The sequence below is a fragment of the Dasypus novemcinctus genome, chromosome 20, assembly GCF_030445035.2.
Source record: "Dasypus novemcinctus isolate mDasNov1 chromosome 20, mDasNov1.1.hap2, whole genome shotgun sequence".
Lineage (NCBI taxonomy): Eukaryota > Metazoa > Chordata > Mammalia > Cingulata > Dasypodidae > Dasypus > Dasypus novemcinctus.
The window spans coordinates 33,766,446-33,888,341 of NC_080692.1; the positions used below are offsets into that span (position 1 = coordinate 33,766,446).

General features: G+C 42.7%; 1 protein-coding gene across 4 annotated transcripts; it reads left to right on the forward strand.

The window, feature by feature from the left end:
- The first annotated feature begins 60,534 nt into the window (after nt 1-60,534).
- Nucleotides 60,535-118,344, forward strand: BCL2L14 (BCL2 like 14). 4 transcript variants are annotated; one of them, XM_058282805.1, is made up of 7 exons: nt 60,535-60,570; nt 61,934-61,987; nt 85,415-85,897; nt 90,556-90,741; nt 94,149-94,219; nt 97,570-97,836; nt 99,021-99,123. In XM_058282805.1, the coding sequence occupies exons 3-7, from the start codon at nt 85,471-85,473 to the stop codon at nt 99,090-99,092; spliced, it is 1,023 nt and encodes a 340-aa protein (XP_058138788.1). In that variant the 5' UTR covers nt 60,535-60,570; nt 61,934-61,987; nt 85,415-85,470; the 3' UTR covers nt 99,093-99,123. The 4 variants fall into 4 exon arrangements, with proteins under 4 accessions (XP_058138788.1, XP_071066273.1, XP_071066272.1 ...); XM_071210172.1 differs by lacking the exons at nt 60,535-60,570; nt 61,934-61,987 and adding an exon at nt 70,307-70,689; XM_071210171.1 differs by lacking the exons at nt 60,535-60,570; nt 61,934-61,987 and adding an exon at nt 70,307-70,651.
- Nucleotides 118,345-121,896: the final 3,552 nt, after the last annotated feature.

A 121,896-nucleotide genomic window follows, 5' to 3' on the forward strand; every position in this document is an offset into this window, starting at 1 on the left:
GCCTGGACTGCTAATTGTCCCTAACATACATTCTCCCCTTCCTCCATGGCAACAGACCCCAGTTCTTAGCTGGACACACAGCTGCCTACAGTAGAGGTTATGTTTCCAACCTCTCTTGCAGCCAAGTGTGGCGATGTGAAAAAGTCTTGCTAATAGAATGCGTAGGCGGGCATCGGGCAGGCTTTGAGGTCTTTCCAAAAGACACAGCCCACTGCACCCTTTGCCAAGCTCCTTCATCTTTCTTTTATTCTTTTTCCTAAAACATAAATGTCCCTTTCTTTGACGATGAGCCCAAGGCAAACATGGCTGAGCAACAAGGTAGAAGGAATCTGGGTGTGTGATATAGAAGAGGGTCCTGGGTTGAGATTTCTTTATATAAAGAAATAAATTGCCATCATGTTTAAATGACTGGTACTATGAATTTTTTTTTTTTTTTTTTTTTTTTGGTCACTCAGAGCCAAAACTAATCCTGACAGTCTAGTTCTTTGTCTTCAACATTACCCATGTAGTTCTGTTACTGAAACAGAACATGATGCAATTAAACATGACCTAACAAGCTGATAACTTGTCCAGCATTTGCTACCTTGCCAAGGGTGATGGCGGACAGGGAGGTGTAAGGTATGACACAAAGGGTATTACAGAGAGGTGTCTGTGGCTCAACTAGAAAGAGCATCCAAGAGCTGACTCTCTGCCCAACAAGGAAAAAAGAAGAAAAAAAAAAAAGTTGCCAGTATACATGAAGAAAGCATAGATTATATTTTATATGAGAGGATACCCTCTTTTTCTTCTCCCTCCATTCAAGTTTTGAACTAAAATGGCTGGCTTTAATATTACTCAGGGAGTAAAAAACAAGAGTACAGGCCCAGCCCCTGGCCTTGGAAGTCCTGGAGAGCCGCACCCATCCAGGCTGCTCAGAAGATGAGTGCCAGATAGCACTGCATTGGTCAGCACACCACCGAGGCCACGGGGAAGGCTGGTCCAGAAGCTTCTCCACCTCCATGTGTTGAGATGATGGGCCCCCAAAAGACCAGAAGAAATGCAATTTCTTTGTGCTACTTCCTAATACGTCAGTCATTTGCTATTCCTTTCTCCATTTTAAAATTTTTAATTGGAGAAGTTGTAGGTCTACAACTTCATGCATCAAATACAGAGTTCCCATATACCACCATATTATTAGCACTTTGAATAGGTGTGGTACATTTACTGCAATTGGTTTTATAATTATACTATTAACTATTATCCATGGTTTACTTTAGGGTTCATTGTGTTGTACAGTCCCATGGATTTTTAAAAATTTTTATTCTAGTAACTTATATACAACCTAGAATTTCTCCCTTTCCATCACATTCAAATAAATAATTCCATGCTGTTAATTACATTCACAATGTTACCATCACCATCATCTACTACCAAAACTTTTCCATTATTCCCAAAAGAAACTCTGTATAATTTAAGTGTTAAATCCCCATTCCCTATCCCCATCCCAGTTGCTGGTAATCTGCATTCTAGTTTGATGCCATGAATTTGCTTATTCTAATATTTCATATTCGTGAGATCATACAATATTTGTTCTTTTGTGTCTACCTTATCTCACTCAACATGATGTCTTCAAAGTCGATCCATGTTTTCACATGTACCAGAACTTCATTTCTTTTTACAGCTGAATGATATTCCATGTATGTCTATGCCACAGTATTTTTATTTTTTTTTATTTTTTATTTTTTTAATTTATTTTTTTTATTGACTTTGTAATAATATTACATTAAAAATATATATGTGAGGTCCCATTCAACCCCCCCCACCCCCCCTCCCCACCCCACCCCCCCAACAACACTCATTCCCATCATCATGACACATCCATTGGATTTGGTAAGTACATCTTTGGGCACCTCTGCACCTCATAGTCAATGGTCCACATCATGGCCCATACTCTCCTCCATTCCATCCAGTGGGCCCTGTGAGGATTTACAATGTCCGGTGATTGCCTCTGAAGCACCATCCAGGGCAGCTCCATGTCCCAAAGACGCCTCCACCTCTCATCTCTTCCTGCCTTTCCCCATACCCATCAGCCACCATGTCCACTTTTCCCCATCCAATGCCACCTCTTCTATGTGGACATTGGATTGGTTGTGTCCATTGCACCTCTATGTCAAGAGGAGGCTCAGATTCCACATGGATGCTGGATGCAATCCTCCCACTTTCAGTTGTAATCACTCTAGGCTCCATGGTGTGGTGGTTGTCCTTCTTCAACTCCATCTTAGCTGAGTGTGGTAAGTCCAATAAATCAGATTGTAGGTGCTGGAGTCTGTTGAGGCTCAGGACCTGGCTATCACATTGTCAGTCCAGAGATTCAAATCTCCTAAATATATCTTAAACCCCAACATTAACTGCACCTCCAGCACATTAGCATGAAAGTCTTATGAAGGAAGATCCCATCTGAGTCCAGATTCATCACACATAAACACCATTTCCAAAGAGGGGCCATCTGACCTGGTAGTTAACCCCATCGGCCATGACCATAACTCCCATGGGTCTCTTTAGCCCTCAAAGGAACCAATATCTGGGGGTGTATTTTTAACCATTCATCAGTTGATGGATGCTTCCACCATTTGGCAATTGTGAATAATGCCACTGTGAACATCAGTGTGCAAATATTAGTCCCTGTTTTCAATTATTTTGAGTATATAACTGGAAGTAGGATTGCCAGGTCACATGGTAACTCTACAGTTAACATTCTGAGGAATGATCAAACTGTCTACCACAGGAGCTACACCATTTTACATTCCCACCAACAGTGAACGTAAGTCTTCCTATTTCTCCACATCCTCAGCAACACTTGTAATTTTCTGATTTTATAATAGTAGCTATTCTAGTGGGTATGAAATTCGTTTTGTTTTACATTTTCATTTTCCTAATGCCTAAAGATGTTTAGCAAAATTTCATATGCTTTTTGGCTATTTGTTTATCTTCTTTGAAGAAATGTCCATTCAAGTCTTTTGCCCATTTTTAAATTGGGTTATCTTTCTATTGTTGAGTTTCTGTTGTTTCTTTATATATTCTGGATATTAAACCCTTATCAGATATATGGTTTACAAATATTTTCTCCCATTGTGTTGTTTTACTTTCATGAAAAAGTACTTTGAGGCTCAAAAATTTTTAATTTTGATGATGTCCCATTTATTTTCTTTTTGCTTGTGATTTGGGTGTAAGGTCTAAGAAACCATTGCCTACCACAAGGTCTTGAAGATGCTTCCCTATGTTTTCTTCTAGGAGTTTTATAGTCTGGCTCTTATATATATGTCTTTGATCCATTTTGAGTTGATTTTTTTATATGGTGTGAGATATGGGTCCACCTTTATTCTTTTGCATATGAACATACAGTTTTCCCAGCACAACTGAAGAGATTATCCTTTCCCCATTGAGTGGACTTGGCACCTTTGCCAAAAATTAATTGGCCATAAATATGACAGTTGATTTCTGAACTCTCAAATCTATTCTATTGGACTGTATTTCCATCCTTAAGGGAATATCACATTATTCTGATTACTGAGTCTTTGTAATAAGTTTAAAGATAGGGAAGTGTGAGTCCTGCAACTTCATTCCTCTTTTTCAAGATGGCTTTGGTTATTCAGGGTTCCTTGCTCTTCCATATAAATTTGATGATTTGCTTATCCATTTCTGCAAAGAAGGATGTTGGGATTTTGCTTGGGATTATGTTGAATCTGTAAACTGTTTTGGGTAGAAATGACACCTTAATAAATAATTGGTCTTTTAATCCACAAAGACAAAATGTCCTTCCATTTATTTAGGCCTTCTTTGATTTCTTTCAGCAATGGTTTGTAGTTTTCTGTGTACAAGTCCTTTATGTTCTTGGTTAGATTTATTCCTAGATATTTGATTCTTTTAGTTCAGGGATTCTTAACCAGGGGTCCGTGAGCTAGAATTGAAATTTTAAAAAAAACATTATTCTTGTAGGGACATGTTGGTTCAGGTGTGATATATATTTATTAAATAATACACAGTATAGTGTAGACTTAGTAAGGGGTCCATGGTTTTCACCTGACTGGCAAAGGGGTCCGTAGAACAAAAAGTTGAGAACCCCTTTCTTAATTGCTACTGTAAATGGAATTTTCTTGATTTCTTCAGTTTGTTCATCACTAGTATATAGAAACTCTACTGATTTTGGAGTGTTGATCTCATGCCCTGCTACTTTACTGAATCCATTTATTAATTCTAGTAGATTTGCAGTCGATTTTTCAGGATTTTCTGTATATCAGATCATGTCACCTGCAAATAGGGAAACTTGCATTTCTTCCCTTCCAATTTGGGTGCCCTTTCTTTTCTTTGTCTAATTGCCGCCTTGTTAGAACTTCCAGTACAATGTTAAATAACAATGGTAACAGTGAGCATCCTCATTTTGTTCCAGATCTTAGAGGAAACGCTTTCAGTCTTTTACCATTACGTAGAGTATTAGCTGTGGGTTTTTCATATATTCCCCTTCTCATGTTGAGGATGTTTCCTTTTAGTCCTAGTTTTCTAAATGTTTTTATCAAGAAGGAGTGCTGAATCTTGTCAAATGCCTTTTCTGAATCAATTGAGATGATCATGTGTTTTTTCCCCTTTTTTCTGTGACTGTGATGTATTACATCTATTGATTTTCTTATGTTGAGTCACCCTTGAATATCTGGGATAAATCCCACTTGATCATGGTGTATTGTGCTATTGGATTCAGTTTGTCAGTATGTTGTTGAGGATTTTTGCCTCAATATTCATAAGGGATACTGGTCTGTAATTTTCTTCTTGGTATGAGGGTGATGCTAGCCTTGTAGAAGGAATTCGGGCATGTTCTTTTCTCTTCAGTTTTTTAGAAGAGTTTGAGCTGTAAATTCTTCTTAGAAAGTCTGGTAAAATTCCCCTGGGAAGCCATCTGGTCCTGGGCTTTTCTTTGTGGAGAGGTTTTTGGTCACTGAATCAATCTCTTTAATAGCTATTGGTTTGTTGAGATCTTCTATCTCTTCTTGAGTTAGTTCGCATGTTTTCCAAATTTGTCCATTGCATCTAAGTTATCTAATGCGTTTGTATACAATTGTTCATAGTATACTCTTATAGTCCTTTTTATCTCAGTGGAATCAGTAATAAGATCCCTCTTTTCATTTCTGATTCTAGTCATTTATGTCCTCTTTTTTTTTTCTGTAAGTCTAGCTAAAGGCTTGTCAATTATATTGATCTTTTCAAAGAGTCATCTTTTGGGTTTGTTGATTCTATTGTTTTGGTTTTTTTAGTCTTTGTCATTTACCTCCACTCTAATCTTTGTTATTTCCTACCTTCTGCTCACTTTGGGTTTAGTTTGTTCTTTTTCTAGTTCTGCGAGTTTTGAGGTTAGTTCTCTGTTTGGGAATTTTTCTTTTTTTAATGTAAACATTTACAGCTATCAGTTATCAAGTTCAAGTATAAGTGTGGGTATGTTGTGTTTTCTTTTTCCATTTGTCTCAAGATATTTCCTAATTCTCCTTGTGATTTCTTCTTTGACCAACAAGCCAAGAGTACTTTTTTAAATTACCACATATTTGCAAATTTTTTAGTTGTCCCTGTTACTGATTTCTAGCTTCATTTCATTGTTTCTAAGAAGATACATTGTATGATTTCAATATTTTTTTAATTTATTGAGATTTGTGTTGTGACCTAAAATATAGTCTGTTAGAGAATGATCCACTTGCACTAGAGCAGAATATGTATTCTGCTGCTGTTGGGTAAAGTGTTCGAAATAGGTCTGTTAGGTCTGTTTAAAGTATCATTCAAGTCTTCTCTTTTCTTATTGATCACCTGTCTAGATGTTCCATCCATTATTGAAAGCAGTGTGTTAAAGTCTCCTGCTATTAATGTAGAACTATTGCTCCTTTCAAATCTGTCAATACTTGCTTCATATATTTTGGGGCTCTGCTTTTAGGTACATATACATTTACAATTGTTATGTCTTCCTGTTGATTTGACCACTTAATCAGTATATAAAGACTTTCTCTGTCCCTCGTAACTGTTTTTTACTTAAAGTCCATTTTATTTGTATTAATATAGCCACTCCAGCTCTATATCAGTTACTCCTTACATGGTATATATTTTTTGATCCTTTCTTTTTAAACCTACATATGTCTTTAAATTTAAGGAGAGTCTCTTGTAAACAGCATATAGGTGGGTTGTGGTCTTTTATCCATTCTGCCAATCTCTGTCTTTTGACTGGAGAGTTTAATCTACATACATTTAAAGTAACTACTAATAATGCAGGACTTTCTTCTGCCATTTTTCTAATTAATCTTTGTCTCTCAATTCTTCTGTTAATGCCTACTTTTATATTTATTTGTAGTATACCATATTCAGTCCCTTATCATTTCTTTCTGCCTGTATTTTTCATATATTTCTTTGTGTTTACCATGGGGTTAAAAATTTAACATTCTAAATATAACAATCATTTTTTATTTGATACCAATCTAACTACAGTATATAATATAACATATACTGTATCTACACTTCTCTGTTCCTCCACTTCTTTGTACTTGTTACAAATTTTATTTTTGTGTACTGTATGCCCAAACAATAGATTTTACACTATATTTTATGTATTTTAGTACCATTAAGAAGTAACGAGTTACATACCAAAAAATACAATACAATAATACTGGCATTTACAATTACCCATATGGTTCCCTTTATCAGAGATCTTTCTTTTTGCCACCTTGATCCACTGTCTAGTGTCCTTCGAAAATTTAGTTCACATTAGATAGTTCTGTCCACCAGATTTTAGCCCTCCTATAAAGAAGGTCAGCCCAAGGTGAATGTAAGCTACAGGGGCCTCTCCGTATTTTCTGAACCTGTGTCTTGTCTGGGTTTATGCCTGCTATTGGCCTTGGGAGTTCCCCTGTTTGCAGGAATTTGAATGCCCCCTCTAAATCCCCAGGAAATAGACTTTCTCTCTTCCTGGGTACTTCCTCCACAGTAGGCCTTTGCCCCAGGCTGCCTTTATTGGTCTGCCAAAGGGGTGCAGATGCAAAGTACCAGAGATTTTTTGGCTCTTATAAAGGGTATTTATTTGGGGTAAAAACTTACAGTCACAAGGCCATGGAAAGTTCAACTCAAAGTAACATAAGAGGCACTTTCTCACCAAAGTCAGCTGCCACATATTGAAGCAAATGGCAGGCCATCTCTGCCTGGTCTCTCAGGGCTTCCTATATCAGGCTCTGGCATAGAGTTCGTTTCTTTCCAGGCCTTCTCAGCTGCTCAGCTGCTCAGTCCTCTTCTGCTGCAAGCTATCAGGCGAATGGCTCATCTCTTCCTGGGGCCCCCAGAATTAAACATGACAGAGCTTTCTCTCTCTCGTCTTGTGTCTTCTTGAGTGAGTGTCTGCTTGTATTAGCCCACCAAGGGGGCAGGGACTCAATTTGAGTCAAATCAAAAGCCCTAAATTTTATCACGTAAACTTAAAACCCTTGAATTTAATACAAACGGTATCACACCCAGAGGCATAGATTAGTTTACAAACATAATCTTTCTCTTTTTTGGATTCATAAATAATCTTAAACTGCCATACTGCCCAACTCAACTTTTTCTTAAACTACTTTCACTGTCCCTGTGGGGCAAATTCTGGTGGATGTGGAGGGGGCGGAGGGCGGCTTGAGGTAGAACAGAGCTTCCTAGGGCAGTCTTTCCCAGCTGGAAGTAAGCCAGGGGCACAGAGGGAGCAATGGCCAGTTTCAAACCACCCTGACAAGGAGATTAGGCTGGGATTGGCAAGGCTGCCAGGAGCTTCTCCTATGGCTCCTTGAAATGCATTTTCTTGGTTCAGTACTTGCCCAGTATGACGGTTCGGCTAATGTGTTAACTTGGCCAGGTAATGGTGTCCAATTGTGTGGTCAAAAAAGCACTGAGCTAATTGTAATACAAGGGCAGTTCATGGACTTTAATCATCAGTGAGTTGATTGTAGATGTAATCAGCCATATACGTGATCAACTGAGGAGACTGTCATCAGCAATGAGTCTTATTCAATCAGTTGAAGGCGTTAAAAGGGGAAGTGATTCTGGTATTCTAGGAGAGAATTTCTATCTCTACTTCAGACAGACAGCGTCTCCTGGGGACTTACCAGAGACCTTCATCAGAGCCCTGGCTTGCAGCCTGCCCTACGGAATTTGGACTTGTGCATCCCCATGTTCGTGCGAGAAAATGTTATAAAATCTCATACTTATTTACAGATTGCCCATCAGTTCTGTTTCCCTAGAGAACCCTGACTAATATGCCCAGTAAATGCAGCCCTTTAACTGTTTTCCACAGTTTTGAGGCTAGGGGATGGGAATTTCACAAGACTGAAATTCACCAGTATGTACTGCAATTTACCAGGCTCTTCCCCTCACTTTTCCCTGAGGCTGCACAGTGTTCTACTAGACTCTGGAGTTTCAAAATAGCTGATTCAGACAGTTCCTGGCTGTTTAATAGTTGTTCTGGTAGAAGGACTGATTTCTGGAGTTTTCTATTCCACCATCTTTCCATCTGCTATTTCTTGTTAAAATTTAATTTCTATTGCAGAACCATATAAATGGTAGAAGTATTAGCAAGAAACATGCCATGATAGCCACATATTTAAAAATATGTCCCAGTACTTATGCTTCTATTTAGAATACACAAAGTCTACAGGAGACCATCGCTCCTCGCTAACAACAAGAAGTTAGATAAGCTACTAACTCATAAATTTAAAACCAAGGACACAGAAATCTAAATGAAGTAAGTTTCAAAAAATGATAAATATTTCCTGGAGAGAAGGGACCCAGCTGCTTTCATCCCTGGCAGAGTGGTGGAGGAATCTGCCAGAGGCAGAAATAAGGAGAAACCAGACAAACTTTTAATAAAAATGACAGATTAGAAAACCAAGGAGCACAAGTCATAGAGCAAGATGGCACCCACCCGAGTCTGCTCTGGAAACTTTCACTGAGGGTAGGGGGGAGAGTAGGAAGAAAGTTGAAGGTAAGTCAGGAGAGAGAAGAGCTCCAACCCCTCAAGCTTGCCTCCTCCCAGTAAGACTCAGAGGGCCTTTTCCAAGCGCACGGCAGCGCCTGCTAAAGGCTGGGAGTTGGGCTGGGGAGCTGAGAGAATGCATCTAAGGCACACCCAGAATTCACCAAGTGCTGGAGGGCAGCAACCCTCCTAGGGAGGGAGAAGGGGGCTGGAGATCGGAAATAAATTCCTCCTAGAACTGCAGTAAGGCAGCAGCTTCTGAAGGCTGGGGATGGGCAGGAGAGCTGAGACACTGAACCGTCAAACCTACACCTTGGTGGCCTCCACAGGTTGAGGGAAACACAGGAAACCTGAGAGAAATCCCTGCAAAATACTCTAAGCCTCCACTAGCGCACTGCTTGGGCGGTGAAGCAGGGGAGAAAGAGAGCTCCTGGAGCTGAAAACCTCAAGAATAAAAAGCAGAAGTCCACTCTAAAAGAAGGTAGCTGGGCTAGAAAATTGAAGATCCGTAGTCCAGCTGGTGTGCATTTCCCTAGTGCTGCTAAAGGAAAGTCCTGCTCCTGCCCTCAAAATATTTGAAGCTCATGGTGAATTAAATCTAACCAAAGCTACAAAATAGCCCAGACCTTGTTTAACTAGAGTAGACTGACTCAGCCCCAACTCTAGTGACTGACAAAAGAAGGTGTGTGCTCTTCTCTGGGAATAGATAACATTTTTTAAATTTAATACTCTTGGACAAAAAAGGTCCAGCATACCATCAAATTTAGAAGACATGAAGCAAGAATATGTCATCCACGGTCAAGAGAGGAAATTATCATCCGTTGCTTAGAAGCAGACCCACAGATGGACCAGATAATGAAATTATTAGACATGAACTTTAAAAGGACTATGAGAAATATACTAAAAGATATCACAGAAAAAGAATGAACAGAGAATTTTAACAGAGGTGGAAAAAAAATTTAAAGAATCCAATGGAAATGCTTGAAATAAAAAATGTATAGTATCTGAAATTAAAAATTAATTTGGTGGATTTGAAAATATTCCCAGGATTCCTTGACTGGAGAGAATAAGCAGCTAAGGCAACTTTGCATGAAATAACTATTGGGAAGAACTTGTGGAGGAGTGTACTGACATAGACTTTACCAGAAAAAATGTTTCTAAATGCTTTGCCTCCATTCTTTTTTAATGGAAAATTGAAGCTGAAAAGGACTAAGGGATAGCCCTAACCTAGTTGGCCACTTTAGGAAGATCTGTCCTAGCAAGTTCTGATGAAGTCAGCAAAAACAAGCGTCTTAATATGGAACTAGAGACAAAGGTCATTGGGACTATTTTGTTATGAGGATACTCCTGTTCATGTCCTATTTTCCTTAGAGAAAGGCTCAAGGCCCATTAGAGGGTAAGGTGCTGTGGCAAGTGCTAGACTGGGGTACAAAGGATGTTGTACATGTTGACTCATTCTGCCTATACTCCCACTACTGACACAACCCATCCAGTCTGGGAAGGGTTGACCCTCTTCAGTACAAGCAAAGGACAGTAAGAGCAAGCTAAGCAATAGGCTTCTGACTCGCTAGAACCCCCAGGAGAATAAGCCCCTACGTCTCCTAGGCCAGGATGTCCTCCAAGCTGCCAGACAGAACAGACAAGCAACATGGAGCTATGGATTCTCTCTGTTACTTCATCTGCATTGATAGAAGAAATAACCACATAGACAATGTCCAAGAAGCTCGAGTCCATAAGTTCAATGCATCCTGTCCATTTCATCACTTTCCCTTGCAATCTATGTCATGAACTTCTCTACAAAAAATTGCTCCCAAACTCCATCTGAGTTCTTGTTTTTTCCCAGGTCACAGGCCTTTTCCTTTTTATCATCTCTACCTCTCCAAGCATCTTGCTGAGTGTTATTACTGACCAGGTCGTATTTTTATCTAATTCCACTCATGTACATCTTATTTCTACCAAAAACATAATATGTGAAATAGTCTCAAACAGGCATGGTCACATTGTCGAACCTCTTGGAAAAATACACATCCCATGTATTCCACTTAAAATAATTTCATCAAATTTAAGACATCAGTCATAATATGCACATTATTTTAGTACCACTACATACACCTAACACATTAAGGACAGTCATGTGCAATACATGGATTCGTCACACTAGGCTCTTGTTGCCTTGAACTCTGGGATTTGCCTAGTTCTCCTGCCTCAGTCAGTGTTTAGAGTAGAATAATGTAATCATAGTGTAATATTCCTGAAGACATTTCAAATAGCAATTGTATTCAATATTTGTATTGCCAACAGTGAACATAACTCAAGTAAGATGGAGATGTTGTAAAAAACTACCAACTGAAGACACTACCTGGTCACACATGTGCAGACACTACCTGGTCAATAGAATTCATGAAACACCATTGCTCAAAACACAGGTTGCGATTCCAGAGATGTTAAAATGTGCACCTTGGGATTACTACAGTGAGCATAACACATCTCCCAACTGATCAGTACTGCCAGTCACTCCTCCATACATGTGTATATGTCACATTCCCACGTATGTGTCTAAATGGCTTATCTATAGAAAGGATCCCATGTTACCATTTCCCATCTGTCCTTCTCTCCTGATCAGTATACCTATTTAAGAGTTTTCTCCTTCAGTGGTGATATATTAAAACAAGGAACAAAATATTTGTAGAAGAGAGTTAGGAGGTATTTCCACTGATGATTTAAAAGTTACCTGCAGGGAAACGGACTTGGCCCAGTGGTTAGGGCATCCATCTACCACATGGGAGGTCCACGGTACAAACACTGGGCCTCCTTGACCCGTATGGAGCTGGCCCATGCACAGTGCTGATGAGCGCAAGGAGTGCCCTGCCACGCAGGGGTGTCCCCGCGTAGGGGAGCCCCACGTGCAAGGAGGGCGCCCCATAAGGAGAGCCGCCCAGGGCGAAAGAAAGTTCAGCCTGCCCAGGAATGGTGCCGCCCACACGGAGAACAGACACAAGATGATGCAACAAAAAGAGACACAGATTCCTGATACCACTGACAATAACAGAAGCGGACAAAGAAGATGCAGCAAATAGACATAGAGAACAGACAACTGGGGCGGGGCGGGGGGAGGAAGGGAGATAAATAAATAATAAATCTTTAAAAAAAAAAAAGAGTTACCTACAGGCGGCTATCTAAGAGTAGGACAAAATGGATGGTTTTTATTTATTTCCCTTGGTTCACTGTATTTTATAATTTTTCTATTAAAAATTAATATTACTTGGCTAACTTTTTCATGTTTAATGTAGAGATAAACCTAACTACATAATATTTTTTAAATGTCTTTTGACAAAAGACGAAGGTAAAGAAAGTCAGAATACAAATGTTAGGTGAAAAATATCCAACTCATTACAATAGAACAGGCAGTTCACAGAAGAGGGAATCCAAATGGCCAATAAACATATAAAAAGATGCTCACCCTTGCTGGTAGTTAGGGAAATGCAAATTAAAGCAATAAGGAGACATCATTTTTCCCCACCCATTAGTTTTCCTTTTTCTTTCTTTTTTTTTTTAAGTTTTAACAGAATGCTTTGCCAGCAAAGATGAGGAGAATCAAGCATGCTCACACATTCCTACTGGAATGGGAATTGCTTTAATTTTATTTTTGGAAAGCAAGCTGGCAATAGCTACTAAAATTTTAAATGCACATCACCTCTGACACAGCAACTCCACTTCTAGGAATCAATCCTGTGGAAACAAAAGCACTAATTCATAATGATATATTTATGGGAATATTTATTCCAGCATTATTTCTCAAGGTAAAACCTAGAAACTTCCTGCATATCCATCAAAGAGAAATTAAATAAATTTGGCACACCTGTACCATGGATTACTGTGACGCTATTAAAAAGAATGACAGCTATTTTGATCAGGAGGGACATCCCTAACAAATTGTTACATGAGAAAAACTAGTCACATAAAACTGCATACAGTATGATGCTAATTTATAAATAATAAGACAAAATAATAAGTATTGTTTTAGCTTGGGAAACAATATGAAAAGATACAACAGGTTATTATCAACGGTTACCACAGGAAAACATGGAAAGAAATGCAGAAGTAATGAGAAAGATGATTGGTTTTTTTCTTCATATATAATTTTACTAGGGATGGAAAACATGTATGAATTCTCTAATTTTGGAAATGGAATTAAATAGATTTTAAACCTATTAAATAGAATTTTTCAGACTTTAAAAACCAAATATATGCCAGGCCTTCTTATCTCTCTGGAATGGCAGAGACTAGAGATTATTCTCCCTTAAGGCTATGAGTGAATTCACCCTCTGAGGAAATGCTTTACAGCCAGGAAGTTTCCTCAGGTGGGCTGATTCTTTGGCTGACCTTTTGATATTTGAGTATTTTCACACTTCTATTTCTGTGGGAAAAAAAATGTACAATGTAATTCCATCATGAGGCTAACTGGACACAGCATCTCTGACTATTTCGTCCCATGCTATCACATGCATGCCATTAATTCCAGGAAGAGTGTTTTGCAGTTCAGTGAAAGGGAGTTGTCAATCCTTGGCAAGAAGGCAGGAATGTTCCCAAAAGTTAAAGTAGGCTGAAGGTTTAAGAACCACTAGAATATGACCTTTTTGATTCTTCCCATTCTAGCACAATTCTCCTTGTTTCCATTAACCACCACTGTAGTTCAGTGGACCCAACGGCTGTATGATTAATTGATTGGGATTTAAAGTGTCCCCTCTGTTTGCCTACTGTGCCTCCCTGTAGCTCTTCTGAAGATGCCAACAGCTGTCATATGCCCATACCAGCACATAGCCCACCTCCCATAAATATCCAGCGGAACTTGACTATCAAGAAACTATTTAGGCGGTGGACTTGGCCCAGTGGTTAGGGCATCCGTCTACCAAATAGGAGGTTCGCGGTTCAAGCCCCGGGCCTCCTTGACCCGTGTGGAGCTGGCCCATGCACAGTGTTGATGCGCACAAGGAGTACTGTGCCACGCAGGGGTGTCCCCGCATAGGGGAGCCCAACGCACAAGGAGTGCACCCCATAAGGAGAGCCGCCCAGCATGAAAGAAAGTGCAGCCTGCCCAGGAATGGTGCCGCACACACAGAGAGCTGATGCAGCAAGATGACGTGACAAAAAGAAACACAAATTCCCATGCCACTGACAACAACAGAAGCGGACAAAGAAGACGCAGCAAATAGACACAGAGAACAGACAACTGGGGTGGGGAGTGGGGGGTGGGAAGGGGAGAGAAATAAATAAAACTCTTAAAAAAAAAAAAAAGAAAGAAACTATTTAGGGGAGGAGATGTAGCTCAAGCAGTTGAGCACCAGCTTCCCACATGCAAGGTCCCATGTTCGATCCTGATACCTCCTAAAATAAAAGCAAACAACAAAACAAACTATTAAAAAAAAAAAAAAACCAACTCAAGGAAGCCCATGTAGCTCAGTTCAGTGGTTGAGCACCAGTTTCCCACATGTGAGGTCCCAGGTTTAATGCCCGGCCCTGGTACCTCAAAAAAAAAAAAAAAAAAAAAAAAAAAAAAAAAAAAAAACTATTTAAGAGGTAATCAGTCAAGAGAAACACTAGTTATAGTCTGTCCAATCTTTCTGTGAAAATACAAATGTCCCTAACAGTGGTTAAATCTCTTTCAAAACTATGGAATCTTGGGGGAAAACTGGAATTCTTTGGTTTATTCCTCTCACAGGAAAAGGTAACAAAAATTACTTTTCTCTGCTTTTCAATGATTACCAAATCAAATGACCTGAAAATTTTTTATTATCCAACCAGGAAGCAGAAATGTTATGAGATTCCTAGTTGAAGACAACATCCTCAGGCAACATATTATGGCTTCTCTGCATTTCAGCTCAGGACAGAGCTTGTAAGGGGCAAAAAAAAAAGTATAGACCTCTACTGGTGTGGGAATAGTCCATGCTACATGCTTTGCTCTTCAGATGCTTAAATGGGGAACCTGCTGGGGCAGAGATACTTGAACATTGCTCCTCTCCCCCTGATAGTTCAGGACTATCCGTGGCCCCGTTTTCTCCCCCTGCTTTAGCAGCACATATGACCTTGCTGTTTACACACACTCTTCCTCCAGGATGCTCTCCAATGAAAGCAGAAGCAGCGGTATGGAGTTAGTCCAGCTTCCAACCAGCCTTCAGGAAAGAACCCAATGCATCTTCTTCTGCCCCACTCTTCTGAACTCATCCCAGCCAAGAAAGTGGGAGGATCCCAGAGAGCAGCAGGGTGGTGGCCACAGATAGAGTGGACAGTTGTGATTTGCCCCTTAACATCCATTCTCCTTTATTACACTAATGGTCCCCAATTTTCGTTTGGGGGTCCACCTCTCTGTACCCACTCCCCTAGAGCATTGCATTTTCTGGCCAGAATGGCATATAATCCATTAGCACCAATGAGATGAAATGGAAATGGAACTTTTGCTGGGACTACTGGGGAAGTGACCTGATATCTTTTCCCCTGAGATTTGTAGCTGAGAAGATGAGACCTGGCGCTGCACAGCCATTATATGCCCCCAAAAATAGTGTCTCTGAGAACAGAGCCATGATGGAGGAGAGCAGTCGTAGCATACATGGATTGAAGGGGACCGTGACAGCATTGTTGTAATCCTGGATCCTGGGACGATCACATAAGTAATACTTCCCCTTCTTGCTTAAGCTGCTTGGGCTAGGATTGTTGTCACTCACAATAGAAAACAACCTGGATGATAAGACATGAGATGGCAAAAAGCCACAGGTCAGTATGAGCACAGCCACGTGTTCTCTCTTTCCATCTCATATTTCCAAACACTGTGCTTCCCATTCACCTGCCTGGGGAAGGTGTTGCCTTCTCACCTGTGGAGGGGTTCTTTCGAGTCAGGTTTCCCCTCCTGGAGGAGACATCTATTTTCTGGAGCAAGAAATCCCGATGGGAAGTCAAATGTGCTGTTTACTGTCATTGTTTTAATTCCTTTCTTACTGGTAATAAATACAATGCATCTCTCAATATTCAGAAATAATTCTGTTGATCCAAGATTGGCGGGAGGTTTGTTGTCCCCAGCAACAGAGACAGTTTTGAGATAAGTCATCCACATCCTCATATGGCCCCCAGGGTGACAAATGCACGCAACTGCACAACAGTTTATGTAAACTCCCCCAGTCCTCCTGTATGCTCAAGTAAATTAGCCACTTTACACTAGCCAAGTGATAAAAACAGGTCTATCGAGGGCTGTAAACAAAAAACAAGGGAAAAGACATAAAGAACATCACCAGATCCTTCCACTCCAGGTTCCAAGACAGGATCGTCTTCAATCTGGCATCCCTCCCTCAGGATGGATAAGGCATGAAGAGTTGAATGGCCCCTCTTAAACCATGATGTGGCTACTGCCGGGCCCCATTTTTCTTTATTTTTTGCTTGCCTTATTTTTATGGGAGAAGTTATAAGTATCAGGTTGGATCTTTTTTTTTTTAAAAGATTTATTTTTTAATTTTTTATTTATTTCTCCTCCCCCCCGCCCCGACTGTCTGCTCTCTGTGTCCATTCACTGTGGGTTCTTCTGTGTCTTGCTTGTATTATCCAGCAGCACTAGGAAATTGCGTCTCTTTTTTGCTGTGTCATCTTGCTGTGTCAGGTCTCCGTGTGTGCAGCGCCACTCCTGGGCAGGCTGTACTTTTTTCACGCTGAGCAACAGTCTTTATGGGGCGCATTCCTTGCGTGTGGGGCTCCCCTACGCGGGGGACACCCCTGCGTGGCATAGCACTCCTTGCGCACATCAGCACTGCACGTAGGCCAGCTCACCACATGGGCCAGGAGACGCTGGGTTTGAACCCTGGACCTCCTATGTGGTAGGCAGATGCTCTATCAGTTGAGCCAAGTCTGCTTCCCAGGTTGGATCTTAAAGTTCATCCAACCAAACAAGATGTGCACCAAGGCATGCACCCTGACCAAGACTCACAACTTTCAGGGTGCTCCCACCCCATGCCATTGACTAGGAGATGACCAGCTCCCAGAATGCCACCCTCTCCATGGCCAGAACATGGAGACAGCCTGGGACTGGCCTCTGATTGCCTTACTTCTTAAGATCCAGTCAGAGGAATTGAGAATTCATTGTTATTGGCCACACTATTGTACTGAGGTTCCCATGTCTTCGGGACTAGAATTTTTGGAGTCTCAGTAAGTAGGACAAAATAACCCCTAAATGAGCAGTTATTAATTTCAAAACCAAATCAGAGTTAGTATCTATACTGAACATAATCAATGTGGCTTTTTCATCAAGGGCAAAAGCCTAATAATATTCTGTGGGAAATCCCTGATCTAACACATCTAAAGCCAAACAAACTGGCACTTGCTTTCCTCTTTTTCTCCTTTCTCAAAGTGAGACAATTGTAAACAGAGCTTACTCCCACACCTGGTAAGGTGGAGAATGAGGTTACACAATGGGATAGAGGAAAGGGAGATAGAAGGTACTTTCCCTCCTGACTGCAATTTATCTTAATGTCTTTTAACTCTGGGAGAATCCGCCCTGCCTTGGTCCAGCTGGCCTCCTCCTCAGGGGAGGATGGAATACCTGATGTCTTGCAGCAAAACACACCAAAAGGATGAATCCAAATAATGAGGTAAAGGAACATAGTGCACTAATCAAAGAAACATCAACAAAACAATCGAAGAAATGATAGCCAGTGAGCATTAGGGTATGGAGTACTAAGGCAGACTCTCTCCTTTCCAAAACCAAGAGATCTCTGTATGAGTAAAATATATCTATTCATAACCACACAAAATACGTATTGAGGAAAAAAATAATTAGAGCCATCAGGGCTCAGCTATTTTCTGCTTTAAGCCCTGGAATTAGTTCCATCAAAACGTGGGAGAGGGGAGTGAGCTCACACAGTAGAGTCAATACGAGCAAGCAGGTCAAGGTGGAAATTGAGAATTCTGAGCTAGGCCAATCTGATGACATTTTCATCATTTGGAAAATAATTCAATTAACAAAAATACAGCAAAATTTTGTAAATAAATGTACTATAACAAACACAATTTTAATAGCCACATATATTTTAAGTTATTCAACTATGGCATTTATCATGCTTTACATATTATAAGATTTATATAATATCTACCCAAAAAGTATGTACTATTATATCCACTTTCACAGAGAGGAACTTAGATTTCATGGGCATTGAGGACCGTACCTGACTACACATAGCTACACATAGCTATGCAGTTTGGCTAGGATTCAAACCTGGTTTCTGATTTCAAAATTCATGGTCTATTATACAATGTTGCCTCTTTTCAAAATATTTCAACCTGCTTGAGCAAAATGTAGCCCATGAGGGCCGGAGAGGACAATCTGGGATTCCCCTTTACTTGTGGTCTCTTGAAGATCTTCTCCTACGTGGGGTTCCCTGAGAAGAACCACACAAACCGTCAACAAGACCACAGTGACTACAACTATCAGCTCCCTCAAGTCTCCTGGACGACTCCAGGGCCTGTTTCCCACGTTGAATGGGCTCTGGCCCCAACAGCCTCTTGAGGCCTCTAACCTTCCTTACCTACCAGGCCCCCTCCACACATTTGCCTCTTTCCTACTCCAAATGAGCCACATTACTCTCCAAGGAGCCTACCTTGCCCTGTTCTGGCTGGGCTATCCTCTTCTGGAGCGTCCCGTCCTGAAACTCCCTTTCCTTGGGTTGGTCTGACCAGATAGTAGCTATTTCAACCCTAATTAACGTCCCTGCTCCTTTCACAGGCGACACCTGCCAGGTCACCCCCACCTGATCCTGATCGCCAGCTCCTCCCGAGGCCCACCCTGACTCAAATCCAGCCAGCTGTCTCTAGCACCATCTCTGTGCTAGGTTAAAGTCATGGTCCAATCTGCTTCTTTCCTCCCTCTAACATCCAAAGGTGCTTTGGAATGTTTTAATAAAACAAATGGAAAATTATAGGCTTTGATTAAAGGTTAGTGAATTTATTTATTAAGGAACTATGAGAACATACAGATTAAAAATAGTGAAATGTCAAATAAAAGCAATTAAGATGAGTAATAAAATCAATAGATAGTATCCTAACATCAAGAAGCAAGTTGTAACCAAAAAAAAATAAAAGAGATCATATCAAAAATTACATCATTTCAACCCCACAAACTCTGTATCCTCCTCACAAAGGGATTCTGTGACCCACCTCCCTCCTCACCCTAACTCAAGGCTGGCCTTCTTCCAAACAGACAAAACCAGATCAGGTTGGATGGAAATTCTACCCACTGTGTTTTTCTCCTTAAAAGTCAGGAAGACTCATTCACTAACAAGTGTAAAATCCATGAAAGTGCAAAGTATTTAGGGACTCAAAGGACTGTTGTTTTTACCAAACTGCCTATGAATGCCACACAGATATAAGAGCTAGATAGAACATGTTCAACCTGGTTGTTGTTTTTTTTTAATTATTCAGTTTTTTCAAAAATAAATATTCTGCTGGCATGAGTTAGCAGAGCAAACACAGGGCTTTCCTTCCTCTCCTGATGAAAACACAGGTGACTGAGTGGATTTACATACTTGAGGAAGGCCTGGCAGTCTTCTCACACTAATTTGGAGGATGTTATTTATTTGGATTGTGGTCCCCTTTCTAAGAAAAAGTTCTTTGTTTCTTGAAAGAGCAGTTGTTAGTACAGTGGATGAATTAAACAATTTCCATGTAACAATTTCACTATAGAGTTATTTTTTTATTTCATTATTGCCTTGATTCTTCCTTGTCCATGGTTATGTCTCAGAGATTGTCACTCATATTTAATTAAATTTAAAACCCAGAACTTTACCAAAGGAATGTAAATCTGTAGTTATTTCATTGATGTGTTCAATTAAGTTCAGCAAACGTTTAAGAGCCATCCACTGAGAGAGGCATTGTCCTGGTCACTAAGGGATAGAGAGATGAGGATTAAGGATGCTCCTTGCAAACATTTGTCAAGGTGACAAATGCTGCTCCAGTGATCAGATCAAAATGTTGAGAGAGCAGAGATGAAGGAGCATTCAATCCTTCTGGGCTAAATGGGAAAAGAAAAGTGTATTCAAAATGTGTTCTGTGGATTCCAAGGTTCCAGAGTGGCATCCCTGGGGTGTCTACTGAGATAGTGGGAAACTGGGGAGCAGGGCTCCAGGTCTTCCATTATGACTTCAAGCAAAGCACAACTCCTTACCTTTGTTTAAATTCTGTGTAAGACTTCTTTGGATGAAAAGCTTTTGCTTTGGGGGGGAAAATTGGCTACTAAATAATATGACCTTTGATCGGGCTTTGAGAGTTGTAGCATTTATTAAAGTAGAGATCAAATCCAGTAGCTTTAGCTCCTTTGAATATTTTAAAATTTCCAAATCTACAACTTTGGCCCTAACCTTTCTCCTAACTCCATGTCCTCTTTCCTCAATTCATCCTCTAGTCTCCATACCAATGTTTTAAAACCTTTGTGGGCTCCCCATTGCCTACTGGATCAATTCCAAACTCCCTGGCATGGCCTACAAATTCCTTCCTTACCTGACTCCAAACAACTTCTACCATTCATTTCCCTCCACTTACCCAAAGGCACTGATGGGAGAAAATTCTCCTTGGGTCTCTCACGTTTCTGTACCTTTTGCAATCAAAGCACTGAGAACTTTTGTTCTTTTCAAGAATGTCTATAAAGTGAACAGACTTGGAAGATAAAGACAATAACTCCTTCTAGAGCAGAGGGAAGATTTTGCTGCTGTCCTGAATATAAAGATAACATCTCCCTCCAGGGAAGGTTTGTTTACAGCCCAGGATAAAAGATTGGGATTCCCTAAGCATAGTGTTCTTCAGCAAACTCCCCGGGCATGCCACATCCACCTGGGTCACAGCCATATCACAGCCATGTTACCACAGTTGGACTTACTTGTGTGAGGTTAGGGAACAAGAGGAACTGACACAAACCTGATGCTCCTACTGCTTGTTGTGCCATGATAAATAATAAAGTCCTTTGTCTCTGACCCAGGAGTCTCTCATCATGTGCCAGCATCCATAAAACTGTGGCAGGGTAGCTTGTTAGTTTTCAAACAGCATAAAATCCTAGGACCGTCACAGTTCTTGACAGGTCCCCATGTCAGTCAGTATAAGCTAAGTTATGCTGCAGTAATAAAGGAACCCCAAACCTCAGTGATCTGCAACAACAGAGGTTTGCTTCTTGCTCACCTTCCATGTCCTTTGCAGGTCAGCTGATGGCTTTCCCTCCCGTCACCACTGTCCTCATTCTAGGATGCAATCTGACAAAGCATGTCAGAGATGTTCCACTCCCTGAAATATTGCTAGACACCAAAGGAAAAGAGAATGTGGTAAAGCATGTACTGGCTCTTAAAGTTACCACCTGGAAGTGACATACATCCCCTCTGCTTTCTTCCATTGGCTGTATCTAAACTCAAGTCTGCTGGAAATGCAATGCTACCACACTCCCAAAAGGAAAGAGAGTTAGAATATTGCTAAACAGCACTAATTACCACAGAGCATCCTGGTCTCCCTTCCCACCAGATAACTGGTCTTTGTGCAAACCTGCCCTGCTCCTTCATGCCTGTGTATTTGGATATGCAACTCCTTCTCCCTGAAATGTGCTAGGCTCCCTGCTCCCATTCCTTCCCACACTTATCATTGCCCTACTGCTTTTCAACATCCAGTTCAAATATCACCTCCTTCTTAAAGCCATCTCTGACCACCTTTCACCCAGAAAAATATCTCCCTTCCTTATGCTTCCATAGCTCTGTATGTAGCACCATCAAAGTGCTGATGACTTTGGTCCATGACTTTGACTCTTACTATAAACTAAATTTGCTTAAGAATCGAGGATAGAGAATGGGCCTGAGATATTAATTTACCTTTATGCAAATCTAACACCATTTTGATTAAAATATTTCAAAGGATTTCCACACCATAAGATTTTTTTTTTTTAATCCTTAGCATAACCTGCAAAACCCAAATGGCCTGACCCTCTGCAGCCACAGGTTTTACCATTTTCCCTGTCACTCTCCACTATTTGTCCTCAGGTTCCACTGGTCTCTTTCAGTTCTCACATCTGTCACACTCTCTTCCTCCACAGAGACTTTGCCTCTTCCCCAAACTTCATTGTCCCCACCCCCACCCGTACTACATCTGATTACCCCCTGCTTATCTTTCAGATCTGAGCTAAGCCATCTCATCCTCAGGGAAGGCTTCCTCCAACCCACCCCCAGACAAGATCAAATCCCGTCCCCCTTTATATATTCTTACAGCACTGTGGACTTCTCCTTCACAGGGTTCAGCACAGTTAGTATTTTACAGTTGTTTGTGTAACTGTCTTACTGTGTTTCTCTCTCTGCTCAGCCTTAAGCTATAAGTTCATAAAGGCATGAACTGTGTCTAATTTTGCTGCCACTGGATCCCTAGTTCTTGGTACGGTCTCTGGCACACAGGACTCAAAAAATATAGGGTGAGTGAGTAAATGAATGAATGAACATGATGAGATATATTCAGTGTATGTTCATTAAATTGAAGGATTCCAAGTAGGGGGACAACTGGGCAAAAAGGTAAAGAAATTCACATGGTCTGCAGGACAAATTTTGTTTAATGAATGACAAGAAGAGCATGGGAAGCAAACCAAATTTTACATAAATCTACTTTTTCATCTCAGTTTAGAATCTAAATTATGAAACATCAGCTCAGTAGATTCGATTTCAGGAGAGCTCTAGATGTAATTTACAACTAATTCTTTAAATAGGCAGAGTCCTTCAAAGACTGTACCGTTATCATTAGTGAACATTTGGTGATTTATCCTTTACAAAGCATTCTCCCTTATATTACCATATGTAACGCTCTCAAGATTAAAGTCATAGAATCTCATTTGACATCTTTGCAGAATAACTTTCTGATAGATCTGTGAAATAACAAGATGGCAGGGAAGAAAAGAAGCCAACAAAAGGCAAGAAAAGCGGATAGCAGAGGGAGGGAGCCCACAAGACTGAATAATTAAAAAGGGGGGTAACAACAGGTTGGTCTAGCCACAAGGAACGCAGGGATGGCCCACAGACACCGGAATAGAGTGGATGGTCTCTGAAGATGTCTTGGTGGGTTGAAGGGAGTGAAGGAACATAAGTGTGTGGGATGAGCAATGAGGAGGAGTCTTTGGAGGGAAAAGTCCCTGGGGCAGAGAAGGTAGCGGCATCTATATGGACCCTGAACTTGTCAACAGGAACATAAAGGATATTTTTAGGTGTCTGTGTCATTAAAAGTTTTCTTACATGGGCAGATGGCATCTTAAGGTTTCACTTAGAGGAGTAAAGTAGGGATAAGGTAAGAGGTCACAGAAAATGGGAATTGTCATTATTATTTGTCTTTGAAAGTCCGTCAGTATCTGGCTTGGGCTAGTTGGGGAAATGAGCATCTCAAAGTAGGGGGCCAAACAGAAATCTGAAGAGGCTGGCAGGCAGCAAAGAATACAATAAATGTCCTAATCCTTCCACTTAGATACACATCCTCCCAAGAAACTCTCAGAAGCTTGGGGCGACCCATGATTGCATAGGCCAGGGCAAAATCCAGGAAGTTGTCTTTGACTTCTCTCTCCCCTTTCTCCCCATGTTTAATTGATTCTATGTCCTAATGTCTTTCAAATCCTCCCACCACTTACAATCCCTACAAGCACTAACACAGCTCAAGAAAACGTCACTGAAGTGTGTTCTAATTTCCTCCCTCCCTCCCTATCTCTCACAGCACAAAACCGGCCACAGCCCTTCCAGATTCTAACTCTTCATTACTCCCTTTCAGCCCCAGGATAAAGTCCAAAGTCCCTGAGGTTGCCTTCCATGCCCTTCACGAGCTGGCCTTGGTCACATCTTCAGCTTTATCACTGGCCCTTCCGCTCTTCCTCCTCTTTTCCAACCACTCAGCAGTGCCCGCTGACCACCACTTAAGTGCCCTCCTCTCCCTTTCACTCCTGAACTCTGAAAATGCTTCTTGCTTTCCCTGAAAATGCTCTTAACCTCCCCACACCCAGGCCTCTTCAGTCCTACTTCACCTGTTTAAGACCAGCTCCCGAAATCTCAGCTGTGATGTTTCCTACTTCAGGATCACCCCAACTCTTTCTAGGCTAAGTGACCCTCCCTGGGTGTTCCCATAGCAACTTGTATTTGCCAAAACCAGAGCCTATACTCGTTGTTGTTATCTGCCTCTCCATCTGGATCAGTGGCTCTCTTTTCCGGCTGCACGTAGAATCACCTGGGGGCCTGATTTAAAAAATACTAAAACCAGTCCAACGAGTTCTTGAGGTGAGGTCTGGCTATCAGTGTTTTGTAAGTTCTCTGAATAATCTTAGTGGGCAGCCAAAGATGGGCCACTGAGTGAGAATGTCAATTCCTTGAACTCAGAGAGCGCGTTTGATTTGGTCTTTGCTCCCCAGTGCCCGAATCGGTGACATGAACCATTTCTTGATCGCCCCGCTTGGGTCTGCAGGGTGAACCCTCGGCGGGGCCAGCGCACATAAGGGAGACGCCTTGCCCTGAGGAGGCGCCTCCTCGGACCCCGAGGGCGCCTGGGCGGAAGCCGTCTCCTCTCCTCAGCGCGTGGTGGTACAAGTCACACAGCGGGGGTTGAGGGGCCAGCTCCCGGGGTGCCACCCCCATGAACGGTGGGGTCGGTAGAAAGACGCCGCGTCCAACAAGCGCTTCCTGCGCGTCAGGGACCGGGGGCGCGCGCGCGCGCGGCCTCATGAGAGGCCACGACCTCTTCAGAGCAAGGACACAGATGAGGGAACCGTGGCTCTGAAGGCCAGCGAGTGGCCGCCACCTCAAATCCTCTCTAGAACCGGGCGGCGGTGACTGCCAGCAGCGGCCGGCCCCCGAGGGGACAGGGCGGCCCGAACCTCCCGCGCGAGCAGAGCTGACCCCGGCACCCTCCTGCCCCCTGGCGTCGACGGAGGCGACTGTGCCGGCGAGGAAGCCGCCGGCGGGACCTCGGACAGCAGGACAGCTTCGCGCCTGAATGACCCTGCTCATGGCCGCGGGGTCGTGTCAGCTCCTTCTGAGAGAAGCGGGGGGCGGCTGGGGGGTCCTTACCAGAGAATCTGCGGCGTCACGGCCGCGGGAACGCAGAGCGCTCCCTGCCTGCCCTCCCCACGGGGCTCCGCGGGGGCCCCCACTTCCTTGCCCAGGTGGGACAGAAGCTGGGCCAGGAGCCCCCTATTAAACGGCCGGCGGGCAGGGCGGCTCCGGCGGCCGAGCAGCCCCGAGTTCAAACCCTGGGCCCGGACCCTCCCCAGCTCGGCGCCTGGAAGCGCCAACAGGAGTCACGAATCCAAGCACCGAGCACACTCCGCCAAGGCTGGGGGTTATCGCCGAGGTTGTTTTTATAAGGAATCCACCTTGCAGCGAACCGAAAAGCCCTTATCCCAGAGGGCAGTGAGAAATGGAGACGAGCACCAGTGACAGAAGGGGATGCAAGTGGAACCAAACGGGAGCTCTGTCCTGGGGTGGGCGGCGCCCAGCGCCCCGGCTTCGTCCCGGAAAGGGTTAACGAGGCCTCTGCGGCTGCGCCCTCCGCTCGGCTCCCGCCACAGGGGAAGCGAGCGGTGCTGGGCGAAGTCCCGTCAGGAGAGCACTCGGGGTCCCCGTCCTGGACAGCAGGGCCGGGGGTGGCCTCCCGGCTCCCCCACCGCCGCCAGCAGGGCCCGCGGGCGAGGGCGAGCGGGCCCCGTCCCCAGGCCGCGCCCGCGACGTGCGCCTTTAAGACGAAGGTAGCGGGCAGCCTTCCATCTTCCCGAAACACAGACGAGCCTTGTTCTTCCATTTCTGGCAGAGTGATAAAAACGTTAAATGTCATTTCCTGTATCAGTGGTTAACCACTAGATGCTGGATCAGAGATTTACCAGAAGTGCTGAAGTTAAGGAAAAAAAAAAACAAAACAAAACCTGCTGTTTTCACTAACCCTTTCTTGCACCCTGTGGGAACTCTTTAACCTTTGCGGGGAGTTGCTGGATTTGGCCTGAGCAATGAATTTGGGACTAGTCCGAGACTTTTCTTAGGCTTCATCCAGGAAGTGAAGAGAGGCACAATTAAAGCGGCCTGTACCCTTCCCCAGTGAGCGTGTGAATGGGTGCGTGTAGGGACAGCAGGCGGGCAAAAGGGAAAATGCCCCGCAGCCTTCCTGGCCCCGCTCTGGTCGTTTGGTTTTATTGGCCGTTTTCTCGGTGACTATTCTGACTCCCCAGCTTCCTGTAGGGAAAGGTGTCCCCGTGACAAGGAGGGACGCTCGGGCAAATTCTGCAGAGAACGGCTACGGTCTGAGGGACAGAGACCCCAGCTTGAGCCTTTGCAGCGTCCTCTTCTTTTACTGGCTCATGAATTCTCTATTAAATTGAGTGCTCGGGGAAGTAAAGCCAGCGAGGTCGAGGGAGAGGCTGGACGGGCTGCAGCCCACCCGCAGGTCGCCGTGAGCTGAGCAGGGCCCCTCTGTTCCGCGGAGCCCTCTCGGCCCCTCGATGCCCCCCACAGCCCAGCAGCTCGCGAAGCTGCCCTGGGCTCGTCCCTCTGCCCCCGGGCCCCGTGCACCAGGCTTGGTCGGGCACCTTAGGCTTCAGGACTGCACTTTGTTCCAACAGTTGTTTCCACCCAGCGCCGCCTGGATGTTCTGTGCGTACACCACATTCTTCAGCTCCTCCGTTATCCAGTGCCCTTTGCCCGGGACCAAAGGGATTCGTTGCAACTGAAAAGTTGAGGATAAATGGGGATGAGTTGGTCACCCTACAGAGAAACCTGTTAGTGCATGGGCAGATATATACACGTCCTACATGAAAACAAAGGCTCAACAGTTAGAAGGAGCCAGCCAGGTGAAATAAAGAGGGCATGTGGAGGCGTAAGAGTTCCTTGGGGAGAATGGAGCTGCCCCTGATCTCCCACTGGCCCTAGCACACACCTAGAAGTACTCTGCTCCTAATCCAGCCGTTGTCAGAGACGGAAATCAATGTCGGAATTGGAAAGGAAAAGGTTGTGGGGAAACCTGTTCCCCATGAAATTTCTTATAGGCCCTTGAAACGCAAACTTCTTGTTTCCTACTTCACAGTCTTGGGTAATTGACCATCAGCACCCAGGTGCACAAGGTAGAAAACTCTGAGTGCTAAGAACTTCCTTCCTCTCGGTTTTCTTCAGCAGGGCCTGACGAGGCCTGTTCTCTCTCCTCTCTGCTGTCAATGCTACTGCCTGAGTTCAGGCTCTCAGCCTTCCTCAGCTAAGTGCCTCCACTCTCAAAATCCCTGCCTCCAGGAGTGGATGTGGCTCAAGCAGCATTGAGCACCCACCTCCCACATAGGAGGTCCCAGGTTTGGTTCCCGGTGCCTCCTAAAGAAGACAAACAATGAGCAGACAATGAGCACAAACAACAAGCAAAAACAATGAGCAAACAGACGAGGGAGCCATCTCAGGGGTGGGGGGGATAAAAATCCCTACCGCCATCCTCTCGGACCTCTGATTTCATCTGCTCCCTGCCTATTAGATCCCCCTGACTTTTTAAATTAAATTCAAGGGGCACTGACTAGATCAGAAGGATGCCATCGATTGCATTTATCTAGATTTCATATGGCATTGGACGATGTTTCTCATCGATACCTTTTTACAGAAGATCATCTGAAATGTCCCTGGGCTGAGAAAATCTCGCCAACATCAGCAGGCAAAGCTGAGCGTTTCCTCCCCTGCATTCCCACCATGCTGCCTTCAGCCCTCTTCACCTGCCATGACTGCCGTCCTCCCACGATCTGTAAACCCCTTTGTCATTCCTCTTGTTCCCCCAGGGTCAGTCCCAGACCTTGACAGGTGGTAGTCATGAAATACGTGTAGAAAATGAGGAGTATGGAGATAAGAAGGGAAATATTAGCTGATTGCTGTTGTACTAGACAGCCATCTGATCGTGTAAAATTGAAAGGCTTCTGATTGATGGTCAGGTATCCCTGGAGGGAAGTCTCTGTTAGAGAACCAGAGTCTCTGCCCTGGACCCTAAAGTTTTCTCAGGCATCTTGGATGAAGATACAAAAGGCACACAAAACAATTTGCAAATAAACCAAAGCTGGGAGGTATTTTTCATATAGGATGCTAGAATCCAGCTTCCAAAATTAGAATGGATAAAACTAAGAAGATAAATTTCTGTACCAATAGATGCAAAATGCTGCATTTGTGGTAGCAGTATGCACTAGCACAATTAAAGAACTCTGATTTAGTAGTTCATGTGAAAAGTCATAATTCTCAATCTCTGTGCTAGAAAAGAACATATAAATTACCCAATAAAGAGGCACTTGCACTCTTAAAAAACAATAAAGGGAAGCAGATTTGGCTCAACTGATCAAGTATCCGCCTACCACATGGGAGGTCCAGGGTTCAAACCCAGGACCTCCTGACCCGTGTGGTGAGCTGGCCCATGTGCAGTGCTGATGCACACAAAGAGTGCCATGCCACGCAGGGGTGTACCCCACATAGGGGAGCGCCACATGCAAGGAGTGCACCCTGTAAGGACAGCTGTCCCACACGAAAAAAGCTCAGCCTGCTCAGGAGCGGTGCCAAACATGAAGAGCTGACACAGCAAGATGACACAACAGAAAGAGACACAGATTCCCAGTGCCGCTTACAAGAATGCAAGCGGACACAGAAGAACATGTAGCAAATGGACACAGAGAGCAATCAACGGCGGGGGCGGGGGGAGGGACGAGAAGGGGAGAGAAATAAATAAAAAATAAATCTTTTTTTTTTTTTTTTTAAAGATTTATTTATTTTATTTAATTTCCCCCCCTCCCCTGGTTGTCTATTCTTGGTGTCTATTTGCTGTGTCTTGTTTCTTTGTCTGCTTCTGTTGTCGTCAGCGGCACGGGAAGTGTGGGCGGCGCCATTCCTGGGCAGGCTGCACTTTCTTTTCACGCTGGGCGGCTTTCCTCACGGGCGCACTCCTTGCGCGTGGGGCTCCCCTACACAGGGACACCCTTGCGTGGCACGGCACTCCTTGCGCACATCAGCACTGCGCATGGCCAGCTGCACACGGGTCAAGGAGGCCCGGGGTTTGAACCGCGGACCTCCCATATGGTAGACGGACGCCCTAACCACTGGGCCAAAGTCCGTTTCCCATAAAAAATAAATCTTAATAAACAAAACAAAGCAATAAAGCACTTTAATCAATGGGAATCTCACTGTGGCAGTTTGATATGGTTATGAATTCCAAAAATAGATAGTGGATTATGTTTGTAATCTGGTCTATTACTGGGCATGATTGAGTTATGATTAGGACTTTGATTGGGCCACATCATTAGTGTGTTGAGTCCCCAACCTCTGGGGACTCACAGATAAAAAGCATGGCAAAGGACAGAGTAAGGCCTTTTGATGCGAGAGTTTTGGATATTGGAGTTTGATGCTGAAGCCTTAAGCTGCAGCCCCAGGAAGTAAGAACACAGAGGAAAGAGAAGGAAACCCCAGGAAGAGAGGAAACCTGAGCCCAGGAAGAAGCAAGCTCTGGGAAGAAAGGAAACTTGAACCCAGAAAGAAGCAAGACCCTGGAAGGGAGGAACCCAGGAAGCCTGAACCCTCGTAGCCGTCAGCAGCCATCTTGCTCCAAATAGACCTTGGTGAGGGAAGTAACTTATACTTTATGGCCTGGTATCTGTAAGCTCCTACCCCAAATAAATACCCTTTATAAAAACCAACCAATTTCTGGTATTTTGCATCAGCACACCTTTGGCTGACTAATACACTCACACAGAGGCTCAATAGGTAAAACAAAATTTTAAAAGGTACTGTCCTGGTTAGGAATAGGGAGAAAAGGTCTGCTAACTCAGCCCCCACCATTCACTGCTCACTCCCACCTTATAGAGACCCCTAACATCTGGGGCTCTCCTGAGCTCTGTTTGAAAAAATCATAGCTGAACGAACCCCTCTGCTCTACACAAGGCTACACAGCTAGTTAGTGTCAGAACTCCCTGGAACCATCCACTCTCTTAGCGGGCTTTATTTTCTCATTGGTTCTGTCACTCTCCCGCATTGTTTTATATGTTTGACTCTCCTATGTTGCCTGGCTCCCTCACTGAAGTTCCTTCATCTCTTCTTTTTTTTTTTTAAAGGACAAGTCCTCCAATTCTTTTTTTTTTTTAAGATTTATTTATTTATTTAATTCCCCCCCTCCCCCGGTTGTCTGTTCTCTGAGTCTGCTGCGTCTTGTTTCTTTGTCCACTTCTGTTGTCGTCAGAGGCATGGGAAGTGTGGGTAGCACCATTCCTGGGCAGGCTGCACTCTCCTTCGCGCTGAGCGGCTCTCCTTATGGGTGCACTCCTTGCACGTGGGGCTCCCCTACGCGGGGGACACCCCACGCAGGGGGACACCCCTGCATGGCAGGGCACTCCCTGCGCGCATCAGCACTGCGCATGGGCCAGTTCCACACGGATCAAGGAGGCCCGGGGTTTGAACCGCGGACCTCCCATGTGGTAGACGGATGCCCTAATCACTGGGCCAAGTCCGTTCCCTCCTTCATCTCTTGTTCAGTGGTGCGTGTTCATGGTCCATGGTGGGAGCTCAATAAACACTTGTTGAAACAATTGATGAAAGAACTGGAAAAGAACCCAGATCTCCTGACCAACAATCCAATGTGCTCTTCCAACAATGTGACTGTCCCAAACAGTGACAAAAGCCAAGATCACATTAGGCTGCTTTAGAAGAAGCTTATTGTCCTAAACAAAGAACGATATGGCTCCACTGTCCTCTTCGTTGTCCAAGCCATCTACAGCATATTGTGTGAAGTTCTGGAAGCTACATTAAAGAAAAAGAAAGGAGAGCAAAGGCAGCAGGGGGATATGAATAATACTTTTGAGGGCTTACTTAATGTTACTTCATGGCAATTATGCTATGAAGTCATTATTATACTCACTTTCTATCTGGGGAAACTGAGACTCAGAGAATTTAAGTAACTTCCCCAAAATCACACAGGTAAAGGCCCAGGATCAAGACCGAGGTCTTCTCTCTAGCAAAGGTGGTATAGATTATAATCAGTCTTCCATTGCCACTGCACCAGGATGCCTTTTGGAGGAGTGCCTGAAAGGGCAAGAGGATGGTGGAAAGTCTAGAAATCATGACAAATGAGATGTCTGGCCTGGAGAAGTCCAGGCATGCATTTAAGGACTGGGTGGGGAGTGATGAGCCCATGACAGCAGTTGTGAAAGAGGGGGATAGGATTTAAGAGAGGGAAGTGCTGAGGCTCTGAGTCACTTGTCAGGTGAGGTATAGAGAGGGTTCCTGGATGGGCAGAAAAAGTGATCCAAACAGCTCTAGAATGCTCTGCATTGGGGGGTGTTGTTTTGGGAGGTGGTGACAATGTCCTATGCCCTTTATGTCCCTCTATCCCATATCTTACATGTAGTAGCTTTCTAACAACATTCATGATTTATTTTCTGTTATGGGTTGAACTGTGTTCCCCTAAAAGATATGTTGAAGTCCTGTGCCCCAGTATTTCAGAACATGAGCTTACTTGGAAATAGGATGGTGACAGGTGGGGCTGGGCAGGCTAAAATGAGGCCAGCCTTGAGTAAGAGAGACCCTTAATCCACCATGACTGTGGTCCTTACAAGAGAAGGAAGTCTGGACACAGACAGAGGGGGACAGAGAACCACAGACGGCTGGCAAACCACCACCAAAAGCCAGGAGAGGGTGTGGAAGAGAGTTCTCCCTGCAGACTCCAGAGGCAGCACGGCCCTGCCAGCACCTTGAGGTCAGACTCCCAGCCTCGAGGATGGTGGGACAATCAATGCATGTTGTTTTGAGCCACCCACTTTGTGCTGCTTTGTCACAGCAACACCAGGAGGCTACGGCATTTTCCTTTGGCAGTAGGTACGGGGGAACAGCAGTGCCGTAGGAGCAGCCCACAGTGGTATTTGGGGTCCATTTCAGAACTGCATGGCTTCCATGGCTAAAGCAGCAGCTTCTCCTGCAGGACACGGTCCATGGGCACAGGGCAGTGGGAACCGCAAGCCTGGCCAGGTCCGAGCTGGAGATCAGCTGTGCAGGACTGGGGGCATCTGGCTACGCAAGCTCTGTGTGCTTGGGGGTAGTGCTCATTCCAGGCTCTTGTCCAGGCTGGTGGATTAACCTTCCCAGCCTCCCGTCTCCTGATGTAGCAAAAAGCAGAGCTCACAATAGGGAACTCAGGGTAAAACAGTCTTTCTGCTCCTGAAGGTCCACTCTGTCCTAGGCTCTTCCCAGAGGGTGGCCCCACTCAAGCCCCATTAGAAATTCTGCCCCAAGTTCAAACTTTTAGAGACAGGGAGGCAACTGCAGGAATACCCTGGCTCAACTTTCTGGTTGATCAAAATATGATGATGGAAGCAACCCAAATGTCCATCAGCAGAGGAATGGATAAACAAAATATGGTCTAGACACATTCCTTAAAAAGGAATGCAGTTCTAGTTGGATATTTGTTACTACAATAAAAAAAGTTCAAAAATTAAAAAAAGAAAAGGAATGCAGTTCTGACACATGCCACTGCATGGATGAACCTTGAAGACCTCATGCCGAGTGAAATAAGCCAGACACAAAGCGACAGATATTGTACGATTCCACTTATATGAAACGGTCAGAATATGCAAACTCACAGAGACAGAAAGCAGAGGACAGGTTGCCAAGGGCGGGGGACAGGGGGAATGCGGAGTAAATGCATAATGGGTGTAGGGTATTTGTTTGGGGTAATGGGAAACTTCTGGAACTGGATGGTGAAGGTAGCGCCATATTGTGAATGTGATTAATCCCACTGACTGGTATGCTTGGGAGTGGTTAAGATGGGAGGTTTATGTTGTATATATATTTAAATTGTATACACAATTTTTTTAAAAAGAGCAACTGAAGAGACAGTGACAATTAAATGCACTGCATGATCCTGTACAGGGTCTAGTAATGGAGGAGAAAAGCCTCCAAAGGACATTATTGGGGCATTATTGGAATATAGACTATAAGCTTTATATCAATTTTACATTTCTTGAACTTGATAACTTAAGGTGGTTACATAAGTGAACATCTTTATTCTCAGGAAACATACATGGAAGTATTATATGTTTTTTTGTTTGCTGTTTTTTTTTTTAAGATTTATTTATTTTATTTAATTCCCCCACCCTCCCCCCGTTGTCTGTTCTCTGTGTCTATTTGCTGCGTCTTGTTTCTTTGTCCGCTTCTGTTGTCGTCAGCAGCACGGGAAGTGTGGGCGGCGCCATTCCTGGGCAGGCTGCACTTTCTTTCACGCTGGGTGGCTCTCCTTACAGGGCGCACTCCTTGCGCGTGGGGCTCCCCTACGCGGGGGACACCCTTGCGTGGCACGGCACTCCTTGCGCGCATCAGCACTGCGCATGGGCCAGCTCCACATGGGTCAAGGAGGCCCGGGGTTTGAACCATGGACCTCCCATGTGGTAGACGCACGCCCTAACCACTGGGCCAAGTATTATATGTTAAGGAGTATGATGTACACAACCTACTCTCAAATCAGATAGCTGACAAAGATAGGATGGATAGTAGATGATAGATAGATAGATAGATAGATAGATAGATAGATAGATAGATAGATAGATAGATAGATAGATAGATACAGATGGATTGATTCTATCCGGGTAGAATGATATGGCAAATGGGCCAAAATGTTAAAATTAGTAGATCTGTATATGGGGCGGTGTGTTGGGGTTCTCTGTATGGGTTTTGTATTATTTTTGCAACTTTCCTCTACATTTGGAATTATTTTAAATGACACATTTAAAGAAAAAAATAGATACGATCATGGTGACTTCCTGCTTGCTATCCAGAGTCACCTCCCGCCCGCTCTTTGCTGTCCACCCCCCACTAAGGAACTTTTACCAGAGGCCCAGGTTTTCCGGCCACACCTCCTTCTGGGTCTGAAAACCACTCCCCCTTGGCTGACCCCAACCCGGACCGCAAGGGGTAGGAACAAGCGCTGGGAAACAGATGCTGAGAGGGGAGGTGGGAAGACCCCAGCGGAAAACTTAGAATGTAAGTCTAGAATGTAAGCACTCAAAGGACCTTGAAGGGTTGTCCCGTCCAGGGATCAGCAAACTTTTTCTATAAAGGGCCGGCTCATAAATGTTTTCGACTTTGCGAGCCATACAGTCTCTGTATCCACAGCTCCACTCTGCCACAGAGCACGAAGGCAGCCACAGACACGGCACTGCTAGGTCCTAATAAAACTTTATTTAGTACACCAAAATTTGAATTTCATATAATTTTCCCATCATGAAAATGTTACTCTCCCCGCCCCACCCCCAACATTTAAAAATATAAAGGCTATTCTGAGTTCACTAACCAAAAACAGGCAGCAAGCTGGATTTGCGCTCGCGCAACCCTTTGCCAGTCACTGATCCAGGCCAGCTCTTTCCACGTACATGGGAAAGGTCTGACACCAGGGAAGGAGTGACTGGCTAGACAGTTTGGATTCCAGTCCACATCGCGGGATTCCAATGAGGTGCCCTTTCCCCTGCAGGGTGATTGTTCAGCTGTCCCCTTTGTTTTGCCAAAGGCCGGCATCTCTTGTGCCTCCATTACCTGGGAACAGGCTGATCCGAGGTTGAACCATGTGCTCCAAATCAAGTCCTAATGCCCAGTCCTAGGAAAGAGACCTTATTAGGAAATAGAGTCTTTGAAGATGTGATTAGTTAAGGCGAGGCCAAACTGGATTAGGCTGCGTCCCAATGCAATGTGACTGGTGTCGTTAGAAGAGGGAGATTTGGACACAGGCACAGGCGATAATGCCGTGTAACTACAGAGGCAGGGATTGGAGCATGCATCTATGAGCCAAGGAATGCCAAGGATTGCCAGCAAACCACCAGCAGCTGGGAAGAGCCAAAGAAAGCTCCTGCCCTCCAGCGGTCAGAGGGAGCAGGGCTCTGCTGACGCTCTGATCTCAGACTCGTAGTCCCCAAAACCGTGAGATGATCCATCTGTGTGGTTTTAAGCCAGCTCTTTGTAGTACGTTGATACACAGCCCTAGGAAACTAAGACACCTGGTAGAGAACTTTGGACACGACACTCTCCATCTGTCTCATTTCTATGCCTATTTATGGGATGTCCTTGGGCATGTTGATTACACTCCCTGGACCCTAACAGAAAGCACAAACCTGGGAACCAGACTCAGTCATGTCTGACAAGAGGAACTCTGTCACTTGTCCTCCCATCCCGTATCCCAGCTCAGTTCTCTGCCTTTCCCTTTCCTAGGACAGTGCTGGCATGCCCTGGTGCCCACAGCTGGCACTGCCTGCTGCCCTTACCAGCAACCATTCCATTGAGCAACCAGTTCTGAGGTCACCAAGAAGATAATGACTTCTGGGCAAGAAAACTATTAGGTTGGTGCAAAAGCAATTGCGGTTTTGCATTATTGAAATTTGCCATTTTATATTGGAATACATTTTTTTTTCTTTCCCCTTCCCCCCCACCCCGAGTTGTCTGCTCTCTGTGTCCATTCACTGTGTGCTCTTCTGTGACCGCTTTTATCCTTATCAGCGGCACTGGGAATCTGTATTTCTTTTTGTTGCATCATTTTGTTGTGTCAGCTCTCCATGTGTGTGGTGCCATTCCTGGGCAGGTTGTACTTTCTTTCGTGCTGGGCGGCTCTCCTTATGGGGTGCACTCCTTGTGCGTGGGGTTCCCCTACACAGGGGACACCCCTGCATGGCACGGCACTCCTTGCATGCATCAGCGCTGCGCATGGGCCAGCTCCACACGGGTCAAGGAGGCCCAGGGCTTGAACCGCGGACCTCCCATGTGGTAGGCAGACTCCCTATCCCTTGGGCCAAGTCCGCTTCCCTATAATACATTCTTAATAAACGTGGCCATGTTATACATCATTTTAATGTGCATTTCTCACTTTATGGTTTTTTGCTAATGACTTATTACTTGCTGTTTATTTTATACTATTTTAGACTATGGAATTGATGCTACACAAAAAGCAAATTTGAGTGATTTTCTTAATTGAGTTCAAAATGGGTCATAAAGCAGTGGAGACAACTCACAACATCAATAATGCATTTGACTCAGAAAGTGCTAACAAATGTACAGTGTGTGGGGGTTCAAGAAGTTTTGCAAAGGAGACAAGAGTCTTGAAGATGAAGAGCAAAGTGGCTGGCCATCAGAAGTTGACAATGACCAATTGAGAATAATCGTCAAAGCTGATCCTCTTACACTACATGAGAAGTTGCTGAAGAACTCAACATCATCCATTCTACATTCATTCTGCATTTGAAGCAAATTGGAAAGCTGAAAAAGTTCGATAAGTGGTACCTCATGAGCGGACCAAAAATTTTAAAAATTGTCATTTTGAAATATAGCCTTCTCTTAATCTACGCAACCGGGAACAATTCCTCAATCTGTTTGTGACATCTGACACAAAGGGGATTTTATACAACAACTGGTGACAACCAGTTCAGTGGTTGGACCAAAAAGAAGCTCCAAAGCACTTTCCAAAGCCAAACTTGCACCAAAAAAAGGTAATGCTCTCAGTTTGGTGGTCTGCTGCCAGTCTGATCCACTACAGCTTTTTGAATCCTGGTGAAACCATTACATTTGAGAAGTAGGCTCAGCAAATCAATGAGATGCACCGAAAACTGCAACTCCTGCAGCCGGCATTGGTCAACAGAAAGGGCCCATTTCTTCTCTACAACAATGCCCGACCACACATCGCACAATTAACATTTCAAAAGTTGAAAGAATTGGGCTATGAAGCTTTGCCTCTTCCACCATGTTCTCTTGCCAACAGACTACCACTTCTTCAAAACATCTCGACAACTTTTCACAGGGAAAATGCTTCCACAACCAGCAGGATGCAGAAAATGCTTCCCAAGAGTTCGTTGAATCCCAAAGCATGAATTTTATACTACAGGAATAAACAAACTGATTTCTCACTGGCAAAAATGTGTTTATTGTAATGGTTCCTACTTTGATGGAAAAAAATGTGTTTGAACCGAGTTATAATGATTTAAAATTCACGGTTCAAAACTACAATTGCTTTTGCACCAACCTAAATAGAAATGGAAGCGATGAAGTGTCTTGTTCATGCAATTGAAGTGGTGGAAGAATATATGATCCATGGGTTGAGTGCTTTCTGAACAGCATGTTTCTGTTCTTTTCTGGAAGCAGTAGGCTGGCTTCCCCCTGCACTGGTTGGAAATGATGCTGTTCAAGGTTCCCTGGTTTAGAGGGAAGTTTGATTTGTTTTTTGCTTGGTTCTATTTTGTTTTGTTTTGTTGTTTTATTTTTGTTCTATTGTGATTTGTTTTGATGAGGAACTGGAGATGGAAGACTGGGAGAGAAAGTGTTGGCAAAAAAAAAAGTAGAAGCAGCAGCAGCCAAGCCCATGTATGGTGCCCCCAGGGTCTGATCATACAAAGGAGGTCGAGGTGGTTCAAAGTCTTCAAATGAGATGCCTGGGGACCTGCCAAATGCCAGATGCCTTGGTTGGAAAAGTAGTGACAGTTTGGCATCTGGGCTTGTGTGATTGCCATCCAAGAATAAGGAAGGGAAAGAGGAGATTCCTGGCACGTAGTTCCAAGCAGGCTAGGAGCCTGGGCCTGTCCCTGACATCACATTAAAGAACGTGGCTGCATGGCCTGAGACACTTCCCTGTAGTCCCTCAGGGCCGTGACAGCCAGGTGTCTGGGACACGGGGTGCCTGGTCACTCAGAGTTTGCTCATATTGGTTCCCTCTGCCACTCTCTGCCAGGGTATCCAATACCCAGAGAGAATGGATGCCTTGAATTAAGGCATTAGGTCACTGTACGTTCTCAGAATATCTAGCGGCCTGTGGAAACTTGACTAGAAGCCATTCCAGGGACCTGCGTTCCCCTTAGCTAGCAGTGTGCTGGTAAAAGTCCAACAACCAGCTACCCAGAAAAAAGGTCCTGATTTGTAGCATTTGCCAATTTCCATTGTGTAACCACTCCCACCCACCTTGGCTGATTTCAAATGGCCACCATGACACCAGCTGCCTCATAGAAGTCCTGGCTCTGGCAAGTCTGAATCGGCTTGCTCTGGTACATCACGGCCTTGGGAGCCAAAGAGAGAGGGGAAATCAGAAAAGGCTGCCCAGGTTCCAAAAGGCACCAGTGAAAAAGCCACAGGCTTCCGGGGCCTGGGCCACATCACAGTTGGAGACCCAGGACGGGGTGGGAAGCACGGGCTGGCTAAACCCACCCAGAGGATGCAGGGAGGAGGGAGGCATCCACAAAACAGCAAAATAACAAAACCTCCTCTTCCTGCTTCCTAGTGTCCCTGTCTCAGGCCACTCTTATCCAGGGAGAGTCTTAATAAGGGAAGTTAGGAAGCAGCCACCTGCGCTCCTAAAGAGGCGCTGCCTCCAGAACATGCTAAAGGAGGAGTGGCCGAAGGGACAATCTGTCCTCTAAACGCACAGGGCTGATCAAGTGCACCAAGGACAGACCCAGGCTGCCCCCGACTGCCGCAGCTACCCCTGCCCTGCTCCCCACCATCCCTAGTAGCCCACCTGTGCCGAGGGAGAAAGGCTCACCTCCTCCAATGCCTCAGATTTCCCCACAGTCCACACAAACTCCATTGTCAACAGAGCATCTGAGGAGTCGTGGACAGAAGGCCCCTTCCCTTGGGCAGTTTCGGCTTGGGCAGGCATTCTGGGAATGGGGCCAAGCGGTAACCCACTTATGAAAGACTTCATCCTGTGTCCTGCTTGCCTCACCCCCCGAGAAGCCCTTGGTGCTCCCGGCCCCCGGGAGCCTGCTCGCCGGCCAGGTGGCCACACAGTCCACCATTCCCTCTGCTCTGGGAGGCAGGGCCCTGGCTTCCATTCCTAGTTCTGTCTCTAATCACCTCAGGTGCTCCTTCAGTCTCTTAGGACCACTGAAGTAATGAAGTTCCACACAAATTTTATATAAAAATGAGATTTGTGTGGAACTGTAAAAAAGACAGGACGCTTTCACTTAATCCTCAGAAAGCCCCTATGACATCAGTGGTAATATCAGGATATTGGGAAACCATGACTCAGAGGCGTTAACCCAGCCGGACTCCCACTCCATCCCTCGGATGCCCACCTCTGAGTCAGAACCCCAGAAGATGAGGTGCTGCAACTAGGACCCCCATCAGGGCCCACGGCCTTGCCTCAGGGTGTGACGCAGCTTTTTCGCTAAGCCTGGGTGTCATTCCCGGGCTGGGTGACTAATGTGAATAGAGTTCACATCCAGGATAAAACTACGTCTGCCTAAGCTAGCAGGTGAGAGGGCACAGCTCACCTCTGCGAGCCTTTCCACTTCCTGCCCTCCGTTCCATGTCCTACACCTTTAGAATCTCTTTCTTCCAGGTCTTAATCCTGCCCAGGCCCCACCAAAGAAAAGGTGTCCATCAAAAAGCCTTACACTTGGGGCGGCGGACTTGGCCCAGTGGATAGGGCGTCCGTCTACCACATGGGAGGTCTGTAGTCCAAACCCCGGGCCTCCTTGACCCGTGTGGAGCTGGCCCATGCGCAGTGCTGATGCGCGCAAGGAGTGCCCTGCCACGCAGGGGTGTCCCCCGCGTAGGGGAGCCCTAAGCGCAAGGAGTGCGCCCCATAAGGAAAGTTGCCCAGTGGGAAAGAAAGTGCAGCCTGCCCAGGAATGGCACCGCACACACGGAGAGCTGACACAGCAAGATGACGCAACAAAAAGAAACACAGATTCCCGTGCCGCTGACAACAACAGAAGCGGACAAAGAAGACACAGCAGATAGACACAGAGAAGAGACAACCAGGGTGGGACAGGGGGAGGGGAGAGAAATAAATAAATAAATAAATCTTTTTATAAAAAAACTTACACTACACCCCCTCCCCACCTCCTGGCAAAAACCACAGCTGACACCCACCACTCCACAAAAGGGAGAGAAAGAGGACCCCTCTCACGGGACGCACGCATCTCCCCTTCTCTGTGCACTGTTCTTCCCTCTGTCCTGTGCGCCCTCCCTGCTCAGGAATGACTTCTCTGCACCTGCTCTGAGTTTTTTTATGATCACTCTTTATCACGGGGGATGGTGCCCCCTGGATGGATCCCCTCCCTCACCCCAGGAGGTTAAGGAAAGAGAAAGGAACAAAGGTGGGCACGAATTCCTACCATATATATAGCACTCTAGAATAACAAGGCCATTCCAAAGCCCTCGTTGTATAGGTATTATTAGTATACCCATTTTTATAGACGTGATGGAAAGACTTTCCAAACCCCTCAGCTGGTAAAGTGGAAGAGGGAGAAGGTAAGTCCAGATCACCTCACTTCAAGGGCAACTAATGCCCTGAGGAATTAGTTGCTAACTGTCCTGTTTGTTAACCATCCTTAGGAGGTTTTGCTTTTTAACAGCAGCCTCTTGAAGCCAGAGCCTAACAAACCAGCCAACAGTGCTTTAAGGGCCATAACCAACATTCGTTGATGCAATCGTGCACAGGACCCAGTGGGTTTTGAAATGTAGGAGTCCCTCACGACAACAGTGGTCAGCTCTGCTGATCATAAAACCAACCACAAATGTCAACAAAGAATTCCCAATCCCTTAGGTCTGGAGACTGAAGAGAATGAGGCCTCCAAAATTTAGTTGTGAATCATAAATGGGGCACATAACTACACCGGATTTGATCCACATTCTGTAGAGAGCAATATGTAAGACGTTCCCAGGTGCTGCCGAGACTCTGAGAATAGCAACCATGCAGCACTGTCTAAAGTGCGCTGCAGTCCGAGACCTGTGGCAAAGGCCCTTGTTTTCAATTCATAACAAACGAACCCAAAGTACATATTTGCAGACCTTCCTAGATGTGAGTACTAGTGAGTATGAGGTAAGTTCAGACCATTGGAGAAATCGGATTTATTTCATAGACTTTATCAAGAAAGTGAGTCAGGATAACATAGGAAATTTCTGGTGATTCCACTGGGTAGGTCAAATCTAAAGGCCTTGTTCATTTTCTTCAGAATAAAACAAGTAAAGACATTCTGATTCGGTTAATAAGACTTGGTGAGAGAGTTATCTTTGTGGAGTCAACAATGGTTGACCATTTGGGGATTTAGTCTGGGGAGATATGAATTGATCAGTTGCCAAACAAAAATCTCCATTTGTTTAGGAGATAAAGACATCTGAAAGACGAAACTCAAGAAATCATCTGAGGAAGTGGATGTAGTTCAAGTCGTTGAGTGCCTGCTTCCCATATATGAGATTCCAGGTTTGAATCCTGGTACCTCCTAAAAACAACCAACAACAACAACAAAAAAAAAAACCCAGCTCTCACTGGGGAGCAGATGTAGCTTAGTGGTTGCACACTTGCTTCCCATGTATGAGGTCCTGGGTTCAAATTATCTTACCTCCTTTTAAAAAATAAAAAAAATTAAAAAGAAATTAAAAATAAAAAGAAATCAGCTGAGTTGTAAGAAGAAGTCAAATATTCAGGTGTTGAGAATGAAACCATAATTAACCAGTGGGTTGCCCTTGTTAGAGAGAGGAAAGGCAAGCCGCCCAAGAGCAGGCCATAAAAATAAGAGGCTGCACCTGCTGAGCTGGCTTCAAAGGTGCAGAATGAAGGGGGAAATGAAACTTGTGCTTAAATGAATTCAAGGAAGCCACCTGGGACTGGAAGGGAAGGGAAAGCGGGTTAGTGGTGCTTCAGGAAGAAATGGGGGGACGGAGCAGAATAAAAAAGATTGATTTCAACTAATGGTAGGAAAATAGTAAAAAGGAAAACAGATTAGGCAAGGTGTGGCCATCGGTACTACAAGGAGATGCCCACAAGAAGGTAGCTTCTAATGAGAAAAGGTATGTAGGTGTTCTCTGAGGTCAATGAAAGAGGACATAAAGAATGGGGAAATAGCCACTGAAATTGACAGAGGGAGAGGCTTGGCTGGCTCATTGTAGATAGACCCTAAGTCCTGGAGGAATGGGCAGGAAAAAGGAGGCAGAGGAAAGAGGACATTTAAAACATACCTTCAGAGACTAGGTTCACATGAAGAAGAGACAGAATAATTCCATGTAAAAATAAAATGAAATTACAACAACAGGGAAAGAAAAACTGGGCACATGTTTATACAAAAAGAAGCCTGGATATTACATGTATGGAGCAAATCATTCACCAGGAACATGGTAAGAACTGGATCTGGGGATTCTATACCTGACAGCTTAAAAGAGTGAGACTTTTGTTGACAGCTTATAATGGGAACTTTCCAATAATTTATGGGGTCTGTATCTGACAAGAAATAATGATGCTTGTGAATTGAAGATGCCAAACAATCCTCTTCAAGGATATACGCATATTCCCCAAAGAAATTCCTGTAGCACCCAAAAGAAACTTGAAAAACAAAAGCCATATAAAAATATGATTCATTTCCTAAACACCCAAGAAGGGTTTAGGTCAGGAAGGGAGAAGACAATTTCCAATGATTCTTGAGAAAAGAATGAAACTGGAGATCTAAGAAAAGTGCCCCAAACAAGCCAAATAACCCAAGAACATAGGACTGAAAGATGTTTATTTAAACACACATCAACTGTTGGCTACATGTTCACAAAAATGAAAAATGATCTAGGTTTGTCCTTGTGCACAAAATGAATAGTTTTGACATGTAACATGAATGATACCTTGTCTTTATTTCATGAAGTAACAGCCAAAATCCACTTCTCAAAAATGAGGATTTTGGCAGAGGTATAAAGAAGGGGGTAAGTTCCTGATCGAACAAGAGGAGATTAAACACAAGAGAGGAGAGATCAAGGGGAGGGCAAGCCTTGGATCCTCTCAGGCTGGCAGTGGCCAGAAAACGATACGTAATGTGCTCAAGGAAAGTGACCCTGAAGAGGTCAAAGGTTTTAAAGAGAAAGCCAGAGCCCCTCGGGTAGAAGCAATAAACAGAGAAACCAGGATGGAGAAAGTGGAGAAGAAAACATGAAATTTAAAATACCACAGAAATATTTCTAGAAGTATTGATACAGAAAAGGAAATGAGGGAAAAAGAGAGGAAAAATAAAGAAATTGCATGCAAAAATTCTAGAATGTGCTAGGAATTAAAAGGAAAAAGTAATGGTAATGTTAAGAGAGAAAAGTGGATCTTTTTGAAATTGTTTCCAGGAAAAGAAAAAGTAGAGAAAGAAGAAAAGGCAGTGGGCTAATTCCAGCGTGCCGGGAACAATAGGGAAATCCATGAAATATCAGCCAACAATCCATGTTGATGAGATGATGTTCCAGCTGTGTGTGGAGAGAGAGACACCGCCTCCCCCCCCCCCAGATTCTGGGGGTCTCCCGCTGACTGCTGTGGACTTTGGCCACTCACCCAGATCTTCCTGGGCACCTGTTTTCAAGGGCATATGGGGAAAAGGGTAAAAAAAAATGAGCAAATAGAACTCGTTTCTTCTTTGATTCAGTCAATATGCATTTATCAAGAGATGTCTCTGTGCCAAGCAGGCTGAGAAAATATAAGAATAAATAGGAAACGTGGCTAGATATTCTGACAAGAATAGAAGCAGAAAGAGGAATGTGACTAGTTAAAATAAAAAAGAGTTTGCTAGATAAGGTGGAGCCAAGTACAAAGCCTAAAAATGAGGAACAATGCAAAATATATAGAACTGAAGATGTGAAGGTGGACAAGAGATTAGTGTATATTCTCTTTGAAGATGAACAAGATGGAAAAGGAAACAGGGAAGCAAACGGAGAAGAAATGTGAAGAGCCCTGCTCTGGAAGCCACAGGGACATGAGTTCTAAGCTGAGTCTCAACCCTTACTCAACTGGTTCTGAAGTGGCTTGGAGCAAGTTGCTTATGAACCTCCTAAAAAATTAAATTTTAAAAAGAATGCTTATGGGGAAACGGACTTGGCCCAGTGGTCAGGGCATCCGTCTACCACATGGGAGGTCCGCGGTTCAAACCCCGGGCCTCCTTGCCCCGTGTGGAGATGGCCCATGCGCAGTGCTGATGCGCGCAAGGAGTGCCCTGCCACGTAGGGGTATCCCCCGCGTAGGGGAGCCCCACGTGCAAGGAGTGCGCCCGTGAGGAGAGCCGCCCAGTGCGAAAGAAAGTGCAGCCTGCCCAGGAATGGCGCCGCCCACACTTCCCCTGCCGCTGTCCGCTGTCGACAACAGAAACAGACAAAGAAACAAGAGAAACAAGACGCAGCAAATAGACACAGAGAACAGACAACGGGGGGGGGGGGGGGGGGGGGGGGGAGTTAAATAAATAAATCAATCTTTTTAAAAAAATGCTTATGTAGTTACAGAGTAACTTCTGGCTCTAGCCATGACAGAGTAAGGGATATTAGACTTACACCCTGCCATAAACAAATAGAAAACTGGACAAAATATAGGAAACAAGTGTTTCCAGATATTAGACTACAGATGATACAGGGATGGGAACCTTGAGAGAAGTACATCACAGGAGGTGACACCCACATTGGTCCTGGCTTTCTGCCTGGGTGCTTTCCAAACCACAGCACAGCACAGGCCAGGATGCAGGAAAAAGAGACCATAATTGGAGCTACTGAGGGGCAAGGTACTAGAAAGGACAGAGCAGCACAGAGAAGTCCAGAAATCGGTAAAGAGGACTGCCTGGGTCTTCAGCTGAAAACAAAGTTGCACATGTGTAGGGTAAAATTTCATAAGGCCTGATGGAGAATAGGTACTGGGGGGGACTTTGTACTGAACAGATTCCAGGGGTCTCACTATGCAGAGACACCAGTGTCTCAGTGACCCTAGCGAAGAGAACTTGATGAACACTCAGGCATTCAGCTGAGGTCCAGGCAGGGCCCCACCTTAGGAGCTGAGCCACCCTAGCCCTAGAGAGGGCCCTGGACCCATCAGAACAAAGCCAAAAGCCAACCCTGGACAGGATCAAGCAGAGCCAGTAAAGCGGATAACAGCCTGCCAAAACAAACTCAGCACTCTTTAAAGGAAGACAATAAAATCCATAATGTTTGGCACGTAATAAAAAATAACTAGACATGCAAAGAAGCAACAAAAGTTGACATGTAACAAGAAGGAAAAAAGTCAATAGAAAAAGTTCCAGAGATGACACAGAGGTTGGAATTAGTAAACAAGGAGTTTAAAGACTAAAATAAACATGTTCAAAAATTTAAAGGGAAAACATGGACATAAGGAGTGGCTAGAGAACCTTGAATCAAATGGAACTTCTAGAACTGAAAAAATACAATATCTAAAATAATTCATAGGATGTGCTTAAAGGCAGATTGGATACAGCAAAGAAAAAATATCAGTAAATGCAAAGACCCGATATTTGAGATTATCCAAATTTGAGTACAAGAGAGAAAAAGGACTGAAAAACAAGTGAACAGAACCTAGTGACATATTGGACAATATTAAGCAGCCTAACATATAAAATTGAAGTCTCAGAAGGAAAGCAAAGAGAGATTGGGGCAGAAAGAAAATATTTCAAAGAATAATGACTTCCAAATGTGATGAAAATATCAATCCACAGAGCCAAGAAAATCAATTATCTTAAGCAAGATAAACACAAAGAAAACCACACCTAAGCACATCATGATCAAATTGCTAAAAATAAAGGAAAGAGGCCAGGGTTTGGAGAAGACACTTTAAGAGACTGATAGGATTTATCACACAGGAAGCGGATTTGGCTCAACTGATGGAGCATCCGCCTACCACATGGGAGGTCCAGGGTTCAAACCCAGGGCCTCCTGACCCGTGTGGTGAGCTGGCCCACGCGCAGTGCTGACACACACGGGGGGCAGGAGGGGGGCGGGAGTAGGGAGGGGGGGAGAAATAAATCTTTAAAAAAAGAGGCAGGAGAGAAACTTCAGAAGCGAACTGCTCACACTTGTACACCGAAGTTCATAGCAGCATTATTCACCACAGCCAAGAGGTAGAAATAACCCCGGTGTCCACGAACAGATGAGTGGATAAACAAAATGTGGGATATCCATACAACAGGACATTACTCAGCAGGACTGAAGTTTGATACATCCTACGACTGTGGATGACCCTTGAAAATACTGTGGAGTGAAAGAGACCAGACACAAAAGGGTACACACTTTAGGACTCCACTTATATGTGTGGCTTTGGGCAAATCACTTAACCTCAGGTTTTGCATCCTTAAATGAGAAGAGCAATACACAACCACCTGGCCAGATTGCTGGGAGGATTATGACTCAACCTGAAAGCCCGAGCACGCTACCTGGTCTATAGTAATTTAATGACGCTCCACTGAGAGCAGGACCCATGTTAGAATCTAGGTGGTGAGAACAGGGGGTGAAAACAGGGGGTGCCTCCCTCCTCAGTATTCTGATTCCCCAGGAGAATGGGTCCCCCATCCCAGCTCTCTCATCCTGGATGTAACCTTTGGGAGTACGTTTTGCCTCTGAGAGGCAGGTGGGCAGAATAAAGTTTGAGAAGCAATGTATAAGCAGTCGATTCAATTCAACCCTTAGGGAACACCTACTGTGTGCCAGGTCCATAAAAAGCTAGGAGCATTATTTCAACATAATGATCAACGTAACGATGCAGTGTGTATAAAATGAGAGTACAAGAAAAGTCGGCGAAGACCCAAAGGGCAGGGGCCAGCAGCCAGGCATCGCGGGGGATGGAATGGTGTGAGCTGGAAAAGCATGACGAGTGCCAGGATCTTCCCTCCAAGCATTAGATGTGGTCAGGGAATTGTCCACAGAGGTAGACAAGGGCAAGTTCATGAAAGATAGGCCAAGAAACTCATACCTAATCCTCGGGGGGTGGGTGCCAAGAAAAGGCACGATGAAAGGGAGACCTGGGTTAAGCTTGGAGTTCCAGTCTGGGCTCTCTGGAAGCAGTTCCCAAACTGGATTGAGTTAAAACACAAGGAACTGCAGAGAGCCCAAGTTCAGGCTCCATGAGGTCCATGGCTCACTCGGCTTTGCTTCCCCAACACCCACAGGTGTCTTACCAACCATGGGTCCTCAGTGTCTTAAATAGGATTGAAATTAATCAACTTCCTTATCCAGAACTTCTGCTTTGTAAGCCTTGTCTCCAACTGTGGGAGTCATCCAATACCAAAGTTTTATTAAGCCTCCTGAGGAGTACACCAACACGTAAGGAGGAAAGACAAATAATTACAATATAGTTACAGTGCAAGTGTATGCAAAGTGCTTGAAGAGAGAAGAAAAAGAACAATTAACTGGGGGAAAGAGAAAGTCTCCAGAGTGAAGAGATATTTGAACTGGGTCTTGAAGAGTTAATAGGAGTTCGGTAATCAGAGGCAGATGCAAGCATATACCTGCCTGAGGACGGCAGAGGTAGACAGGTATGTTTGAGACTGGTGACTAGTACGTAAGGGCACAGCCCAAAACGGTGGTTTTCAGCTGGGGCTGCACAGCAAAATCCTTGGGGAGTTTTACAAACTTTCAATGCCCAAACCACATTCCAAATCAAAATTCCGGGTTGGGACCCAGTCATGAGCATTTTTCTTAAAGCTCCCAACATATTCCAATGAGCTACCTGAGTTTCAGAACCAGTAGTCAGGAAAGAGACAAGGATTTGCAGCAACCCGCTGGTGGTACCTCAGTCATCAGTTCCTGCCTGCTGCTCCTTTTTTCTTCCCTGGCTCCTTTGATCTGAAACAGTGATCTCCTGGGGTAGCTTGTTAAAATGCAAATTCTCGGGCCCCACCCTAGATGGGGTCCAGCAATCTGTGAATCACCCCCCAGGTGATTCTGATGCCTGCTAAGGACGGAGAAGCACTGCTCTGGAAGAGATTCCGCTGGAACCGCAGGCGAGCGCAGTCCTCTAGCCATGCAGGAGCTGAGCAGAGGGGCTGGTGGAGTCACCGCTCAGGCTGCAGGGACTGCAAGCGGGCGTCACCACTGTACAGCGGGCAGGAACCCTGGCCTGGAAGTGAAGGTGCCACAGGCTGAGAGCCAGAAGACAGCTTTATGGTTGGAGTCATGGGGATTTTGTTGTTATTGTTTGGTTTTTTAAAGATTTATTTTTATTTATTTCTCCCCCTGCATGTTTGCACTTGCTGTCTACTCTGTGCCTTGCTCATCTTCTTTAGGAGGCACAGGGAACCCAACTGGGACCTCCCATGTGGGAGGTGGGCACCCAACGGCTTGAGCTACAACCACTTCCCAGAGGCATAGGGTTTTGTTTATTTTCCACTTTTAGTATAAAATGTTCCCTTGAAAGCAAACTTTCAGGATATTTTAAATCCAAGACGTCACATAGGCATGGGTACACCATATACATTTTTCCTTGTTGGAAAGGGGTAGGTTAAGGGGTGGCGGATTCTATGTGGATGGGGGTAAGAGGGGGGAGACTGGGAAGGAAGAAAGGTCCTGGGAAGAAAGAAAGAAAAAAGAAAGAAAAGAAAGGGAGGGAGGGAGGGCGGGCAGGCTGGTTCAGTGCTTCATCTGTCCCCTCTTCTCAGGTCCCAGCCAGGTTGGGAATTCACCGTCCCAGGCAGGAAAATAAAATAAAGGAAACAACAGAGGAAATGAGTTCTCCATACAGAAATGGTGATTGCCTTTTCCCCTAAGGCCAGACGGCTGGAGGTAGAGGAGAAGAGCCTAGGCAGCCACTGCTGGAATTCCTTCGCCTCAGAGGAAGAACTGCGGGCTTTCCCGCTGCTGGAGCCAGCCCCTTCCTGCTTCCCCACTCCCTCCCGTTATCAACCCGCTGCGCACCTACCCACCAAGCAGAAGAATGTTCAGTGGATTCTCCGCCACATGAAGAAGGCATGTTCTTTGGGGTTTTTGCCACTTCTTTTCGGTCTGACTTTTCCAGGTTGAAATGCTGGACCGGTATTTTTATTTATTTATTTATTTTTCCATCAGTGAATCAGGAAAATCCCCCTGTCTGGAAAAACGGTTGGATTTGACAGCGTGGGTCTAGCGCCACCTGGTGCCCGCATCTTGTCAAAACCGTTTTCTTCCGGGTTCTCTCGCGTACGTTTGTCGACGGTTTCAGCTTCCAAGTTGCGCAAGTGGAGCTCTCTTACCTGGTCTCCTTTTCGGTGGGAATCCCAGCCACTGTGGTTTGCCTTGGCCGGAAATCTCCTGTCTTTTCACAGACAAATAATACGGACAAGCAGCAGAGTCTTCTCTTTCTCTTAAATAAAGAAGCATTTAAAGTCGTCTAAGGGACAAATTTCTCTAATTGGCAAAAGGAGGCAAAAGAGAGATTTCTGACTGTACCTGTAAATCCCAAAAAATGAAATTGTCAGGGAGACGTGCTCCCTTATCATGACTCCTGGAGTCCTAATGCACAGGAAACTTGAAGCGCCCTTCACACGACATCCTGGGCTGCTTCAAGGTCCCAACATAGTATATGATGGACTCTAAGGACACTGGTGGTGGAAAGAAAGGAGTCTGGAGAGCTACGTTAGGAGGATGGGGTATGCTGACAACCCCATCAGAAGAAATACCTCCTAGTCTTGGTTCTGCTGCTAACCACCGCGTGGCCTTGGGCAACTCGACCTCTGTAGGTCTCGGTGCCACAGCCTGTTACCCTCATAACTATTTTCCCCATAAATTCCATGTTTTTAAAATATGTTGTGCCTACCAAAATGCATCTTTAAAACAGTAATAAGTTTTCTAGCTTTAGTAATCTGACGTAGACATGTCAGCAAGGCTTCTGGTCATCGTGAGGCAACCAGTTACCACAGTGACACTTAATCCCTGTTTATCCTGATGTCTGCGACATGTGTCATTTCTTCTGGGCTTTTAGGATATTGAAATTAGCTCACAGTCCCTGATTACAACAGACCCCAAAATCTTAAGAGGAACTCAAGCTCTCATGAACTAGAACAGAAAGGATGGAAGGCTGTGGTGGAGATGCTAGTGGCAGAATCTCAGTTCAAGAAACGTCATTACAGGGAATTAACGTTTAAGAAATGCTAACTCCATCCCGATTTTAAATACAGAATTCCCCTTAATCCTCACCACAACCTCTAAAGTAGCCGTACAGATGAGGAAGTAGGCACAGAGCAATTAAGGAAATTGCCTACATCGTACAGTGTAGATTGAAACCAGGTCTGTGTGATTGCAGAGCATATAATCTTTCAAAATAACCTGCCTTTAAAATAAAACAGCAATTTCCAGCTATGAACCAATAGCCCAAACTAAAAATACTTTGTTGAGTAGTTACCCTATGTTTAAACAAGTTCCCATCTTCTTAAAATGTAGTATTTTGAGTTTAGAATTTGACAAACCTTTTGAATATTTATATAATATTAATTCTCTTTAGGAGATACTATACATTATTTTATTTTTATAAAGCCAATTTCCTGACCCATGGTTTATTAATCTGAAAGCAAACTGGTGATTTTTAGCGACTTAGGATAATGTGTTGTTTCAAGACACAAAAACCCAGTTCTGGGGTATTTTCTTATATTGTTCCTTTGATCATTTTCTTCCACCATTACCTCTGTTTTCTCTTTCTGAAACTCCTAATATTTGAATATTGAACCACTTGACACTCTTTTTTTTAAAGCTTTTCTCTCAAAACAAAGAGGGAATATGATTCATCTAGGAGTAAAAGAATATCCAATTAAACAGTAATTTAAACAAATTAGGGGTTTATTTTTTTCTCACACAAGAAGTCAAGAAGTAGGTAGACTGGCATTAATTTTTACAGTTGTTCAAGAATTCCAGGGCAAAGGTTTCTGGAATTCTTTTGGCCTTTCATTCACTCATGGCCACAAAACAGCTGCTACAGCTCAAGTCATCACATCCCCATTCAAGGCAGGATAAGGAAGAAGGAAAAAGAAGAAGAAAGAGTTGCATCGTATAAGGAAAGTAAAAGCTTTCCAGAAATCCGCTGCAGATTTTGACTTATGACTCATTAACCAGAAATGTGTCACAAAGCAAACCTAACTAAAGGAGAGTCTAAGAAAGCAAGTTTAGTATCCCATCTTCAACAGTGGAAGAAGAAAAGAGAGTTGGAAAGGATGAGTTAACCAATCTCCAGTTTCCTATTTTCCAGTCCTTTCTTTTTAACAACTTTCTGTGAGAATTCCTCAATTTCATTGTCCAAACTTTCTGTTGAATATTTTATTTCTACTCTAATCATTTTTCTTAAGCTTTTTTTTTTTAAGATTTATTTTATTTACTTCTCACAAGGCCTAAAGAGTCCAACTCAAGGTACCATAAGGTACTTTCTAACCCAAAATCATTGGCCATGTGTTGGAACAGGATGGTGGACAAGGTCTGCAAGGGTTCAGCCTTCCTTCTTCTTAAGGCTCCGTGGTCCCAGCTCCCTCCAATCTCAGTTATAGGCTGGTACAAAGCTCATCTGCCTCTCTCTCTCCAGGGCTTATTTCTCTCTGGGCTTAGCTGCAACTGCAGGCTATTAGGCTCATCTCTCTTCCTGGGGCCTCTGCTGTATCTACAGAGCTGTTTCTATTTCTCTGTGTTCTTCTCTTGCATGTTTACTCCCTTCTCTGCAGTGTGGTTTCCCTGTGTATCCTCACCCACCAAGGGGGCGGGGACTCAATGTCCTACTGATGTGGCCCAATCAAAGCCTCAATCATTATTTAAACAAGTAAAAGTGAAACCTTTGAATCCAATATAATCTAATATGCCCAGAGGAGCAAACCAGTTTATAAACATAATCCAATATCTATTTTTGGAATTCTTAAGCAATATCAAATTGCTACAGCTGCTATGAGCATTGATGTACAAATATCTGAGTTCCTGCTTTCAATTCTTTGGGGTATATACATGAAAATGGGATTGCCAGGTTGTATGGTAGTTCTATGTTTAACTTCTTGAGATACCACCAAACCACTTTCCACAGAAACTGTCCCCTTTTACCTTCCCACCAACAATGTACAAGAGTTCCTATTTTTCTACATCCTTGTGAGCACTTCATTTTCCTTTTTTTGTTATAATAGTCATTCCCGTGCATGTGAAGTGGCTATCTCATCTTAAATTTGATTTGCACTTCCCTAGTGGCTAATGGTATTAAGCATCTTTTCATGTGCTTATTGGTCATTTGTTTATTATCATCTTTTGAAAAATGTCTAAGTCCTTTACCCATTTTAAAAATTGTTTGGCTGTTTTTGAGTTGTAGGGGTTCTTTATATATTTTGGATATTAAACCCATATCTGACATATGGTTTCCAAATATTTTCTCCCTTTCTGTTGGTTGTCTTTTCACTTTATTGATAATGACCTTAGATGCACCAAAGTTTTAAATTTTTACAAAGTCCAAAAGCTCATGTTTTCAGTGTAAATTCTAAAAACCCATTGCCTAACACAATCTTCTCTAATCATTTTAATTTCTAAGAGATCTTTCTTATTCTCTAATTTTCCCTTTTTTTTCCAAATGGCATCCTTTCTTGGTTTCATGACTGCAATATCCTCTCTCTCCTCTGCATTCCCATGGCTCTTTAATCATACCTCTATTTTAGCACTGTCAGATGCTTATTTGCAAATATTTATCCCTACCATTACCCTTGAACTTACTAAAAGTACAATCTGTGTCTTTTTTATCTCTGTATTTCTAATGCCTAGTAAAAGTGGATACATAAGATGTATGTTGAGTAAATGAATGAGTCCCCAACTGTACCAGTTATCCATAATAATGCTGTCTAACAAGTTACCCCAAGAGGAGACTTCTGCTCCTGCCATGGGATAGATGTACTTTCCCCTATTTCTTCCACTAAATACAACTGAAAACTCCAGACATTATATATAAAACAACCATAAGTAGACTTTGAAAGGTGGAGAGAAGACAGACAAGCTCGAGACCTCGGGACCCAAGGAACAATATAGTGTTAATTTCCTGGGTTTTCATTTTGCCTCGTGTATCCCAGACTTGGAACTGAATAAGCTGGCAATTGAGAAGCACCAACAGGCTCAGATCAAAATAGTCCCAACGTGACTGCTCTCACTCGCTGAAGGACCAGGAAAGGGACAGCCCGGCAAGACCAAAGAGTTTTTGGTCATAACCGTTCTATTTCAGTCAAATTCCACAGGAAAGAACAGTGACCTCACTCGCACTCGCACCAGGGAAGTTGTAGGGGGAGCCCAAAATCCTGCCCTTGCAAGGCTGTAAGGAACTTCCCCGCCCCACCCAGTCACCCAGCAGTTCAGACCACCTGGGGAGCCTGATTGGCTCCCTCACCCTGCAGTAGAGGCTCTTCTCCCTTCCCTTCTGGGTGGTAGCAGAGGTGCCCAGTGGAGATTGTCTAGACACAGAAAATTCCAAGGAATCTACCATGGAAAAACGTCCTGGTACCAATATGTGAGTTCAACAAGGTCACAGGATACACAACAAATATACAGAAATAAATTTCATTTCTGTAAACTAACAATAGGCACATGGACACTGAATTTTAAAATATAATACCATTTGCAATCACTCAAAAAAGAATGGGATACTTAGATATAAATCTAAAAAAATATGAGTGCAACTTTTATGCTGCAAGCTATGCGATGCTGATGTGAGAAATCAAAGGTCTAAATAAGTGGAGAGATTTGTGTCCAAGGATTAGAAGATTCGACATAGTAAAGATGTCAATTCACCTAGGTTGATATACAGGTATAACACAATTTGTATCAAATTTCCAGCAAGATTTTTAGTTGCTATAGACAAGATTATTCTATAATTTATCTGGAAAGGCAAAAGAACTAGAATAGCTAAAAACAATTTTGAAAAACTAGGAGGAATCAGTGTATCTGATTTCAAGATTTATTATGTAGCTACAGTAATCAAGACTGTAGGGTAAACAGGGCTACAGTCATGGCTCCTTGATGTTGACTCATTTGCCATGTCTTGGGTATAGTTTATTCAATAAACGTAGGTTGGTACCACCCCCTGTATTAGTCAGTCAAAGGGTGCTGATGCAAAATACCACAAATCTGCTGGCTGTTATAAAGGGTATTTATTTGGAGTAGGAGCTTACTGATACCAGGCCAGAAAGCATATATTACTTCCCTCACCAAAGTCTATTTACACATGTTGGAGCAAGATGGTTGCCGGCAGCTGCAAGGGTTCAGGCTTCCTGGGTTCCTCTCTTCCAGGGTCTTGCTTCTCTCTGGGTTTAAGGTTCCCTTCTTCCCAGAGTGTGCTTCTTCCTGGGTTCAGGGTTCCTCTCTTCCTGGGGCTGGCTTCTCTTTCCTCTGTGTGCTTACTTCCCAAGGCTCCAGCTTAAGACTTCAGCATCAAATTCCAACATCAAAAACCCTCAACTCTGTTCCTTGCCATGCTTTTTATGTCCTAATGATGTGGCCCATTTCTTTTTGGAATTCATCAATAATATCAAACTGCTACACCCTCCCCCCCAAAAAAATTCTATGGTAATGGTGAAAGGATAGGCATATATATAAATGGAAGAGAATAGGGAATTCAGAAATAGACCCACACAAATATGCCCAACTGATTTTTGACAAGGAGCAAATGCACTATGATGGAGGAAAGACGAACTAATGGTGCCTGAGCAATTGCACATGCATGGTCAAAGAAGTGAATGTCAACCTAAGTCCCAGACCTCATACAAAAATTAGCTCAAAATGGATCTTGAGCTCTGTCGTGGTCCCTAGGGGAGCAGCGATAGTCTCCCAGATACAGCGGCGGGGACCGGGAGGGAGTGAGGGTTCAACAGTGAGCCCCTGATGCTAATGACTATGCTTGTGAGCTGATAAACCTAAAATAAGAACAAGGCCTAGAGCAACATTGTGCCTGGGAATTTCCTCCTGTCAGCCTTCATGTTACTCAAATGTGGCCAGTCTCGAAGCCAAACTCAGCATGTAAATGCAATGCCTTCCCTCCAGCGTGGGACATGACACCCGGGGATGAGCCTCCCTGGCAACGAGGGACCACTATCAAATACCAACTGATGATGCAACTGGAAAAGGACCTTATATGGAAGGTTCAATGCGGATCAGCAGAATATCCATGTCTACATAAAATAACATGACTTTAAAATGCTGTTTGACCTAAAGTAAGGGGGAAATGGAAAGGAGAAATGAGTTTATATGGCTACGAGTTTCTAAAAAAGAGTCTGGAGGCTGGCAGAAGGATTGCCCTCATGCACAACTGAGCAGAGTCAGAGAGACAGATAAAGCAGATACAACCCCCAGATATTGGTTCCTATGAAGGCTAAAGAGACCCATGAGAGTTATGGTCATGGCCGATGGGGTTTACTACCAGGGCAGATGGCCCCTCTCTGGAAATGGTGTTTATGTGTGATGAATCTGGACTCAGATGGGATCTCCCTTCATAAGACTTTCATACTAATCTGCTGGAGTTGCAGTTAATGTTGGGGTTTAAGATATAGTTAGGGGATTTGAATCTCTGGACTGATAATGTGATAGCCAGGTCCTGAGCCTCAACAGACTCCAGCACCTACAATCTGATTTATTGGACTTACCACACTCAGCTAAGATGGAGTTGAAGAAGGACAATCACCACACCATGGAGCCTAGAGTGATTACAACTGAAAATGGGAGGATGGCAGCCAGCATCCATGTGGAATCTGAGCCTCCTCTTGACATAGAGGTGCAATGGACACAACCAATCCAATGTCCACATAGAAGAGGTGGCATTGGATTGGGAAAAGTGGACATGGTGGACGATGGGTATGGGGAAGGGCAGGAAGAGATGAGAGGTGGGGGCGTATTTGGGACGTGGAGCTGCCCTGGATGGCGCCTCGGGGGTGATCACCGGACATCGTGGATCCTCACAGGGCCCACTGGATGGAATGGAGGAGAGTATGGGCCATGATGTGGACCATTGTCTATGAGGTGCAGAGGTGCCCAAAGATGTACTTACCAAATCCAATGGATGTGTCATGATGATGGGAACGAGTGTTGTTGGGGGGGGAGAGGGGGGGTGGGGGGGTGGGGTTGAATGGGACCTCACATATATATTTTTAATGTAATATTATTACAAAGTCAATAAAAAGTAAAATAAAAATTAAAAAAATGGATCTTGAACTTAAATGTATAAGGAACTCTAAAACTGAACAGGCCAAAAGGATCCAATAAAAACATGGGCAAAAGACATGGAAGGACATTTCATTGAAGAGATATATAGATAGACAAAAGCACATGAAAATATGTTCATCATCAGCCACTAGGGCAATGCAAACTAAAACCCCTATGAGCTATCACTACACACCTCTTGGAATGGCTGAAATAAAAAATAGTGACCCAAATTCTGAGGAGGTGAGGAGAAACTGGGCCACTCATACATTGCTGGTGAGAATGCAAAATGTTGCACCTTGGTAGCTTTAAATAAATAAATAAATAAATAAATATGAAACTGTCATACAACCCAGCAACTGAACTCCTGGGCATTTTCCTAAAAGGGATGAAGACTTAAATTCACACAAAACCTGCACATGTATGTTTACAGTAGCTCTATTCATAACAGCCCCAAACCAGAAAGAATCCCTCAGCTGACCTTCACTGGGTGGATGGCTAAATAACAAAGCATGGTCCATCCACACCATGAAACACTTCTCAGCAATAAATAGGAACAAGCCATTAACTCAAGCCCTCACAGGGATTTAGATTTAGATTTAGATTTCCCTAATGGCTAATGATGAGTATATTTTCATCTACACAACAGCCTGGATAAATATGCAAAGAATTATGCTGAGAAAAAAAATCCCAAAAGATTATATATTGTATAATTCCCTTTATATGGCAATCTTTTTTTTTTGTTTGTTTCCCAAGGCATATAAAAGTTACATTTACACTGTAGTCTATTAATTGTACAATAGCATTAAGTCTAAAAAAAATGTATATACCTTAATTTAAAAATACTTCGTTGTTAAAAATTGTTACCCATCACCTGATCCTTCAGCAAATCGTAATCTTTTTGCTGGTGGAGGGTCTTGCTTGATGTTGATGGCTACTGACTGATCAGGGTTGGGGTTGCTGAAAGTTGGGGTAGATGCAGCAATTTCTTAAAATAAGACAACAATGACTTAAAGAGTCAACGATTGACTCTTTCTTTCATGAAAGATTTCTCTATAGCATGTAATGCTGTTTGATGGCATTTTACCCAGAAGAGAACTTCTTTCAGAATTGGAGTCAATCCTCTCAAACCCTATAGCTGCTTTATCAACTAAGTTAATGTAATATTTTAAGTCTTTTGTTGTCATTTCAACAATTCTTACAGCACCTTCACCAGGAGTAGATTCCATCTCAAGGAGCCACTTTTTTTGCTCATTCACAAAAAGCAACTCCTCATCCATTAAAGGTTTTTCATGAGATTGCAGCAATTCAGTAGCATCTTCAGGCTCCACTTCTAATTCTAGTTCCTTTGCTATTGCTATTTCCACCACATCTGCAGTTATTTCCTCCACTGAAGTCTTGAACCCCTGAAAGTCATCCATGAGGGTTGGAATCAACTTCTTCCAAACTCCTGTTTGTGTTATTTTGAGCTCCTCCCACGAATCATGAATGTTTGTAATGGCATCTAGAATGTTGAGTCCTTTCCAAAAGGTTTTCAAATGGCTTTGCCCAGACCCATCAGAAGAATCACTATTTATGGCAGCTATAACGTTATGAAATGTATTTATTAAATAATGGCACTTGAAAGTCAAAATCACTCCTTGATCTATGGGCTGCAGAATGGACATTTTGTTATCAGGCATAAAAAAAATATATTAATCTTACCATATATCCTCATCAGAGCTCTTGGTTGACCAGGTTCATTGTCAATGAGCAGTAATATTTTCAGAGGAATATTTTTTTCTGAGCAGTAGGTCTCATCTTAACTTTTAAGTTAATTTTTAAGAAGTGGGCCTAAAATATTCAGTAAACCATGCTGTAAACTGATGTGCTATCATCCAGGCTTTCTTGTTTCAATTATACAGGCAGAATAGTTTTAGCATAATTGTTAAGGGCCCTAGCATTTTTTAAATGGTAAATTAGCATTACCTTCAACTTAAAGTCATGAAGTGCATTAGCCCCTAACAAAAGAATAAGCCTGTCCTTGGAAGGTTTGAAGTTTTGACACCTTGAGATCAACCATTGACTACTCTCTAGGTAAGAAAGTCCTAGATGTCACCTTCTTCCAATAGAAAACTATTTTATCAACACTGAAAACCTGTTCAGTATAAACATCTTCATCAATTATCTTAGCTAGATCTTCTGGATAACTTGCTGCAAATTCTTCATCAGCACTTGCTTCATTTCGCACTTTTAGGTTATATAGATGGTTTCTTTGCTTAAACCTCATGAACCAATCTCCACTAGCTTCAAACTTTTCTTCTGCAGCTTCCTCACCTTCATAGAATTGGAGAGTGTTAGAGCCTTCCTTGCTCTGGATTAGGCTTTAGTCTAAGCGAATGTTGTGGCTAGTTTGATCTTCTTTCCAGACCACTAAAACTTTCTCAATATCAGCAATAAGGCTGTTTCACTTTCTTATCAACCATGTGTTCACTGTAGAAGCACATTTAATTTCCTTCGGGAACTTTTCATTTACATTCACAATTTGGCTAACCATTTGGCCCAAGTGGCCTAGCTTTCAACCTATCTCGGCCTTCCTCACTAGGCTTAATCATGTCTAGCTTTTGATTTAAAGTGAGAAGCATGCAACTCTTCCTTTCATTTGAACGCTTAGAGGCCATTGTAGCCTTAATTGGCCTGATTTCAATATTCCAATACTGCTGTGTCCTAGGCGGCCCGACGACAGGCAGAGAGACAGGAATGGCTGGTCGACGGAACAAAATAACATAGCTTTGATTGAAGTGAAAAAGCGGCCAAGCCAAGGCGAATGTGTGTTGCCTCATTCCATGCCCGCCTGTGTCCCCTGGTCTCCGTGTCTACGCCAAGCCGGTGATCCATGCATTGTTTTGGGTGGTCGCCGCGGGCTGGGGAGCGAGGTCGGCACCGTCCACGGAGCAGCAATCGTAACCCGCCACGGGGAGGCATCTGCCACGCACCAGGGGCGCCGCCGCAGACCGCCCTCTGCTGGCTCTTTGCGACGCGCCACGCCCGGCGCTGGCGCCTTGCTCAGGAGCTCTGTAAAGGTGGTGGCAGGGTCGAGCCCATACAGCATTCTTGAAGTGACAAAATTATAGAAATAGAGAACAGATTAGAGATTACCAGGAGAGTAGGAAGGAAATGGTATGGCTGTAAAAGGGCAACATGAGACATCTTTGTAGTGATAAAATGTTCTGCGTCTTGACTATGTCAATGTCGATATCCTGGTTATGATATTGTCCTGTAGTCTTGCACGATGTTACCATTGGGGGAAAATGGGTAAGGGGTACACAGGATCTCCTTTTTTTCCCTTCTTACAACTGCATGTGAATCTACAATGATCTCAAAATCAAAAGCTTAATTTTAAAAACTCACTGCACACAAAGTAAACTTTTTTTTCGTAAGTCTGAAGGGTTTGACTGATATAGACTGGGTGGCTCTGCTGATCTTGGCTGGGCTAGCTCCTGTATGTGGGGCTTGGCTGCTCTAGACTGAGCTCTGGGGAAAAACTGGGGGCTTGCCTCTGCTCCATGAAGTTCTTGTCCTCCAGTGGCTGTCCTGGGCATACTCTCATGGCTTTGGCAGAGGTGCACAAGAAAGCAAGCTTTCAAGCCTGTGCATGAGTCATGTCTGTTACATCCTGATGGCCAAAGCAAGTCACATGGCTGAGCCAATCGAAGGATGGAGCAGGTCTTTACTCCTATGGTGGGAAGGTGCTCTAAAGCCATGTGGCAAAGAGCATGGCTAAAGCTGGGGCCATGATGGCCTGCGCCACACAATCCTTGACCACCTCCAGGAGTATACATCCTGCTGCCACAACACCTCTTAGCCATTCCCCACTCTCCCTGCCTCACTCAAGTGATGGGGAAAATGAGAGGACAAAGGAGAGAAAATAGAGAATTGAGGGTGTGTTTGGGGACTTTAGAAATCTCCTCTTCATAGGACCTGAACCCCTAGCATTTTTCATGGGCAGTTTGTAGCTGTTGTCTATTGTTTCGAGAACCTCACAGCAAGGTCTGGTGTCTCTTTGCTGAAGCCAGGCTGCAAAGGAAGAGAATATATTATGTCTAAAAATTTCCTACACTGAGCTGTCTGTGCCATGTCCACTGCCACCTGTCTCCACCCTTCCCAGCCCTGCCCTGATCTTTATTCCCTCTGCTGCCCCATTTCTGATTCTCTTTTCACCCCTTGAATCTTCCAGAAGTTTCCTGAGACCGACCAGACTTTATTAGAATCCCTGTCCTACATCACTGCAGGCAATGCTTTCAGCCTCCATTCCTCACGTGTAAAATGTGCATAATAGCAGTGCCTACCTCACAATGTTGAGTGAGGACCAACCAAGATAACTCACATCATGACCTTTTGCTGCCAGGTATGGAGCAATCCCTCCAGAAATTGGGGAGGTTTTGTTTTCTCTTACTATAGGGGAGAAGGGTTCCTGAGTCTCAGTGCAGACAGTTAAAGGAATATGTTCCCAGCATTCCAAGTTGGAACTCTGAAAAGATTTTCCCATAGAAACCCTGTTCTACCCAGTGGTTGCATTCTAAACTATTATTACTCCTAAAATTCCCTGGTACTGGTGCTTCAGCTCACTGCTACAGCTTAAATGGCTCTCCGGGACTGGACTGGCAAAACAAGCTGCCATGAAGAACTTCGTTGCTAGGGGAAAATGTGAGTTCTAAACAAGGCCCTTACAAATGAACTTCTGAAATAGAGCCCGCGCTAAAGTTCGGTGTTGCCTAGAATGCAGCGTTGTAGGGAAGATGCTGCGTAGACAGTACGCCAGGCTGATGTGCCATAGATGGTCTACTGACCTCCCTGAGCAAAAACCGTCGGGGCAAGGCCAGATGGTAGTGGTCCTTGGGCCCAAGGATGGCAAGTGACATTGCATTATAAAGAAAAGTAGGTAGAACTTGGGGTGGGGGCACAGTGGGTCCCCATCAATTCCTTGGTAAGCAGAGGCTGGGGAGGAGCCCTGGAAAGGAGCCTCAAAACGGGCAAAACAGAACCCTAAAGAGCAATGCCAAAAAGTTAATGACATGTTGGTGAGAAGGGTGTGAAAACAGAAAGGTTTTAACCAGACGCTCATCGGACTATATCTAGGACCCAAATACAAAAAGAAGAGCTAGGACCATAATAGGGGAATGAAAGGGAATAGTCAGAAGAAATACAAGAACTGAGCTTTCAAGGCTAAAACAGGAGCCCAGAAGAGATGGATTTGGGGACTAAAGAGAGCTTTCTGTGGAACTGTTTGATAAGGATTAAATAATGCTTTAAACTGAATCTAGGTGGAGAGGTTTCCAAATATAACTGCAAGACACCCCAAATGCTTTTAGATGAAACCCAGGATTTTTCACATCAGTAAAATTCAGCATGAAATTGACCTGGGTGTGCAGGACAGCAGCAAAGAGAGTATAAGAGAGTGAGGGAAGGGGTATTGCAATCACAGGGGAAGTGGAGGCACAGCCTCCATTGCACACTGGGCTAGCAGGAGCCAAGAATGAACCTGAGAGAGACCCAGCTTGACTTGGGCAGTGCTGGGCCCTCTTTCAACCCTAATAGTGCACTGTGCACCCTGGGGATATGCTGTGTTTGTGACCACATGTGGACCTTAAAATGTTGCCAAGGTCTCCGGTGATGTCGAAGCCAAGCAGTAATTGGGGAAGTCCAGGGGTCCACCCCGGGGAGTGGTCGCCATGCCTGGGTTCTGTGCTTGAATTCTGTCAATGATGGGAACTCACTTCTCATGAGGTGCCTGTGTCCTCATTAAATGACTGTCCTTGTGAAGAGTTCTTTCCATACAGTCAGTCAAATATGTCCTGGTGACTTCTAGTCTTGTCCTCATTCTGCTTTTTGGAACTAACTAAATCAAATCCTTCTTCCACAGGACAATCAGTTCCATTCTCCCTAAATCTTTTCTCCTCTAGGATAAATAGTTCACATTGCACAACCTTAGGTACCTGTTCACTTGCAAAGCCTAATGCATGTGCTAAATGGGATCCTAAAAGGAATTAATTATATCCTTGCTCTTCAGGCAAACAAGGAGAAAGCAGCGACATGATGATGGACTCAAATACCAAGAAGCCTGGTAGGTACTATCATGTTCAAAACTTGTGCTTGTGGAGCTGGGAAAGACTAGACCAATTCAGCTTGGGGGATCTGGAAAGCCTTCTCAAAAGAGGTGGGATCTGAGTTAGCATTTGAAAACCTTCAACAAGGTTTGAAGAAGACAGGTGGTAAGTGGGGAGAGTGCAGGCAAGAGCCTGATGACCTGGATTCTTGCTGCTGAATTAGTGATCTCTTAAGTCCAATGACAGAGTGGAGATCAAGCATTCCAACTTGGATAAGAGCCCCAAAGTGTGAAGTGCTTTACTCATATAGGAGGCAGTGTGTGTGTGTTTGGGCCTGGGTGATGGGAAAAGAAAGAAGTGGAGCTCCTTCAATATTTGGCTTTTGCACTGAGGCAACAGCCAGTAATGTTCTGAGCTTGTCCCTTGGGGACACTGACAATGTTCTTCTTAGAGTGATGATAATGCCACCAATACCACCAACAGCAGCACCATTTCTTGAGCAATTACTATGAGCCAGGCACCTCTGGAAGCACTTTATAGATTTGCATTTACATCCCATTTGATCCTCATAACAGCCATTTGAGATAGGTACCATTTTTATTATTCCCATGTTACAGATAAGAAAGCAAAGCAACAGAGCGGTTATAGAACTTGTCCAAGCCCATAGCACTAGTCTAACGGCAGAGCTGGGATTTGAACACAGTCGGGCCTCAGTAGAGTTTTCTGCTATATTTCTACAATAAGAAATGCAAAGGCGGAATAGAGCACATCTTGGTGGCATGGTCTGTCTCACCCGAGTGAGAGTACGGTGGTACTACAACTTCCTTTGTATTTCAGCCAAAGACTTCATTGGTTTTTTTGGAAGCCACACCATACTGATGACTCAAATTGAGCTATCAGTCTCTAAAATCCCTAAAACTTTTTTTGACATGATCTGTCCTTAAACCAGGTCTCTCCCATTCTGTTCACTTACAATCAATATTTAGTCCTAAATGATGTGAATTAACACTACTAAATTCTAGGTTTTAGCTCATAGTTTCACCCTGCAATAATTATGAAACACAATTAATTTTATGTTACTTCTCCCAGCTTTGCAATTATGTAACGATAACCTAACAACAGCTGACAGTTATTGGAGTATTGATTTGTGCCAGTCACCCTGCTAAACGTTTTTCATGCAGCATCTTATAAAATCATTTGATCCTTACATGATGTTGAATTCATTCAATCAAGGCTAGCAAAGTTAAGAAATTTGCTCAAGATCAATTAGGAGGTGACAGACCCTAAGTTCATATCCAGAACTGTCTGGTTCCAGGGCCTGACCTCTCAACCATATGCTTTCCCTCCTCTTTGCGTGATCTATAAACATGTCATTATTTAAGTCAATCACCAAAAAAACATCAAACAGAATCAAGGACAGAACCCAGAGGTAAATTATATCCCTTCATGTACACATGAACCAGTTACTCACTTAGTTAGAAAATGAGGCATATTTCACAAGATACTGAGCACAAGAGAGGTTGAACAATTTGCCGCTCACACGCCTAAGTAAGAAAGGAGATGGAAAAGAAAACAGTCAAGGAAGGTCACATCTCTCAGTCAATCAACACACATCATATAAATGAGAAACAATCCAAAAATGTTTTGCAATCACAACATCATCTAACCTGGAATTCTCCAACTTGTTCACATGCATCTTACAAAGGTTGTCAAAAGCCTTACTGGAATGAATGAGCACTTTGTCAAAGACATCTCCCTGAGGACATGATCCCATATTTAGAAAATGCTGAAATATCTACCATAAAGCTACTTGATCTATAAAAGGGTTCAGCAAAGTGGCAAGATATAAAGATCAACACTCAAAAATCAGTAATGTTTTGTACACTAGTACTGAACAATCTGTAGAGGAAATCGGGGGGAAATTCCATTTACAATAGCAACAAAAAGACTCAAATACCTAGGAATTAATTTAAGCAAAGAAGTACAGGACCTATTTGCAAAAAACTAAAAAACAATGCTAAAAAATTTTTTTTTAAAACCTAAACAAATGGAAAGACATTCCATGTTCATGGATTGGATGACTAAATATCATGAAGACGTCAATCCTACCCAAACTGATTTATAGATTCAATGCAATACCAATCAAAATTCCAACAGCCTATTTTACAGAATTAGAAAAGGTAATTACCAGATTCATTTGGAAGGGAATGTGTACCCCATTAGCCAGAAGCATTCTAAAAAAGAAGAGCAACATGGGAGGAATTTCACTCCCTGAACTTGAAATATATTACAAAGCTAGAGTAGTCAAAATAGCATGGTCCTGGCATAAAGATAGACACATCAATCAGTGGAATAAAATTGAGAATCCAGAAATAAACCCTCATCTATATGGTCAACTGGTTTTGACAAACCTACCAAGTCCATGTTAATGGGACAAAACAGTCTCTTCAACAAATGGTGCTGGGAGAACTGGATATCTATAACCAAAAGAAGGAAAGAGGACCCCTATCTCACTTCCTATACAAAAACCAAATCAAAATGGATCAAAGTCCTAAATATAAATGCAAGGACCATAAAACTACTAGAAGAAAATGTAGGGAAACATCTTAAAGACCTTGTGGTAGGTGGTAGTTTCTTGGACCTTATACCCAAAGCACACACAACAAAATAAAAACTAGATAAATGGGACCTCCTCAAAATTAAACACTTTTGTACCTCCCAGGACATTGTCAAAAAGGTGAGAAAGCAGCCAACTCAAAGGGAGAAAATATTTGGAAATCACATGTCAGATAAGAGTTTAGTATCCAGGATGTATATAGAGATGTTACAACCTAACAATAAATAGACAAACGACCCACTTAAAATATGGGCAAAAGACCTGAATAGACATTTGTCCAAAGAAGAAATACAAATAACAAAGAAACATGAAAAAAATGCTCAACATCAGTAATGATTAGGGAAATGCAAATCATAACTTCAGTGAGATATCATTTCACACCTATCAGAATAGCCACTATTAAAAAGAAGAGAACTACAAGTAAGTGTTGGAGAGGATGAGGAGAGATAGGAACACTTATTCACTGTTGGTGGGAATGTAGAATGGTACAGACACTGTGGAGGACTATTTGGCAGTTCCTAAAAAAGCTTAATATAGACTTGCCACATGACCCTACAATACCTCTACTGAGAGCAGTGAACAAACAGACATTTGTATACCAATGTTTATAGCAGCATTATTCACGATTGCCAAAAGTTGGAAACAACCCAGGCATCCATCAACCAATGAATGGATAAACAAACTGTGGTGAATTCACACGATGGAATATTATGCAACTATAAGAAGAAAGGAAGTCGTAAAGCGTATGACAACATGGATGATCCTGGAGGACATTATATTGAGCAAAGCAGGCCAGGCACAAAAGCACAAATACTGTTTGATTGTGTTACTATGAACCAAATATATTGTGTAACATAGTGTATGATTTTTTAAAAATTATATGTATCCAGTACATTTATTTGAGAAATGGATATTTTTATTCAACTGTTTTCTTTTTATTTTTTAATTGTTTATATTTTCAATTATTAAATGTACAAAATGAAGTTAAAAAGAAGACATCTTTTAGGTGAGACTATGAATTTAAGAAAATCCCCAGGCCAACGGTTCATAAATCATCCACTTAATAATCCAGTGTAGGATTTTGCAGGGACTAGGCATCAGTGAGCAGTTGAGACCTGCCACTCCATGAAAACTGAACTCATCTCCAGTCCTGGAGCATCACTCCGTGGTGGCTCTGGGTCTGAGATTCACTTAAAGCTGTTAAACATACTTCTGCTAACTCCACGTTTATCTAAAGCTTCAACATTCCCAACTGACAGACTGTTTTCCTTGGTAGAGAAGATGGGAGCTATTATATATTGGACTGGAGCCGTTCTGGATTTTTCTCTGCCTCCTGTTGTTGTGAATACACCTGGAAAATCTCTTCTTTTGTCATTAACATTTTCAAGAACCTCAGCTCAAGGGGTCAAGTGTCAAGCTGACACTTTTCTTCCAGAGTTTATTTGACTCTTTTGCATTGGCCTCCTTTGGACCCTTGTCCTATATGTGCTTTTCAAGTGGGAGCTCATCTAAGAACTTCCTTTTAGCCTCATGGATTCCATCCAGTCTCTCCCCTGCTTTTCTCCAGATCATTCCCTCCCACCCCTCAACTAGTAAGTGTCTGAGCCAGGATTCAACTCAAGACTGTCCCCAGAGCCTGAGCTCCTAACCGCTATGCTACTATATATCAGACCTTGTGCTATCTCTAAGTTTGTCAATTTGATTGGTTGAAAGCAATTGATTAAAAACACAACAGAACTGTGAACTTTTAGCCAAATCACATTAATCAATTAGGCATATAATCAAAGAAGAAACTGCAGGGGCCATGAGCTCCAGAGACTTTAAAGATAATTTTCATCACTCTCACGTCATATAAGAAAAAGATGTGTTGAAGACTTCATTTAATTAAATTAATTAAATTATATTTAATTCATTAATTGTAGAACCAGTAAGATAGTACAACCAATTCAAATGAGAACACAAACTACCACACACTAATAGTCAGATAAGGACTGCTGAAACGAATTCACAAAGGCAAAACTGGAAAAGCCAGTCGATATCCACAGGACGATAAACAATTGCATTCCACAGGAGACCACATGTATTTTAATGGACAGGAGTTATTTACACTACTATCCATTTTTCACAAGTTAACTTCTGTCTCTACAGAGTTGTCAAATAATCAAAGACAAAGGTACACGTTCCTATAAAATTAGATAATCCCCAAAGTCTCCTTGATTCCATGGAAAGAAGATCCAGTCATTTCTTTTGCCCATTTCAGATCTTCCAGTTTTTCCCCATTCTACAAAGAGCAATAAAAGTGAATCCAGAGAAGGAAAAAGATGAAGAGCATCAACAATCAGATACATCTGAATGGTACTAAGAAGGCAGTTGGGGTTGATGATCAGAGGAGTATGGGTTTGAAGATTGACTGCCTGAACTCAAATCCCAGCTTTGCCACATGTGGTTCTGTTACCTTCAGCAAATTTATTTAACTCCTCTGAACCTCAGTTTACTCATCTGTAAGATGTGTTTAACAATAAGTACCAGCTACATAGATGAGTTCCTCATTGGTAAAAACTCAGTAAAATGGTAGCTACCACAGAAATTAACAACCACAAACTCTGCATTAATTCTTTCTCCCAAGTTTCCCATTGCTTCTAATCAATTCCTCTTTGCTAGTCAGATTCACATGATAATCAACATTTATCATTGCTCCCCTTGACTTAAGAAATGATATTAACATCAACTATGAGATGGATTATTGAAAGAAGTTTTCAGCAGAAGTCGTGGTAGTTTAAATCTCCTATCACAATTATATGCTGCCTCTGCGCCAGATAACAAAAGCATCATCAATCCCTCTGACTGGGCCAGTTATAGCATATAGCTCAACACCATCGCTTCTGTGATTTTGTCCTCACCTAAACATTCTGACCACAAGGTAGAGCTTTCCTTACATATATACCTCATGACAAATGGGACCTTTCTGCTGCTCCTTTTCCCAAGTGTTTCATTTGAACGATTCATGATTTTCTTTGACTTCATTCCCTCTCTGATCCCATCTCATCAAGTCTCACCATTGAGATGAAAACAAGGATAAAAGTCACAGCCCAAAGTGAAGTATGGTGTCCTTTCTAAAATCTGCTCACCTGGCCTTTCAAGTCTTATTTGGTTACATGCTTATAAAAATGAGCCAAAACCTCCAAATGTTCCTAAGGATGGTCCTTTTTATTCACATATTCAAACTCGTAGGGATTTTGCCTGAGACATAGTCCTAGTAACCATTTAAATCAATTCCAGAAACATTGTCTAAGGCAAGTTAGAAATATATATAACTACTTTAAAATTATTCATACCCAATAATTCCACTCCTGGGAATCATTCAGGAAACAATATAAAATGTGGGCAAAGGTGATAAAACTCTACTATTTAACATTAATCATAATAGTGAAAACTTGGAAACAAATGAAACATCTAAAAATAGTTGCTCAGTTGAATAATGCTTCCATTCACTGGACTCTTATGCAGCCATTAAAAACTGTATTTACAAAAGAAGCTTATGGGTGTGGAGATATGTTTATAATAGATCTTAAGTGGAAGAAGCCAGTCACAAAGTGGTAGTATCATCTTATCCATGAAAAACCACATGTGTTGTATTTGTGTGGGATCCATCTGGTGAGAAGAAACACCCAAACCAGCTTAAGCACAAAACTGCACCTGCACAGGGGAGGCTCCCAGCCCCCAGGGTGACAGGTGGGGAGCTCCAGGAACCAGGGCAGCTCCCTCCAGGACCCCATGTCCCTCAATTCTCTTTGATACATTCCTTATGCCCCTCACTGTCCATGAGCTCTTCTTCCTCTTCTTCATGGGACCCAAACATGACCTCCCAGGTGAAATACTCCACAGAGAGGTACTAAACTCTCTGTGACACAATTTTAAATTTCTGGCATATAGAATTGAATTGGCCCAGCTTGGATGGGCTGTCCACATCTTGTCCAATGGAATGTGGCCAGGAGGACAGCGGTCATTTTGTCCACCAGGCTGCAGAGATACATCCCTGTAGTTGCAATTATTGGTGGTAATGCACAGAGAAAGAGCTCTGGGCTTGGCAGAAACCTGAAAGGTAGCTATTATTCTCATAGAGAGAAGGAAATAGCCCAAAATACTTTAACAACATTTTGGGAAACTGACTTTGGCCCAGTGGTTAGGGCGTCCGTCTACCATATGGGAGGTCCGCGGTTCAAACCCCGGGCCTCCTTGACCCGTGTGGAGCTGGCCATGCGCAGCGCTGATGCGCGCAAGGAGTGCCGCACGACGCAAGGGTGTCCCCTGTGTGGGGGAGCCCCACGCGCAAGGAGTGCGCCCGTGAGGAAAGCCGCCCAGCGTGAAAAGAAAGAGCAGCCTGCCCAGGAATGGCGCCGCCCACACTTCCCGTGCCGCTGACGACAACAGAAGCGGACAAAGAAACAAGACGCAGCAAATAGACACCAAGAACAGACAACCAGGGGAGGGGGGGAAATTAAATAAATAAATAAATCTTTAAAAAAAAAAAAACTTTAACAATATTTTGTTAACTATTTCACTGAATGACTGGTCTATTATGGTCTTTATTATGTATGCTGTTTTATGTTTTCCAATTTTTCTACAACAGTATGAATTTTCAGAAGAGGAACAAGTGGTTTTTGTTTTGTTTTTGAATACATAACCCATAGTGAGCCCCTCTTACGTGCCAGATGGTTAAGTGTGGGAGATACAAAGTTGAATGGGACACAGTGAGTCCCTGTCCTCAGCGACCTTGCCTCCTTGCAGCGATTGCCCCTTCCTTGTGTTCATATTTGCCTGGCCAGGACCTTTTGGGATTCCAAATGGTCTCTACAACCAGTGTCATTTAATTATATAGCTCTGAGCTCCTATAACAATTGTAATCCATTCTATGTGATTTCATTCTTGACTATGAGCATTTCTTTACTTTTGAATTGTTTTAGATGACTAGATCTTGTCTTCTCAAAAAGATGTTTCTTAAAAAGAAAAAAAAATTCTTAATATTTCTTTCTTATCCCCTAAGTTACCTAGACAGATGTATTATTATGTGTAAAAAATATTAGTTTGCCAGAAAAATTCAATCTCAGACCCCAAAGAAGTAACTTCTGCATAATTACTGGCTTCTTGTCTCTCATGAATCTGTTTGCCTAAAATTTAAATGACCAGTTCTTCCCCGTTTTATGAAAATACCCTTTATTTCTCTTTCACACCTCACACTTCCTTCATCTTCAAATTTCCAGAGGCTATGGTTTCATGATCATAAGGCCATAAATATTTAGTTCAGTTAAGAATCTTGAGTATAAAAGCATACATGTTTAACTGTTTCTTCTTTCATGTACATAGAGAATTCTATCCCCAAAATTGTTTTCAAGTGATCTTGTGTGACTTTTACTATGGTTGGGGTTAGACTCCATTTGAATACAATCTTTGAATCTCATAGGAGCAGTAACATGAGAAAGTGTAAAGCTAGAAAGACTGAAGGCGAACCCCAGCCCAGCCAATGGGGACTACTAGCAAGATACACAGGCTTTCTGAGCCTCAGTTTCCTTATCTGTGAAATGGGAATCATAACACCTGCCTCCGAATGTTGTTGAGATGAAATATGTAATGAGCCTGTAACCACCTCTGTAGGTCAGTAAACAGTTGTTAAGTAAACTGAAAAGGGAAAGGCAATGGGAAGAATCAGGAGAGCAACCCCCTAGCCATCCTGAAAAGCCGTGAGAGTCCTGGCAAAGGACGCAGAACCCCTTTTGGAGTCAAATAACGTGGGCAAAGGTCAGCCCCTCCTTCAAATAAAAAAGCTGGAGGCAGGCTCTAATAAAATAAGGAAGTGACTCTCCTTCCTTCAACCTCACTTCGGCTTTGCTCCTAAGCCTGAAGACAGCTGCCAGATGGACTCTTGAAATTGCATAAGCCTTTCTAAATGAGAAACCAAGAAGACCTGTTGAAAGTTTCCTCTTAAGTTGCGTGGAGCTACTCAGGTATAGAGTTGTCTCTTTTCCACCTTGGCCTGAGCAGAAGCCCCTGACAGCTCCAAGACCAGGTAACACCAGGAGGCACCAGTCTTCGTTCTCAGGACAGGTAGAACTTCACGGTTCGCCTAAAAAGGCCATTTAACTTGGGGAGATGTTTACTGAATTTATTCCAAACTTCTTTTCAGAGAAGCTGAGCAAGAGCTGAAAATCTAGTGTGGTTTAAAGAGAGAGTTTAAAAGGTTATTTAGGTTTCTGTTTCATTTCTCCGTTGCTACAGAGGGTAGCTCAGAGTACGTACCTGGTTGGATCATTTGTTAACTTATGCAGTTTCCCATTGTGTACGTAACCAGGTGTGTGATAATACCACAGCTGGTCAGTGGCCCAGGGTGCAGCTGCCCAAACAGAAGACCATGGACATGTCGACTTCTTCCCTAGAGCAGGGGGGTTTGAGGAAGGGAGTGGGGTACACAGGATTCCCTGGATTTGAGCACAGAATCCAACCCCCTGGGACTTGGGTCCTGTCCTCACAAGCTCTAGTCTGTGTGGAACCCCTGGAGACTTCCTTGAGTACAAGATCAACTCTAGCAAGTTCCCTCCTCCCTGAGTTCCTGGCCCTTCCTCTTCCAGTGAGACCCTTAGTCCTTCGGTTTAACTAATATGATCTAAGCTTTGTCTCTGAGTTTAGTCTCTATTGTGGGAAATTAGGACTTCACTCCTCATTCACCCTTAGGAAAAAAGAACACGTCTTACTCAGAGATGACAAATGGGGGAGAAGCAAATGAAGTTAGAGGAAGAAAGGAGAAGGGCATTCTGCTTCTGCGGGACGTAAGGCTTGCGGCAACCAAAGCTCAGCTTAGAATTGGGCCTAGGAACCTCTCCCGAGGCTGGGCATCGACACTCAGGAGTTATGCTCATGTCCACACACCCACAGCGAATGGAAGGCAGCTTCCGGTCTTGCCGAGTCTGCTGTCCAGGCGTCCTCCACCCTTAGGCCCCTCACAGCTGGGCCAGCCTGAGGCAAAGAGAACTGAGGAGAAGTTCTCATGCCAGCAAAACCCAGATACGGGGTCGACGAAGCCTCCTGCATAGACACACTAAGTAACAACCTGTTCTTTTCTCTGTGTGGTCATTTGTTACTTGCCAGAGGGTGGGAAGTGAAATTGAACTTTAACAAATGAGTCCACGGGTCTAGAAAAATTCCAAATGTGTGCCTAAAGATGACTGGAGTTTAGAGGTTCCCTGAAGTTCAGGCCTGTGCTGGTTGAACTCAGTTCAGGACCCGTTGCCATGTTTCTGAAGGATAAGCTGGGTGGAGACCAAGCTGGGGAGACACCCAGGGGAATTCGGCCATCTTGGGGGTCCGTGAGGAGGGGGGGCGGGAAGCAGCACTCCTGAAAGAGAAAGAAGTGGCTAAGAAAAGAAGTTCTGTAACCTTGCTTATAAGAGTGTAGGTTTGCCATAGTTTGTTATAGAAAGGAGAAGGTATGTGACTACAGAGTGATTAAGGCGGGTGGTGTCTGCAGAGCCCTTGAATTAGAATAAGCTTCACAGGTCAGACCCAGGAGAGCTTAATTCTCCCCTCCAGTCTCTGAACAAGTGCCCAGGAGGGACCCCACCCAATTTCAAAGTCCCTAAACCTAGATGGGTTTTTCCCTTCAACAGAAATCACAGAGAGCAGAAGGATCCAACAAGTGATAAACTCACTCACTATTGCTTTAAAATTAGATTTAGCTATACATTTATAATAACTCTCCCCTATAATGAGGAATCATAGAAGGGAAAATATTTTAATTTATTGAAACATGTTTTGTGACCCAATGTCTGGCCTACCTTGAGAACAATCTATGTGCTCTTAAGAAGAATACAGATCCTGCTGTTTTGGGGTGCAATGTTCTGTATGTCTGTTAGGTCTGGTTCATTTATCATATTATTCAAGTTCTCTGTGTCCTTCTGTCTAGATGTTCTATCTATTGATGAGAGTGGTGTATTGAAGTCTCCAACTATTATTGTAGAGGTGTCTATTTCTCCTTTCAGTTTTGCCAGCATTTGTCTCATGTATTTTGGGGCACTGTGGTTAGGTATATATGTAAATTTAGGAGGTAGGGCTATTGAACTGGGACATCGCACATGCAAACATGCAAAGCAGACACTCAACTGCTGAGCTACACCCACTCCTCATGGTGCATACATATTAATGACTGCTTATTTTCCTTGGTGGATTGCCCCTTTTATTAATATATAGTGCCCTTCTTTGTCTCTTGTAACAGCTTTTGACTTAAAGTCTATTTTGTCTGATATCAGCATAGCTACCCCAGCTCCTTTTTTTTTTTTTTTGGTTGCTATTTGCACAGAATTATCTTTTTCCATCCTTTCATGTTCCATCTATTGGTGTCTTTGGATCTAAGGTGAGTCTGTTGTAAACAACATATAGTTGAATAGTGCTTTTTTATCCATTCTGCCAATCTGTGTCTTTTGATTGAGGAGTTCAAATCATTAACATTCAGTGTTATTACTGTAAAGGCAGTACTTACTTCAGCCATTTTGTCCTTTGTTTTTTATATATGTGATATCTTTGTCTTTTTTCTTTTCTTGCAGTCTTCTTATCTGTGTAGTTGATCTTTTGTGATGCATTTGACTGAACCCTTTCTCATCTCTATTTCTGTGTATTATTAAAATACTTTCTCTGTGGTTATCCTGGGGTTTGTACTATACAACCTATGCCTATAGCCTACTGATTTGAAAAGATGCTAACAGCTTCAAGAGCATACATGTTCTCTGTTCCCATAACCTTCCATTTCCCCTCTTTATATTGTTTTTGCCCCACATTACCTCTTTATATTTTGTGTGTCCATTATCAGGAAATACGACTTTTTCTTGTTCAATTGTATTCTGACTGTTACAGGAGTTAAAGAGTAGAATCATATATTGAGGATATAGTACTACTGGGTTTTGCATTTACCCTTTTAGTTAACCTCTACTGACAATCTTTACTTCTTCACACTACTCCAAGCACTCTCTCCTGTCTTTTCCTTTCAACCTGAAGACTTCCCTTTAGCAAGTCTTGCAGGGCAGTTGTTTTGTTGATGAACTCTCTGTTTCTCTTTATCTGTGCATATTTTAAACTCTCCCTCATTTTGAAGGACAGTTTTGCCAGACAAAAGATTTTATGTTACTAATTATTTTTTTTCAGTACCTTAAATATATCATACCAGTGCCTTCTCACCTCCATGGTTTCTGTTGAGAAATTGGTCATTTAGTTTTATTGATGATCCCATTGACTCCATTTTTATTGAGGAAAAATCATGAATCATTTTTCTCTTGCTGCTTTCAGAATTCTCACTTTATCTTTGCCATTTGATATTCTGATTAGTGTGTGTCTTGGAGTAGGTCTATTAGGGTTTTTTCTGTTTGGAGTATGTTGTAATTCTTTGGCATGTACACTTGTCTTTTATAAGAGGGGAAATTTTTGGTCACTATTTCCTCAAATAATCTTTCTGTCCCTTTTCCTTTCTCTTCTTCTTCTGGGACACCCATGATGCATATATTTGTATGAATCATGCTGTCACTCAAGTCTCTGAGATACTGATCAATTTTTTCTATTTTCTCTATTTGTTCTTCTGACTGTGTGATTTTTATTATCCTTCTAGTACACTGATTCTTCTGCCTGTTCAAATCTGCTGTTGCATGCCTCCAGTGTATTTTTAATCTCCATTATTGTGTCTTTTATCCCCATAATTTATGTTATGCTTCTTTTTAAACATTCACATTCTTATTCATGCTCACAAATTCTCTTCTAAATATCCTTTAGCTCTATATCCACCATTAGTTTCTTTCTATCCATATTTTCCTTTATCTCCTAGAATTGATACAGGAAATTTGTTTGAACTTCTTTGATTAGTTGTTTCACATTCTGTATCTCCTCTGAAGTTTTAATTTCAACCCTTGTCTGAGCCATATCTTCCTGTTACTTAGTATGGCTTGTAATTTCTTGCTGATATCTGGACATCTGATTATTTTAGTGTGTTAACTCTGAAGGTCAGTTTCTTCCTCTTGCCTAAGGTTTTGTTATTGATGGGATTTGTGTTAAGGCTCTTCTTTGCCATCCAGCTCAACTTATTCTGGACCTTTAGAGAAGCCTCTGTTTCACTGTTCAGACTTTCTAAGCTCTTCTTCACCTGGTTCTTGTCCTGGATATCTTGTATAATTTTTAAGATTGCCCTTTTGAGTGCAATTGTTTCACTTCCAGGAAAAAGCATCCTTTCCTCTGTTCCTTCTCTAGGAATCTCGATCTGTTCTGATTGTTTTTGTGCAGAACTTTCTCCCTGGTTTCTATGAGTTGTTTAAATGTTCTCCCTCACTCAGTGCCTCGTTTTCATTACACTATTCCGTTCTGTGATCTGTCCTGGCTTATCACAGTTCAGTTCCACCATCCTCACTCCCCTTTTTACCATGAGGTTTTCCTGCCTCCGGTTTCTTCCTTGTTAGGGTATCCCACCCCAGATCACCAGAGAGGGTCAATCCAGAAAGGTTTGCTTTGCAGTTAGGTGGCCCAGCAAACAGAGACTGGATTGTGTGCACCTCTTGCCAACAGTTCTGCTGTGGTATCTTTTTTCCCTGGGCACTTTTGTATGTGGCACTCCTCAGCTGCTTGTGTTCTGCCTTGGGTGTCTGCAGTCTTGGGTCCCTGTGTCTGGATATGCATGGGTTTCTAACTCACTACTGTGAATGTCTGTATGGCCTGCATCCATGGCAGGAGGGACCAAGACCGTGTTGCCTCAGTGCTGTGTGGGCCAAGTAATGGTGATGGGTCTAGACTGGTGGGTCTGGGATATAAATCTCCTACCTGTTTTTGGTGTTTTCTTTTTCTCCAATTCAGCATTTATGAAGTCCTTCTCCAGTCTCTATTGTACTCCAGTGTTCCAAGCAAGTGGGATTTGTCCTTTTATTAGGTGATTCTGATGGGAGGCTTTTCCAGGGATCTCTTATGTTACCATGATGATGATGTCACCCCAGCTCAAAAACATCGTTATACAGTAAATTTGTTTGAGTTAGGATCTAAGAAGCTATATTCATTGCATTTGATTGATAAGGCTCTTAAATCTCTTTTGGTCTGTTAACAGTCGCTCCCTGCCCCCCCCCCCGAATTTGGATAACTGCCTCTTTATGGTCATTTAATTTTTCCCTCTATCACCTGTATTTCCTATAACCTGTTAGTTAGATCCAGAGGTTTGATCAGATTCAGTTTCAGTTATTTTGGTAGTAACCTCCTAGTGTAGCCATCAGTAGGTTCAAAATGCTTATCTCATTTTTAGTGATTCTAAGATTGGTTATTGGGTTTAGGAGCTGTTATTCTGACCCAAGTGTGCTGTACATTTTTATGAGATCCCTCTGGCTGCTGGGTGAGGCCTGAATTGGAGGAGGGGCAAGAATGAAAGACAAAAGACCAGTTAGGGTGCTCTTGCATCAGTCCAAGGGACAAAGGTACCTTGGAATACGACAGTGGAGTTGAGGTGAGTGTATTGATATAGTATGTGTGTTAGAAGTAGAATAGAGGGGACTGTGTTATGGTTTGAGTGTGGAAAGTGAAGGAAGAAAAATAAAAGATGACTCCAGTTTTCTGGAAATCCCGGGAGAGATGGAACCCCCTTCTTCTAGTATTGATTTCACATAACCCTTCCTGGTGGCCATCCAAAACAGGAAGTTGTGACATGTGAAGCAGTTTCCAGTTGATCTGAAATCATGAGATTAAAGTTATAAATGGTTTTTGCATAAGCTTCTATGTAGGTTAATGTAAAGTTCAATTTTGTAAGAGAGTTTAGAAAATTTTTCCCTTACAGGGTCATGAATAAATGTGACTTCTTTCTAGACTTTCCTCACTGCTCACAAAACTTAAACCTGGAGTAAAATATATTTTCTGTTGTGTGGATGAATGCCTAGTCTGTGCACCATCTATGGAGAAACTGGGGTGGGGAGGACAGGAGACAAGTATAAATGCGAAGAAAGGGAGATGGAGCAAAGGTTGCCTTCAGGGGCTCTTTGGGAACACTTTCTTATTTATTTTCACAAACACTTCAGAACTTAGTCAACTATAGGAAAAGAGTGTGGATTTAGTGCTAACTCTAAGATTTGCATGTCACTTGTTAGTTTTCTTAATCACTGCTTTTGATGAGCTTGCTATTATAAACATTTTTTTTATTTATTTACAAAAAGGGCAATCTACTGAAATAATAAAATTTTAATGAACAACACTAATATTTCTTGAGCAGTTGTCTTCTACTGTATTAGTTGGCCAAAGGGGTGCTGATGTAAAGTACCAGAAATCTGTTGGCATTTATAAAGGGTATTTATTTGGGGTAGAAGCTTACAGTTAACAGGCCGTAAAGCATAAGTTACTTCCCTCACCAAAGTCACCAAGATGGCTGCTGACATCTGCAAGGCTTGAGCCTTCCTCTTCCTCTTAAGGCGCCACGGCCCCAGCTTCTTCCAATAACCTGGGTAAGCCTCGTCTCTCTCCCAGGGCTTGTTTCTCTCTGGGCTTAGCTGCTCTGTTCTCTCCACAAGGCCAACTATAAACTATCAGGAAAATGGCTCGTCTCTCTTCCCGGGGCCTCCGCCATATCTAATGGAGTCTTCTCTCTTTCCTCACTTATCTGCTTATCTGTGTATTTACTTCGCAGGGCTCCAGCATTCAAAACTCCTACTAATTCCTCTGCTCTGTCATTTTCTCTGAGGGTGGGGACTCAACATCCTACTGATGTGGCCCAGTCAAATCCTTAATCATTATTTAATCAAGTATAATAAGTGAAACCTCTGAGGTTAATACAATCTAATACACCCAGAGGAACAGACCAGTTTACCAATATAATTCAATATCTGTTTTTGGAATTCATAAATAAATACCAAACTGCTATATCTACCATGCTTTTTTTAAAGATTTATTTTTTATTTATTATTTCTCCCCCCCTCATTGTTTGTGCTTGCTGTGTCTGTTCGTTGTATGCTCATCTTCTTTTTGGAGGCAATGGAACTGAATCCAGGACCTCCCATGTGGGAGGGAGGCACTTAATCGCTTGAGCCACCTCTGCTCCCTGCTTTTGTTGTGTCTCTCATTGTGTTTTACTCCTTCATCTCTTTGTTGCATCATCTTGTTGAATAAGTTTGCTGTCTTGCTTGCCTTCTTTAGTAGGCACCAGGAACTGAACCTGGTACTTACCATGTGGCAGGAGGTAGCTCAATTGTTTGAGCCACATCTACTTTCCTACCATGTTTTTTAAAAAGCATTTGACTGCTCTACATTTATTATTTTTAGCCACATACCAACCTGATGAGGCAGGGCTGTTTTTAGCCCCATTTTGTAGATGGGAGAATTGATGCACAAATAAATTAATAAATGTGCTTAAAGTCACACAGGTAGTAAGCAGATGATCCAGGATTTAAACTAGGTTATCTGAATTAAGAGACTGAGGTGTTAACCACCACTCTGTACAGACTAATACTTATATATTGCATTATGGTTTACAAAGGATTTTCATATATTTTATAATTTAAGCCTCATATCAATATGTGAGTTGGATCATTTGAATCCCATTTTATAAATGAAAAACTAAGGCTCAGAGAGCTTAAGAGACTTTCCTCAAATCACTTTGCCAGTAAGTATTAGAAGCAGTTCTTCAACTCAAGGCTAGTTCAAATGCTGTGCTCTTTCCTCTCTATCAACTGAAAATCACTTAGAGCTTGTTTTGGTTTGCTAGGCTGGTAAAATACAATATACTAGAAATGGTTAGGCTTTTACAATGGGGGTTTATTAGGTTGTATGCTTACAGTTTCAAGGCTGAGAAAGATGTCCAAATCAAGGCATCATCAGGGAATGCTTTCTCCCCAAAGACTGGCTTGTGGCAGTCCTGGACTCCTCTATCATGTGGCAAGGTACATGGCGACATCTGCTGATCTCTCCCTTTTCTCCCAGGGTTCATTGCTTTCAGCTTCTTGGTTCCATGGCTTTCTCTCTGCTTCTGTAGCTTTCTGTTGATTTCACCTTCTGACTTTGTGGCTTTCTATCTGTCTCTCCATATCCATCCCATTTATCAAGGGTTCCAGTTAGAGAAGATTAAGACCCACCCTACTGGGTCATACCCTACTAAAGTCATCTAATCAAAAGATCCCATCTACAATAAGTTCACACCCACCAGAATGAATTAGCTCTAAGCCCAGGATTTTCTGGGGTCCATCCTGCATTTAACTATCACAGAGCTTATCTAGAACAGTTTCCCTAAGTGTTTCATGAATATTTCTTATATCAAATATTTATATGCCATGCACTATTCTAAACACTTTACAAATATTTTTTTAAATCTTTTTTTTTAAAGATTTCTTTTTTATTTATTTCTCTCCCCTTCCTCCCCCCTCCCCCCACCCCAGTTGTCTTTGCTGTGAGTTCTTCTTTTGTCCACTTCTGTTGTTGTCAGTGGCATGGGAATCTGTGTCTCTTTTTGTTGCGTCATCTTGCTGTGTCAGCTCTCCTTGTGTGCGGCGCCATTCTTGGGCAGACTGAACTTTCTTTGGTGCTGGGTTACTCTCCTTACGGGGCGCACTCCTTGCGCTTGGGGCTCCCCTACGCGGGGACACCCCTGCATGGCAGGGCACTCCTTGAGCGCATCAGCACTGCACATGGGCTAGCTCCACGTGGGTCAAGGAGGCCCGGGGTTTGAACCGCGGGCCTCTCATGTGGTAGGCAGACGCCTATCCACTGGGCCAAGTCTGCTTTCCTATAAATATTAAATCATATAATCTTCACAATAATTCTATGAAATAGGTACCATTGTTATTCCCAGTTTAAACATGAGGAAACGTAAGCATAGAAAGGTTCAAGTCCATCCCTGCCATTTAAAAGTTTATGTCACGTGGCTCTTTGCCAGCATCATTCATTCAGCCAATAAAGATTTCTTGGGTTCCAAAGAGGAGAATCTGGCTAAAACAAATTGGCCAGAGTTCTTTAGGAACACAAAAGAAAAACTCATGACTTCTTCTTGGAGATTCATTTCCTTGTCTGGAAAAGATATAACAATATTCAGCACTGAGGTGGCCAAGTTGGCAGAAGGAATTGTCTAAAGTCACAGGGGAAATGATAAAAAATTCGCCATTGCCATTGCCAGAAAGAACGATTTATGGCTTTGTTCTATCCTTAAGCTCCCAGTTTGGCTTCATGCTGTAGCTCATGTAGGCTTTTATTCCTGAATCTTGGCTAAACCCCTAGGTTTAACCTATTAGCCTCAAAAGTACTGGGCAGCCACGTTACCTGTCTACTTCCTTATCACTGCAGTGATCGGTTATGTACTCTTATTTGGAGTTAACATGATGTATGAATGTATGAATGTATCAACTCCATTCATACAGTCACAGATAACTATGCTAAAAATCAACAGCAGAAGAAATACCAAGAAGCAGCTATCCCAACATTAAGAGATATTCCCATTAGTGACGTAAACCAGTCGTTCTTTCTTGCAGTCAAAGAACTTTACACCAAAAACTGAATTTATGTGGACATATTAGCACCAAGCCTTTATTTATAAGCTCTTGACATAAGAATTTTGACTATAATTATTTTGACTATATCTCATTAATAACTGGTATTGAGATGTTTTTAAAAATGCAATGTAAGTTGAACTCTTAAATTCCATTAAGATTGCAAATATCCATTTATGAAATAAATGAAATATTGCATTACTACAGACCAGACTTTTTAAAAAAAAGATAACAATACTTACCAAACCATCGTCCTGAGGGTCGAGTGAGATAATGGAGGAGAAAATGTATATTTTTCAAATCCCTGATTCTCTGGTCTCCTTCCTTTCTCTCTTTTCCCCTCTGCCCTTCTGCCTCACAACTTCTCCCCCCCACCCCCGCCCCCACAAGACCTCCTGAATCTACATACTCAACATGACAGGCTGATCTAAGTAAGGTAAACTTTCTTTCCTAGAGCTGCCATAAAAAATACCACAAACAGGCTGGTTTAAAACCACAGCAATGTACTGTGTTGCAACCTGGAGGCTGGAAGTCTGAAAGCAAGGTGCTGGCAGCACCATGCCCCCCCCCCCCCCCCCCCCGAAGCCTGTAAAGGAGAAGCCTTCCTTCCCCCTCCAGCCCCGGGCGGTTTGCTGGCAACCCTTGGGGCCCCTGGCTTGCAGCCCCTCAATGGATGCCCCCCGTCACATGCTGTCTTCTCCTTTTCTCATAAGGACACCAGCCATGTTGGGTTAGGGCCCACTCTACTCCAGGATGGCCTCACCTTAATTTAATCCCACCTGCAATGACTCTCTTTCTAATTAAGGTGACATTTTGAGGCACAGGGAGGTTAGCACTTCAACGTTTCTTTTTGGGGACACAATTTTACCCTGGCAGGTAGCAAGAAGAAGTGAAAGGGGACCTTGGCTGATAGACATTTCATTCTGAAGAAAGACACAACATTGTATTTAACTCCTGTTAGAATGAACATTTATTAGGATGACAGCAGACCAGGCACCGGGCCACTCTGGAGGTGGAACATTATTCAGTGGCCACTGAATATTGCCCCTGAACATTTCTAGACCTGTCCTTGCTCAGAAGGAAATGGAAGGGGGCTGGGAGCCTCTAGTGGGTAGGGCCCAGTCATCATGCTGGGCATTTAGACACATTGTTGCATTTAAGCTTCAAAATAATCTCAAGCACTAATTATTCCTATTCTCATTTTACAGATGAGGAAACTGAGGCTCAGCGATATTAAGCAATATTCAAGGGTACACATTAAGGAAATGGTGGTTCAGAGATCCACACCAGCTTTGAGAATAAAACCCGAGCCTGTCACATCTCACAAGCCTAGGTCTAGGGTTTCTGTCGGTCAGTGTGGGGTTTCCTCAACCACTCTTATGTCTTATACCAGAGAAACACAGACTCTTGGTACTTCTGGTACTTTCCGTACAGTGGTTCTCAGACTGCTGGATTTTATGTATTGTGTGTATATATGTTTAAATTGGGGTGACTAAATCAGGTTGCCTGCTTTTATATTTGTATTATAAGGACAATTTTGATATATCATCATTTACTCTGATCACTTCCTAAAAGAAAATACAAAGAGTAGAGAAGATATAATTTCACAATAAAGGGTAGTCCTTCACAAGAAAGGGCAGTGGGCAACTCTAGGCTAATGTTTATATGATATCTATAATGAATAGATAAATTCATTCATTCCACAAATAATTGTCTCCTGCATTGGGCATACAGCAAACAAACATGATGGCCCTCATGATGCTTATATTCCGTTGAGGAAAAGGAAATAAATCAATGAGGTGGGAGACCTGGGAAAGGACCCTGATGGGTGTGAGTGGGGAGATATCAAACCTGTGAGACTGTATATGAGGGGAAGGGGCAGGAAGGAGAGGGGTGGGGTGGGAAATCAGGAAGAAGCGTGTCTTTTGAGGAGATGTGGAAGCAATTCCTCACTGAGCAAAAGGTTCACCCTGGTACGTAAGGCAAGAGTACAACTGGGAGAAGACGAGGGGAGACAGATGGTCGAAGGTCCTGGAATGGGACTGGAATGTAAGAAATGGAGGAGGAAGGAAGTGGGTGGTTGTGCTAGATCCCTCCAGCACTGTCTGAGGTAGGTTTGTGGGGTCTGGGGTTTGCGTAAATGTGAGTGTGAAGCAGGGCTGCTGAGTTTTGGCCACTCTGAGAAATCCATGTTTCCTCCATAGGCCTCAGAAGCCCAGAGGCTCATGTCCCACCACCCCTCCCTGCAGCCCCCTGCCTGCCTCATTTCCACCAGAACCCACTCTGCAGGGGACCCTGGCTTTCTCGGGGCCTGGCCAAGGAGCAGTTCCTCCAACAAGCAGCTCCTTTATTGACCTGTGTGAGCCTCCCCAAATAAAGGAGAGGAAAATCTGGTGCAAACAGGCGGCATCCTGCAGAAATACAGGGGAAATACTCCCACCCCTCCACTCCTGGAACCAGAGGGAAGGGTAGAGGAGGCCCTGAGTCTACGACTGTGGAAACTGGGGGCCAAAGGAGTTACGTGACTCACCCAAGGGCTTTGCAAGTTAGAAGTGGAGCCAGCCCTACCCAGTTGGCCTGTGGACACCATGCCACCCTGCTTCACACTCCACAGGCAGTCCCCGTCCCCTTTCTTCATAAGTGGATATATTTATAATAGATGTTAAATGGAAGAAGCCAGTCACAAAGTGATAGTATCATCCTATTCATGAAAAACCCCGTGTGTTGTATTTGTGAGGGATCCATCTGGTGGGAAGAAACACCCAAACCAGCTTAAGCACAAAACTGCACCTGCACAGGGGAGGCTCCCAGCCCCCAGGTGGCAGGAACCAGGGCAGCCCCTTCCTGCTGTCTCCAGGACCCCATGTCCCTCAGTTCTTTTTTTTTTTATCCCCCCCTTGTGACTTTTTGTTGTTGTTGCTGTGTGCTGTCTGCTCTCTGTGTCCATTTTCACTGTACGTTCTTCTGTGTGTCTGTATTTATTTATTTTCCCCTCCCCCCTGCAGCTTGCTTGCTGTCTGCTCTCTATGTCCATTCGCTCTTCTGTGTTCTTGCTTGTCTCCTTTCTCTCGTTGCGTCATCTTTTGCTGAGTCAGCTCTCCACAGTAGCTGCAAGCTGGGCGGCGCTCCACAGTGGGTGGACGAGCCTGCATTCACAAGGAGGCCCTGGGACGTGAACCTAGGGCCTCCCATATGGTAGGCAGGAGCTCAGCTGATTGAGCCACAGCTGCTTCCCCCTCAGTTCTTTTTTATTCATTCCTTGTCACCTTCTCTGCCCATGAGCTCTTTCTCCTCTTCTTCATGGGACCCAAACATGATCTTCCAGTTGAGATACTCCAGAGAGAGGTAGTGGACTCTCTGTGACACAAGCTAAAATTTCTGGCATATAGAATTGAATTGGCCCAGGTCAGGTTTATTATTACATCAGCTACATGCCGAGGCAGCTTTAAGGCAGGGTATTAAGAAGGAAGCATATTTCAGAGCCAGCCAAGGACCGAGCCCCAGGGACTAAGACAGCTGTAAGAGGGAAATAAAAGAACTATCATTTTTGAGGGCCTCCTTTGTGCCACTTCTGTCTTGGGACTTCTCATGTGTTATCCTGAATCCTCATGATATTGCTGCAAGATGGATACTTTCAATTTACTGGTGAGGAAGCTCAAATTCAGAGAAGTTAAGTAACCTGCCCCAGATAACCAAAATAGTCAGTGGCATGGTCAGGATTTGAACTCAGGACTGTTAGAGTGGGGAGCCCAAACAGTTTTTTCAACACACCCTCTGCCTATAATATCTTAGGTCAAGAAGAGCTGGTAGATCTGGGCTTTCTAGCATCTGAGACAAAAGCAAAATGAAGCTCTTAACATACAGCATAGGAAAGCAAAGTCAATTATTAGGAAAATAAATTATTTCCTAGGACGAAATCTGAAAGAGTTATTTCATGAAAGTTAAAATAAGGGAAATTGAACAAGATCCATTTATGTCTCGCTAGTTATTCATATAGAAATAAAGATGAAACCAGTCCATCCCCTTGAATCACTCTCTCTAAAACATGCCTGTGTTCACATCACTGTCCCACTCAGAACTTTCAGAAACTTTCCATTGCCTCCAATGGAGGCAAAAAAGAATGCTTTTTTCAAATGACACCAAATATGGCATGAAATTAAAGCAAGCCTGCACAAGCTAAAGCAGAGAGTAACAGGGAAGGGAGAGGGGAGGGGAAGGGCAGGAAGGAGGTCCAAACATGTCCCCTTCCCGGGCAGGCCTCCCCCTGTGCCCACCTGTCTTCGGCCAACCTTTCACCCTCCTCCAAAGCCGCGGACTCCCTCTGAAACGTGCTTACCAGCGTGAAAAAAATGCCAAGGGTTCAGCCTGGTACTCAAAGGCCACCCTAAGCAGCCCCAGACTGCCACTTCACTTATTTCCCCCCACTATTCCCAAGCCCCAGCCATGCACACCTGCCAGGCTTTTGCTTTCCCAGTCCCCTCACCACTCTTAAACACATCCGAAATTCACCCATAGTCTATCCCCTCAGCCCCAACATCCACCTGTCTAACCCCTTCCTGGCTTTCTAGAAGCCTTCCCTCGCCCCTCCTGGGAGCCGACCTGTCCCTCCCCAGCTCCCACACCTGCTCTCTGCATCTCCGTTAGCGCTCTTAGCTCGCTCTTGGTTGTTTGGCAGTATCTAGCCACAGGTCTCTCTCCGCCATGCCTGCAGGCTGTGAACTTGTACAGAAAGCTCTGGCTGCTCCATCTCTGATGAATTCTTCCTGCCCAGCATAAACAGAAGAGGTGCTCCATAAATATTGACTGGGTTTTTTTTAAATTGTGGTAACACATATATCATAAAATTAGCCATTTTAACCATTGCAAGTGTACAATTCAGTGGCATTGCATTTATCAATCATCATCATCATGTAGTACTGTGACTTTTCTCATGATGGAAAACAAACTCCGTACCCATTAAACTATAACTCCCCATTCTCCCTCCCCCAGCCCCTGGTAACTTCTCATCTACTCTCTGTCTCTTTGAATTTGCCTGTACTGGATATTTCATGTAAGTGGAATCATAAAACATTTGTCCTTCTGTGTCTGGCTTATTTCACCTGGCATAATATCTTCAAGGTCCATCCATGTAGTAGCACGTGTCAGGACTTCAATCTTTTTGATGGCCAAATAATAATTCCATTGTATATAGACACCATGTTTTGTTTATCTGTTCTTCTGTCTGTGGACTCCTCAGAGTTTCCACCTTTTGACTACTGTGAATAACGCTGCTGATTGAGTTTTTGCCCCTGTTTCTCCTAACCTACAAGAGTGAACTGCCCCAAGTGGAAGAAAACAGAGGAGACCTTGGTCTTGCAAGCCCACCATGTGCTCCACCAGCGCCTGTGACCTGGAAGAGGTCCCCCTGGATGACGATGACCCAAACAGCATGGAGTTCAAAATCCTGGCATTCTACGTCAAACACCACGCCTTCAAGGCCACTCCCCCTGCCTTCTCACCAAAGATGCAGAGAACAAGAAGTCTGTCCCAGAGTTGGTCAGTAAACGAGTCATGGGCTCAGATGTCGTGGCCTTGTAGGAATTCCCGATCCAGTGAGAAGGCCATCAACCTTGGCAAGAAAAAGTCTTCCTGGAAATCATTCTTTGGCGTGGAGGAGAAGGAGGAGGATGCACAGAGCCCACCTACGCAGCTCCATGCTCAGGGTCCAAGAATACCGGCAGGTTCAAGTGGTCCTCACACTCAGCACTGGTTCCGGTCCCTCTCTAACATGGGACAGCACGTAGAGCAAGAAGGTAGGCCTTAGAAAGTCTTCCGCTCATGACCCAGAGCTTTCCCTTCTTTGTGCGTGCACCAGTTCATCTCCCCCCGTCGGGTGCTGTGGCCACGCTGCTTGTGGGTGGCCTTAGGCAGGGTTCTCTCAGCGCCTGAGCTTTCCTACTTACTGGTTTTCAGTAACTGCCCTACTTTTCTCAAGACTGATCACAAAGAAAGATGATGGCAGTGAAGGATGACAGGACTAGTTCTCCAGCTCTGCTGTCCATTAACTTACTAACTTAATTCCTAATCTGTACCAGTGACCAAAAAAAAGGAAAGGGCCTTAAACGGTTCAGCCTTCCTCTCTTCCTGAGGGAAGTGGACTCATCTCCCTGGGCTGCCGCATTTCCATCCGTACAACTCTTGGGGTTGATGGAAAGATCAGATAAATACAGATAAATCCTTTGAAAAAAAAAAAAAAAGCAATTGAGAAGCATTTTGACAAAATCTTTCCTCAATGGGACAAAATTAATTGTACTGGGGAAAAAAACAAAACCATTGTCACTAAGGGCTTTATCGTGGAGAGTTGTCCTTCGCCCCCAAACCTTGGTATAAGCATTTTCTCTCCTTCACCAATGCCGGGCGTCCGTGCCCAGATTTTAAAACAATGTCCCCCTTCTGAGGGCATGGGTAAATGTCAATAACTAGTCAACAGGGGGCAGCAATGTCTCAAGTTTAAACTGTGGCTGTCCTGGCTTCCCCATTCCAGGTCCTGGAATCAGACCACAAATGGGGAGCTTTCCATCGCTCACTACGATCAAGAAAACTTTCATGCCCCATTAGACTTAGAGAATTTTATTTATTTATTTTTTATATTGATTTTGTAAAAATATTACATTAAAAAAAAATATGAGGTCCCATTCGACCCCACCACCCCCACCGCACCCCTCCCCCCCCAGCAACACTCACTCCCATCATCATGACACATCCATTGCATTTGGTAAGAACAAAAGGATCTAGATTATCTGCAGAACCTTATTGCACAAATAATGTTGAAAAAAAACAAGAGTCCCATAGAAAGGCTTTGCCTAAGGAAACACAGCTAGTAAGTGGCAGAACCTGGACTAAACCAAGGTCTCCTGTCTAGGACTTTGTTTAACCCCTACCACAAGCGTCTGCTCTCTGAACTCTGCCAAAGTGAGGCTGTGCAAGGGAGGCAGCTCCCAGTTCCCCCCCAGCCCAAACGTCAAGTGGAACGGAAACCTCCTTCTGCTGGGGGAGGTATCTGAGCTCTGGAACAAACAGGCTTCTCTGCTTGGCCTGCTTCGTGGGTTTTGCCAGGAGAGAAAGGAAGTTTTTATAGACTTAAATCTTCTGGCTTTCCCCGAGATAAATGGCATTCTGTATTTCAATATTTACTTAAGGATCATTTCACCTTTTTAAAAATATATATGTAAAATTTAGAGGGAAGCTTTTTTCTTTTTTTTTTTTGTGAGACTGAGAAAAAAAGGATTAAATTCAAAAAACACTTAGATGATAGGTTTATGTGCTGAACAGCATCTATGGCTGAATTAACACTATGTATATGCCCCTAAAAAAGTAGAAACATTTACCTTCCAAGGAGACTTAGATTTAAACACGTATGTTGTACTCCCTTCTCACCTTTCACTCCTTACTTTCTTGACTGGTTGGTTAATTATGTGGGTGGTTAGTTGGTTTTACTTTGGGGTGGCCCAAGGGAGCCTCACATTCTATTTCTGTTTTGCCACGTGTAAATCAGAAATGAGCAGTCGGTTTTACCTGGGTTCTTTTAGCTAAAGGTCACGATTTAGTCTTGTGCTGCCATTCCAGAACTCAGACACCAGGCTTAATTGAGAACACTGAGGCTATGACCCATGATCAAAGGCTATTAGTGAAAGGTCTTAGGATGTAGAGAAGTCAAACACTAGTTTTAGAGAGTGCCACCCCAGTTCTTTTACTGTGAGTCTTTCATTTCCCACAGCTTTGATTTGCTCCATGTGGAGAGTAACAGTTAAGGTTAGGCTCTGTGACATATAGTGGAAACCCAAATAACCATAGCTTAAACAAGACAGAGGTGTATTTTCCTCTTGCAAGAAAAAAACTTTGGCAGCCCAGGCCTGGGTGGCAGCTCCACAGTCATCAGGGGTAACTCGACTACCATCCCTCAGCTAGAAGCTTCCACCTGACTCCAACTATCATGCCTACATTTCAAGCAGGAAGAAGGAGGAAGCAAGGAAGGACAACAGGGTTGCCTGGCTTCCACACAATTCAGCTTCCTTGTAGAAAGCTTTCTTGAAGCTACCCAACTTCTTTTTACAGCTCATTGGCCACTCCTTACTGCAAGGAAGGCTGGGAAATGTAGTTTTTTCAGTTGGGTCCACTGCTAGCTCTGACATCTCAGCAGTCTGTTACTAAGGAAGGAGAAGAAAATGGATACTGGAGGGGAAACAGCAGTCTCTACCAGGTGGCACTCCCAAATCTCCTGTCCTTCTTTTGAAAACAAATGTCTCAGGCCAAAGGCTGAATGACCTTCCCCCGGCTCTCCTCGGTCCCACAATCATCCACACAATAGATTCCAAAGGATGGGCACCCTTTCTGTTCTCTCCCCCTCCCACCCCATTTTCCATTGCCTATCAGATGAGACCGACTCTGACAAGAAGAGTATTGAAGATGGGACTCTTAACTAGAACTAGTTCATTGAGGTCAAATGCAAAGTTTGTTTATAGTTCTTCCTGCACCTATTTCACGTGCATCCCTCACTCTGTGCCTGACATCATAAGAATTAATAAGAGGCGCACACATTGAATTGGGTGCTGCTGCCTGTTGGTACTCTTGTGGTGGCCCTGCCATACAGGAGCTGGGGGTGGGGGGGTGAGGAGGGACAGCCTTTGGAGTCTTTGTCTACCAACTTCGCTTGCTAGATGGGCCCAGTGTGACTTCCGGGAGTGAAGGCACGTTCTGATGACCCCATATGGGCCACACCGAGGCCAAGCAGAGGCCTGCTTTCCTTCCCCATCTCCTGAGGGCATTGCAAGGGTAGGTTCCCACTGGCGCTGGGTGCCAGCCTCTTGCCCCATCCTTGCCAGGGCCATTCAAGATGAGGCTGGTCGGAAGCCTCACCACTGGCCCCCACCATGGGTGGGGTAACCAATAACAGCTGCCCCCCGCCCCCCCCCCCCCCCCACTGCTCAGTGTTAGCGAGGGGAGGGATAATTTGTGGCTTAAAAGGTGACCACACATGCCAGAACTCTCTGCCTAGAGAAGCCTGCACCAAATCTCCGTGCATATTTCCGTCTGTCTTCCATTTTTCAGCAAGCCCTGTTCTTTTTCCCCATTTCCCAATAAATTCTTTTTACCGGCCTAACTAAAAAATAAAAAAATTAAAAAAAGATGAGGCTGGTTGGGCTACACTAAGGTGAATAAGATGATTGAAAAGCAGAAAGTCCACCCTGCCCTTTCTCCTTGACCTCTCTTCTCTAACTCCTTGTCTGTTTCTGAACCCTGAGGACTGAACTTGAAAGACATGGCTTTTGAAGCTAGACGTCCACTTCCAAAAGGCACCAGGGCCCTGGGTGAATGCCCAGAGGGTGAAGGGAGGGCACTGGAGTTCTCGTGCTGGGGAGGAGGCCAAGGAGAAGAGATCAGAAGCCACCTCGGCAGCCAGCAGCAAGTCAGGTGACACAACCCCTGCCGGCACCCAGGCCACCCTCCTAGATCCAATTTCCAAAGCCAGCAGTTTCCCTGGCCACACCAACCTTCCAGCCAAATCACCACTCCATTACTTCCTTAGAGGACTGTGAATTAAACAGTGTTACTCTTCAAATAGTGCACGATACAGCTCAACTGCTCCACGTGGCATTGAAGGCCGAGCTTGTAAAAACTCCTGAAAACTAAGAAAGTAGTGACAAATCAAGAGCGAAAGGTTTGCTCCCAAATAACTCAGCAATGCTGCCTGCCCACCCCACCCTACCCCCAAACCAGGGTAAAGTGGACTTGCCTTTCTGAGGGTACAACTTTCAGGGGAGCCAAACCCCATGTCCCCAAATGCTTTACTGTCTGATGGTATGTACAAATTCATGGCATGACTTTTTTCCTGCATTATAAATCGTGAAGGCTGCACTTTCTGCACCCTTACTGAAGCATGAATATCTGAGGGAGGAGGGTTGGGTGCCTGCTTGATAATGAGTGGGATGAAATGGCCCGAGGGCAGGGAGAGTTGGCTTTCCTGGTTGACCAGCCCCCACAGGCCTGTCACACTCCTGAATGCCCTCCTCTGCACAGAGGGGCCAGCTCGCTGAGGTACAAAGGATGCTCAAAAAGAAGAATAAACGTAAAAGCATAATGAGCATTCCCTCACCCAAAGACCTAAGCACTCCCTTTTGTGTTTCTTCCCTTGCAAAGGGGAAAGGGGACCCTAATTTTGCAAGACTTCAAAAAGAGGGTGCAGAAGGGCAATTGTTTCAAGGTGACAATCATGCCTCTGTGGGCTCCTCCCCCATCACAGCTTCTGCCAGGCAACTGCCAGTCCTTTCTGAAGAATGAAGCCCCTCCTTCCCGGGCAGCTTCCTCTCATCCTGGGCCAGTCTTTTCATTTGGGGCAACTGTGCATACCAATGAGGCGGGCGGACGAGTTCTTCTGGAAAGGGCCTCTCAGCACCATTTTGTCTCATTTCAGCCGTGGACCCCGAAGTCGTTTCCATTGCCAACCGTGTTGCTGAAATTGTTCATTCCTGGCCACCACCAGAAGAGACCCACTACCGGGGAGGAAAATTCAAGTCCAAACAGATTGTTGTACGACAGGGTCTCTACCCCCTAGGCCAATGCTCCCAGCCTAGATTCGAAAGCGAAAGCGCTGTGAAAGGTAAACTTGCCTTTGGAGGGTTTGTGTGGGGTTGTTTACCAGGCAGAGGTCTGCGAGCACCGGCATATTTATACAGCGCGGGAGCTGCACTGGGGCACGTGCCGCGCTGGGCTAAGGCACGGCAGCACTGTGCTGAGAGCCTGGCTCCAGCCGGGGCTACCAGCCCAAGTCCAGGGATGTCCACGAGCACCGAACCCCGTGCCCAGCACACTGCTAAGGCCCTGCGAAGCCTCTTGCACAGCGACAGGAGGAAGTGCAAAGCCTACTTGCGAGAGTGGGAGCCTCAAGCCAGGGCTTCAAGCTATGGCGTTGGGCTCCTAGGTCTGGTGCAGGATTGAGAAGCAGCAACCAGAAGTGGTCGGCTGACAGTGAAACTGTAGCAATAGCTAGGACGGACGGTAGATGAGGGCGTCAGGCTGGACCTCAGCAGGGGTTCTGGACTCTGAGGGGAGAGTCGGGGGAGGAGGAGAGAGAGCCTGAGGAGGAGAAGCTCAGGCCAGCCTTCCTTGAAGACCCTTCCACTCTGTGGGGGCCAGAGCTTGCTCATGGCTCTCTCTCCCCAAACTCCAGTGGCAGCTGTGGGGGCTCCTGGGTTTTCGGCCCTCCAAAGCACAGAGCAAGAGGGCTCCCACCTAAGGGACTGGTGTCGCCCCCTCCCTGAAGGAGAGGGGGGGTGTTTGTCTGCCCTCTGCTGGCTCTCGGGGCCCCAAATGGTCAGAGGCTTCGAGTGAGGAGCTGGGGGAGAAGAGGACCCCCAAGTGAGCAAAAAAGAAAGTGCACCCCCCTTTATTGCTATCTCAAGTTTGTTTGGGAGATATAAAGCAATACCCTTAAGCCAAGCTAAATCTATGACTCCTATTCTCTATGCACATGAGAAACTCAGGCAGAAGTTAGGGCATCTTTCCTAGAGAGAGGCAGCCTAAGATAAAAACCACACATAGACTGTGGAGACATGCAATCTTCCTTCTCTCAGGGACTTGAAAGTCAGTCTTCCCACTTACCTCTTACCTTGCCCTTCACTAGACCTCCTCCGAGCTTGCTAGATGGATTTCCTGGCCTCTTTCCCTCTTATCTGAAACAAACACAAGGACTCTATGACTTCTGAGATTAGGCCTGAAGAAATGCTGTTCTAACTGGCTTTTCTCTGTTTGGATTCTTTTCTATAGCAATGACCATTTTCATTGTGTTTAGTTGTTAGCAGGTTGTTTTTTTCCCCCTTTGATTTTTTTTATTAGAAAAGTTGTAATTTTACAGAAAAAATGCAGAAAATAGAGTTCCCATATACTCACCTCACACATGCAGTTTTCCCTATTAACATTTTGCATTAGTGTTACCTTTTTTTATAAGTGATGAAATATTATTGTAATTGTACTATTAACTATAGTCCGTAATTTATTTGAGTTACACATATAGTCTCACAACACAAAACTGTGGTGTAGTTTTTTTAAATTTTTATTCTATTAACATATATATAAACTAAAATTTACCTTCTTTTAAGCACATTCAAATATATAACTCATGGTGTTAATTACCGTATTAGTCAGCCAAAGGGGTGCTGATGCAAAATACCAGAAATTGGTTGGTTTCTATAAAGGGTATTTATTTGGGGTAAGAGCTTACAGATACCAGGCCATAAAGCATAAGTTACTTCCCTCACCAAAGTCTATTTTCACATTTTGTAGCAAGATGGCTGCCAATGTCTGTGAGGGTTCACGCTTCCTGGGTTCCCCCCTTCCAGGGTCTTGCTTCTCTCTGAGTTTAAGTTTCCTTCCCAGGGCTTGCTTCATCCTGGGCTCAGAGTTCCTCTTTTCCTGGGGCTGGCTTTGCATTCCTCCGTGAGCTTACCTTCCAGGGCTCCAACATCAAACTCCAACATTAAAAACCCTCAACTCTGTCCTTTGCCACACCTTTTATCTGTGAGTCTCCACCCCTTAGGGACACAACATCCTAATAACATGGCCCAGTCAAAGCCCTAATCATAACTTAATCATGCCCAGTTCCAGACCAGTTTACAAACATAATCCAGTATCTATTTTTGGAATTCATAACTATGTCAAACTGCTATAATTACATTCACAGTTTTATGCTACCATCACCCCAGCCAGAAACTGTACCAATTAAGCAGCTGGGAACCTGTATTTGGTTTCTGACTAGGTAAATTTGCTTATTCTAATTATTTATTTTCCTTTTTTTATTCTTATTATTTCATATCATACAGCATCTGTCCTTTTGTGTCAGGTTTCTCTTAGTATGACCTCTCCAAGGTTTATCTGTGTTGTCGCATGTATAATATCAGGATTACCTTTCTTTTTGTGGCTGAATAACATTCAGTTGTATGTAAACACATTTCGTTTATCCATTCCTAGGCTTATGGTCACTTGGTTTTCTTTCATCTTTCGGCAATTGTGAATAATGCGACTATGAACACTGGGGTACGAAAATCTATTTGAGTCCCCGTTTTCAATTCTTTGGGGATCTATACCTAGAAGCTGGATTTCCAGGTCATATGGTAATCCTAAACTTAACTTTCTGAGGACCTGCCCAACTGTTTCCCACAGCGGCTGCTCCACTTCCCATTCCCACCAACAATGAAGGCGAGTTTCTATTTCTCCACATCCTCTCGTTAGCAACTTTTGAGACAAGAAAAATAATACTTCACTCTCCTGTTCCAACATATACACCACACACCAAACTGTAGCCGTCTTTTTAGCCATCGGACATTTTGGCATTGGGAGTCAGAGAATTTATTTTATACTCCACCTTGTTCTAAAAACAATTCAACAGGGCATACAAAGAAGTATAAATTTTAGTAAGATAAAATAAATCAAATTTGAGAGGTAATGTATAAAAGGAAACAAGAATAGGAAAAAATAAGGTGGGTTTAGGAATGAAGTTAATCCACCAAATCCAGGCCAGGAAGGCACTACCCTCTCTTAGAGGCGAGCCATGAATTTGTCTATTCTTGCTAGCAGCTGACACAAAGAGGAAAATATTGGTGAATATGTGACTTTTCATAAGGAAAAAAAGCAGGGCTTGCTCAGGAAAAGCCTTGAAATTAGAGGGAAATTTCTCCTAAACATCTTCAAAGATGGGCTCGTGTATAATATGCAGGCAACTTCAACATCATTCTTACAGCAAATGCAGTGATAAAATTCACAGTGAGAAATGCGGGTGGGGAGGGGAGCTGGGTAAGGAATAAAAGAAAGGAGGGGACTGTGGGAAAACGGACTCTGGAATGGTTTGTGCCTGATCGGAAGAGGTGAGGTAAGATTTAATCTGCTAAGAATTAGAAAGCACAAGCTTCTTCAATCCCTAAGCAGGCTACTAGTGTTACCACTAAAAATTTTAAGACTTTTTTTTTTTTTGTGCCTCTCTTAAAAGAAATAACCGGAATTTCCCCCTAACAGATGGAGACGACCAAATAATAGCCAAAATTGTTGAGCTGCTGAAATATTCAGGGGATCAGTTGGAAAGAGAGGTATGAAGCTTTTTGAACAAATGCGATTTCTTTCTGTGCTCAGGCAGTGGTACACGAGAATGGAATATACTCTAGGTTGCACTTTTATTCCTTCCCAAAGTTCTGGTTTCCACTTAGTCCCAAATTTTATTTCTCTTGGAGTCAAAATTCCTCCTGCTGGCAGCATCTCAAAAATGAATCACTTTGGAAAACATAAGTAAACCTTCTTGGGCCTTCTTGGAATTTTTGAAAACTAAAAACAGTAACTTTGTTATTGCAAGAAAAGACACCAGTAAATTAAAATCTGCTGAACGGAATTATTAATCCAGTTCCCCATGTAACTGATGCATTTGGCCTGCAGCCTGCATATCTGTGTTGCTCAAAGGCTGGCGTCCTTTCTGAAATTCTCTCTCCCTCTAGCAGCTGAACTGCTCTCTGCTCGAGGGCCTCCTCAGCAACTCGGCCAGGGAGATGGGGTAGGGTTTCTTGGGAGACTTTTTGATGTCCTGCCATCATTTTAATCAGGAATGGAACGGTGGAAGGGTTGTCTGATAGGCCTCGAGAGCTGGCCCCCACTGCGTGCGCCCCGCCAGCCTCTTCTGGGTCTGTCACTCATGAGCTGCTCTAAGGTTCTAAGCCCAGGGCTGGCCTGTGAACTCGTCCCTTGGACTGCGGGGTCAGTGGACGGAGAGGTGCCGCCAGGGACCTGGTGCAGCGTCCCCGCCAGCCGCCTCCCGCGATCCCAGCATGCTCCGCGGCTCCTCACCAACAGCTCTTCCGGAAGTGTGCCTCAGGCTCTTCCGGAGCTCTTCCGGAAGTGTGTCTCGGGCAGGGGACGGAGGGGGCGGAGGGGGCGGGTAGCAGAGTGAGAGCCCGCTGAGGAAACTAGGGGCCAGAAAAGAGGAGTGGGTGGGTGAGGTGTGGCCGCAAGGAGCAGGCGGAGAGGGGTGAGGGGAAGCCGGAACCGAGCATGATGCGGGGGATAAGGACAGGCCTGGGTTTCTCCAGAGCGACTGTCAGCCCACGGAAGGGGGCAGTTTGCATTCTCCTCAGTTTAAGAATGAGCTTTCTGGCTGTCGGGGCTGCATGAGGTGCCAAGGGCCACCTCATGACGGAATGATCGTCCTGTCACTAGAAGAATTTCAGGAGGGCTCCCGTTGGGTGTCCTCCAGGGTTCTGGACCGCTCTAAGGTTCTGTGGCTCTGCGGCAGCCTCCACCCTGGCGGCCCTGGTCAGGGGCTCGCAGTCGCCCTGGAAGATCGGGAAAAGCGAAGAGTGGAGGAGAAACCTTTCCTTTTTCACCCCGCAAACCACCACTTCCAAAAACCTTGCTTTGCCCGATAAGCGTCTTGCCTGATAAAATATCTTGGATGATATTTTACTTGACTTTGGTAGGAAAGGTGAATGCTGTTTTCTTTACACGTGTACTCAGTAGATGACTCTGGTAGGAACATGCCTTAGGGTGACCTTGTGCTGTGTGGGCGGAGTGCCCACCACCCGGGGGAAAGGTAGGCGCGTCCTGCACCTCCCTAACCCGCTGGTGCAACGGAGAGAAGGAAAGGATATCCGGGTAGGGGCAGCAGGCACTGCGGAAGGCATTTGATTCTTTTACCATTTTGGCAGGGTCCAGACATCCAGCTGCCCGCTTAGATTTTGAGCCTAGCATTGACAACAGGGTCTCTGATAATGAATAAGAGAATTCCATTCGGGGTATGCACACTGCAGGTCATTCCTCTTTCAAATTCATAATTCAGTCAGGACCCCTGTGTCTTCGTGGCAGCCAGGGGGTGGGTGGCTGGGTTCAGCTAAAGGACACCGCTCACCCCAAATCTTTACGTAACATGACTCATCCCCCAAATATCCCTTTTAGGAACAGTATTTGTTGAAAGCTTGCATAGTTTATCATTCCTCAAGGATAGAATGAGAAGATTTTCAAATAAGCATTTACTCCCTGATGGCAAAGAAATTTTTATTTTCACATGACAGCCATCATGTTTACAGACATTGCAAGAGTGATTTTAAATGAGGGTGCTATATGTCTTTATGACATAAGCCATGATTTTTCTAAAGATGTGGAGACCATTTTGATTTTCAGAAAAGCTGTAGTAGTTCAAAGGACGTAAAGGAGGCAGCAGGTTCAAGGGAGGGATGGAACTTAAAATAGTTTGAGTGGTATCTTAGTTTGTCAGGATGCTACAACAAATACCACACACTGGTAGGCTTAAACAAGAAATAACTGGTGCTTGGTTTCAGAAGCCATAAGTCCTAAATCAAGGGGGTCGGCAAAGCCATGCTTCCCCCCAGGTCTGTATCTCTGGTGCTGACCTGCCACAATCCTTGAGGTTCCTTGAAGGGCTCTTCTCTCCACCTCCCAGCCACACAGCAAGCTCTCTCCTTATGTCTGTTCTTCCAGTTTCCACTAATTTCCGGCTTCTCGCTCCTCCCTGTGAATTTCTCTAACTCTTGACTCTGGTTTCTTTTCTTCATAAGGCCTCTAGTAAAACGGATTAAGGCTCATCCTGATTCAGTGGGCTATGCCATAACTAAAAACAGCATCTCCAAAAGGTCCTGTTTACAAATGGCTTCACACCCAGAGGAATGCAAACCACAAATAAGACTATGTTAGGGTACCTAATTCAACCGACCATATGTAGGATAATGGGAAAGAGATCAAGGGATTTGGAGTTTATAAATAACTGAATATATGCACTTCAGGGAGTTTTCCCTGACCCTCTTTGTTCCCACAGCATCCTGAAAAACAACTAACACTTAGAGAACAACTTGCCCAAGTCTAGCATTATGCTAAGTATTTTACTCAGTTACTCTATAATAGAGACACTATCATTATCCCAGGTTAGAAATGGCAAAAAAGGCTGAAAAGGTGAATTAAGTAGATGATCTGAACAACTAAGGTCCTAAGATTGCAGTTAGTAAGATCTAGAGATTGAGCCACGACTGTCCGATTTCCAGTCTCTTGCTTCTGCCTATTATATTACTTCTTGCAAAGCACTTACTACTGTATTGCAATTGTCAGTGGACTGTGAGCCCTGAGAGTCAGGGCCCCAGGCTTAATCGTTATTATATCCCCTCTGCTGAACATAGCACCTGCCTATCCTAAGGGCTCAGGAAATATCCGTTGATTGTTGAATGAATAGGCTGTTCAATTTTAGCACTTATTTGTCCTAATGAAATGTACTCACAGGGCAGGTACATGCCGGGTCAGTTCTGCAGGGCCTGGTGCCATGGCTGAGACTAGAATGCAGGACCTTCCACTGGGTCCTTTAGTGATCCACTATTGAGTTAGACTATGGCCTTCCATCTGCCTCACTGGGCCCAGCTGCTACACTGAATGCTTATCCTCTCATACACAGTTGAAGAAAGACAAAGATTTGATGAACAGTTTCCAGGATGGACTGTCGTACTCTGTTTTCAAGACCATCACAGACCAGTTCCTAAGTGGTGTGGACACCAGGGGAGAATCAGAGGTCAAAGCTCAGGGCTTTAAGGCTGCCCTTGCAATAGATGTCGCTGCCAAGCTCACTGCCATCGACAACCACCCCATGAACAGGGTGCTGGGCTTTGGAACCAAGTACCTGAAAGAAAACTTCTCGCCCTGGGTCCAGCAGCATGGTGGATGGGTAAGTGTATCCTATTTAAAAATTAATTTCCCAGAACTCAGTGGAAAAAGGATGGAAATTCCCTCCCCTCCCTTCCCCTCCTACCTCCCCTTCCTCCCTCTCTTCCTCTCTCTCTCTTTCCTTCCTCTCTCTCTCTCTCAAGTGAAGGGAACACATCTATGAAGCGATTCTCATGGGATTAGGATACTTGAGTGGCAAGAGATATATTCCATTGATGGGAACATCTTTGTAGTGATTATCTTCATCATTAATAAATATTTACTGAGCTCCCAAAGAATATGTAGGTTATGTGTCAGGGTGGGAAGCAAGAAGAGGGGTTGATCAGATGTAACAGGAAATGAGGAGATGCTGATATATAAAATGTTTAGACAGATATAATCTCTGGTTTTACAACTTTTGCAGGCTACAGAAGTCTGGCAGTGAGACAAGGAAAGGCAAACAGCTCCTTCCTCATGCTCTCAGAGGCTGACAGGGTGTGTGGGGGTAGTAATCCTTCTGCAGAGATTCAGGGTTCATGACATTTTGGTATTGCTACTTGAACTGGCCATTTTGACAGGGATATTTTGATACAAGCTAAAAAGCAAACAGTTAAAAGTTCACCTATTTTTAATTATCTAGTATGGGCAAAGCAGATATTTGTACCTCCATGCCTTAGCCTCACTCCCTCCCCTATCCTTCATCTACTTTCCTTGAGATCTTAAAACCTTAAGGAAAATGCTGTAGCCCACAGGTTTAAATCTCACTAGTCCTAAGGCACTGTCTGTTCAAGCTATTCCTAGAAGGACAGGCCTTTCCCCACATTATCCTTGGTCCTCCATCCTCTGGATTGGTCCAGGGCTTAGCAGGAGATTTGAGTTGACTCGGCATGCCCAGGGTGACCCTAGGGCCTGCAAACAGGCATGGTGCCTTGGCTAAAGAAGCAAAGTGCAGATGATCTTGCCTAAGGGACTGAAGGTGTGCCGTGGTATTTGATGGCTGACCACTGAGCTTACCTAGTCTTCTGTTCCTTTGTGTTTTCCACTTTGGCACCTGATATCATCACAATTAAGTAGGTGATATGAACAACTAAGGTTCTTAAGTATTCTAAATTCAAGCTGCCTTAACTCATTCTAAGAGAAGAATAGATTCCACAACATTACTTTAGTTCAATCCAGGTTTCCCTTGAATCTCTCCTTTGCCCCAAGACCTTTGATGACTACTCCAGCTCAAGGCACTCACCAGCCTCTGATCTTCTACAGCACTTCGTTTTTGCATGATAATTATATGAAGGAAATCATCAAATTTCCAATTGGGTATGTTTCAAATGTTCATTTTAAAACCATGGCTGGTCCTGTTATATTTTCCCAGAGAGATTATAAGTTTCAACTAGGTTCACAGGATAGCTCTAAAAAGTCCATTTAACCCATCAATATAGCTAAAATGCCATAAATATTATATAAAATACATAATAATTCTATACCAAGGGCACAAGCAACAAAAGAAAAAACTGATAAATTGGACTTCATCAAAATGGAAAACTTTTGTGTTTCAAAGGAAACTATCAAGAAAGTGAAAGTCAACCCATAGAATGGGAGAAAATACTTGCATATCACATATCTGATAAGAGACTTATATCCAGAATATATAATGAATTCTTACAACTCAACAATAAAAAGACAAATAATGCAATTAAGAAATGGGCCAAGGATTTGAACAGACATTTCTCTAAAGAAGATACATAGATGGTCAAAAAGCATAGTAAAAGGTGCTCAACTTCATTAGTCATTAGGGAAGTGCAAACCAAAATCACAATAAGATACTACCTAACACCACTAGGGTTGTCAAAATAAAAGACAGACAAGTGCTGGAGAGGACTAGAGAAACTGGAAACTCATACATTGCTGGTGGAATTGTAAAATGATGTAGCCACTTTGAAAAACAATTTGGCATTTTCTCAAAATATTAAACATAGAGTTAACATATAACCCAACAAATTCACTACTAGGCATAAACTCAAAGAAATTGAAAATATATATCTGCATAAAAACTTGTGCATGAATTTTCATAGCAGAATTATTCACAATAGCCAAAAAAAAAATCCATCAGCTGATGAATGGATACGTAAAATGTCGTATATCCATACAATGGAATATTCAACCATAAAAAAGACATGATACATCCTACAACATAGATGAATCTTGAAAACATTTTGCTAACTAGAAGAAGCCATACATGAAGGGTCATGTATTGTATTATTTCATTTATATGTTATGTCCAGAATAGGTGAATCCATAAACCCAAAAGTAGATTAGTAGTTGCCAGGGGCTGGGAGTGGGGGAAATTGGGAGTGACTGCTAATGGGTATGGGGTTTCTTTTTGGGGTCATGAAAATGTTCTAAAATCAGACAGAGATGATCCTTGCACAACTCTGTTAAAAATAACTGAACTGTACACTTTAAAATGACAGATGTATGTTAATTATAGTTCAATAAATTTGTTATAAAAATAATGGTTCCAACAGACTTCCAGGTAAGATGGCAGAGTAGGGAGCTCCAGAACTCAGTCCTTACACCAAAACAGCTATAGGCAGAACTACCTGAAACAACTGTTCTGAAGCTCTGGAAGCCAGAAAAACACTGTACAGCATCCAGGGAAGTGAGGGAGAAAGAGAATGATAAACTATGGTAAAGAACAGTGAGTAGCTCTCTCCTCATGGCGGCTGCTGGCACCCATCCCCCATGCTTGTGGAGAACCGCATGGGGTCCAGTCTCTAACTAATTTGCTGGTGACAGAAAGGGACATAAAAATCACTTTCCTTAAGAACAACACTGGTCATGGCTTTTGATTAGAGCAACATCTGCAGGACAGGCCAGAAAAGCATACTTTGGGGAACCATCAAAGAGGCTTTTTGTATTCTCCCTGATCCCCTCCCCAGGGTACTTTGGAGTTGGTCTGCTTCCACTTCATGGCCCTGGCCCAGTTTGGGCTGGGAAAGACTGACTTGGGAGATGGTATTAGAGTAGTTCAGACAGTACAGCTCTCTTGCAAAATAGAGGAGAAGGTGCAGAAATTGGCAAGAGAGCTGCTTTAGGGAACCCTGCAGACCATGAGAGTGTCACAGGTATCTAGGAGGGACTGGGGATGGAGAGACAAAGAGAACAAAGGGAAAGCTGTGAGTTGATACCCCAAAGCTGGGAATGCTGACCATCCCCCATCCCCAAGGGGAAAAATCTGAGGCTAAGCAGCCAACAGAGAGGGAAAAGGACAAATCCCTTCCTGGGAAGAGGGAGGATGCAGCAGAGGACTAAGTGTGGTTTCTCTTCAGCAAACGTAACTACCATAATTCACTGATTCAAGCCTAGTGGAAAATGAAGGATTCATCTCCATGGAAGGGTTTGCTGACAAGTGCCATTTGCTGGCCAGCTGGGAAAATGAAGGAAGGCAGACCAGGCCTCTCCTGATTCTTTCCCAGGCAATGTTGACCAGGTCCCTGTCCTGGTTTTGACTACTTAAATAAGGCAATATTAAAGTTCTAGAAAAAATTAAACTGAAAATCAAAGAAGAGCTGTGAAATAAAACTATTAGGCAAGTGAGAAATTGATCAACAGAGAAAAATCACCAACATATAGATGCCTAGGTATCAAAAAAAAAGATAACCCATACTAAGAAACAGAAAGATATGGCCCACCCAAAGGAACAAACCAAGTATCTAGATAAGACTCAGGATTTAAGACAACTAATAAATGGTGTTCACAGAAAACACTTTAATCAATTTAAGGAGATGAAAGAAAATATGATTAAGGAGATAAAGGATATTAAGATGACACTAAGTGAGCATAAAGAAAAATTTGAAAGCCAGCAAAAAAAAAAAAGTAGCAGAGCTTATGGGAATGAAAGACATAATGGATGAGATTAAAAATACATTAGAGGCATATAATAGAAGATTTGAAATGTTAGAATAAGTGAATTCAAAGGCAATTGAACTTGAAACAATTGAACTTGAAAAGATAAGAAAATAGAAAAGAATGCAAAAAAACTGACCAGGGTCTCAGGGAATTGAATGACAACATAAACACACAAACATACATGTTATAGGTGTCCCAGAATGAGAAGAGATGGGAAAAGGGGTAGAAAGAATATCTGAGGAAATACTGACTGAAAAGTTTCCCTTATGAAAGACATGAATATCAATATTCAAGAAGGACAATGTACCCCAAAAAGAATGAATCTGAATAGACCTACTCTGAGATATCTACTATTCAGAATGTCAAAGGTCAAAGATAAAAGAGGATTTTGAGGGCACCAGGAGAAAAGCAATGTATTACTTACAAAGGAGCCTCAATAAGACTAAGTGCTGATCTCTCATCAGAAACCATGGCAGCAAGAAGGCTGTGGTACAATATATTTAAGGTACTGAAAGAAAAACTGCCAGCCAACAATGCTTTATTTGACAAAATTATCCTTCAGAAATGAAGGCAAGTTTAAAGTCTTTACAAACAAAAACCAAGAGAGTATGTTACCACGAAACCAAATCTACAAGAGATATTAAAGTGTGTTAAAGTCTGAAAGGAAAAGACAAGGACAAGAGCCCTGGAGAATAGTGTAGAAATGAAAAACATAAGTAAGAGAAACTGAAAGGGTTAAAAGACACACAATAGTAAGATATGAAACCAGAAAGCCAAAGGATAAAATGTATGAAGTAACACCTTTATAGTAGTAAAACTGAATGTTTTGTGTGTTTTTTTAAAAGATTTATTTATTTTTATTTATCACGGGAATCTGTGTTTCTTTTTATTGCGTCATCTTGTGTGTCAGCTCTTCGTGTTTGCGGCGCCATTCCTGGACAGGCTGAACTTTCTTCGTGCTGGGTGGCTCTCCTTATGGGGCACACTTCTTGTGCATGGGGCTCCCCTACGCGGGGACACCCCTGCGTGGCATGGCACTCATTGTGCGCATCAGCACTGCATGTGGGCCACCTCCACATGGGTCAAGGAGGCCCGGGGTTTGAACCGCGGACCTCCCATGTGGTAGACAGACACCCTATCCACTGGGCCAAGTCCGCTTCCCATAACACTGAATGTTAATGGATTGAACTCCCCAATTAAAAGACACAGACACGGGGAGCAGATGTAGCTCAAGTGGTTGAGCACCTGCTTCTCATGTATGAGGTCCTGGGTTTGATCTCCAGTACCTCCTAAAAACAAACACAAAACCAACTCTCACTGGGGAAGAGAAGTAGCTCATTGGTTGAGCTCCTACTGCCCATGTATGAGGTGCTGGGTTTACTCTCCAGGACCCCATAAAAATAAATAAATAAAAAGATAACAGACTGAGAGAAGGATTAAAAACATGAGCCATCTATTTGTTGTCTATAAGACTCTCACCTTAGACACAAGCCTCAGTCAGGCTAGAAGTGAAAAGCTGGAAAAAGATATTTCATGCTAATAGCAATAAAATAAGAGTGGGTGTTGCTATACTAATATCATATAAAATGGACTTTAAATGCAAAACTGTTAAAAGAGATGGAGAAGATTACTATATATTAATAAAAGGGACATTTCACCAAGAAGAAATAACAATAATAAATATTTATGAACTTAACATAGATGACCTAAAATACATGACAAAACTGAAGGGAGAAATAGACAGCTCTACAATCACTCTCAGCACTTTAACATCTTGACATTGGATAAATAAGGAAACTGAGAGCTTGAATAGCATGATATATGAATTAGACCTAATAGACCTTTATAAGGCATTATAACCCAAAAGAGTAAGATACACATTCTTCTTAAGTGCTCATGGATCTTTCTCCAAGATAGATCAAATGCTGCGATTTAAGTCAGATCTTAATAAACTTAAAAAGATTGAAATTGTACAAATCACTTTCTCTGATCATAATGGAATAAAGTTGGAAGTTAATAACAAACAGAAAAAGGGAAAATTCACAAATATATGGAGATTAAACAATTTACTCCTAAATAATCAGTGGGCCAGAAAAATGCAAATGAAATCAGTAAATACCTAAAGACAAATGAAAATGAGAACACAACATATCAAAACTTATGGAACACTAGCAAAGGCAGTGCTAAGAGGGAAATTTATAGCCTTCAATGCTTATATTACAAAAGAAGAAAGAGCTAAAATCATGACCTAACTGCATGCCGGGAGGAACCATAAAAAGAACAGCAAACCAATCCCCAAGCAAGCAAAAAGAATAAAGATTAGAGCAGGAATAGATGAAATTAACAACAAAAAGACAATAGAGAACATCAAGAAAACCAAAAGTTGGTTGTGCAAGATCAACAAAAGCAACAACACTTAGCTATACTGACAAAGAAAAAAAAGAGAGACGATGTAAATAAATAAAATCAGAAATGAGAAAGGGGATGTTACCACTAACCAGCAGAAGTAAAAGAGATCATAAGATGATGCTAGGAACAACTGTATGCAAACAAACCAGATATCGTTGATGAAATGGACAAATTTCTGTAAACACATGAACAAACCACACTGACCTCAACAAACCAATCATGAGTAAAGTAATTGAAAAAGTCATAAAAAACCTCCCCAAAATAAAAAGCCCAGGACCAGATGGCTTCATAAGTGAACCTACCAATCATTTAAAGTATATCTAACACCGGTGTTTCTCAAACTCTTCAAAAAAATTGAACAGGAAGGAACACTACTAAACTCATTCTAGGAAGCTAAGATCACCCTAAATACCAAAGCCAAATAAAAATATTGTTAAGAAAGAAAATTATAGATCAATTTCTTTAATGACTATAGATGCAGAAATCCTCAACAAAATACTTGCTAACCAAATCCAAAAACACATTTAAAAAATTATTTATCACAATTGTAGCAGTTTGATATGGTTATGAATTCCAGAAATAAATACTGGATTATGTTTGTAATCTGATCTATACCTGGGCCTGATTAAGTTATGATTAGGGCTTTGATTGGGTCACATCATTAGGGCATTGAGTTCCCACCCCTTGGTGGGTGGGAACTCAAAGATAAAGGCATGACAAAGAACAGAGTTGAGGGTTTTTGATGTTGGAGTTTTGATGTTAGAGTTTGATGCTGAAGCCTTAACCTGGAGCCCTCTCTCCACTGTTATTCAATATGGTGTTAGATGTTCTACCTAGAGCAATAAGACAAGAAGATAAATAAAAGGCACCCAAATAGGAAAGGAAGAAGTAAAACTTTTGTTATTCAGTGATAATATGATCCTATACTTTAAAAATCCACACCAAAACTATTAGAACTTATAAATGATTTCAGCAAAGTGGAAGGCTACAAAATTAATATGCAAAAATCAATAGCCTTTTTATGCACTATTAATGAGAAATCTGAGGAGGAAGTCAGAAAAAATTCCTTTACAATAGTGACTAAAAGAATAAAATATTTGGGAGTAAATTTAAACAATGACATAAAGTACCTATATTCAGAAAACTATAAAACATTGCTAAAAGAAACAAAGATGATCTAAATAAATGGAAGGATATTCTGTGTTCATGGGTTGGAAGACTAAGTATCATTAAGATGCCAATTCTGGGAAGCAGATGTGGCTCAACTGATAAGAGCGTCCACCCCCTGGCCCATGTGGTGAGCTGGCCCACACACAGTGCTGCCGCACACAAGGAGTGCCATGCCGTGCAGGGGTGTTCCCCATGTAGGGGAGCCACATGCACAAGGAGTGCGTCCCACAGGGAGAGCTGCCCCACACGAAAAAAGCACAGCCTGTCCAGGAGTGGTGCCGCACACACGGAGAGCTGATGCAGCAAGATGACGCAACAAAAAGAGACACAGAGGGAAGCAGACGTGGCTCAATTGATAGCACATCCATCTACCATATGGAGGGTCCAAAGTTTGATCCCCAGGGCCTCCTGACCCATGTGGTGAGCTGGCCCACGCACAGTGCTGCTGCCACACACGAGGAGTGCCATGCCACACAGGGTGTCCCCATGTAGGGGTTCTCCATATGCAAGGAGTGTGCCCCGCAAGGAGAGCCACCCTGCATGAAAAAAATCACAGCCCGCCCAAGAGTGTGCCATATACATGGAGAGCTGATGCAGCAAGATGATGCAACAAAAAAGAGACACAGTTTCCCAGTGCACAGGATAATGCCAGCAGACGCAGAAGAACACACAGCAAATGGACACAGCAGACAACAGGGGGAAAGGGGAGAGGAATAAATAAATCTTAAAAAAAAAAAAAAAAAGACACAGATTCCCAGTGCCACTGAGAATGCAAACAGACACAGAGGAACACACAGCAAATAGACATGAGAGTGGACAACAGGGCAGGGGGGAAGGGGGGGAGGGGAGAGAAATAAAATAAATCTTTAAAAAAAAAAAGATGTCACTTCTATACAAAGTGTTCTACAGATAAAACACGATCCTGATTAAAAATTCCAAAATCCTTCCTTATAGATTTGGAAAAGCCATTTATCAAATTTATCTGTAAGTGTAAGAGTGCCCAAATAGCCAAAACTATCTCTAAAATGAATGAAGATGGAGGACTCTGACTTCCAGACTTTAAAGCATATTATCTAGCTGTAATAGAAAAATAGCATGGTACTGGCCTAAAGATAGCTTGACCAATGGAATCGAATTGAGAATTTGGAAATAGACCCTCACATCTCTGGTCATGTGATTTTTGGCAAGGCTGTCAAACCCACTCAACTGGGTCCGAACAACCTATTCAACAAATGGTGTTGAATTGGAAAACTGGAAAACTTGGAAAACTGGATTTCCATATCTAAAAGAAAGAAAAAGAACACTTAACGCACACCTTATACAAAAATTAATTCAAAATGGATCAAAGACCTAAATATAAAAACTAGAACCATAAAACTCTAGAATGAAAATGTAGGAATCTATCTTCAAGATCTGTGGTTGGTGGTAGTTTATTGGACCTTACACCCAAAGCAAGAGCAACAACAACAAAAAATATATAAATGGGACTATCTCCAAATTAAACAGTTTTGTATTTCAAACAATTTTGTAAGAAGGTGAAAAGACAGCTAACTCAATGGGAAAATACCTTTGGAAACCATATATCTGATAAGGGATTGATCTCCATGTTACATAAAGAGATTATACAACTTAATGACAAAACAACCAGCAACCCAATTAAAATATAGGCAAAAGAACTGAAGACATTTTTCTGAAGAGGAAATACAAATTGCCAAAAAACATACGAAAATATGTTCAACATCACTAGCTATTATGGAAATGCAGCTCAAAAACTACAATTAGATATCATCTCATACCATACAGAATAGCCATTATTAAAAAAACAAAACTACAAGTGCTGGAGAGGATGTGAATAGGAACACTCCTTCACTGTTGGTAGGAGTATAAAATGGTACAGCATCTGTGGAAGACAATTTGGCAATTCCTTAGGAAACCAAATATAGAATTTCCATATGATTCAGTAATCCTGCTACTAGAAATATATTCAGAAGAAATGAAAGCAAGGATGTGAACAGATATTTGCACACCAATGTTCATAAAGGCATTATTCACAATTGCTAAAAGATGGAAACAACCTTTGTGTCTGTCAATCAATGAATGGATAAATAAGATATGGAATATTCATATGATGGAATATTAATCAGCTGTAAGAAAAAATCAATTGGGAAGCACATGACAACATGGTAGACACTTGAGGCTATTATGTTGAGTGAAATAAGCCAGACACAAAAGGATGACTATTGTATGAAGTAAATACAATGAGAAGACTTACAGAGTTGGACTATGAAGTGTAGGTTGGTGCAAGATGGAATGTGGGATAAGAAGGGGGAGATGATGCTGGATGTATGGAGACTGCTTGATAAGGTCAAATGTAAATATATGAAAATGGTTGGACTTAATAGCAACACATTAAAATGAATGTAACTGTTGATTTATGGATGTGATTGTGGCTGAAACAAGTAGTCTGGGGAGATTAATCTTAGTTGGAGGACAGCTGTAGGATAATATAAGGAATGTATAACAATGATTTGGGCAGTAGATCAGGACTGTGGTTAATATAAATACAGAAATGTTCTTCTATACAGAGTGTTAAGAATGTGGTGATACGTGGGGAAAATATAACTAACGTAATTTATAGACTATAGTTAATAACAACGTTGCAAAGTTAGTACTATATTAATGCCAAAGGTAAAAAAAGATATTTGGGGTTTGGTTTTGTGAGATATGAACATGATTAAGCAGTTTTTCTCTTCAATTTTTTCATTAATAAGGAGACCTTGACTCTGTCATTAAACTAATCTATGTTCATCTGTGTATTTTTCTGAACACTAGAGGAACAACTGAATTAGTAGTTGGAATTAGATCAGACAAAAGTACCTGGACAGAACTTTTTAGGAGTAATGCTCCCATAACCTGTGAGCTGCCTTTTTCTGCTATTTTATATATTTTATTGAATTTGAAATAAAGATAAAAAAAAATAACTGACTGGGAAAGTTCTGCCAGGGGTGACACTCCTCCCAGAATTTTGCCTTCCAGGCAAAAGCAGCTAGAGACCAAAAAGGAGTATTAAATCTATAGAGGCAAAACCAAAACAAAACAACAGAAGAGATTAAGATATAGAACAGAGGAAAAGACACTTTCCCCTGGAGGTAAAACAATTGCACAGAAAGTGAAATCTTAATAATTGTACCAGACACCCAAGGCAAGAAGCAGATAAAGAGGAGCTAAAAAAAATCTAATCGGTTAAACACAGGGTATTCTAAAAGTCTAGAACAAGTTGAACCAAGCATTAAAAAAAGTGCCCTAACACAAAGTCAATCAATAGTAAAACCCTAGTCAAGAGAAAATAACCGACCTTCAGAGTAAGCTCACTGAGATATTCAAATGCCTAGACATCAGCAAAAAATTACAAGCCATACTAAAAAACAGGAAGGTATGGTGCACTCAAGATAAAAAATTAAAACTTCAGAGGACACACAGAATTTGGGACTAATCAAAGATGTTCAAACAAATCTATTAAATCAATTCAAATGAAGAATATAAGGCTATAAGAAAATAAAGGGAAACAGAACCAACAGGCAGCATAAGGAAGCGTATGTGAGCATAAGGAAGAATTTGAAATGATAAAAAGAAGCATAACAAATTATGGGGATGAAAAGCACAATAGAGGAAATTAAAAATACACTAGAGGCATACAACAACAGATTTGAGCAGCAAACTGGAATACAGGATAATCTTAATCTTACAGACAGCACAACAGATAGAGAAAAGAATGGAAAAAATTAATTACAGTCTCACGAATTTGAATGACAGCATGAAGTTAACAACCATACTTGCCATAGGTGTCCCAGAAGGAAAAGGGAAGGGAAAAAGGGCAGTAAGAATATTTGAGGGAATAATGGCTGAAAATTTCTCAACTCTTATGAAAGACATAAATTTACATTTCAAAAAAGTGCAGCATACTCCAAACAGAATAAATCCTAATAGACCTACTCCAAGACAAACACTAATCAGAATGTCAAATGCAAAAAGAGAGGATCCTGAAAACAGCAAGAAAAAAGTGATTTGTCAGATACAAGGGATCTTCAATAAGACTAGGTGCCAATTTCTCATCAGAACCACAGAGGTGAGAATGCAGTGGTATGATACATATAAGGTACTGTGGTACCTTGAGGCTTTTATGAACTCCAGAAAAATCATATCCTTAGAGATAATCCACTCCTATGGGTATGAACCTATTGTAGGTGGGACTTTTCAGTAGATTACTTTGTAGGGCAAGACTCAGAGTGGTATTAATCCTCTTACTGGAGTCCTTTGTAAATGGGATGAATAGAGAGAGACACACACAGAGTCAGCCACAGGAGCAAAGAGAAAGACAGAGGCGTCAGAAGGTGAAATAACGAAACCTAGAAGAGAAGGGAAACCAGCAATTGTTGCCATGTTCCTTGCCATATGACTGAGGAGTTCAGGATCGCTGACAGCCAGTCTTCAGGGAGAAATGTATCACCTGATGAAGCCTTGATTGGACATTTTCACAGCCTCAAGCTGTAAACTTGTAAGTTAATAAATCACCATTGTAAAGGCTAACCCATTTCTGGGATATTGCATTCCAGCAGCTCAGCTAGCAGTATTGTCCAAGTTCTCCACGGAAACAGAACCAATAGGAAATATCTGTAAATATGATAAGATTTTATAGAATTGTCTCATGCAACCATGGGGATGCATGAGTCCAAATCCCATAGGGCAGGCTGCAAGCCAAGAACATCAATGAAGGTCTTTGATGAGTTCCCCAGGAGAAACTGGCTGTCTGAAGTAGAGATGGGAATTCTCTCTCAATGCTGAAATCACTTCTCCTTTTAAGGCCTTCAACTGATGGATGAGATGTCTCTCATTGCTGAAGGCAGTCTCCTCAGTTGGTTATGGATATACTCAGCCATAGATGCAGTCAACTCACTGATGGTTTAAGTCCAGGAAATGTCCTTGCAGTACCAGTAGCCCAGTGCCTGCTTAACCGAACACCTGGGCACCATTGCCTGGCCAAGCTGACACATTAGGCTAACCATAACTAAAACAAGTACTGAAAGAGAAAAACTGCCAACCAAAAATACTTTATCCAGCAAAACTGACCTTTAAAAAATGAGGGAGAGTTTAAAATATTCACAGATAAACAGAAACTGAGAGAGTTAATCAACAAGAGACCTGTCCAAGGGAAAATACTAAATGGAGTTTTGCAGGCTGAATGGAGAAAACAGGAGAGAGTGGCTCAGAGTACAATGAAGAAATGAAGATTATCAGTAGGGGTAACTAAAAGGGTAATTAAAAGGTAAGACAGAAAAAAAAAAGATAGGACATATAAAAACCAAAGGATAAAATGGTTGACGTAAGTACTGCCTTTACAGTAGTAACATTGAATGCCAAAATGAGTAAACTCCCCAATTAAAAAAAAACAACAGTTTGCATAATGGATAAAAAAGTATGATACAATTGTATGCTGTTTACAAGAAAATCACGTTAGACCCAAAGACAAAAATAGGTTGAAAATGAAAAGTTGTAAAAGGATATTCCATGCAAAAAAGCCGAAAAAGAGTTGGGTAGCTATACTAATATGAGACAAACTTTAACAGCAAAACTGTTCTAAGAGACAAAGAAGGACACTATATATTTAAAAAAAGGGACGATCCACCAAGAAGAAATAGCATTCATAAATATGTAAGCACCTAACTACAGTGCCCCAAAATACATGAGGCAAACATTGGAAAAACTGAAAGGAGAAATAGACACCTCTACAATAATAGTTGGAGAATTCAATCTACCACTTTATTAAAACATAGAAAGCCTAGACAGAGGGTCAATAAGGAGACAGAGAAATTGAATAATATGATCAATGAACTACATGTAACAGATACAGAACACTGCACCCCAAAACAGCAGGATATACATTCTTCTCAAATATGCATGGATCTTTCTCTAGGAGAGACAACATACTGGTTCACAAAACAAGTCTTGATAAATTTTAAAAGACTGAAATTATAGAAAGCACTTTCTGTAACCATAAGGGAATGAAGCTGGCAATCAATAAAAGGCAGAGAACTGGAAAATTCACAAATATATGGAAGTTAAACAACACACTCTTAAACAATCAGTGGGCCAATGAAGAAACTGCAAGAGAAATCAGTAAGTATCTTCAGACAACTGAAACCAAGAACACCACATATCAAAACTTATGGGGGAAGCAGACGTGGCTTAAAGGATTAGAGCTTCCGCCTACTGCATGGGTGGACCTGGGATCAATCCCTGGGGCCTCCTGGTGGAAAAGAAGAAGAGAAAGCGTGCCAGCGTGGCGAGCCAGTGCCCATGAGGGGAGCACAAATGCACGTGTGGTGAGCACAAGTGGCCAGTGCCTGTGCAAATGAGTCACATAGCAAGATGATGATGCATCAAGAGAGAGACACAGGGAGAGTCAAGGTGAAGCACAACAGAAACCAGGAACTGATGTGATGCAATTGACAGGGAACCTCTCTCCATATCAGAGGTCCCCAGGATGGAATCCTGGTGATTCCTAGAGAAGAGAAAACAAGAAGAGAAGACAACACAGACAACAAAAACAGCAGGGCAGGAGGAGGGGAAGGGGGAATAAATAAATAAATCCTTTAAAAAAAAATGATAAATTTCTTAAAAAAAAAAATATGAGATAGAGCAAAGGCAGTGCTGGGAGGGAAATTTATAGCCCTAAACACATAACATTAAAAAATAAGAAAGACCTAAAATCAAAGACTGAACTGCACTCCTGGAGGAACTAAAAAACAAACAAACAAACAAACAAACAAAAAATAAACCACAGCAAACTAATCCCAAAGTAAGCAGAAGGAAATAAATATTAGAGCAAAAATAAATGAAATTGAGAATTTCAATAACAATATAGAGGACTAACAAAACCAAAAGTTGGTTCTTTGAGATAAAATTGACAAATCCGTACTTAGCTAGACTGATAAAGAAAAAAAGGAGAAAAGATGCAAATAAAATCAGAAATGAGAGGAGAGACATCACTCCTGACTCCACAGAAATAAAAAGGATCCTAAGAGGATACTATGAACAACCTGTATGCCAACAATTTAGACAACTTAGATTAAATGGACAAATTCCCAAAACACATGAACAAGCTACACTGATTCTAGAAGAAAAAGAAGATCCCAACAGTCCAATTACAGGTAAAGAGACTAAATCATTCATCACCTCCCAACAAAGAAAAGCCAAGGACCAAATGGTTTCACAGGTGAATTCTACCTATTATTCCAAGAAGAATTAATACCAATCTGCTCAAATTCTTCCAAAAAAATTGAAAAGGAGGGAAAGTTACCCAACAAATTCTATGATGCCAACATTACCCTAATACCAAAGCCAGATAAAGATACAAGGAAACAAAATTCCAACCCAATTTCCCTTACGAATATAGATGCAAAAATTGCTCAACAAAACACTTGAATATTGAATCCAGCAGCACATTAAAAGAATTATACACCATGATCAAGTGAGTTTTATCCCAGGTATGCAAGGATGATTCAACATTAAAAAATCAATTAATGTAATATACCACATTAACAAAATGCAGGGGAGGAAACACATAATCATCTTGACCGATGCAGAAAAGGCAGATAACAAAATCCAGCATCCTTTCTTGATAAAAACAGTTTGAAAAATGGGGAAAAGAAGGAAAGTCCTCAACATGATAAAGGGTACATATGAAAAACTCACAGCTAACTTTGTACTCAATAGTAAAAGACTGAAAGTTTTCCCTTTGAGATCTGGAACAAGAGAAGGATATCCATGGCCACCACCATTATTCAACACTGTGCTAGAAGTTCTAGCCAGACCAGTTAGGCAAGTAAAATAAATAAAAGGCATTCACATTGAAAAAGGAGAAGTAAAACTTTCACTATTTGTAGATGACATGATTCTATATATAGAAATTCCTGAAAAACCTAAGACTACTAGAGCTAATGAATGAGTTCAGCAAAGTGGCAGGATACAAGATCAATATGCAAAAATCAGTAGTTTTATACACTAGTAATGAACAATCTGAGGAGGAAATCAAGAGAAAAATTCCACTTACAATAGCAAATACAAGAATCAAATATCTAGAAATAAATTTATCAAAGGATATAAAGGACTCATACACAGAAAACCACAAAACATTGCTAAAAGAAACAAAGAAGATCTAAATAAATGGACAGTCTGTGTTCATGGATTGGAAGACTAAATATAGTTAAGATGTCAATTCTAGTCTAATTGATTTACAGATTCAACTCAATCCCCCCAAAAATGCCAACAGCCTACTTTGCAAAAATGGATGAACCAATTATCACATTTATTTGTAAGGGTAAAGGGCCCAGAATAGCCAAATACATCTTGAAAAAAGATGAGAGAAGGTAGAAGACAAACACTTCCTGATTTTTAAAGCATACTACAAAGCTAAAGTGGTCAAAAAGCACAGTACTGCCACAAAGATAGATATACTGACCAATGGAATCAAATTGAGAGTTCAGAAATAAACCCTCAAATCTAAGGCCAACAGATTGTTGACATGGATTTAGCCAGGTCCACAACTGGGAAAGAATAGTCTCTTCAACAAAAGATGCTGGGAGAATTGGATATCTATATGCAAAAGAATGAAAGAGGATCCCTATCTCACACTATGAACAAAAAATGAGTCAAAGACCTAACTATAAGAAACAGGACTCCTAGAGAAAATGGAGGAAGCATCCTCAAGGTCTTAGACTTTACACCTGAAGCACAAGCAATGAAACAAACAAACAAAAAATAGATAAATAAGACTTCCTCAAAATTAAAAACTCCCCCCACCCCCACCCTATTTTTGCTGTCTGTCCATTTGTTGTGTGAGCTTCTGTGTCTGTTTCTTTTTTGTCTTCTCCTCTAGGATTCACTGGGATTCAATCCTGGAGAGAGGTTCCCTGTCACTTGCACCACCTCAGTTCCTGGTTTCTGTTGCATCTTACCTTGACTCTTCATCTCTCTTTTGGTAGCATCTCTTTTTGTAGCATCATCTTGCTGTGTGGCTCACCGCATGGGCACTGGCTCGCTGCGCAGGCACTGGCTCACCGCACGGGCACTGTTTCGCCACATGGACATGCCTTTACCAGGAGACCCCAGGGATGGAACCTGAGTCCTTCTTTATAGTATACAGAGCCCAATCACTTGAGTCACATCTGCTTCCCAAAATTAAAAACTTCTATGCATCAAAGGACTTTGTCACAAAATTGAAAAGACAGCCTACTCAATGGGAGAAAATATTTTGAAACCACATATCCAGTAAGTGTTTAATGTCCAGAATATATAAAGAAATCCTACAACTCAACAATAAAAAGACAACCCAATTAAAAAATGAGCAAAAGACTTGAATAAACATGTCTCCAAAGAAGAAATACAAATGCTAAAAAGCACATGAAAAGATGCATAACATCATTAGCTATTAGGGAAACGTAAATCAAAACCATGAGATATCATTTCATACCTACTAGAATGGTAGTATGAAAAAAAAAACTACAAGTGTTGGAGAGGATGTAGAGAACTAGGAACACCCATTCATTGCTGGTGGGGATGTAAAATGGTACAGGTGCTATGGAAGACAATTCTTCAGGAAACTAAGTATAGAATTACCATATAATCTGGCAATCCCACTACTAGGTATATACCCAGAAGAAGTGAAAGGAGGGGACCAAACAGATATTTTAACACTGGTGTTTATAGCAGCATTATTCATAACTGCCAAAAGATGGAAGCAACCCAAGTGTCATCAACAGATGAATGGATAAACAAGATGTGGTATATACATATGATGGAATATTATTTAATCATAAAAAGGAGTAAGTCCTGATGCATGTGACAGCATGGATGAAACTTGAGAACATTATGTTGAGAGAAATAAGCAAGACAGAAAAGGACAAATATTGTATGATTACACTGTTATGAACTAATTATAATAGACAATCTTAAAAGGTTAGGATCTAGAATATAGGTTATTAGGATATAGACTGGGGTTAGAGAATGGGGAACTGATGCTTAACTTGTACAGAATTTCTATTTAGGCTGATGGTAAAGGTTTGGAATTGGACTGTGTTGATAGTAGCACATTATTGTGAGTCTAATCAACAGCACTGAACTGTATAGGTGATTGTGCTCAAAAGAGAAAACTTTAGGATGTATATATTACTAGAATAAAAATAAAAGATAAAACCTAGGACTGTACAACACAGTGAACCCTATTGTAGATGATGGACTATAGTTCATAGTACAAGTATAAGAATATTCTTTCATGAATTTTAACAAATATATGATTTGAATACAAGGTGGTAAATAATAGATAATAGAACTACTCTAATAATCTTTCATACATTTTAACAAAAGTAGCTACTGTTAAAAAAAATAGTACAGGGATGCAAACTTGGCCCAGTGGTTAGGGCATCCGCCTACCACATGGGAGGTCCCAGGTTCAAACCCCGGGCCTCCTTGAGCCGTGTGTAGCTGGCCCACACTCAGTGCTGATGCGTGCAAGGAGCCCTGCCACGCAGGGGTGCCCCCGACGTAGGGGAGCCCCACGCTCAAGGAGGGTGCCCCGTAAGGAGAGCCGCCCTGCGCGAAATAAAGTGCAGCCTGCCCAGGAATGGCACTGCCTACACGGAGAGCTGACACAATAAGATGATGCAACAAAAAGAAACACAGATTTCCGTGACGCTGACAACAACAGAAGCCGACAAAGAAGACAACACAGCAAATAGACACAGAGAACAGACAACCAGGGTGGGTGGGGGGGAAGGGGAGAGAAATAAATAAATAAATCTTTAAGAAAAAAATAGTACAATTATTTTTAATAAGTACTATCGTCATTAGTAACAAATGTTCCACACCAATGCAAGGTGTTGGTGGTGGGGTGGTATACAGGAATCCTGTATTTTACCGTGATTGTTTTGTAAATTCATAACTTCTCTAATTAAAAAATAATGGCTCTCATTCTAGTAACCAAATAAAAAGAGGAAAGAAAAATGAATACAAATATTTTTGTTTACTTATTAATTTGGTTGCAGGTGCTACAGAGAAAAGCACTTTCAATTAGAGAAAATAGATGAATTCTGCAGTAGAAATAATAAAGGGCATTTAAAGGCTTTAGAGTTTGATGGCACTAGTCCTTTATCATCTGTAGTTTCAATTAAAAATTTATTACTTTCCTTTTCCAGGCCATTATAAATCCTAATCTTAACTCTTGGTCATAGGTTTAATTTGGAACATATAACTGGAAATTAGGACAGGAAGAAAAAGAATGAAAGGACTAATTTTTCCAAAGTGACAGAAAAAAGGGTTAAAAAAATTAAAAGGATTCTAATAAAATAATATTTGAGTAGATATAAACTGTAAACGTCTGAGAGATGAGGATTGGGGCCTGTGCTCAGTATACCTTGATAGGAAAGAAAAAAAGCCACTGGGTGGAAGCCCCCGGTGAGTTCCATTGGCCAAGTATCTTGGTGGCTCTCTGGGGTGTCCTGGTAGTGGTGTGGAAGGAGGGGAAGCTATTCCTATGCACTGCTTTCCAGAAGCACAGGGTTCCTATCTCTATTCCATGCTGCATAAGTTTATCTAATCTTCCCAATTGAACTGCAAATCTGTGAGGCAGGATCATGAATTATATGTCTCTTTTTGGTTCCCATTGTATATATCACTGATATATTGTATATATCAATAGTTGTGGAAAAATGAAGCAATCAAATGGATGAACAGCAACTCCACCAACAAAACGTGCTAAAGAAGCTACCATGAACTTTACTTGGCCCCTTTTCCTTCCTGTGGAGCATCGTTCTTACTTTACCCTGCAGTCCTACAATCTCACCCCTTCTACAGGACTGTGAAAGGAGAGATGCTTGCAAGCTCCAGCCATCAACCTTGTCAGTGCCTACTCCTATGAATTTTAAATACAGCATTAAAGTCTTTTCCCATCCTCAGGAAAAGAGCCAGCTGTTCACTCCGGATGTGTAACATAAGCTCTCAGCTGATGTTTTCCTTGCAGGCATACCAAGGATGCCTGTCACCTTTCCAAACCCTCCCCCAGTCCTAACATTGGCTCCATGCCTTGGGTCGTGCCTGGGGTAAGAGAGCAGATTTAACAGGCACATGTTTTCACTTCAACATGACTGAAACCTGCAATTTTAAGAATCTTTCTCTTTTTTCTCCTCTAGGAAAAAATACTTGGGATATCACATGAAGAAGTAGACTGAAACATCAGGAGATTGGTCCTCTGGAATACTCGATGTCCCAACTGCGATCCTGTATACACTTGTCTCAGTATAGTCTGTGAGAAAAAGTAGAAATGTACAAGGCAGATGGAGCACTGGAGTTTTCAAAACTATTAAAGTGAGTTCCTACAAATCAAGAGGTATCAAGAGAGGTCTTGTTCATCTCTGGCTCATAGAATGTAGTAGCATGGCCTTTGGCATGGATGTTTTTCAGGTCCTCCGCTGAATGCGTGAGGAAGTCTGTAAAGACAAATGGAAGTTCTTTCAAATGTTCAAAACAGAAACCATCATCTTACCTCTGCTGGCTACTTTAGGAAACATGGTACAGATGTCTGTTGACCTCAGAAGGGCGAAATGATAAATTGTACAGGTGCTTACTCTCTGGTTTTTAGTATTATTTATCTCTCTTTTAAACCACACTTGGATTGGCCTGATACAGGCATTGTTGCAAGCCTATCTTAAGGAAGATGCTGCTATTCATCAGCTGCAATAAGTGGATGGAGCTTCAACGGACCCTTGAGCTTACTGCGACAGCCATAAGCTTGGGGAGCCAGGGATGTTTCAGCCTGTTAAAAATTCCTTTGGCAATGTGAAAACTTCGTTTTGCAGAAACTTCGACTCCCACAACCCTCAAATCTCATCTCAATGGCCACACCTCCACTTCTCCAGGTCTCTGGAGAGGTCTTTGTTATCTTTGTGGTACTGTAAAATGATTAGTCGCTGGTAAAATAAATATGCAGAAAGACCACTGTCAAAAAGAGTGTATTTCCGTTAAAAGAAGTAGTGGTACTTCCCTCGAGAATACTTGCTTTACATAAAGTGCTTAGAACAGTGCTTGATACTTAAGAAGTGCTAAGTGTTCACTTATATTGCCTATTATGTGCTGGAAATTTCCTTTGCTCTCAACAGTCACTACTTTTCTGAAATTAATACTGTTCAGAATGAGGACTTTTAACAAGTGAAATATGCTCAATAGCAAGTGTATAAGACACTGGACAGTTGTTGTTGTTTAATTCTATCAAATTACAGTGTCTTATGAATTTCTGGGTCCCTACCATCCAGCATGTGACCTGATGTGTAAAAGTTACTTAATAAACCTTTGATGGTTGAATAAATCAGTCAAATATACTTTCAGTTTCAAGAGAAAGTGAACACATTTATTATCATATGCTTTGCCAGCCTACTCATCTTGATCAAAATCAGGTATTTTTTTTACTTTCCTAGTACTAGAAGTCATAAATTGTAGGCATAGAAAGAGCCTCCTTTTACAGATGGAGACACTGAAGACCACTCCTCCCCCACTTTGAGCCAATCATTCCAAACTATTTGCAGTTCCTCAAATATGCACCTCCAAGCCTTTATAACAATAATTTCCCTACTTGGATTGTTCTTGCTTGCAGGACCCCTCCCCCCTTCCTACTAATAAAATAGACTGAAGCCCATTTTTCCAAATGGACCCTGGTATTTCCTCCAGTAAGTATTTGTTAGCCCTCCCTTGGACTCCATGAGGCTATATTTGGATGCCTTTCTTCAAAATCATGTTCTACAATGTCTTGTGTATAGACAATACATTGTACCATAAGAACCAATTTTCCCATTTTTCCCCAATGGACTGTAAACTCATGTGTAAATAGGTATATCATGGCTAGTTTAACTTTGTATAGATAATCCCTAGCAAAGTACCTTGTATATTTGATACACAGTTGCAGAATTATACCATAGCCTTCTAATTCAGTGTGACTGGAATATGAGGCAAGGTATATATGGTTGTAACAAGATCTCCAAGTGCCTTCATTATCAAATGCAGCTTCTGGTTAAGATGAAGTAATAAGAACTGGATTTATTCACCTGCTAGTGAGAAAACAGACAAAACATATGAAACAGCAGTTTTCAAGACACTGGGCATCAGGTAATGAAGGCTGATGCCGAGAGGTGAGAAACAAAGTGAACCCTATGATTATGCCAGAGTACTGCATATAGATTTTCCAGGCTGCACTAGAGAAAAGGGAACCCATGCAGAGATCAGTAGTCTCCCTGAGTGAAAGAAATAGAGCTGGAGTCCAGGAAAGCCCAGATGGCAAAAGTCCACAGGACAGGTAAGCAGAGAAGAGATTTGCATGCAGGCTCAAGATCTACAGACATTCCCTCTCAAGTCTTCAGATGAGCACATGTATGTGAAGAAACTACCTGAAGCTTGGGAAAAACCACCCAACAATATTAGAGGGACATCCTTTAACATTTTGAAACTCTCACAGGGCTGGGAGTAGTGCCTATTTCCACCAGCCAGGATGGCAGTAGGTAGGGTACCCAGAGAGTTTTGCTTCAGTAGTAAGAAAAAATTAACCTTAAACTAAACAGTCTTTTGGTCCTGCCCAACATAGCTTATGAGCAAAACCTGATAGGACTAACCTGTTATCAAAGTAATTCAGCTGTGCTCCAGAACAAAACTCAAGAATATAAGACCTATAAAAACATCCAGCACTCAACAAGGCAACATTCAGAATGTCTAGCATTCAATCAAAATTACAAGGCATGCAAACAAGCAGGAAAATGCAACCCATAATGAGAAAACTCATAATCAAAAGCAACCCAGAAATTATACATCAATGAATGCCAAGCATAAGAAACATGTAGATAACTATACCAAGGCATATCATAAATTGCTCAAAACCATTAATAAGAAGGATCTTAAAAACAGCCAGAGGGGAAATGGATGTGGTTTAACCAATTGGGCTCCTGTCTACCACATAGGACGTCCAGGGTTTGATGTCCAGGGCCTCCTGGTGAGGGGAAGCTGGCCCACATGGGGTGTCAGTCCATGCAGGAATGCTGCCCCGCTCAGGAGTGCCACCCAGTGTGAGAAAGCCACCCTGCACAGGAGTGCCAGCCAATGTGTAAAGCTGGCACAGTAAAATGACGCAACAAGAGACACAGAGGAGAGAAAATAAGAAGACATAGCACAACAGGAAGTTGAAGTGGTGCAAGAGAGTAATCGCCTCTCTCCCACTCCAGAAGATCCCGGTTTCTGGAGCCACCTAATGAGAATACAAGCAGACACAGAAGAACACACAGTGAATGGACATAGAGAGCTGACAATAGGGGGAACAGGTGGGGGAGAAAAAAATAAATCTTTAAAAAATAAATAAATAAAATAAAAACAGCCAGAGAAAAAGATGTTACAGGAAAGCGGACATGGCTCAAATGATAGGACTTCTGCCTACCATATGGGAGGAGCTGGGTCTGATCCCTGGGGTCTCCTGGCAAAAAAAGAAAAAAAGAGAAAGTGTGCCTGTGTGGCAAGCCAGTGCCCCCGCGGCAAGCCAAGCGTTCGCATGAGTGCCCACATGGTGAGCTGACTGCCTGTGCGGTGAGTCAGTGCCCATGCAAGTGAGTCATGCAGCAAGATGATGACGCAACAAAAGAGAGACGAAGGTGAGAGTCAAGGTGATGCGCAGCAAAAACCAGGAACTGAGGTGGCACAAGTGACAGGGAACCTCTCTCCACATCAGGGGTCTCCAGGATAGAATCCTGGTGAATCCTAGGGAAGAAAAATGAGAAGAGAAGACAAAAAGAGAAATAGATACAGAAGATCACACAGTGAATGGGCACAGACAGCAAAAACAGCAGGGGAGGGGGAGGAGAAGGGGGAAAAAAGACCTTACATACTAAGGAACAAAAATAAGAATGTCAGCACACTTTTCTTAGGAAAAAATATAAGACAGAAGAAAGGAGAGTAACATCTTTAAAGCAGTGAAAGAAAAAGATCTGTTAAGATAGATTGATACCCCAGAAAAAGACATTTCAAGTGAAGGTGAAATAAAGACTTGACAGGTACAAAAACAAAAAGAATTCCTCATATAGAAGATCTGTACTGCAATAAATGTTAAAGGAAGGCCATCAGGCAGAAGAAAAATTATATCAAATATAAATCTGTATCTACTGGAAATAAGGAAATTATAAATATGTGAATAAATATAATAAAAGATTCTTTTCTTACTTAAATCTCATTAAGAATAATGGAAATCTAGATGCTAGCCTTAAAGTTTTCACAAAAATTAAAATAGAGCACAAAGCTAAATTTTAAAATGCAAAACTATAAACTTCTAGAAGATAATATAGGGGGAAATCTAGGTGACCTTGGGTTTGGCAATGAGTTTTTAGATAGAACATTGAAAGCATGATCATGAAAGAAAAATTAAGTTGGATTTCATCAACACTGAAAACTTCTGTGCAAGACACTTTTTAAAATTATTCTTTTGAAAGACACTTAAGAGAATGAAAAGATAAGCTTCAGACTG

What these genes read in the sequence shown, in the direction of transcription:
- BCL2L14 (XM_058282805.1), top strand. Translation starts at nt 85,471, where the DNA reads ATGTGCTCCACCAGCGCCTGTGACCTGGAAGAGGTCCCCCTGGATGAC. An exon ending in ACAGCACGTAGAGCAAGAAG is followed by an intron (nt 85,898 to 90,555) that starts GTAGGCCTTAGA and finishes GTCTCATTTCAG; the next exon opens with CCGTGGACCCCGAAGTCGTT. An exon ending in TCCAGCAGCATGGTGGATGG is followed by an intron (nt 97,837 to 99,020) that starts GTAAGTGTATCC and finishes CTTTGCCCCAAG; the next exon opens with ACCTTTGATGACTACTCCAG.